A 140713-nucleotide genomic window follows, 5' to 3' on the forward strand; every position below is an offset into this window, starting at 1 on the left:
TGATGTGACAGATGTGACAGCAGTGAGTGGAAGGAATTTTTGGGATAATTGTAAGGGACCAGGGACACCCGGACTTGAACCGGGGACCTTACAATCTGCAGCCAAGCGGCTTGCCCCTGAGCTATACTCCCTGCTAGGATAAGCTACCTTGCTCAGGGCTTTTCACTTGGGTACCACACCCAAGAACCCTGTGGAACTGGACCTAATGTTTACTGAACATTTCTAGTGTGCTAAACTATTCTAAGGGCTTTATATACAGAGAGGTAGATAGGGATCTAGATAGGTCTATACCATTTAAAAACCGTTTGTGCCCGTGCTGTCGCCCCCCCCCCCACCATCAGCATCCTCGTCGCGGATGACGATGACACAGGAGATCAAGGCAACTTGCCCCACCTGACAGAGTAAATGACACAACGAGCGTTAACCCCCACTTTACTCAGACCCCTACCTCACACTCATCTGAAGAGCTTTGTCTTCTAAATATTTTTGTGGCAATATCTGTCTTCTAAATGCTGTGTGGAAGAAACGTACCTTGAATGGACGCAAAAAGACAGGCACTATGAAAATTTTGTGACTAAAATATTTACATATGGCAATGCACACACACACACACACACACACAAAGAAATTAGCACCAAGAATACTCTAATTAGCGTATTTTGCCTCGAGCTTCCCAGTTGCCTTAGCACCCTTATTAAAGCATTTTCATTAAATGTACGAGGGTCTGCAGAGAAAATTGAAGGTGGCTGTCCAGGGACCTGGAAATCCGTGGGTTTCCTCCACCTTCCCAGAGCCGCCTGCCTACTACCGGGGTCTCTTCTCTGTAATTGGGGGAGCAGCCCACCGCACTGTGGGGAGCAGAGGAGCCTCTCTGTACCCTGACCAGCACACCCACCTATCCCCTCCAAACTGCTAGAAGCAACTGGAGGCTTCCCCCGCTCAGGAGCTGCCCACCATCTGCATACAGGTGGCTGGTTCCGATCGATGGGTGCCTTGGAGGAAACTGCACACCAGATTTCAAAGAGTCCCCAAATCCCACAAAACATGAAGTATCTCATTTATAATTAAAGAAAATTTTTTTTAACGTTTATTCATTTTTGAGAGAACAGAGCATGAGAGGGGGAGGGGCAGAGAGAGAGAGAGAGAGAGAGAGAGAGACAGAATCAGAAGCAGGCTCCAGGCTTTGAGCCGTCAGCACAGAGCCCGACGCGGGGCTCGAACTCATGGGCTGAGAAATCATGACCTGAAGTCCCACGCTCCACTGCCTGAGCCACCCAGGCACCCCTATACGTTTTTATATTGATTACATGTTGAAATGATAACGTTTTGGATATATTGCATTAAACATATGGCACTTAGTGTCGCTGATTTTTACTTTATATTTTTAAAAAGTTCTCACTTTTGTTGAGATATAATTGACATACCACATTATATGTTGGAATTGAGAAACGACCACCCTCGTAAGTCTAGTTCACATCCATCAGTTATATATATTTTTCCTTGTGATGGCAACTTTTAAGATCTACTCTCTTAGCAACTTCCAAATATACAACACAGTACAGTTATCTACAACCACCTGGCGACCCCGGGACTTCCTTGTGACCCCTTCCCCCCATCGGGCCCTTTTTTGCTTTAAAGTGCCTACTAGAAAACATAAACTTGGAAACAGTTTGCGTTCTACTTCCGGGCTGGGGTAGAGCTTGTCCTCCGCAAGGCCGACCTCGCTGGTGGGCGTTGCCTGTGACCCCAGAGCCCGGCCCCCTCCCCCAAAGCATTGGCTCCGTGTTTCTCTCTGGTCCGAAGCTCTGGGAGCTGGGCAAGAAAGGACGCCGGTGGTTGCTTTCAGCTCCACGTCGCAGCCAGGACGCGGGATAAAACACACGGCTCACACAGGGGGCACCCGGATTTGAACCGGGGACCTCTTGATCTGCAGTCAAATGCTCTACCCCTGAGCTATACCCCCGGGCCTGCGTGTTGCGTCTCACGCACGCTCTTCTGCGCACGCAGCCACACCCGGCCCCGCCGGCCTCGGCGCCCTCCGCGCCTCCCGCTTCGCGCCAAACTGGCCTTTCTTCCCCGAGCTCCCGCTCGCTCTCTTGCCCGAGTTAGGTGGCTCTCCTGATCTTGCGCCACAGCCGGAGGCAGCAGAGGTTCGGGACCCTCTCCTCACCTAGACCCCGAAACCCAGGCCTCCCGGAGCCCCTCGCCACGCCCAGCGCCGGGTCTGAGAGCGCGGGTCACCTGCGTTTTCGCCTAGCAGCTTCTCTCGTCTGCCCCTTTCCGCCCTTTCTCCCCTTTGCCCTGCTTCTCTCCTCTTCGCCGCCTGTCCCTCCTCTTCCCACTGCTCTCTGATGTCACTCACGGCCCTGCGCACCACTCTCCTCTCCTAGTCACCGAGACCTCGTGGGCCCCTTGCCAAATCAGGTATTGCCTTCCCCAAGCTAACGCCTTACCTGGGCTGTATGTAAATGGCAGACCAGGCCCAGTAAATACAACGGGAACAGGTTGGAAGCTACGAGAACTGTGAAAGTAACAGGTGCACCACGGGAGGACTTGTCCTGGTAAATACTAGAACAGCTACTGAAACACACCACTGAAAACAGCCTAAGGACAGAAACACCTGAAACCCGGACCTGGGAATCCACATGGTATAGACACAGATGTCACAAAATAACCGCAGATGTTTACCGAGCAGCCATTATGTTCACGACAGCCCCGTAAGGTTAGGGCCTATGATTCTTATCCCCATTTTACAGATGAGGAAACCGAGGCACCCAGATGTTACATAAATAGCCCAACGTGAAATGACTAGTAAGTAGGGTTGCAAACTTAAGCAGTCTGGCTTGCCCACACGCTTCGCCACAGTGTTTTACTTGCGTGATGGCTACGGCAGTCATAAACGCATAGGGGAAAGGAAAGGTCATTTGTGTAAATTATACTAGGAGAATTCAGTTGGCCATTTGGGAAAAATAATTAAAGTAGCAACTAAACTTCTCCTTGTATAACAAAATAAAGTCCAAGTGGATTAAGCATTATGTATAAATAAATGAAAGTACAAGGGTATAAATGGATATTTATACTATGAATATCAAACTGATTTCTGAACAGCAAGGAAAGCATTTCACTGGATAAGTCCCAACAGAAAATACCGATAGATTTGGCGATATAAGCATTAAAAGTTTAGGTATATGAACAAAATCAAAAGGTTAATAGCAAGTTGGGAAAACATTCTCATCATTTACGATAGGCAAAATATTACAAATTAATATCCTTCACATGTAAAGAGCCCACATATAATGAAAAGGCCATCAAGGATGTGTTCAATCTCAGTAAATCAGAATACATCTTAGTAAAAGCAAAGAAATGCAAATTAAAACAGCATTATAATATTTTTCATCCATCAAATTAGAAAAATATTTTTCTGCAATAAAATGTGTTGCTTTCAAAATCAGAAAAACCAAGAAACATTACAAACTTAAGACTATTCCCTTCTAGTAACTGCAAGCAACACCGTCTCTGATTGCCATAACTAATAAGTAATTGCTTTAAGATCAAAAGAATCAGTGGAATGCTAATTCGGGAAATCTGCCTTACAGTTCACATATAGCTCCTTTCAGCTTTCGTAGGAATCGTTATTTCCATCCTGAAGATGACACAGCCTCAGGAAGTTGCCAAGAGACTCAGTTTCAAGACCTTCGGGTCCAAGTCCATGGCTGTTCCCACCATACCACACTTCTCCCGTCCTTCTGTGGGGAGCGGTGGGTAACCGGAAGAACAGGAAGGTGGAATCGCAGGAGGGTGGAATGCGTTACCGCCTCATCTGCCGTCTTGCCCCCATCCGTGTTAGGATGTGTGCCAATCTAAAATACTAACAATGGGAATGTGTTGAGTGTTGGCTACGTTGGAGGTACTCATGTACCTCTTCTCGTTTAATCCTCCCAAGGACTCTTGGAGGTAGGTGCACTTACCATCTCCTGTGAAGCAGCTAGGATTGCCCCCATTTTGCAGATGAAGAAACTCGAAACCAGAGGGCTTAGATACTTTCACTCATTTAATGAATACTTAGTGAGTACCCACTCCGTTCCAGGTTCTAGTCTAGCACTGAGGGCTCAGCAGTGAACGAGGTAAACTAGCAAGGTCTCTGCCCTCCGGGCCCCTGTAATTTCCGAGAGGTGTGGGGGGAACAGACAAGAAAACAAATAAAGGAACCAGATCGTTGCAGATACTGACGTTACAATAGGAACACAAAGCAGGGTGATGTGATGGAAGATGATGGGGAGTGGGAGGGAGGGGTCAGGGAAGTGACCGTTTGAGTGGAAGTCTGAATGATCAGCCAGCGGGTAAAATGCGGATACAGAGCATTCCAGGCTGTGGTACAGTGACTGCCAAGGCGTGAAGGCAGAAACTAGCTTGGCAGGATGGAGGGGTGTGAACAGTGCCAGTGTGGCTGCGGCAAAGGGACAGAGCAGGACAGGGGTTCAAGTAGAGGTCAGCGAGGTGGGGGAGAGTCAGATGGTGGGTGTTATTTCATGTGCCACCAAGGGAAGGGTGGAGCCTGGACTGAATACAGATTGTCTCCTCCCAGGGACGGGGCCACTCAGAACTTCCTAATGGGCTCCCCCAGGTGGTCTCAACACGGGACCTGTCGTCTCTGGCACGATTGCAACAGGCTTCCCGTGTCAGTCTGTCAGTCCCTTTGGCTACAAATTTGGGTTTGTTATTGTTCATTCAGTCCACCTTGTCCCTGTCCTCATGGAGACAACTTTCTTTTTTAAAGACATTTAAAAAAAAATGTTTATTTTTGAGAGAGAGCGAGAGAGAGCACAAGCGGGGGGAGGGGAGAGAGAGAGAGAGAGAGAGAGAGAGAGAGAGACAGAATCCGAAGTAGGCTCCAGGCTCTGAGTTGTCAACACAGAGCCTGATACGGGGTTCGAACCCACGAGCCGTGAGGTCATGACCTGAGCTGAAGTTGGACGCTCAACTGACTGAGCCACCCAGGCGCCCCAGGAGACAACTTTCTAATGGAGGACACACACATGTGATCAGAGACGTCTTCAGCGGTAATCGTCATGACTGCCATGGACCCATGTGGGGCGGGATGACCCTAGTCTGTGGGACTCCAGAAGGTTTCTCTGAGGCAGTGACATTTCCGTAACACCTTGCAGGAAAAAGGGAAGTTAGGCGGAGATGAGCCGTCCAGGAGGACTGTGCAGTTCAGGTGGAGGCCTGGGCCAGAGGAGTGAGTGAAGGCCAGGGTGCCTGAGACAGCTTTTTGTGGGTTGAATAGCGTCCCCCCCAAATTCATGTTCCTCCAGGAACCTCAGCATGTTGCATTATTCAGAAATACGGTCATTGCAGGGGCACCTGGGTGGCTCAGTTGGTTGAGCGTCCAACTTCGGCTCAGATCACAATCTCACGGTCCGTGAGTTCGAGCCCCGCGTCGGGCTCTGTGCTGACAGCTCACAGCCTGGAGCCTGCTTCAGATTCTGTGTCTCCCTCTCTCTCTGACCCTCCCCTGTTCATGCTCTCTCTCTGTCTCAAAAATAAATAAACATTAACAAAAAAAAAAAAAGAAATACGGTCACTGCAGATTTAATTAGTTAAACTAAGATGAGGTCATACCGGATTAGGGTGGGTCTTTAATCTAATTGGACTCCTGTCTGCATTTTTTTTGTTTATGTTTATTTTTGAGAGAGAGAGCCTGCATGAGCAGGGGAAGAGCAGAGAAAGTGGGGGAACAGAGAAAGAGGGTCCCAAGCGGGCTCTGTGTTAACAGTAAAGAGCTGTATGCTGGGGTCGAACTCACAAACCGTGAGATCGTGACCCGAACCAGAGTCCGACATGTAACGGACTGAGCCACCCAGGTGCCCCAGGACTGTTGTCTTTATAAAAGGAGAGACACATGAGGAGAACACCATGTGAAGACACACACATGCACGGAAAATGCCATGTAACGACAGAGGCAGACATTGGAGTGATGTGTTTCTAAGCCAAGGCATGCCAAGGATTTCTGGCAACCGCCAGGACCTAGAAGCGAGGAACAGATTTCCCCCTCAGTTTCTGTTGGGCAAAGCCACCGGTTTGTGGAACTTTGCTGTGGGAGCCTTAGCAAACGGATACGTGGCCTCAGTTCGGGCTGGAAAGCTGGGAGGAGCCTAGTGGGCCCTGATGGGATTCTGGATTTTTACCCTAAGAGCAATGGGGGAACCGCTGCTCCTAGGGTGACCCACAAAAGAAGGCAGTGATCAAATCTGCATTTTCAGAGGATCCCTCTGGCGGCTCAATGTCTCAAAAGCATTCAGTCCATCGAGGGTGGGGCCCCACAGTATGACCCAGTCCCGGCTCCAGTGCCTTGCCTGGTCACATGGAACCACACACCGTTGGTAGTTCCTCAAATGCCAGGTGATTGTTAACCTCCCTCCCCTCCCCGGCAAGAGCCGACCTTCCCCGTCTGAGCCGGGCCCGCAGGTACCCTATCTACTTCCTGCAGATAACGAACGAGGTGGACATTCTGGGAAAAGGTTTGACAAGATGCATCAAAAGCCTTAAAAAAAAAAAAAAAAAGTCCATACCCTTTGACAGGGCAAATCCACCTCTTGGAAATAACCAAATATTTGAAAATGTATAAAGAACAGACAGAAAGTCCAGCCGCTCGTCACGGTGCTTCTCAAGGTCCACCTCCGCGTGGTGCAGATCCATCGGCCCCCAGCTTAACCGACTGGAGTTTGAGGCGAGTGGCCAAAAGGCAACGCTGCCCGCGAAAGGGCTGGTGCGGCCCGCGGCTCCCGGGGTCCCGGGCGCCCGGGCTTCGCTCCCCGCTCTCCCCGGCGGCGGCGGCGGCGGCGGGCCTCCGGGGTGGCGCCCGTCCCCGCGCTCCACCGCGCGGCGAACCCGGGGCCTGCCCTTTGTGTTCGCACCCGGATTTGCACAAAGCACGGGCCCCGCGAAGCTCGGGAACGGGGCCGGGCAGGCGGGGCGCCCGAAGCAACGAGAACACCAGGAAGGGCTGGTCCCGGGCGGGGTGGCCTCGGAGGGAGAGTCCCCCCTCCCCCCACGCACCCCGGGACCCCGGGGACGGCCCCCCGGTAGGCGCGCGACGGCCACCCGCGCCACCACCGAGAGGCCGGCGTTCCTAGAGCGGCCGCGGGCGGCCAGGTGCGCGCGGCGGCCTCCGGGCTCCGGCCGGCAGGGGGCAGCACGGCGGCGGCCGCCCCACGTGGCGGGGGAGCGGGCGGCGAGGCCGAGGGCCGCGGCCGGCCTGGGGGCGCCGGACGCCTTCCGCGGCCGGGCGGGCGGCGGCCCGGTTCAAGTCATTAGGGATTAAATTTACAAAACGCACGCGCACTCATTTAAAACAAGCCCAGAGAAGTAAAGTTTTGAAAGGAAACGCTGCAGAGTGGCTCCCCTCCGGCCCTGGCTCCATCGGCTCCGCCGCACGGCTTTCAGCGCCTGTCCCCGTTTCCCAGGGGCGCGCCCGGGGCCCGGGCTGCCGCGGGGTCGCGGAGGGCTCGGGCGGGAAGGGAGGGAGCGGGGCCCGCGGCGGGGCGGTCCTCGGGGGGGGGGCCCGGGGCTGCACGGCGCGGGGGACGCGTCCCGGGGCCGCCGCCGCCGCCGCCGCCGCCGGGTCCTAGGCGGAGCAGAGAGCAGGAGGACGCGGAGCCGGGCCGCTGGAAGCCGGGGAGCCTCGGCGTCGCCGCCGGCCTGTGCAAACAGACGGACGACAGTGACAGCGCGCAGCCGGCGGGGGAAGGGTGGGAGGGGCCCCCGGGTGCCGGGGGAATCCCCACCCCACGGCTCCATCTCCCCCCGGTGCAGCTCTGCTGCCCGCGGACCCTTGGACCCAGGAGGCGGCTGGGTGACCCTCTTTCAAAGGCAGGGCAGCCCAGAGGATTCCTGCCGTCGCCCCTAGGCACCCTGCGACCGTGGTAAGAGGATTTGGCAGTGACTTGGGGGCTCTACCTAATATTGGGGCTGAAATATCGAAGGGAAAGATAAAATGCGATTTTTAATATCTTTTAAAGAATTTGGATTAGCTTGACGAGAAAATCGTCGGCAGCCCCACCAACGGGGCAGAGATTTGGGGGTGTCACTTGTGTCTCTTCCTGCACAGGGTCACCTGTGGCCCACTCACCCAATCATTTTCACATTTACCGCGCCCCTCGCGTGGGTCAGCCCGGGGGGCCAGATGCGGGAGCAAACAACCCGCCCCTGGGAAGACTGAGGACAACTGTCTCCCCCCCCCCCCCCCCCCCCCCCCCCCCCCCGCGCCCTCATTGCCAGCCCTGCACACACAGCCCAGGGAAGCCCGGAGCGGCGTTGTGTGTGGCCCAGTGCCCTGCAGGCGTAACGTGCACCTGGATCTTCCCTTGCCTTCACCGTGTACGCATTTGCTGTAAAAATTTCTTTGGGGATCCTTGTAGCTTCTGACGGGGCTTTTCTGGGACATCTGTGCTGCTATTTCCCCCTGCCTTCCAGGGATTCTTGGAGAGTGTCACCTCTGCTAGATTTCACTGGGACTCGCCACTGTCTGATGAGAACATCTGCCCAGTATTGTAGAGGTTATAGAGAATGGAAATGTTTATAGCCCGAAAGGAAGAAATAAGAAACCGTGTGTCCTATCAGAGAATGAAGTAAGCATGGAATGGGTCTCTGGATAAATCAAACACACAGAGTTTGGATTGAACTGGGAAAGGTGAAGTGAGAAGGGTCATCAGAGACCCGGAGGGCATGCCGAGGGCCAGGGGAGGGCTGATCAGGTGGGCTTAGTACCTCCCTGGCACCCTGCCCCCCGTTATTTTACTTGTTTACTTTCTGAAAATGGCTTTATTTAAACAGGATCCTGGGCTAAAAACAAAAGCCTGAAAACACTGACAGATGAAGCCCAGAACATTTGGCTGATCGTTGTATATTTGATGAAGATTTTGTGTCCTTAGTCTGAAAGACATTGTAAAATATTATAGATTTAGTTTCTGCCGATTCAGTTTCTTCCAAGTGATCCGCTTAATTTCACAGGTGTGGAGGTGGTTAGAAGTCCTCATACTGGGTGGTAAATAAAATGATTTCTTCTGTTACATTTACTGAGGAGACTTGATGCCTTCTTCTGAAGAAATAAAGGGCTCATTCAATTTTGAGATAAACTTTTATTGTTGGGAACTCAAAAATTCCTTTCACAGGAAAAATAACAATGCTATTTTCAATTGGGGGGAAAAGGGTTTTAAATTAAATTCTAAAATCCTATTATGTGCTTATTACATACTAATGTGAGTTCATCTTTTTGGTAAAATGAACACCCAAGCATGTTTGTATGCAGTTTATGCCCGTTCCAAGACTCTAAAAGGCTGGCACAGATTCGGGCAAGAAAAATGTGTCTATTTCCTCTCAATATGTCTACTGTTTGAATTAAATATACTGGAGACTGGTGTAATTTGGTCTGGATATTGACTTGTTTTTTTTAGCAGTGCTCTGAAATGTTTGAGGTTTAATTTTTTTTTTCAAACTTATTTCAAAATGTATTACAAACCTTTGACTTGATAAATCAGTTAATTCAAGATAAGCTAAGGAAACCACTGCCTTAAAGTGGGAAGGGAATAATAGTAATTTTAGTTGGATACATTATTAAATTGTGCAGAGGGTAACTATGCAAAATCAATGTACTGCTTTTACTTTTGGACAAAATTAATGTGACTTTCAACGATGACGATTAAGTTGCCAAGTAGGCAACACAAACTGGGTGGCTCCGTTGGTTAAGCATCTGACTCTTGGTTTCAGCTCAGATCATGATCTCATGGTTTGTGAGTTCGAGCCCCGGGTCAGGCTCTGTGCTGACAGCATGGAGCCTGCTTGGGATTCTCTCTCTGCCCTTCCCCCATGCTCTCTCTCTCTCAAAAATAAATTAACATTTAAAAAAACACTTAAAAAAGGACAATACATACATAAACATTTTATCTTAGATTTTAGAATTTACATCAGTAATTTGCCTGCAGAAAATTCGATCATGGAGCCATGTGGCTCTTGGATCATCCCCTCAGTGGAAGAATGGCAAAAGTCAGGTTTCATAACCTGTTTAACTTTCTGCTGAATTTAGGTTAAATCCAATCAATTTCAATCCTTTGAGGGCACCACCTTAGTGTTTCTGTATCCTGTAGATAAAGAACTGATGGAATACCGTGCTTAAAAAGGTATAGACTCTTCTGATTCTAAAAGGAAACAGTTTGTTATCCTGATATTCATTATTTAAGTGATAGAAGTTTTCACTGGTATATTTCGTCATTAAAATTCAACTTTCCCTTTCTCTGGTTGATAGACAGTAGTTGGCTCTTTCCTATCTTACACTCGAGTGAATTGGGAACCGGGGTATTATTTACAAAGAGAAGCTGTGAGTTTCATTCATGCGGCTGGCAGGAATGGCGAGAAGGAACAGTGACGACCACAGGCAGTGTCGCCTGGAAGAGGAGAGTGGTATTTTATTAGGGAGCAGGTGCATTTTCTTTGTCATCATCTCCCTCGCCCAGCTCCTCTGTTAAACAAATGGCTTGTTAGGTCCTGACTTCAGCAACAAACAGAAGGGGAGCCCCTGGCCTTAACACACAGTTGTCTTCCCAAAGGCCTTAAGCAAGAGAGAGAGTTTTAAACGGGTGGGGGCGGCGGAATTCCTAGCTGGGCAGTTCAGCCACTGAGGCGTCTGCAGGTGAGCTGGGCCTCCCAGGGGGGCCGGGTCCCAGGGGGGCCGGGTCCCAGGGTTGCAGGTCAGGCCAGGCCTGGCTGAGCTAAGCTGGTGGGCCAGTGAGCCCTCTGCTTTCAGCCAGATGCAGAGCTTAGGTGCAGTGTCCACAGGACGGTCAGGGCTGCGAATCAGAGAGAAATAGTGTTCTTTGCCTTTTTTATTAAGGATCCACGCTGAAGAAATTGGGAGGCAGTATGGAACAGCAGTTAACAGCACACGCTTTGGGTCCCACACGCTTAAGGTTCCATTCTGGTCACGTGACCTTGGACTAAATGCTTGACCTCTCTGGATTTTATCTGGAAAAGGCAGGGACGAATACCGATTTCACAGGTGGGCACAAGAGAAAATGAAATGAAAGCATTTTGTTAGCACGGTGCCTGGAACATAGGAAGATCACTGAATCGTGGTGATGATTGTTACCGTCCCTAAAACTCAAGGCTGGGCTGAGCGCTGACCGGAAGTCAGTCCTCCAGTAAGGCCAGCGTCCGCAGTACTCGATTTCATTTTTCCTTTTCTCATTCTTTCTTTCCTCTTCCTTCCCTCCTTTCTTCCTCTCTCTCCCTTTCTCTTTCTTTTTTAAAAAGGGTGTTAGCCTGGAGTTACCTCTTGTAGAAAATAGAAATAAAAGGGTTAGATTCTATTGTATTTTAATAAAAATACTCGTTTTAAGGAACCCAACCAGAGGAGGTCCATGAAGATTTTTTTTTTTTTAATTTAAATCTAGAAGTTCCCGCTATGCCTGGGAAGCAGTGAGAGGCTTCAGTAGCCAAACAGCTTTCCAGAGCTGGAGGAGAGGCCTTGGCCTGACTCACCGTTGCCCTGGCAACAGGAGGGCCTGGAGGCCTCCGGCCCTGATCCCTTAATCTGAGGAGCCTCCACCACTGTGCCTCGGGAAAGGTCTCCCCCGACACCTGGCTGGTTAAAGCACCGAGAGGAGGTGGAGGCGGGGCTCTTTCCTGGAACACAGCTGCCTAAATGTGTCCGCGAGGGTCTCAGCTTTCCAGACCCCCGAAGGCTTGGTCTAGAGGACTAGGCCTCCGAGTCTCCGGCATGTCGAGGAAGCAGATGGCTTCCCATCCTTCTGTGTTTCTCCATGGGGCCCAACACAACTGCTTTGCACACGAGTGGTGCTTAATAAGTACCTGGGGCGGTCCCCAAGGGACCAGACTCAGGTCCTGCTCCGCTGGCTGCCCCCCACCCCCAACCTGAGGAAGTTGCATTAATTTCTCCAGCTGCAGTGGCATAGAGTCCACACAGAGGCCTTTTTTGCCTCTGCAACTGTCTTCTCTGACGACGTTCATAATTTTGGCAAACATATGGCTCAGGGCATGTTCTGCTCACTATATTCTATTTCCTCAAATTTTGTCTTACATCTGAGGATACAATGGAATAATTTGAAAGAGGGGCTGGCTTTCCTTTTCCAACAACCATTCAGATCCCAGGGAAAGGACTCTGGGGTCAAGCACATGGGTTTGGGAGTCAAAAAGGCTTGAGGTCAGGCGCGCTTGGGTGGCTCAGTCGGTTGAGTGTCCGACTCGGTCATGATCTCGCGATTCCTGAGTTCAAGCCCCGCGTCGGGCTCGGTGCTAACAGCTCGGAGCCTGGAGCCTGCTTCCAGATTCTGTGTCTCCCTCTCTCTCTGCCCCTTCCCTGCTCATGCTCTCTCTCTCTCTCTCAAAAATAAATAAATGTTAAAAAAAAAAAAAAAAAAGACGAGTTCAAATTTTGTACCATTAGGTTGCTGGGTGACTTTGGGCCTAGTTAACCTCTCTGAGCCTCAACCTCTTCATCTATAAAAAAGAGTATAACTAAGGTCTTCAACAGTAATTAGCATTCAATTAATGGCAATTGCTCTTCCTGGTACACAACTCCATGGGGCCCATGGCAACTGGTTTCAAAGTCTGCCCTTCTAATTAAATTAAGGGCGCCCGGGGAGAGCGCTGTGATGACGACCAGATACTCAGAACGGTGGGGTACAGCCCACTGCAAATTCTGGTTTGCGGCAGACAGGCGTGTTTCAATCCCTGTCTACTCTGACATCGAGACCAAGAGTTGCTTGTGTGCTTTTGAACTTCTTCACACCAAAATAACTTTCTGCTTCTGCCTGTGGGGGAAAATCTCCTTCTCGGAGATTCATTCTTTCAGAATACAACACAAGCTGGCTACCTACCTGAACTTCTGTTTTTATGTAAATTAAGCCGTCTTTAATTATGAGCTAATAATGAAAAAAGCAAACTTTTACTGAGATCTTAGTATGTGCCAGCCTCTTTGCTACTTATTTATTCTTTACGTGATTTAAGCCTCCGAACAGTGGAGCCTTATTTATCCCCATTGAACGGGCGAGGAAGTTGATGTTCTGCTAATTAGCTGGTTCAAGGCCATACCGCTGTCAAGTTTAAAGCCACATCTGGTCCACTCCAGAGTCTGTCTGCACTTCCGTGACCGTCCTCGAGAGCTGTTGGCCTCTGACGCCATGGAGATCGTGGTGGATGGAAAGTGAGAGTCACCATGGTGTGAGCGAAGAGATACCGTGGAGCACAGCCTCCCCCCCCCCGCCACCCCCAAGACGCTTGGAGAGGGGGTTAGAGCCAAGGAAGGGAAGGTAGAGGCACAGAGAACCCCCGAAAGCCCAGCCAAGCCCCACGCAAGAAGTACGGGTCCCTGGCTATATTTAATCCGTTACAGCCAGATTTCCTAGGAAAAGAAAGCCTCACCATCGCCACGTGGCCCCCAATGCCTCGAGGATGCCCTGGTAACTGTGTATAACAAATGAAGTCACTCTGAGCCTCCCCAAACCACCGTGGTCTCCTTCTCAAGTCTGAACATCTCCGGCACTCTTGGTCCTCCAGTTCCGGGACCAGTAAATTGGGCACCAATGGCCCTCCACCAAGTATCTCCACAACGCCTCTAACATCCCTTCCAGGCCTCAAATATCCTGGTGTTCCAGAGCACCGGGTCCTCCGGCATTCCTTCAGCCACTAGCCACCAGACCCATCATCCGTGGCCCGTCTGCTGCACACGGCTGCTTCCCCCAGATGTCTGACCACGGCACGTTTCCCTCCCGGTCCGCTTCGGTCTCCTGCTATCTGTCCGTATCAAGCCTCTCCTGCTTGGCAAGGGTTTCCCACAGGAGAGCAAATCAAACCCCACCGTCACGAAGTCTTAGGTCCAAAACCCCCTCTGCACGCAGAATCTGCTTCAAGCCAACCTTTTTGACCTTGGTTTCCTACCCAAGCCCTTTCTCCAGCTCAGTGGGTTTCATCAGTCGCTGCTTAACATTGGAGCTCATTTGCCATACCTCCCCCTTTAAGGATCCCGCCGCTGAGAAGGCCTGGCCCATTTCTCTCCTCCGTGGAATCCTCTGCAGCCCAGCATGGGCTCCGTCACCACCCTCGTGGAGAAGCTCTTCTGACTCCTCCAGGATCCTCCCCCCGTGGTCTGCCTCACTGCCTGCTCCTGGATGTGACCGCTCTTCAGCTGGTTCTGCAGCCCAGGACCAAGGCTGGCCTTGCAAGCCCCTCGCACTAGCCCCGGCCTCCTCCCGGCCTCCAGCTGCTTGTTCGAATGTCCCACCAGCCTTGCAGAAACTTTCCAGAAAAGTCAGATCCTTTCAAATGTGAGACCTTGAGCATCGCCTCCCCTCTCTGTGCCTCAGCTATGCATCCTGATAAAGGAGGCAGTTGACGACCTCTGGGTCTCTGCAGAGCCAATGACAAGGCACCTTCTCCCTCAGATTCCCTTTTCCCATCCTCTTGTCCACCATCCGCTCCTCTCCACCCTGACTCACGGCTTAACCTGCCTCCCCCGAGCACTTCTTGTCTCGCCCGCTGTTCTCCCCATTTTTCAGCAGAAGCCTGGCCTCCCCGGTTTACCAGGCTGAGCTCGGCCCTCTGCTAGCCTCCATGAATTGTCCCTTCAAATTGTCCGAATTCTCTCTGGGTCACTGCCAAGCCCAGGAGCAGGTGAGAATAAACCGCTCCGGTGGGCAAAGTAATGCACCTGCAGTTTCTCTCTGGGCGCCTCACTGGGGGGTCATCGGAGATGAACCAACACCTACAACCAGGGTGCATTTCACAAACCCAGAGAGTAGCTTTGGCGCAACATACACATAAAAAAGGTCTGACCGGAGCCTTTTGTGGTTCCTCCAACCACGGGCACCAGGAGCCTCTGCACCCCTTCCCTACCCCCTCCCTGCACCCCTGGCCCGCTACCCCCCACCAGCTGCATTTCAAGCTGGGCGGGAGATCTGGCCCGGTCCCGAGGGAAGCGCCCAGCTTTTGCCGTAGAACTGTCTCTCCAGCCCATTCCAAACCTGTTACCCTCCCTGACCATTCTGGTCAACCGGGCCCTACCGCTCCCTCGGCTCCCACTGTCCTCCCCACACCACGGCGCGCGCCAGGGTCCGCAGCCAGGAGCGTCCGCCCTGCCGTCCAGGGATTCACTACAAGCTCGCCTCCTTTTCCATGTTCTAATCCGCGGGCTCCGCGCCCCCTCCACCACCCAACACAGGGAGTGGGCACAGAAGAGGGGCTCCACAGAACCTGTCAACTGACGCTAGGCACACGCCCCTCGGCCACCTTCTCAACCCTCCCCTTCAAAACCAAACAAAAACGGCAAACAGGAAACGCTCGTCTTTTAAAAATTACTCTATTATTATCAAATAGAACCACAGTATCCAAAAGGTAATTATAAAGTTCTATTCCCCAACTAAGTGGCCCTACACCGCCCCTCCGAGTGGCCGGCGGCCAAATCACTCCCCCCGTGCTGATTGGTTTCATCCATTTTATTGTCAAGGAAATTAACAGCCCGAAGGGGGTTCCCCAGGTCCCCGCACTCCCCACCCGCCCCCCCGGGGCCCCCGGTAAACACGGTAAACACGGCAGCAAGCGACCTGGTCTCACTACCCCCGTGTCCTTGGGAGGAGGGACGAAGGGAGGGAGGGGGGCTCACGGCAAGGGGGCTGGGGGCGCCCCGCCCCCGCCCGCCCGGCTCGGGCCTCGCGGCGGCGGCGGCGGCGACCGCGGCGGCGGCGGCCGGGCAGGTGTCCGGGGCGGGCCGGGCCGGGCCGCGCGGCTGGCGGCGCACCTGGCCGGGCGGCGCGGCGGCGGGCGCGCTCACTCGCCCGTGTGGGTCCGCAGGTGGTACTTGAGCGACTGCTTGTAGCGGAAGCACTTGGCGCAGTGCGTGCAGGGGTAGGGCCGCTCGCCCGTGTGCGCGCGCTGGTGCTCCAGCAGGTGGTGCTTCTGCGTGAAGCGCTTGCCGCACTCGGCGCAGTGGTAGGGCCGCTCGCCCGTGTGGATGCGCCGGTGCTCGAGCAGGTGGTGCTTGCGGATGAAGCTCTTGCCGCACTCGGGGCAGGCGTGCGGGCGCTCGCGCGAGTGCACGCGGCAGTGGTTGGTGAGCTTGGACTTCTCGCTGAAGCTCTTCTCGCACTCGGGGCACTTGAAGGGCCGCTCGCCCGTGTGAGTCCGCTGGTGGCGCAGCAGGTGCGACGGGCGGCTGAAGCTCTTGCCGCACAGGCTGCAGATGAAGGAGACCTCGTGCTTGCCCGCGTGCACGCGCTGGTGGATCACCAGGCTGATGTGCAGGCGGAAGCTCTTCTTGCACTCGGGGCACGTGTAGGGCCGCTCGCCCGTGTGCGTGATCTGGTGCTTGGTCAGGCTCGACTTGTGGCTGAAGCTGCTGTCGCACTCGGGGCACTTGTAGGGCTTGGGGCCGCCGCCGCCGCTGCCCGAGCTGGGCGACTTGGGGCGCGGCTTGAGCGTGTGCTTGGGGGCGAAGCCGGGCCCGCGCTCGGGGGACGCGTAGCCGCCGCGGACGCGGTGGATGCGCTGGTGCAGCGTGAGCTGCTGCTTGTGGCGGAAGCTGATCTCGCACTCGGCGCACTCGTACGGCCCCTCCTTGATGTGGTTGCGCTGGTGGATGATGAGGTTGATCTTCAGCCGGAAGCTCTTGCCGCACTCCATGCAGGTGAAGGGCCGCTCGCCGCGCCGGTTCCGCTGCTGCTGGCTCGAGGAGCCGCGGTTGTCGCCCGGGTGCCGCTCCCCGTGCGTCGGCGGCGCCAGCCTCTTCACGGCCGGCTTGCCCAGCTGCAGCGGCGGGGGGCTCTCCTCGCCCTCGGGGGACAGCTCCCCGGGCAGCGGGGTCTGGTACATGCCGGCCTCGTAGCGCCCCGACAGCTGCCCGAGGGCCTGCAGGTGCTGCGGCAGCTCGTCCTCCTCCTCCTCTTCCTCCTCCTCCTCCTGCTCCTCGGTTTTGATCACGATCCCCTCTGCTCCAGGGACAGGGAGAGAGACGGAGAGAGGTCAGCTGTCGCCCGGAGCCTCCGCCCTGGGCGCCGGCGGGTGAGGTGGCTTCACCCTCGCCCACACACACTGCCTGTGTCTCACCGGCCCCGGTGCCTTCTTTTGGGAAAACGCTCCTTTCCACTCCCTGCCGCCCCGCGGCCCCCACCTCCACGGGGTTGGGTGTCTGACCCAGGCGGGCCTCGGGGTTGGGTCAGGAAGGAGCCCAGGCCCCCAGTGGCCCGTGGGAGCCCTCTCTGGGAATTCTACGCAGAGGGAGCAGGAAAGGGGCGGCCCGGCGCCCATCTCCCCAAGCTGCTAGCGGGCAGTACTCAGCAGGAACGAAGGAACCCAGCATACGGAGCCCCCCGGGGAACCACTACGGTCCCGGGTGCCTGAAGCTGGCATGCTGGTGGACCTATGGATTCCTATCGTGGGCCAATAACCACGCCTTCCGCTTTTCACTTAGGCTGCTTGGGGAGGTGGGTTTCTACCATCTGTATGGAAAGGGCCTTGACTCATCAGGCTGTCACTGTTTTCTGGCTCCCAGGTCTCCCAGGTCTCCTTTCCTGAGCGCACCTCTGGGCTTCCCTCAAGTGCCTTTACTCGCCTTCCTCCAGCAACTGCTCCCTCCTCTCCATGCCTCCAAATCACCCGGGTCACACAACACCCACCTCCAATCCTGTCTTTGCCCTAAAACCTTCCTTGACCTGCCCAAGCTGCAGCCCTCAAGCGCCCCTGAGCGCACAGCACAAGCTGGTGCGCCTCCCCAGGACTTGGGGACCTCAGGCTTCTCACGTGGCACCGCGCACGCACAGGTGGGGGACTCACCTGCGGTGGCTCTACCGACCCTGAAGCTGGGGTCGGGGAGGGGTCTCCTCAGCCTCTCCCCCACGCTCTGCCGTGGGGGGTGTTCTGCGAACTCCCGGACTGGACGATGTGCTCCTCCACCCCGCCCTCCACCCTCTAGGCTGGCCCTTTAGGGCCCAACTTGTTAGCTGTTCTGCGTGGTGTTCTATAGTGTTCCCCGAGTACCTAAGTCCTAGAGGAAAGGAGTGGCCTCTGAGTCCTGTTTGCATTTTCTCAGATGCCTAGTACTTACTTGGCAACCCCCTAAACACTGATAATTGGTGTCACACACTGTGTGACATGAGAAAGGCACTCACCTTTCTAGGCCCACCTGTGAGGCGGACGCGGCAATAGTTGGCATTTGCAGGATTCTTAAAAGCAAACAAACGAGAACTTTTTCAAGTTCTCGCCTGACAACTGGTGTCTTTTTATTCACTATCTCTTAGAGGGTAAGTCGAGCAACACAGACGTGGGGCATCCACCCCAGAGATACCAAGTGACAGTTCCAAATAAAGTCAGACCTTTTCAGAGCTTGCAACTTAGGGACCACCTAGTCTGTCTCCTCAGCTGACGGGGAAACAAGCTGGCAGCATGCGCGAGCTGGCCAAGGTCTTGGCCACAAATTCGTTAGTGACCGCCGGGCCACGGCCCGTTCTATTCCTCTGAACCCAGGACATGGCAGGACATAAGTGTGCCAGTCCCCGCTCAGGCTGGACAACAGATTCTCAGTAGCAAGGGACCCAGAACATCCTCAGAACAGGATGCTTAAAAGATCAGGAAGGAGGAGGCAGCTTCAGAGGTTGGTAATTAGCTGTCCCTGTGCTTATCCTGAAAATGAGGGTTGTTTCTGAAAGACCCAGGGGAACTATGGGCGCCTTGGGACATTTAAACTCTCCTTGAGGGGCGCCTGGGTGGCTCAGTCGGTTAAGCGTCCGACTTCGGCTCAGGTCATGATCTCATGGTTTGTGGGTTCGAGCCCCACCTCGGGCTCTGTGCTGACAGCTCAGAGCCTGGAGCCTGCTTCGGATTCTGTGTCTCCCTCTCTCTCTGCCCCTCCCCTGCTTGTGCTCTGTCTCTTTCTCAACAATGAATAAACGTTAAAGAAAAAAAAAAAAACAACTCTCCTTGAGCATCAAAGTTTTTGTTGTTGTTTTTTCAGTGAAATGAGAATGAAACAGCCCTAAAACCCAGGACTCCAAATCCCACCAAGTGCCATTCAGTAATTTCCTCAGGTTCCGAACAGAATTAACGGGAGTGCCCAGAGGGGACTCTGGCCTTTCTATTGTGAGGCTTTGCTGTGGCACATCCTCAGAGTTTGCCCCATGTCTTTCACTGTTCCAGAGACAGCATATGGCATATTAGAAGGATTTCTGGAATATCATGCAGTTCTTTAAAAGCAAGGAGTTAGATCCACATCTTTTGCCTAAGAAAGATGTCCGTGCTATTTTATGACGTGCAAAAAAGGCAAACTGCAAAGGAATCATCTACAAAGTGAACAAATTTTTTTAAAGCATCAGCATAATACTTTAAAAAACCTATTAAATGAAAAATGGATGTGGACACATTTCTCAGTACAAACAGCATATAAACTGATAGGATAGCTAATGACTCTTTTGCACATAAACAAAACATCTAAACAAAAACCAGAACCTAAGTGTATTCCTTAAAAATTCGGTAGAACTCACTTAATTCCTACCTCCCACAGTAGATGCAGAATGTGGGAAAAAAGAGCAGAAGCTTCCCAGTTCAGTTGGTAAGTAGAAGATCATTTTATTTCCCAAACTAGACGAGGGTGGCTGAAGAAAGGTTCAGGCTGATTTGCTTTATGAATAGAGCTGAGAACTCCTGAACAAAACAGTAGCTAACTAAGCCTAATGGTGCGTCTTAGAAATACACCATGATGACAAGATGGGGATTTTCTCAGGACTGCCCGGACCGTTCAGCATCAATCAGCCACAAAAGATGTCCTGAGCTCAGGCTGCTGAGGGCGACACTTCCTCACTGTTCTTGAACTCCCGAGGAGCAAGAACTCCCAAGTGTGCAGAAGGGTGACCCAGAGGTTTCACTATCAAACACAAGTGATGGCTCGATTCTACCGGGAAGGGACCGTACAGTCCGGCATTTTAAAAAGCATGCATTGTGGGGGTTGAGATCTCCGGGTCACTGAGGCTTCCAGAGTGACCTAAGAACCATCAAGGACACACCGGGAGATGGAAATTCTAGCTTGGCCCCAATGTCGTGACCTTGGGCAATTGATCTGACCTTCTCTGCCTGTAGAAGGAGGGGAGCTGGAGGGAGATGATCTCTGAGGTCCCTTTGGGTCCTCATCTGACCTAGTCTTTGGCTGTTAATACCTTCTGCCCAGGCCAGAGACCGATTCTTACAAATCCTGAGGCAGGACACCTGCACCTGAGACCACGCTGGGGGACGTCACACCTATCCACTGATCACTGCCACATGACCTTTCGGAGAGAAACTCCAACTTTCCCACGAGGCAGGGGCCTGCCCGAGGGCCTGATGGCAGCAGCTCCCCACGCCTGGACCCCCTCCAACTGACCTGCGCAGTTTCTCTGCTGCACCAGCATCTGTTTGAGCTCGCTGAACTCGCTGGAGCCTTCGGTGGACTCTTCCAGCGTATTGTCCTGTTCTTGCATGTCCAAGTCTGGCTGCTCCGCACACGGGTCGCCCAGCTCGGAGTCCTGAAAGCCATGCTCCTCCACCTGTCCCATCAGGGGCTCCGGCGTCTCCAAACTTTCTGAGCCCTCGTCGTTGGTCTGCACCTCGATCTTAATCACGATCCCGTCGTGTGCTGGGAGGGTGGGGAGGGGTAGGGGACGGGGGTGGAGGAGGGAAACAAAAGAACCCAGAACATGGTCATTGCACGGCCAAGGTTTCTGCAGCCTAGATTTTACATTTCAAGAATTCTGATTTTAGAGACCGTGAGGAAATACAATGTTGAGTGAGTAGACAGAATTTTCTGGACATTTTGTACGAACTGGAGTCAAGTTAAATAGATGCAGAGTTTGTGTTCCACAACCCCTACAGTTTTTAAAATAGTATTGCCAGGGTTTAAAAAGAGATCTTAATTCCCTTTCCCGGGTCAGGCCAGCCAAAGTCGACAGTTTCTCTCCCTTACAGTCAAGGTGAATAACGAAAAGGCCAACCATCTCCTCACCCTGCACACCCTTCCAGCCCATGTCCCAGGAGTCCGGCACGGACAGACCAGAGCCCCCCGAGTCCCCCCACCACCCCGGCCCACAGTTAACAAGCACGAGCACATGTACACTCGGAGCTCTTGGGTTTGTTTTTAGTTAAACAGCGTCCGATTACACACATTGCCCTTTTTTTCAACTTGCCGGTAGGCCTGCAGGTGATTTCAAATGTCAACACACACACACACACACACACACACACACACACACACACACACACACGGGCATCATGTTGCCTAAGTGGGATCTCGCACATACTCTTTTAGTGCACAGATTTTTCTCTTTTGATTTGCCCTTCCCTTTCCCTCAATTCCCCTGTCGCAGCTTATGGCCTCCCCGGCAACTCCTGTAGTTAACCTAGTATTTTTCTCTATGCTTCTGTGGTTATTTATTGCAACAAGTTGATGCGTATCTGTTTTTATTTTCTGGCCATTATTGGTTTAAAAAAAAAAAAAAAGAAAATTGCCATATACCTCCTCTTCCCTCTCAGGTATCCTGTAGAAATTCCTGCGCGGCAATTTCTGCACAGCTAATGACTCCTCCTAAGTGCTGCGTGTGTGTGCAACCACTCCCTTCCCGCAGGAACGTTCACTTTTTTGTTTCTGGTCTTTTTGCGTGATCAACTGTGCTGCAATCACATGTTGATTTACATGGCCGCCTATCAACTAGGGATTTTATTTCCGTGAGAGACCCAGGAGCGGGGGCCGCGGAGTCAAAGGTGTCGTTATTTTTAATCTGGTAGAAGTCGTCAGGCTCCTTTTGAGCCAGGCTGTGACAATTCGTATTTCTACCTGCATGAGAACATCCTCTTCCCCACACCCCTGCCAGTGACAGACACCTAAAATTTTCCGCACTGAGATGGGGGTAAATTGACAATTTACGGATACTCTCCTGACTCAGGTGATCTGAGTATTTCTTTTACTTATTGGCCTTTTCTAGTTGATTCTGCATGAACCGTGTTCTGTTTTTGTCAATCGGTAAGGGTCCTTTGGTTCCTGTGCTAAAGATAACCCATCTTCCCTTAGCAGCATTTCAGACACTCCCAAATCTAACGTTTGTCTGTTGACTCTGTGCCACCTCTTATCAGACCGCTTTCTTCACGTTTTCACGTGGTCACCCATGTCCCTCTTTCTTTCATGGCTTCTGGGTTTTCTGTCTTAGTTAAGAGGGTCTCCTCCACCCCTGGATGGTTCATCTGGTCTCCTGGATTTTATTTCAAGGTTTTTATGGTTTTATTGTTTACATTTAGGTCTTTGCTCCATCTGAAATTTATTTTGTGTAGAGTGTGAGGTAGGGATTCAGTCTTACTTTCTTCCATATGGAGAGAGCTGTGCCGGCATAAACTCCCTCACGGTTGAAAATCATTTTGTTAATTAAGGAACTTATAAATGTATAATGCCGGGGCGCCTGGGTGGCTCAGTTGGTTAAGCGTCCGACTTCGGCTCAGGTCATGATCTCACTTTGTGAGTTCGAGCCCCGCGTCGGGCTCTGTGCTGACAGCTCAGAGCCTGGAGCCTGTTTCAGATTCTGTGTCTCCCTCTCTCTCTCTGACCCTCCCCCATTCATGCTCTGTCTTTCTCTGTCTCTCTCTGTCTCAAAAGTAAATAAACATTAAAAAAAAATTAAATGTATAATGCCTAAACATATTCATTCATTCATTCGTTCATTCATTCATTCATTCATTCATTCAGTGCATATTTACTGAGCACCAACTATGGGCGATGGGGTGTTCGAATGGCTTGGGATACATCAGTGAGCATAGCAGAGCTTCTCCCCTCCCTCACACATCTCACCTCAGGCAATAAACATAATTAATAAATTATATGGTAAGCTAGAGGGTGATAAGTGTTGTGGGAAGAGAAAAGAAACCAGGAAACTCGTAAACAAAGCCAACGGTCCCTGCCCCTGTGAAGCCTCCTGGCTGTTGACCGCGGGCACTGGTGATCCCCAAGCTCAAAGCCGGGGAAAGCGGAGCCACCAAGTGCACTTACTAGCAGCTGATGCCACGGGACCCAAAGCTGCGTTCTTCCCGATGCCCGGCAACCCTTTAATCCTCTTCCACGCAGCCAACCTGTCTCCTGCCAGCGGTGGGGAGTAGCGGCAACATAAGGCAGCTCTGATGGTCCCCGACGCCATGTCCGCAGCCTTGAACACGGACGTGCCTACCTCCCCCCCAACAGCCAAGTCTCCAGAACACTTTCATCCTATTCTCTGTCTCACAAAGAAGATGGAGTCACACACGCTCACGTCGGTGCCTTGCTCCTGCTCTAGCTCAGTCATCCTGCTTCCTCCCCTTTCCTCTCCCACGGGGGGGGGGGGGGGGGAGGGGACAGTGGCCCCTCTGCTCTTTCCCTTAACCCTGCCAGTTTCCAGTGTTCACGGGGCCACCGGCCACCGCGCTCCACCAGCAGGGCCCGCTTCTCTCTGCAATCCTGGTCTCTGTGCTAGGGTCACAGGCACGACCGTGACTCCGGCACCAGGAGAAGATCTTCCCTGACTTCACAAACACCTGAAAACATTTTGCTTGCCTCCTCCCTAAAGTAGTCTTTAAAAAAAAATTTTTTTAATGTTTATTTATTTTTGAGACACACACACACACACACACACACACACACACACACACACACACACACACAGAGTGTGAGCGGGAGAGGGGCAGAGAGAGAGGGAGACCCAGAATCCAAAGCGGGCTCCAGGCTCCGAGCTGTCAGCACAGAGCCCGACACGGAGCTCGAACTCACAAACTGCGAGATCATGACCTGAGCAGAAGTCACACACCTAGACGACTGAGCCACCCAGGCGCCCCCTTAAAGTAGTCTTTAAAAACTAGGTACCCCTTTGCACTTTTTTTTGAATAAACATATCAAATGCTTCAGTAACTGCAAAACATGTCATTTCTGGAGTACTGTAAATATTGATGTTTTAAAATAAACTTTTCCGTCACTTTTTAATGTCACCAGTGGCATCTAAGGACCGCAACAATTTTAAACCCGCTATTATTCACTTAAAAAATACACAAACAAGTTCTTCTTTGATAGTTGCAATTTTTGTATCATCCCTTTGCACCCTGAACTTCTATTTCCATTCCCACTTTGCCCACAGAATTTTATCCTAATAGAATATATTTTTATGCTTAGAAGACTTTCACGGGTCTCCTCGTCTACCATTCTGCCACAAAAATGTGTATGTAAATTGAAAGATTAATCTTGCTTTCATTTCTACTAACCACAGGGCTCTCTACTTGTTGTCTTCCTGGCTTAAGTTATCCTTAGTTATTATTACTATAGAATGATACACAGTGGTTATTCAAGATAGAAAACAAAAAATGTATTAGAAACGTCTCTTAGAAGGATGGGAGGAATTTTTTTTTTTTTTTTTTTTTACCAATTAGTTTGCTTATCTGAGAATGAATATTCTTTTTTTTTATAATTTTTTTTAACATTTATTTATTATTGAGAGACAGAGAGACACAGAGTGTGAGCAGGGGAGGGGTAGAGAGAGGGGGAGACAGAATCTGAAGTAGGCTCCAGGCTCCGAGATGTCAGCACAGAGCCCGATGCGGGGCTCGAACCCACAAACTGCGAGATCATGACCTGAGCCGAAGTCGGTCACTTAACCAACTGAGCCACCCAGGCGCCTCCTGAGAATGAATATTCTTATTGCTTGATTGAGACACAGTTCAGAATCAAATATATTCCTAATTTTCATTTTCATAAATACAAGCATTGGGAAAGCTCATTTACAAAGATACATGGATGGGCTGGCGGGAGCTTTGTTACGGAATCATCACTTGATTCTTTGAATTTGTCTGAATTATAATGCTATGAAAGCACACATGGTTAACATACCATCAAAAACTGTTTCTAGGGGCGCCTGGGTGGCGCAGTCGGTTAAGCGTCCGACTTCAGCCAGGTCACGATCTCGCGGTCCGGGAGTTCGAGCCCCGCGCCGGGCTCTGGGCTGATGGCTCAGAGCCTGGAGCCTGTTTCTGATTCTGTGTCTCCCTCTCTCTCTGCCCCTCCCCCGTTCATGCTCTGTCTCTCTCTGTCCCAAAAATAAATAAACGTTGAAAAAAAAAATTTAAAAAACAAAAAACAAACAAACAAAAAAACTGTTTCTAATGACCTATTAGCTGACAACTTAATTAGGTTCTCTTTCAATTTTGTTGAAAGCAAAGTATTGCAAATGATCTAACTTGCGAAAGAATTTGCCATATGGGTCCCAACGCGATGCACTTGCGGCCATGTAGCCCTGCGTTCTGGATTGTCTCTGTGACCCACGGGGCTTTTTATACCTCAGAGAAATGCTCCCTCCTAAGGTGGGGACGGGGGAGCGGTTTGTGGGATTTGAGACCTCACTCTGCCAAACCTCCTACCATGCTCTCAGCTGAATGTAACTGTACTCCTCTCTATGGCGTCTCTTTCTTTTTCCCTCAAAATGTGCCATGTTTATACATTTTCATGCTTCCCTTCCATTTGTTAGACAGTAGGAAAGCCAGCTGTCTCCCATCAAAAAGACTTCCCCACCCCAAACAACTTTTGAAACAGTATTGACAACCAAATTGCATTTATAAGAAGTAATTTGTGGGGTGCATGGGTGGCTCAGTAGGTTAAGCATCCGACTTCGGCTCAGGTCATGATCTCGCGGTTCGTGAGTTCCAGTGCCACGTCGGGCTCTGTACTGACAGCTCAGAGCCTGGAGCCTGCTTCGGATTCTGCGTCTCCCTCTCTCTCTGCCTGTCCCTCACTCGCACTCTGTCTCTCTCAAAAATAAATATACATTATAGGCAGTAATTTGTTCTCCCATTAAAAAAAAAAATAAAGACACAGCCCTTGTAGGACTATAGTTTATGACCAATGGCAGAACAGTAAGGAAAAGTTTTAAATAAATGGAGTGGGAACAAATGAATGAATGAATGAATGAATGAATGAACTGACTTCCCAACAAGACAAGCATCTCGACATCAAAATAAATCACTGATGAAACAAGACTTTAGACACGATGAAATCACATTAGTATTAGAAGAAGAAAGCACAGCTTCTTCCCTTTCCTTTTTTCTTTCTTTATACAACTGTGAGGTGTGGAAGAGGCTCTACCCCACGCCCTCTGGGACTTCAGATACTCCTTCTGGAGGCCGTCTGGCCAGCCACACCAAACGTGAAATGTGCCCAACACATACCCACTCTCATTTTTAGCTGTAACTTGTTTTGGAAAGAATTTCTCTAGTTTTGCCTGGACATTGTTTGGTGATGAGGGACTTCTTTAATTTGTGCTTGGTTTGTGATCTCTGTAAGTACAATTCTTCCTAAGAACCCCTGCAAGATGGGAAGAAAAATACTATCCTACAAATGGTTTCCAAATGTATGGTGGGTCTGTGAGTACCACATTTAATAGTTAAGCTGAAATAATGTTATACTTGCAGACACTTAGTTAAAATGTGTCATTATGTATATTCTGCGATTTTTTGTTTTCTGGAGCAAAAAAATATAGTTTATTTCAGATTTCAAATAGTTTTAGAGGCTTTTGAAAGCTCATAGGCCCAAGACCTGTGATCATGTTTACTAAATAAAAGGGGCTGAGTAAGTATTTCTACACATAATGTAAAACCCAGTCACTATAAAGAAAATAATGGGTAAATCTGAATACGCAGAAACTGAAAACTGATAAATTTGGGGGCGCCTGGGTGGCTCGGTCGGTTAAGCATCCGACTTCGGCTCAGGTCATGATCTCACGGTCCGTGGATTCGAGCCCTGCGTCGGGCTCTGTGCCGACAGCTCAGAGCCTGGAGCCTGTTTCAGATTCTGTGTCTCCCTCTCTCTGTGACCCTCCCCCATTCATGCTCTGTCTCTGTCTCAAAAATAAATAAACGTTAAAAAAAAAAAACTGATAAATTTGAACACACAATAATTTAAAACAGCCATACCCACCCCCACACAAATACTATATACAAAGGTAAACCATATATTTATATACATAATAAGACCTAATACCCTTAACATTTAAAAAGCTTTCACAAATCAATAAAAAGATGAATAATACCTAATGTCGGCTTCAGTGTGGGGAAAACAGGCAGTCACATGGTTGTGTATAAAACCGAAGGTGTATAAATTGGCACAATTGTTTTGAGGGACTTTTTTTTTTTTTAATGTTTATTTTTGAGAGCGCGTGCGCAAGAGACAGAGTGCGAGTGGGGAAGGGGCAGAGAGAGAGGGAGACACAGAATCCGAAACAGGCTCCAGGCTCTGAGCTGTCAGCACAGAGTCTGATGTGGGGCTTGAACCCCCAAACTGTGAGATCATGACCTGAGCTGAAGTTGGATGCTCAACTGACGGGGCCACACAGGCACCCCAGTTTTGAGGGACATTTTTAAAGTATGTATCAATTTTTTTAAATTTATTTTTTTTGATGTTTTTATTTATTTTTGAGACAGAGAGAGACAGAGCTCCGAGCTGTCAGCACAGAGCCCGATGCGGGGCTCGAACTCACAGACTCTAAGATCATGACCTGAGCTGAAGTCAGATGCTCAACCGACTGAGCCACCCAGGCGCCCCAGTATGTATCAGATTTTTTAATGGGTCTACCCTTCTATCCACAAAGTCTACTTCTAAACAACTTTCTGACAAGTGCATAAGATTTACTTACAAAGGATCTTTAGTGAAGCACTGAAACTTGTAAACACTCTAAATGTACATCAGTGGGAGTTCATTTAAATAAGTTATGAGATCAATACATAGAATACTATAGTCTGCTACTAAAAAAAGATTTGTATGTTCTTACATGCAAAGAAGTCAAAGAGACGCAATTGAAAAAAGCGAGTTCCCAATGTACGTACTGCTATATATATATATTTTTTTACAATGAGAAGGTATTTATGTCTTATATAATTAAAGTTGTGTATGTGTTATGTGCACATAAATTAGAAGGAATAAACTGTTGTCTTGCGAGAGAGAACTGTGTGGGACTTTCGCTTTCTCTGCATTCGTTTTTTGAATTGCGCTGATGAAACTTCAGAGTTTTACTGGAAAGTAAAAACGAGTGTTGCCACATTAACCTTCCCTATCAGCTCAAAGCAAAGCAATGATGGTCAACACTAGCTTTCCAACCTTCTTATAGCTGCACTTTCTGTTAGACTTTAAAAGTTTTTGGCATATTAATTTTTAAAATCTTAGGGGCGCCTCGGTGGCTCAGTCAGTTGAGCGTCTGACTTTGGCTCAGTTCATGATCTCACACTTCGTGGGTTCGAGCCCCATGTCCGGCTCTGTGCTGACAGCTTGGAACCTGGAGCTGCTTCGGATTCTGTGTCTCCCTCTCTCTGCCCCTCCTTTGCTCGTGCGCGCTCTCTCTCTCAGAGATAAATAAAAGGTTAAAAAAAAATCTTAAAAAAAAAATTTATATATGTACCCAGGCTAAGGGTTAGTTTTTCAAAATGTGTTTTTAAAGAGCGCTCCCTCACTCCCAACCACTATTTCCTGCTCCCCAGAGGCAACTCCAGCTGATTCCTTTGTCATTCCCCTTCCTAACTCTAAGGAACAGACATCTATTGATACTCCTTGAGTTTTCAATTTAAACATCACCTATTGACTTCCAAGAGCTGAACATGAAGACCATCCCTCCGCATCCAGGCAAATCTTTTCCAAGTCCCTCATCCTTCCAATTTAGGTTGCAACTCTGGCTGGATTATTTTCAGGTGTTCACATGACTAGATGACATAAATGTTACGTAAAATCGAATGTGTAGTATATACCACAGTTACTTGTCTGTCTGCGAACGTTTTTGCTTTCCCTGGAGTTGATCATTTTTTTCCCTTGGCTTAGCTTACTGTTTTCATGAAGTGGGCTCTAAACTCTCCAACCTCCTCTGTAACGGTCTCTTCAAAACATTCAGATATAATGGGCATTTCTTATTTTCATCTACTTGAAGAAAAATTTTCTAGAACCTTCTGATGTGCTCCAGTCTGGACTGGTTGCCTCCAGGTGCACAGCTGTCTTCTTGGGATCCCCCTTCGGCAGCACCCCAGGGATTTGCTTCGCCTCGCTCATGTTGGAGCTCCTAACACCTCTTGCTCGGCTTACGTCCTCATTTCAGCAAAGCGCCTCCCCCACTCTGAGAGAGGGTGCGCACAGGAGACCTTGAAAACGTCTCGATTTCATTTCTCATATTAATTAGAAGGGTCTGGCTGATATAAATCCCTAGAATCGTTGGAAAATATTTTCCAGTTTAAAAAAAATGTTTATTTATTTTTGAGAGAGAGAGACAGAGTGTGAGCAAGGGAGGAGCAGAGAGAGGGAGACACAGAATCTGAAGCAGGCTCCAGGCTCTGGGCTGTCGGCACAGAGCCCGACGCGGGGCTTGAACTCATAAACCGCGAGATCATGACCTGAGCCAAAGCCGGACGCTCAACCGACTGAGCCACCCAGGTGCCCCAAAACATAGTTTTTTAAATTCCTCTGCATGGTCCATGTTTCTTTGGAATCTATTTTTTCTGCTTTCTTTTCCTTTGGCCTCTGTATATTAGAGGCTTTCCCCAAATGTCTGTGGTTCTTGGTTTTCTATTTATAAGTAGAATACTCAAAAGAGATTTAAAGTTTGGTGTATTTAGGTAGGGCTTGCTAGTGATGGGTTTCCCAACAGGATGACTTCACGGAGTCATTTCACTGGGAAATACCTTGGGCTGGTCCCAAAAGTCTCCGGACAAGACTCTTCGAATACACTGCCCTGAGGTCTCGTCCTGGATGTCAACATCATTTTGGAATCCGGTTAGAGAGGAAGGCTGGAAATCTCAACATCTGTATGTCAAATTTCACTGATTCCCTTGTTTTCACATTGGTGCCCACCCTCCATTGTGCCTGGCGTCCACGTTCAGACATCCTCGTGTTCGTCTTCTCCAGGGAGTAAGCCTTGGTTGTCCACCAGGGTTGGCAGAGGCAGATGCCAGTTGTAGGGATTGAAGGGGGCAGCGGAGGGGATATGGTAGTGTTTAAATGCCTCTTTAAAAGATCTCTGACTTTGGGGCGCCTGGGTAGCTCAGTTGGCTGAGCATCCGACTTCAATTCAGGTCATGATCTCATGATTTGTGAGTTTGGACCCGAATCAGGATATCAGTGGGAGCCTGCTTCGGATTCTCTGTCCACCCCCATCTCTGCCCCTTCCTCATTCGTGTTCTCTCTCTCAAAAATAAATATTAAAAAAAAAAAAGATGTTTGACCAATCTTCTGTTTTTAACACCACTTTTGCCCCCATTTCCAAAGATACCTAGAGTCTCTGGTACTGCTGATTCCCAAGTCTTGAGTAGGGATGGGGGGTGGAGTGCAAATCGAGTTTCTTTTCTGCTTTCCCCAATACCAATTTTGGATTTAGCTTTCTAAATCAGTAATCACCCAGCCATCTGCTTTCAGACTTCCAAGATTTGGTTGCTGTTGTCTCCTTGTCCATTCCTTTTAAAAGTCCCTTCGCTCTTGCTTTAGAAGGATTCTGGGAGGTAGGAGTAAACACATGTTCAACCTGCCATCTTTAACTCGAAGTCTTTCTTCATGCATTGTTTTTGTCAAAAATTATTTTTACTGAATAAGAAGTAATATATACTTACTTCAGAACATTCTACAAAGCATACAAAAAATAGGAAAAAAGTCAAGTGGAAACATAATGAAATCGCATTTCTTCATTGAATTTTTTTTCCTATCCTTTGTTTACATCATGGACTTCATGTTACATTTACATTTTCCACTTCTGCATCATTAACTTCCCCTATCAACTGGATCACTGCCATCAGTATCCCTCCTCGGCGTTAGCGATCCCCATCTTAAGGAGACAGGGTCCGCTCCCCCAGCCACTGCCCCCTTATTTCCACTCCCCACTCACTGATGGCGGGCGCTGCCTCCCTCCCCTCCCATTCTCCCCTCCATCCACTCCATCACACCGCCAACGCTCCTCCTGCCGAGGTCACTGGTGGACACGGCAGTTTCTGCCTCACTGAGCTGCACTGCAGGATCCAACATGGTTGACCACGCTCCCTGCTTCTGGAAGCGCCCTCCTCTTGAAATACCCAACAATGCGCTATCCGAATTTTGCATCCTCTACCGACTGAGCCAGCCGCCTGCTGGGCCCCAACTATCCTAATTTTTTGCTACCTTTCTGACCACTCCTTCCGTTTCCTTCGGTTCCTCTGCTTCATCCTTCCTTTTTCAAATCCTGGCTGTGCATGAGAATCATCTTGGAAGCGTTTTAAAGAATATTAACGCCTAGGCCCCACCCAGACTGATATATTCCAAATTGCCAAATTTACTCTAAAATTCAGGGCTCCCAAGGGCATGGCCTCTGCTCTTTCTCCTCTCCCTCTCCAGACTGAGCCTATGCTACCAATGCCCAGATGTCTGTCTCTAGCTCACATTTCTGTTTTTAACTCTTTATTCAGCTGCTTTCTCAACACCAACACTCTCTCCTGGAACCCCTGCAGGGATCTCAAACCTGACATGTTCTTGTCATATGTCTAGGTCTGCACCTCCTATTGTCCTCCATCTAGTGTCCTACTGCAGTCACAGGCGGGGGGGGGGGGGGGGGGGGCGGGGGGACAATCTCCCTCGGTCAACACCCGCCAAATGCAGGTTGTCTCGAAGTCTCTACTGCCAAAACAGATCTCGGAAATACCCGCTTCTCTCCTGGGCTACGCCACGGTCACCTGCTTGGACTACAAAAAGTCTCCGCCTGGTCTCCTAGCTTCCAGACTTCCTTCCTTCCAGTAAGTTCTCCCTGGGGCAAGTGGAACTCCTACTTGCTCTTTAAGTTCCCACTAGACATTCCACTTGCCAAAGAGGCCTCTTCTGCTCTCCTATCTCAGTAGAGTCGATTGGGCTTGGATGCTTGCCTCCACAGCTCTCCTACCGTTCCTTACTGTAATTTTAAATGCGGGGGGTAGAGGGGGGCTGGTTATTGCTATAAGCCTCTTGACATATGCAAATTGATGAACTAAGTAATAAACATACAAATGAAACATATGGTATACAAACTTCACTTATGATTTTAGTGGCTACGAGACTATTGTCATGCAACAAAATATTTGTACATCTTAATCCATCGTTTGGATTCTCTTCCGTGCTATAGACTCTCAGAAAGGGAAAGGAAATGATTAGGTCAAGTATATGAACACTTGAAATATTTAAAACGTATTTACAGACTAAAAAAAATATCAAATTGCTTTTTAAAAAGCCCGAGACCTTGGATCTCAGCCATGCCTTCTGGTCTGTTTTACTCTCTGCTCATCTGTTAGGTGAAAACGGCACCTGGCTTCGCCGGGCCTCTATTGCCCCCTCATAGGGCCACGAATGGGAGCCCGGGCTCTGAGTATTTGGAGAGCAGAGTCGATATCTGAATCATTTTTGGATCTCCTTGCCCTCAGGGATCCAAACCATAAATAACAGTTTACTGAATAAATTTTACTTAGCCAGTTCATAAAGCTGTCATGTTCAATGCATTTGGAACTGTGAAAAGTTCTCAACGTTCTAGGCTTTTCCTCACCGGTATCGCACCACAGCTGGTTTTGCAGCCACCCTTCTCAGGGAGAAGACACAAGAACAGGCAGGTTACCACTAGCACGTCTGGGGCTCAGATAACCGCAGATTCACAGAACAATCCCACTGCCCAGAGGCCAGGGCCTGTGGTCTCGCACCGGGGTGCGAGTTCACAGCCAGCCCTGGGTGACGCTGGTTCCCACGTCCTCCCCCGTCCTCCCTCCAGTCCAGGCTCTGAGACGCCAGAGATGGTCAGTGGACCAAATGGCACATTCCAGCCACACAAGGCAGCCTCTGTGAGGCGGCCGCTTCCCACGGAAGCCCGGGCCACAGATGCGCGCGTGCCAGAACAAACCCAGCCTGAGGCAGAGTGGGTTGAGGTGATTTGCTTTCACTTCTGGCCCTACCCTGTGGGAGGCCCATCTGTGATGAGGGTGTGAACACATCGACGGGGTTCGGGGATCGATGCTGTCGTCCCAGCGCTTCTAAGAAGACGCTAGAGAAGCGGTGCGTGGACCACAAAATCCTCCTGGGACGTCAGACCGGACCTTAGGGTATTTACCATAAACCGCTCTCCCGTCTTCCCGTTCTCAGCCTCCGAGGCCTTCTTTCTCATTTCTTCTGCTTCAGATAGGTTTCTTCTTCTCACCTGACCTTCGTTTTTGGCTGTGGCCACGCGAGCCTTTTGGATACGCTTATTTTCTTCCAAACCAAAGGACCCTCTGCCGGATACTATGCTTTGTCCCCAAGCCCCCGTTCTCGCCTACTTTTAAATCGTCTTTTTTGTCTGCCAGAATGAATTCAGAGGAGGCTCTACTCTCAGTGTGAGTCTCTAGGAAGTAAGGCCACTGGCTTTCTCTGAAGGATGCCAGCACCCATTTTCCACAGGCTGCTGTCTCTTCTGTCAGTTGCCGTTGCTTTCGGTCCATGGGGTTGACGCTGCTCGGTGTCTCTGGGCCTCCTGCCGGAAGCCGGCTGACAGGTCCCGGAATCGGCGACATTACTTCATAACAAGACCTGGCTGTAGGCTCCAATGAGTTCTCCCGCGAGACTGTCATCCTTTTTCAAAAGATATGATCACCAATGATGTCTGGCCGCGAAGGACAAGCATCAGCTTCGCTGCAGACCTTCAAGGTAGATGATACGAGCCCAAAGGCGATTCCAGAGCAGGAACTCCAAAAACAGACTGTGCACCACGAAAGCACCCGCAGGGCAAGCATGTGGGCCACGGATAGGGCGGCTGGGGAGGGACAAGGCCCCACGCAGAATGAGAACAGCTGGGGTTTACTGGGCCACTGGTGCACGCCAGTCACCCCATCAGGCCCTAGGTATTATTCCCAGTCCTATTTTGTAGATGGCGAAAACAAGTTTCCAAAAAGGCTGAGTAACTAACATCAAACCACGAGTGAGCAGAGAAGCTGGGATTCTAGGGCAGGCACCTGACACTGGAGTCTGTACTTGAGAATATGGCCAGTCCTGCTTGGCACCTTTCTGCTGCCTCCATCAAACCGTCCCATCTAAGAAATTTTTTTAAATCTTTATTTACTTTTGAGAGAGAGAGAGAGCAGAAGAGAGACAGGGAGACACCGAATCCAAAGCAGGCTCCAGGCTCTGAGCTGTCAGCACGGAGCCCGACGCGGGGCTCGAACTCACAAACCGCGAGATCGTAACCTGAGCCGAAGCTGGACACTCAACCGACCGAGCCACCCGAGTGCCCCTCAAACTGTCCCACCTAGACATTGTCCTGCATGTTGCACAACATTCCCGGTCAAGTCTGCCTGTCCCTATCCTTCCACTGACCGGCTGTAGGACCCAGGGTGTGGCCCTTCTCTGGGCGGCTCCAGAATGCATGATCACTAGCATCCCGCCAAGTGACCACTTTTCTTTCGGTTCTGGTTTTGTTTCCTGCAAGAGTGAGACAAGGGCAAACACTCCCTAAGATGATGAACCCAGTGGCATTTTTATTTGTTGGCCACTTGGGCCACTGGGGATTGAGGAGGCCTCCAGCAGGCCCCAGTACCTGCAGGCCTCCTTCCCGCACACAACTTGCTGACACATCCCTCCGGGGTCTACCGTGGATTGCAACGCTCCATGCTGGGCCCCCTGAGTGCTGAAAGATCTAGAAGGCAGAGCTCCGGGCCACCCAGTAGCCACTCACCAGCACTGGGATCCGCGGGCGTCTCGCCTTCCTCGGAGTCCTCTTGTTCCTGCATGGTCGGCCTCTCCCCACGCTCCATCTGCGACATGAGGTCTGGTTTGGAAATTGCATAGTCTGGGCAGAAGGAAGGAAAGAAGGCATCCTGTGTGGTGAGGTGTCACTTGGGTGACCGGGACCCTAGGAGCAGCCACCCTACCAGTGGCCGTGTCGGAAGAGAAACGGGCCAAGTTCCCAGCCCTTCTCCTTAGGGGCCCTGGTGTGTGCGGGCCTGCACGCGTGTGCGTGCATATGTGCGTGTGGGCCTGCACGCGTGTGCGTGCATATGTGCGTGTGGGCCTGCACGCATGTGCGTTAAGCAGGGCCTCCCACGAGGGAGCCGCAGCAGGCACCGCCTTCCACCGGTGGAAACTGGCCCTCTGTCATCTGTGGCTCCTGTTGCCGCCAATGCCTGCTCAGGTTCTCACGACAAAGACCCAAGAGATTTGAAATCTCCTAGAGTGAAAAACTAATCCTGATGAAACCTAGAAGCCATCAAACTCGATAGTAATAGTGTGCCTCACATTAAAAAAAGTTTAAAGCTCTTTGGAGACAGACTTATGAGATAAACCTGGAGGAAATACATGTGCCCGTATTTGTCACAGGTGAGGCTTCTATACTAAATAGTTAACGTCCATCATTCTATATAAAGAGCCTCTACAATAAGTGAAAAATAAAAAAGGAAATTTAAGTACGTAATTCACAGAGGAAATGCAAGTGGCCAGCACACGCAGGAAAAGATACACCAGTTCACCAGTCATCGAAGACAGACATACTTAAATAATGAAGTGATATTTTCCACCCGACAGAAAAGACAAGTATTTAAAATGGAAGGACATCGGTTCAGGCCAGGGCACGGTGAGACGACATTGTCACACTCTGTGTTGTAAACACACACAGCCTTCTGGAGGCAGTGGCCATGGTATTATAAACCTGCACTCTCCTTACTCGGCAAACCTCCTCCTTGGAATGTGTCCCATGGAAATACTCACGGAAGCACACATAAATACACAGAGATGTTGATTACGTTTGGTGGCAGCGAGAAGACGCAATCGGCCTGCTGCTCACCGACAGCAGAAAGGTCAAATGCCCAGAGGTTCACCTGGAATGCTGCCCCGTCTTTCTGAGCTGACATGGAAAGCCGTCTACGGCCTACTGGTCGGTAAAATAGGTGAACAATCCCATTCGTGCACACCACAGACTACATATGCACGAGAACCTGCCTCGTGTGTGCGTGTGTGCGTGCGTGCGTGTGTGTGTGTGTGTGCGTGCGTGTGCGTGTGTGTGCATTAATACCTGCCAAAGGGTCTGTGGTGGTTTCCTCTGGGGAGAAGTACTGGGGGGAGGGCAGGGATTGCTCCTTACTATATAAATCTAGATGGCTGAATTTTCACAATTATGTATATACTTTCAAAAGAAAAGAAAAAAGTGAAAAAGAAAAAAGTCCTATCGGGGAGGTATGTGTGCAGAAAATTAACGGTTCTGACAAGAATCAAAGTTTCTATGCAACAGCATATATAATGTTTTTCTAACTTTTTGTGTGTGTCCAAAGAGTTTCCCATCACAGAGAAAAGGATACCTATAAAACTAAAGTATATTTTCCCAGGTTTGCCTCTTTAAATGCTCTTATTAAAATGAAAACAGCAAGAGTCCACAAACTTTGGGGTATTAGAGTTCTCAGTGAAATTGTGACTTTTTGGTAGGGATCTGGCATGAGTATTAAACTCCTGGGTCACAGCCTTCTCTATGCACAGTAGAGACCAGAACCCGGGGGACATACGCCCTCCATCAGGGACAATGTTCAGTCAGCTGGATGGTCCAACGGGAGCACTAACACCTGTCCTGTCTCCCTCACGGGAGAGTTGGGGGATTAAGTAACGTGTTTCTCAGTGAAGCACCTCGCACTCTGTTTAATAATAGTTTGCTGGACAAATTCATCACACACACACACACACACACACACACACACACACACACACACACACCATGGGGAAACTCATATAAAGGTGAGACCCTGATGTCTGTCTTCCCCCTCCTTGCCCCAGTGTCCCTTGTTTTTGACTATGGGGAGCACTGGAGCACAGAACTCCCAACGTTTCCAAACCCCAGGCCGGTGTCGAGGAAGCCCCCCATAAGCGAACCTTCTCCTTACCCATAGAAACCAGAGACTCATAGTTGCCCCTCATCACGTTCTTGTAGAGCTCCTTCTGCCACTCCGACAGGTTCCCCCACTCCTGCTCTGAGAAATGGACGGCGACATCATCGAAGGTGACAGGGACCTGAAACCACACAAGCTCAGCTTGGACCGACCAGAAGGCAGTCACAGGCCCTCAGCTGCCAAATCACAAGGCGGTGAAAGGCTCCACTCTCTCCCCGCCCCCCCCCCCCACCACCACCGCCCTGGCTCAAACACCTCTTCTTAGGACTGGAGTGGGCGAGGCCCAAAGGCACAGCTGTAGGTATTCACCATGGATCTCTCTAGAAACCTGGCCTGACTTTAGCCACTGTCCTGGCCCCACAGAGTAAGGGCCTCATTTTATCTGGTCCGTTTTCTGTCTAGGATAATCCTTGCAGCTCTAAAAGCATGGTCTGCAGACCAGCACCATGGTACCAGGGAACCTGCTAGAAATGCAGCCCCTCAGGCCCGCTGTAGGCCCACTAAATTGGATTCTTCGTTTAGTAAGGTCCCCAGGGGATTCAAGTACACAAGAACATCTGAGAAGCGCTGGCCTACAGAATGTTGTCCAAGTCTCTTCCCTACATAAGGCTGTGAACAGGGACAACACACAGAAGAACAGAAAGAAAACCAGTCCACGTTCAAGTTCTATCAGGATCTTCTGGGACATAATATTAAAACCCAACCACTCCCTAGCCTTTTAGGATACCTCTTGAAATCACATTTTTTTACTGGCATCAACATAATTTATAAGTCAACTGATAAAAGCGTCGAGCCGGACAGAGCCCTGGAACATTTCACCAAGTTCTGTGTCCACCTCAACAGTGAACCACGGGTTCACACCTGTTGTGAATCGAACACCCTTCCAAATCGACGGTCCCTGGTCACTAGGATGTCATCGGACGTTCTCTTCTATTCACGTAGGGTTTTATTAACGGGACAAATCATCTGAATTTGGGCCATCTTGGGTTTAGTGCAGCAATGTTGGCAACTAGGTATCATTGTATTTGTTTCCTTTTTTTTTGAGAGAGAGATTTTTTGGCGAGAGAGATTTTTTGAGAGAGAGATAGAGAGATAGAGAGATAGAGAGAGAGATAGAGAGCGAGCCCAGAAGGGGCAGAGAGAGAGAGGGAGACACAGAATCTGAAGCAGGCTCCAGGCTCTAGCTGTCAGCACAGAGCCTGATGCGGGGCTCGAACCCACAAACCGTGAGGTCATGCCTTGAGCTGAAGTCTGGCGCTTAACCAACTGAGCCACCCAGACGCCCCCAGTATTTGTTTCCTTCTTAAGCATCTCTTTTCCCTTCTTTTATATGAAATTCCTAGAACACGTCCCAGTTCAGATCGCTCCTTGGGAAGCCCCAGCTGGGACAGCTCTTACCTTGGGAACTTCTCCGTTGCTGCCTGGTGGCAGCCGCAGGATCCAGAAATTTCGGTTTTTCAGCAGGTTCTCCATGTTCTCCAGCCGCCTCTGCAGCAGCCCGTACTCCTGCAGCAGGGTCCCCAGCACGACCCACTTGCTCTCCAGATGGTTTGCAAACTCCACGGCCGTCTTCTCGCAGTCCGCCAGCTTCTTCTCGGCCGTCCCCGTCCGCCCCTCCAGGGTCAGGAGCCGCATGGCCTGGGCCTCCAGTTTCCTCTCCACGGCCTGGACGGCAGCCCACACGGCCAAGCGGGTGATCTCCGCTGTCGGGAGCGGTGTGTCCTTCTGGGCTGCCGAAGAGATCTGGAAGGGGGTGTCTTTTTGGGAAACTGGGCTCTGAAGCAGGGGGTCCATGTCGGTCTCGGGAACTGTGGGGGACAGGGTCAGGGGGTCTTTCTCAGGAACTTCAGGCGAGTGGAGGAGGGCTTCTTGGTGGGGGGTGGAGTGGGACAGAAGTGATATTTCTTGTTCAGCAGCAGCTGGGGGTGGATACTGGGTCTCTTCTTGAGAAGCCGGGCGACCCTGGAGACGAGTCTCTTGCTCAGAAGCGGCAGGATACAGGAGTGAGGGTCCCTTCTGGAGAACGTGTGGCATTCGGCCAGAGGTCTCTAGCTTGGGAGTTTGGGGCAGGGAGGCTTGTCGGGGAATGGGGGGAGACGAAGAAGGAATTTCTTTGGGGGGAAGAACACGCGATTGGAACAGAGTTTCTCGGGGGGGTCCAGCAGGGGCCTGACGTGGGGTCTCTTCTTGCAGAACACTGGGGAAGGACAGAGGTGAGGAGCGTTGGGTCTCCATGTCCAGCTGCTGGACCTGTGGTCAAGGAAAGAAAGGGCAGGATTGAAGGCCACAGTCTCCAGCTGGCAAAATAAACGCCAAAGTTAGGCACCCACATAAAAAAGGGTTTCTGGTTTATTGGCAATCAAGATCTGTTCCACGGACACGACTCTCTTCTTGAGAACCTCACGCTGATTCAGAGATCAGTTACAAAAGCACAACTAACAACGAAGAAAGGGTGGCCATGCCACCTTCTGCTTTGATGGAGGCGTCTCTTTCTTCACAACAGATGCCTCACAGGATCACCCATGACCAGCAGCGTATGAGACGGACGCTGGCCTTGGCTTTCGGTCCTGTCCACACGGACCGCTGCCTGGTTACTCGACCTGTTCGCAGTGTCCTCACACGGGAAACAAAGACCACCTCGCTGAGTTTGAGCACTGAGCATAAAATGAAATAAAACCTCGCAAAACGACAGAGCAGAGTTTTATCAGTGCCGGGCACTGTTACTACCCCAAGACTCCCAGCAAGGTGGGAGGAGACAGCAGTGGGGCCAGTGCTGTTCGAGGACTTACCTGGAAGATGAACGTGCCATCTGGCCCCACTGCTTCTTACGTGAATGATCAGGTAGTCCCAGCCCTCTTCATGCTTTCCCTCACTTACTCTAGTAGTGAGGACACACAATTACCTTGTTTCCCAGGCTCTTTGATAAAAGCTTACTGACTTAGCAATAGCATTTTTCAAAGGATTTATATGGTATAGGTTTGACTTTGAGACATGTTATATGGACCCAGCCCCTCCTGGAGAGGCTGAGTGGGCTTCTGGGCAGTCCAGGCTATAAGCAGAGAGAGAAGAGAGACCCTCAGCCAGGCCAGGGATGTGGCAATTCAGCCACTTGTACGGGAGGCAAAGTCCCCGGGGCAGATGGTCCACTGAGGCAGGTGCACTCCTGGTGGTCTGGGTTCCTCCCTGTGGTTTGTGAGATGGGAACTGAGGAGCCAAGGCCTGGACAGACTGGAAACAGAGCCGGAGTCAGCCAGTTCTGTGACTCGCCTCAACGCTGGTGGGGACTAGAACCAAAAGAAAGATCGATTCCTTTTGAGACTTTCTTTATTCACTCTCTTCCTGTTCCCCACCTTGCTACATTCACATTGAGAGAATTCTTGTGTCACCGGGGAGGTGAAGCCAAGGTCTTCTGAATGACCAGCTCTGTATTTACTTATCCAGACAATCAATAGCTTTATTGGAGCTGAACAGAATTCCTTCTATAACATGTTTGTCCATTTCCTCATCATCTTCCTTCAGCGAATCTGAATGGCCTGTCACTGTGCCACACACAAGCGATCTTTAATACAACCGAAATGCCCCTTCTCTTTGTTTGAAAAGGAGTATATCCCTGGTGTCCAGTCTGACATGTAGTACGTGCTCAATAAATGTCTGCTGGATGAATGAACAGTATACGTGATTGGGTCACAACAAAAACAAAAATGACGCTCCTTCGGTCACCTGTCAGAGCCTAAACCTATTTACGTTTCCTCCTGCTCTCTTTCCTTTATTTGCTCATTCATTCACTCACGAGAGCCTTAACTGAGACAGCACCACACTCTCAAGCCAAGAACTGAAAACGTAAGGCCTGTTCAGGCAGAATGTTTTCCGAGGTAAGTACGATCCGAGAGCTCTGCAGCTAGCCAGATGTGAGAGCCTATTAGTCAGATAACAGCTAACAATTACTCAGCACTTACTGTGTGCCATGAACGGTGTTAAGCATGTTAAAGGGTTATCTCATTTAATCCCCAGGAAACCCTATGAAATAGGGACTCTGAGAACCATTCCCCACACTTAGCATATGAAGACCCTGAGGCATGGAGAGGCCAACTCACTCGGCCAAGGTCACACGATGGGCTGGCTGCAGAACCTGGGCCTCCGGGCAGCTGGTCGGTAAGTGTTCTGAATCCTCTCCACCTCTAACATCCAGAGGCATGGAGACTTCCCAAAGACCTGGGGGTAGGTTCTATGTTAGGGAAGGCCCTGCCCATAAAGACAGGGCCGCTGAAAGCCAGGGGTCAGGGACGCCTTTGAAACCCTAATGAAAGTTAGGGATTCTCCACCCCCCCCCCCCCCGAAAAAACACACACCGGCCTACACACAAAAGTCCGCAAACGCTTTCAAGGGCTTTGCAGACCCCTAGACCTGAAGACTCATCAACAAGTAAGCCACCTCTCAGCTCCTCACCGGTGAAGGCAGACAGAGGCCAGGCCTGTGGGACGGGAGCCTCAGACACAGGGCAAGTGACTAGCATAATGCAACACAATAAGCCCATCAGGGCCCTGTGCTGGGAGGGGGATTAGGGTATTTGTCTACAACTACTAGGAAGAAGGGAAAATCCCCAGGGGCCAAGTTAGTATCCCTGAGTGATACAGGGGTTTAACTAAAACCATGACAAAAAGCCCCATCCAGTACAGTACAGAGAGCCAGCAGGCTAAGATATCTTTCCCAACCAGTCTCATCAGAGCTCAAGGAAACTACCATTTCTTTGCTATTATTAGCCTGGCTCTTCCCATATCCAGATTTGGAGGACTGCTGAGGGATGAGGGGGCCACAGGAGCACACCCCCTCCTCTACCCCCAAATTAAAGCCCCTTGCTATAATGTCGTCAGTACCAATAACCCTGTGGCTTGATTTTACCCTAAGCATAAAGAAATGGCCAAGGAGAGGGATGGAGCTGTAAATATAATATCTAAGATGAACAAGCTTGCATTCTCAAACCATGGGGGGTGGGGGGGGGCAGAGAGGATTCTGCACCTTTATCACAGGATTTAACCGACTCTCCCTGCCTCCTGTATCCCAAGTGGATGGGGGTCTCCAGGCTTCATTTATCTTAGCAGAATAATACAGAACCATTCCTATCAATTTATAAAGAAAAGAAAAGAAAAGAAAAGAAAAGAAAAGAAAAGAAAAGAAAAGAAAAGAAAAGAAGAAAGAAAGCCGTGCCAGTTTCTTGTATGACCCGGTGTGGTTCACTCAGAATTATACACCATTCAAGGGCCCTGGAGACCTCAACCCAGAGGTGGGCATTTTGAAATCTCCACTGTATTTTGTTTTTCCAAGAGATGATGATGAGTTGTATTGAACCGGGAGGCTCTTTAGGAAGCGTTTATCCCGACCCCTTCCTGTACACACCAGTAAACTGAGGCTCAGAGGCACTGACCCTCATGCAGCAATCCTGCTCCCAGGCACAGCCACCGCATCTCAAAGAGCAGGTCTGCGGGGAGATTTTAGGACCGATTTTTGAGAATGGCCCATTAAAGAGGAACATCAGCCACCAAACCCCTAGGAGCTCGCTCCCCCGACCCCATCCGTCTGGACACCCAGAATTTGGCAGGGGGCCCTCCGGAGGCAGGGGCTGGAGGCCCCAGGCGCCGGAGCCCGAGGGTCACCTGCTCCCCACGACGCAACCGCTCGGCCGGGCGCTGCCCGGCCTCTCGCCCTGCCGTCACCTCCCCCCCGACGGGCCGCGTCCACCGCGAGCCGGGCCAGGCCCCTAATCCAGGGCAGGCCGCCGCCAGAGCCGCCCCCCTCCCCGTCCAGGCCCGCCGCCCGGGAGGCTGGCATTTCTGGGGACGCGGGCAGCGGGCCACGGATGACTCGCTACGTGACCTTGGGGCAGGCCGGCCGGGTCGCCGCCAGGTGTCTGTGCCTCAGTGTCTCCGCTCTGCGAAATGGGGAGAGCCGCGTCAGCGCCGCGCTCCGGCCGCGGGAGGCTCGGCGGGGGCGAGCTCTGCGGAAAACGTGCGGCGGCAACCCCGACGGACGCAGCGCCGGCTCCGCAGGGAGCGAGGCGCGCCGCCCCGGGCGCCCACCTCCGGGCCCGCGAGCGGGCCAGGCCCCGGCGTCCCCGCAGCCTCGCCCGGACGGCGGCCGGCTCCTCGGCCCCGCTGCCATCCCGCAGCCCTCCCCCCCCACCCCCACTCCCGTTAAGGGGCGCGCGAGCCCTCCGGCCCCCCGCCCCCCGCCCCCCACGTCGCGGCGTTTGTGTCCCTTACCGAGACCCCAGGCCGGGCCGCCGAGCCGGGGACGCGCAGGCCGTCCCCCGGGCCCCGAGTCCGCGCGTCCGTGCGCGCGCGGGCCGCCCTCACCGGAGCCGGGGCCGCCTCGGCCATGGCCCTGCGCTGTCCGGCCCGGGCCGGAGTCGCCGCCGCCGCCGCCGCCGCGCGGCCCCACGCAGGCCGCCCCCCCTCCCGGCCTCTCCGCAGGCGGCGCCCGCCCGGCCCTGCCTTCCCCGCCCGGGCTCGCGCGGCCGTCGGGCCCGGCCTGCTCAGGGCGGGCGGGGACGGAGCGGCCGAGCCGGGCGGCGGCGTCGGAGCGGGGCGCGCGGCGGTGCGGGCGGCCGGGCGGGCTGCGCCCCGGCCGCGAGCTGGGCCCCGGCCCTCAGCACCGGCCCCCGGCCCGCGCGCGGCCCCTCTGCGGCCGCGGCTGCGACCCCGGCTCCGGCCCCGGCCCCGGCTGCGAGCTGCGCTGCCGTCCCGGCGCCTCTTCAGCAGGGGAGCTGCACAGCAGCTGCCATGTTGATACAAACTGCATCCTGGGAGGCATGTCCCTCTCAGGCCGTTTAAAGAGAAACACTCCGAGGCTCGTCGGAGGCTGCAGGAACCCAGACAGCTCCATCTACAGCCGGTAGGAGCGAACAGTGTCGAGCGAGCAGCCAGGCGGCGACGGACACGCCCTGAGCCCCGGGCCAGCCCGTCGTGGAGCCCGGGCCGAACCGCTCGGCCTCCCCCCCGGGGTCCCCCCCTCCCTGGCCTCTCACCTGGGGTCCTCGCCTCCCCGGGCAGCCTGGGGCGAGACCCGGAGGCGGGAGAGCCGAGCACGAACAGCCGCGCGCAGCCAAGGCGACGTGCTGGGGTCTGGAGGCGGCTTGATTGGCTCCGACAGCCTTCCTCCCGCCGGATCCCCCTGCTCCTCTCAAACCCAGAACCCGGGTCGTTCCCTTTCAAAACCTGCGCTCACAAAGGGATCTAAGAAACCCGGCACGGCAAAGAAAGCCCGAGTTCATGTGACCGGCTCTGTGCAGCCCGGGTTCCAGGGAAGCGGGCTGCGTGGTTCCAAGGGTAACAAGGGGGCTGGGTGCTTTTGTGAAATGCCCGAGTGTTGTTTTCGACATGAAAGGACACAATTCCGAGAATCATAGAGTGCTGGGGCTGGAAGGGGCCGGACCCGTCGTTTGGGAGGAAACTGAGGCCGAGCGGGAAGGGACTTGTTTACCCTAAGTTGCTGTGCCAGCCCCTTGTCGGAATGCTCTTTCTTAACCTTCAGGGCTCCCCCAAAAGAAATGGTAGAGCTGCGAGTTGGCGGCTCCCTTTGCTGGACAGGTTCACTTATCCGCATATTTATGGAATACCTACCAGGTGGCAAGAACTGGGGGTGGGGGTGGGGGGGAGAAAGCAAGAAAGTATAGGCAGGCCTCCTGGTTACAAGTGACGAAAACCCAACTGGAACTTAAGCGAGGAAGAAAAGTAGAATATCTTTGTTCACCTAATGGGATCCCTGGGAGGCCAGGGGTGGAGCTGCCTTGGAAGGCGACAGGATCAGGACTCAGTGCGCTGTCCGCTCCTATGTCTCTGTAAAAATGGAAAGTTATGGATGTGGATGAAGCCAGTGCCTCTGTCGGAATCTATTTCCTTCCCTTCCTAGAGGTTGGACTTCCCACCTATATGTCTTGATGCATTTCCTACCATGCATCAGCAAACAGCGCATACCCCTGCTTTTTGGTATTTTAAATGTGTATGTGAATGTAATTCAGTCCATATCAGGTTGCAACTTGCTTTTTTTTTTTTTTTTTTTTTTAGTGCATCATTGTTTTTGAGATATAGTCGTGTTGAAACGAGAATATCTGGTCCGTTCCTTTTAACCACTATATAGTATTTCATTGAATAAATACACTCCAGTGTACTTTCCCTCCCCCCGCGAGCAATGAAAACAAACTTGCTGCTGGGAACGTCTGCTCTCACCTCTTGCTGTGTCCGTCGGAGTTTCTCTCGGAGAGACCCCGGGACACTGAAGAGTGGGTGACAGGAGCCCTTCCTCTTCCCTAAGTTCACCACATTGCTCACCAGTGAGATGGTGCCTAGCGACACTGCCACCAGCAGTGCACGGGGTCCTGTTTTCAGAGCCTTGCCGACACTTACTGATAATGGACCTTGAACTTCGTCAGCAGGATGAGTTTGAAACTAGTAGTCATTATTATACCTTGTATTGATGTTTGCATTTCCCTGGTTATTAAGAGGGTTGAACATCTAGACGTTTGGTTTCTTGCACTTCAAGTTTCCTCTTCCTAGCCTTTGCCAGTGTTTCTGTTGTGAAGTCTTTTTCTTCTCGGTTTATAGGTGTTTTTAGAACACATATTGTGGTTATAAACTTTGTCACCAGAACTTAATGTGCTTACTGATAGGATTGCAATTTTTTACAGTTTTTGTTTTTTTTTAATGTCTGGGTTTGAGTTTTTTTTTTTTTTTTTAAGTTTATTTATTTATTTTGAGGGAGAGACTGACCAGGGGAGGGGCAGAGAGAGAGGGAGAGAGAAAGAGAATCCAAGCGGGCCCTGCACTGTCAATATTGAGCCCGATGCTGGACTCAAGAACAGTGAGATCGGGACCTGAGCTGAGATCAAGAGTCGGACGGATAGGACTGCATTTTAATCTACCACCTTGCTAGTTGTTTTCTTTGTGTTCCAGGTTTTCAATACTTTCTCTCCTTCTTTCTTTCTTTGCCTGCTTTTGGATAGAGTATTTTTTAAGTAATTCTATTTTTCACTGTACACTTGTTATTTATACCTCATTTTTAAAGGTTGCCCTAGGTTTTAAAATCTACAGCATTGGGGCGCCTGGGTGTCTCAGTTGGTTAAGCGGCCAGCCCTTGATTTTGGCTCAGGTCATGATCTCACAGTTTGTGAGATCAAGCCCCAAGTCCGGCTTCGCACTGACAGGGCAAAATCTGCTTGGGATTCTCTCTCTCCGTCTCGCTCTCTGCCCCTCCCCCGTTTGCTCATGCGCGCGCTCTCTCTCTCTCTCAAAATAAAAAAAACAAAATATACACTTTTAATTTTTTTTATTTATTTATTTTTTTCCAACGTTTATTTATTTATTTTTGGGACAGAGAGAGACAGAGCATGAACGGGGGAGGGGCAGAGAGAGAGGGAGACACAGAATCGGAAACAGGCTCCAGGCTCCGAGCCATCAGCCCAGAGCCCGACGCGGGGCTCGAACTCACGGACCGCGAGATCGTGACCTGGCTGAAGTCGGACGCTTAACCGACTGCGCCACCCAGGCGCCCCTACACTTTTAATTTTTAACAACTCACTTCGCATGAGTCATACCACTTTTTTATGGTTCGTTAATCTTACAACAGGTTGCCTACCATCCTTTGTGCTATTGTGAGCATACTTTTTATGTTTCCAGATGTTATAATCAGGAAGCGTGAGTCCCTCTCACTTTGCTCTTCTTTTTCAAGATTGTTTTGGGCCATTTGGGATGCCTTGAACTTCCGTTTGAATTTTATTTTATTTATTTATTTATTTATTTATTTATTTATTTATTTTATATTTTATTTATTTTTGGTAGGTAGAGAAAGACGTTGCACCAGTGGGGGAGGGGCAGAGAGAGAAGGAGACACAGAATCTGAAGCAGGCTCCAGGCTCCGAGCTGTCTGCACAGAGCCCGACGCGGGGCTCGAACTCACAAACTGCCAGATCATGACCTGAGCCGAAGTCGGACCCTCAACCCGCGGAGCCACCCAGGCACCCCTCCATTTGAATTTTAGGATCAGCTTGTGAATTTCTGCAACTAAGCCAGCTAGAAGTTTGATGGGGCCAAGAGGTCAACTGATCAGCTAATATCCCACTAAGAAACACCTAGATCAATGAGTGTATGATCTCTCTTTTTCAGATGACTGAAAGATGAGATATTCAGCATTAAATTTGGCTTTTCTTGTTACCAAAATAAAATGAAAGACTTCAGCCACCCAAATAGTTAACTGATTGGATTTTTCTTTGTCTTCCAGTGTATATGAAAAGTGGAAAAATAAAAATATACTTTCCATTTGACATGTTTTATATGAATCTACTTTTACAACTGTACCCAGTCTTGGTATTTTTTCCTCCTCAAGAGTACTAGTTGTATATTTGATACATTAATATTAAGTAAATATTCTGCAATCAGCTGCGATTTTTTGTTATAAACTTTTTACAATAGGAATTGTTCGAAAAAACAAACATGTAAAACAGTATTAAAATGTGAGACGGGGCATCTGGCTGGCTCAGTCGGTAGAGTGTGCAACTCTTGATCTCGCGGTTGTGAGTTTGAGCCCCGTGTCATTAAAAATAAACTCTTAAGGGGTGCCTGGGTGGCTCAGTCGGTTAAGCGCCCGACTTCGGCTCAGGTCATGATCTCACTGTTTGTGAGTTCGAGCCCCGTGTCGGGCTCTGTGCTGACAGCTTGGATCCTGCTTCTGATTCTGTCTGTCCCTCTCTCTCTGCCCCTCCCCTACTCGTGCTCTGTCTCTCTCTCTCTCTCCCAAAAATAAATAAACATTTAAAAAATTAAAAAATCTTAAAGGGGTGCTTGGGTGGCTCAGTTGGTTAAGTGCCCTACTTCAGCTCAGGTCATGATCTCACTGTAAGTTCAAGCCCCACGTGGGGCTCTGTGCTGACAGCTGAGAGCCTGGAGCCTGCTTCGGATTCCATGTCTCCCTCTCTCTCTGCCCCTCCCCACTCTCAAAAATAGATAAACATTAAAAAATTTTTAAAAAATCTTAAAATGTGAGCAAAAGCTATTTTTTTCCTTAGATGGTTCTTTTACAAATGTTTTGTATGTCATTTTATTATTTCCAATTTATTACACTGTGATTATTAAAAGGAGTCTGAATAAAATTGGTTATTTGGAATTTGTCACAATTTGTTTTGTAGCCAGTTTTTGTAAATACTTCATGTTCTTGAAAAGAACATAAAACCTCTAATTGTTTGGATAGAATTAGTTAAATATGCTTTTCAACTATTCTATATTCTCACTAATTTTTGTTTGTTTTACCAAATATGGAGAGCTATATAGAAATCTCCCATTGTGATTCTTTTCAAATTTGTCCTCAGAATTCTGCCACTTTTTACTTTATATTTTTGAGTCCGTGCCATTAGGTACATTGTACTTTATTTTGTTCATAATGTGTGACCCTTTTTACCTAGAAATGCTTTTGGCATTAAAATCTGTTTCGTCTAAAGGTATTCCTGGTCCATTTTCTTTCAGTGAGTGTTTGCCAGTATATATTTTCTGCCCCCAATTCTTTACTTTGCGCTGTGTGTCGTGCTGTTAACTTTTAGGTACGTCTTTTGTAAACATCATGTGACAAGATGTCAAGTGTCATTTTGTCCTTGTCTGGGGATCGAGGCGAAGGCCCAGAGCCAAGGACAAAAGGCATAAGCTACCCCACCATTTACTTTTGTGTGGCCAGTGGGACAATCACTCACCTATGGAGCCTTGGTGGCAACCCCCAGCTCAGAGCCTACCCCCCGCCACACACACATGAAAAGAGGCCTAGAGAGAAGGGAGTTCTCGGCCATCCTTCCCTCTCCCTGTGAGAGAGCTCAAAGTGTCTCTGTGGAGCCCAGCACATGCTCGCTGCCCTTTCCGGGCTCCCTCTTCCACCTCAGGGAAGAAGAGGAGTGTACGTGATACGTGTCCCCTGAAGTTTGTGAGCACAGGGAACATGGCAGCAGATGGCTTTTAATGCGGAGATTTCTGGAGGCTTAAAGACATCACAAGGGAAAGGTGGGGCTACTCCCACCTTGTTCCAGTTCCCCTCGCACCCCAAGCGTGCGATCTAAGACCCAAGCTGCTTCCTGGCCTTCTTGTAAAGGAGCACAGCATTGGGGGGGGGGGGAGGGACCTGTGATGCACGCACATTTCCGCAGGCCACATAATGGGTGGTTACGCCTGGAAAGAGTTAGGGGCAGATATTTCTTGCCACCCCTCAAGGAATTCTTCTCCATGTCAGAGGAAGTCAGGGTAAAGCTGAGCACCACCTCAAGACAACCTCACATCCCACCCGCCTGGAAACCACCGTACCAGTAAAGCCCTACAGTCCCAGGTTAAAACAAGCAGAACGAAGTTTCTAAGGCAACTCACATGAGCACATCCTGCTTCACATCTTTCACCCCATGGTTTGGCCAAAGTGAGGCTTTGCGAAGGCCTAAGCTGGAGTCTGGGAGGCTCGGAGAGAGAAAGGAGGAAGGATTTGAGGAAGAGACTCTGTGCTCTCTCCACCCAAACTCCTGGTGCCCCAGACAGATCCAGCCCAAACCAGAGTGGAGGGGACACAGGCTCTGACCAAGTGTGCCACTCAAGTTCAAATATGGTTCAGACTGAGGCTGGAATGAGACTTTTCTGATAATGGAAAGTGATGAAACATTTTGGAATTTTGGGAGAGGTCATTATGGTACCGAACAGCCAGGAAGAGAAGGGCTGACATAACACCACTACGGGGCCGTAGTTGGAGGAAGGAAAGTGCATGCCCCAAGGAATATTGCTCACTAAAACTTCAAAGCATAGAGCTGGATTTCTGTATGGTTGTACAACCTGACAATGTGTCTTTCGACTGAAGAGCTTGTTTTCTATTCACAGTGAATATAGATATATTTGGTTTTTTTCTAGCATCTTATTTTGTGATCTTGGCTTACCATAGCTTTGCTTGTTTCCCCCTTTTCCTACCTTCTAATAGATGAATCGAGTTTTCCTAATATACTCTTCCTCCCTCTGCTAGGATCCACTCTACTTCTATTCTTTTAGGGGCTATGATGAACATTTAAATGTGTATGATTGACTTACAAAGTCTAAATGTAATTGTCCTCTTGAAATCACAAGGACAACAGGATGCTTTCACTGACATCATACTCCACCCTTCTACACACTGTCTAGTATTTTAATCCCACTTTGTTTTGTATCTCCCAAATTTATCTTTATTATTGTTTTATAAAGTCCACGTTACTATTTACCCGTATTTACTAGTTTTTTTCTCATTATTCCCCTTATGTCCTTCTCCTCCATCCTGTGTTCGAGTTTCTTCTTCCCAAAGGACAGCAGTCTTCAGCAGTTTTTAAGTGAGGGTTTTTATTTTCTGAAAAAGTCTTTATTTGGCATTGCTGGTGTGTGATAATTGAGCAGGGTACAAAAATCTAGGTTGGCGGTTATTTCCTGTCACCACATGGCAGGTGTTCACTCATTGTCTTCTGATCTCTATTTTTATCATAGAAGAGTCTATGGTTAGTTGAACACCCTTTTCCTTTGATGTCAATCTGTCTTTTTCTCTGGCTGCTTTTAGGATTTTCCCTTTGGTTTTGGTGGTTCTAGTTTCACCACAATATTTCTATGTGTGGATTTACCTTTGGGCCTCTTGAATTTGAGGATTTGTCTTTCATCAATTCTTGAAGATTGTCATTCTTTTAAAATATTTATTTCCTCTTAATTTCATTATTTTTGTTTTTTTTTTTTTTAATTTGAGAATGAGAAAGTGAGAATTGGGGAGAGGGACAGAAAGAGAGGGAGAGGGGGAGGATGGAGGGAGGGAGGGAGGGAGAGAGGGAGGGAGAGAGAGAGAGAGAGAGAGAGAGAGAGAGAGAGAGAGACGATCCCAAGCAGGCTCCATACTCAGTGCAGAGCCTGATGCTGGGCTCAATCCCATGACCTTGGGATCATGACCTGAGTTGAAACCAAGAGTCCAACACTCAACTGACTGAGCCACCCAGGAGTCCTTCCTCCTAATTTCTTAATTATCTCTTTGTAGACGAGAATATCTGATTAGATAGATTATGGTAGGTGTTTCTAGTCTATGCTCTTAAACATATTATTTCCGTGCATGATTTTCTCTCTCTGTCCTTCATTCTGAGTATTTTTCTAATCTATATTTCATTTCACTAATTCTTTCCAGCTGTATCTAGATCTGCTGTTTAACCTGTCCACTGAGTTTTTAAAATTTCAGTGGCTATTTTATTTCCAGACATTTTGTTGTTTTTCAAATGTCACTTTCTTTTTAATAGTATCTTGATTTTTCTTATGGTTCTTTTTTTCCCCCATTTATCATGCTTTCTCCAGGCTGCTTCTTCCACTTTCTGCCCTTTGTTAGTTTTACGCCTTGTAAAACTATTGCTATGACCTTCTATTTTGGATGATCTTTACATGAATTCAAGCTCTTGGACTTTGATCCTGCTGCTTGTTACAGTCTCACTAATGGTGGACTTCTTCCTTCTGGGTTTGCAATTTGCAATTGTGAGCTTATATTGAGCCAGGCTTGTGGTCTGGATTGTGAGCTAGTTCCTCCTCTTTTGGGGTTTCCTTCAGCCAAAACTCTCAAGCGCTATCATTGGCCTAGGTCCGGCTTTTACGTCAATTGATCAGCCGTATGGGTAATGTAAAATTGAATCCCAACCTCCATGAGGTACTGGCTGTCGTTTTGGATTCTCAAGGAAGATGTCACCCCATCCACTACCGTCTTCCAGGGCCCAGCCTGAGACATACGTTTTTTGTCACTGCGGCAGCCGTGGAGTTATGCCACTCGCATCTTTAAGAATTTACCATCGGCTACGAGAAGTGCAGTTAGCTGTCACCTCCAGTTATTAGCACCTTCAGGGCATGCCCAGGCTTTCAAGCTAGGGCCACACCGTCCTTGGGCAGCCCCAGCCAATGAGTGAGCAGGTGGGGGTCTTAGGGCCTGGGCATTTCTGCTCAACGCAGGCCTCCTCTAACAGGAACTATTATCTGCTCTAGAAGCCTTTGACTGGTTGGCTGAAACTCTGTCAGAACTACAGTATGTTCTGCTCCTGCCACCCAGACCTGCTTGCCCGTCTCTTTCCTTTCATGGATGTTGGGTCTGTGTCCTGGTCTGAGACTTTGCCTGCAAAATCCTGCTCCCTCCTGCCTTTACCTCTCATAGGCACTATTCCCCAGTAAACCTCCTGCACTTCAAACTGTGTCTCGACATCTACTTCCCGAGGACCCAACTAACATATCATCTTTTAGCGCTGGGTTGCATTTTTTCTGAACCATGTATTGTCTGAAGATGGGGCCTTTAAGGGACTTTCTCTGGAGGAGGTGTCGGTTCTAACCGTGACCTTCCTGGGCCCAAGGCCCGTACACCCTTCTTTTAAAAAAAAAATTTGGGGGGCGCCTGGGGGGCGCAGTCGGTTAAGCGTCCGACTTCAGCCAGGTCACGATCTCGCGGTCCGTGAGTTCGAGCCCCGCGTCGGGCTCTGGGCTGATGGCTCGGAGCCTGGAGCCTGTTTCCGATTCTGTGTCTCCCTCTCTCTCTGCCCCTCCCCCGTTCATGCTCTGTCTCTCTCTGTCCCAAAAATAAATAAATGTTGAAAAAAAAATTAATAAAAAAAATTTTTTTTAATGTTTATTTATTTTTGAGACAGAGACAGAGCATGAGCAGGGAAGGGGCAGAGAGAGAGGGAAACACAGAATGTGAAGCAGGCTCCAGGCTCTGAGCCGTCAGCACGGAGCCCGACGCGGGGCTCGAACTCACGGACTGTGAGATCATGACCTGAGCCGAAGTCGGATGCTCAACCGACTGAGCCACCCAGGCGCCCCCACCCTTCTTGCCCCCACCTGTTCGGTGCAGCATCTATTCACATGCTTACAATGCCGGGGTTGTTTTGTCTTCATTTCTGGTACACTAGGATTTCCCTTTATTCCTTTCAAGGCTCTGTATTTAAAATTATGTTTATTATATCCCATCTGGAGTTTCCAGATGTTTATATCAGGTTTTTAAAAAAATGTTTGTTTATTTTGCGAGAGAGCGAGCACGAGCAGGGGAGGGGCAGAGAGAGAGAGAAACCCAAGCAGGTTCTGTCTGTCAGTGCAGAGCCCAACATGGGGCTCGAACTCACAAACCGTGAGATCATGACCTGAGCTGCAATCAAGAGTTGGGACGCTTAACCAACTGAGCCACCCAGGTGCCCCCTTATACCAGGTAACACAACCCCAAATATTCGCATTTATTACTTTTTTGCCCAATTTTTAAAATAATTTTGCCCAATTATTTCAGTGTGTATATTGTCCAAATTGTGCTTTTAATGTTTTATTTCTTTTTTAAAAAATGCTTTTAACGTTTATTGTTGAGAGAGCGTGAACAGGGGAGGGGCAGAGAGAGAGGGAGACCCAGAATCGGAAGCAGGCTCTGGGCTCTGAGCTGTCAGCACAGAGCCTGACGCGGGGCTCGAACTCACAAACCGCAAGATCACGACCTGAGCCGAAGTCGGACGCTTAACCGACTGAGCCACCCAGCCGCCCCATGTGCTTTTAACATTTTTAAAAAATCATGTGTAAATTGTACAATACTCGGGGCTAAAAGGAACTTGACAATTATGTCAGATCAGGAACTTTGCTTATAGCTGTCGGGGAATAAAGCCTGCTTTATGACTTGTGAGTGCACCACTTTATCTTTATACATACACTCTTGTACACATTTCCAGCCACACATTATGTATGAAGTAGGGGACAGTCTAAGAAGAGGAAAGAAGGAGACTGAGCAAGCATCTGTGGGAAACAGGGGAGGCATCGGTGCCACCTGCAGAGACCGGGGACAGCTGGGTGATGCTGAGCCATGACCTGAGGGGTAAGGAGTGTACCGGGTGTGGGGGGGGGGGGTGCAGGGGCAAGGAGAGGAGGACATTGCATGCGGTGGGAACAGCGTGGTGCCCAGGGAAGACGGGCAGTTCAGTTCATCTGCAGGATGACACAAGAGCAGTCACAGGAGATGAGGACGGGGAGGAGCCGCCTCCTGGGGGGGGGGTGCGGGGGGGGGGTCAGCCATGCGGGGCTGCAATTTGGATTTTCAGCAGTAGGTGATGGGAGTCATAGGAGCCCTTTAAGTCAGGGAGCGAGGATGCTCAGATTTCCTAGTTAGAAAGGTCACCCTGAGCCAGAATGAGGGATGGAGCGGGGCGGGACGGGGTGGGAGTTACACCCCGGGAGCCCGGGGCTCTGCCAAGCCTTCAATGGTGTGGAATGAAGTCGGATAAACGACAGAGAAAAGGAAAGAGAGAAGGAGACAGGAACCTCGGAGGAGCGTGGGTATCTTCCCAAGAACGGAGGCATAAAAGAACAGCTACAGGGCCCAGCACGATCTTCAAAGATCTTGACGCTGCTGGACCCGTTAAGGCACAGTTGACCCTTCTTGACTTCAGTCTGCCCGGGAACACGACAGACGGGAAGTCGGAAGGGATGGGGGCCATCTTTGGACGCATCAGGAATAGAACAAAGTTGTAGAAAGATGAGGGTAAAGAAAGATGCCGGGAGGAGGCAGGCAGCAGACGGGTACCCTTCTGTGGGCAACAGTGGGTGGCTGAGATGAAGGGGTGGCTGGGCACGACGAGCCTCAAATGTCGCCGAAGCATGTTATTTCAGTGCCAGAACACGGGAGCATCCGTGGAGGATGTGGCCTGGCCTCAGGTAGGAGATGAGAACTGCCCTGGGATTTGGCAAGTGTAGTAAAGCCAAAAATGCTTCCCTCGCCAAGATGTCCACATCGTAATCCCTAGAACCTGTGGATATGTTACCTTAAGTGGCAGAAGGGACTTTTGAGGGTGTGATTAAATCAGGATCTTCAGACAAGGGATTATTCTGGACTAGCTGGGTGGGCCTGATGGAATTGCAAGATTCTGAGAGGGAGGGGCGCCTGGGTGGCTCCGTCAGTAGGGTGTCAGACTCTTGGTTTCACCTCAGGTCGCCATCTCACGGTTTGGTTTGTGGGTTCGAGCCCTGCGTGGGGCTCTGTGCTCACAGCACAGAGGCTGCTTGGGATTCTCTCTCTCTGCTCCTCCCCGGCCTGTGCTCTTTCTCTCTCTCAAAATAAATGGATAAACTTTAAAAAGAGAGAGAGAGAGAGAGAGAGAGAGAGAGAGAAAAGATTCTGAGAGGGAGGCAAGAGAGTCAAAGCCGGAAAAAGATGGGATGATAGAAGCAGAGGTTGGAGTGACCCCCACTGAAGATGAAGGAAGGGGCCACGAACCAAGAAAGGCAGGGGGCTTCTAGAAGTTGGAAAAGGTGAGGCAGTGGGTTCTCCCCTGGACTCCAGAAGGAACGTAGCTCTGCTGACACCGAGTTTAGCTCCGTAAGGCTCGTTCTGGACTTCTGACCTCCAGAGGCATAAAATAGGTCTGTACTGGTTGAAGCCACAAAGTTTGTGCTCATTTGTTATAGCAGCAAAAGGACACTCAGCGAACAGGGACCACAGTGCTCCGGCCTAAGGCTGATGCTTCCGAGCAGTGGTGGGGCCCCCTGCCCACGTGGCTGGCCCGGTCTCCCTAACTACTGATGGGGGCGCCCCTTTGGATACTGAACTTCACCCCCCTCCCCCCATGCTCTGCCCGGAGAGCCTCAGGAGTCGGCCTTAGAGTGAACCACTAAATGGTTGGGGACTTTGGCAGGGTCCTCGGGATTCGTGCGCACAGGGCGTGTGGGGATGTCCCCGTGAGGCGGCGGGGCGGTGGCACGGTGAGCCCGGCAGTCACCGGGAGCGTCCCTGCTTGATTTCCGAGCACCGGGGCCACGTCCAGCGGGGGAGGGCAGGGCTGCCGGTGAGGAGCGCGCTGCCATCGTCACCTCGACGCCACGGGACACCCACTCTCGCTTTCGCCCCGTCCCACTCCCAGGCCCTCGTGGCAAGTTTCCGCAGATTTTATTGTACGTTTTCATTTTCTTAAAAAGACAAAGATCAAGATGAGAAAGACCGAACACACGAGATAGAACATTCACAACCATTGGCTCTGGTTGTCGGGCGGCCTCCACCCCCGGACCAGGAACACAGCAGCCTCGGGCCCAGCAGAGCCACAAGGCGAGGAGAGAACACCTGGCATCCGCTTTTCTCGGATGCTCTGCAGTTCTTCTCCCAGACCCGGTCTCACGCACCTCGCATCGCATTACATCAAGCCGGACGACACAGAGCAGGACTCTACTCTGAAGCAAAGTGACCGGGCGCGTTATGGTTTCCCCTCCATGGAGTCAGACTTCTCTGGGTTCTTCCACTCCTAGCTCTGAGGGCCGGCGGCCTCCCTGGGTCCGAGGTGACCACGTGTAGGAGGAGGGCGCCGAGGTGACCACGTGTAGGAGGAGGTGGCCACACGGCTCCCGTGGGAGGAGGGTCTAGAGGCGTCAGTGCCCAAGACACAGGTCTAAGAATGGAACCCGCCAAGCCGTCTTGGTGCTGGTTAGGTTTTATTTTAACAGGATGTTTCCTCTTCATCCGTTTTTCAAAATATCAGTTATATCAATATTAGAAGTGTAAACGGGTACAAAATATACAGTACATAGAAACAATTTTCCGAACTAGTCTATTGCCTAACAAAAGGACGCATGAGGAAGCGGACTGAAAGGAAGCCACGGTCTCTGGTTCCTCAGGGGGGAACAGGTTACCCGTTGGGGGCAAGGGGACCAGTGGCTGTGCCAACGAAACAGGAATGGACACTTGTGTGGTAGGGACAGCATTGCGGCAGAATCAAGAAACCTGGGCCGTTTCTAATTCTACCTCTAAGATGTCAGAGGGGGAATGAACAAGCGCTTGCCCCTCACGCAGCCTCAGACCTGCCACCCGGCACCCCCCCCCCCAACCCGCCTGCCCCCTGGGGAGAATGGGTGCACACTCCAGACAGGCCAGCAGAACCTTGACGCCTAATGATTTTGCTCGGCCAGCGGTGCTACAGATCTTAAGAGGGCAGCCGCGAGTACCTTCCTTCCCCCAAGCCAGTGGTGCTCCAGGACGACCAGCCTGTCTAATCCGTGGCCTTCCTCGACTGCTGGCACGCGGCCGCGCACTCCCGCGTGAGGCTGGGAGGGGTGCCCTTGGAGGAGTTTACTTCCTCATCTCTAACAACACTCGTCCCGCGTGCTTTACAAGGTCACAGTAATCAAATGAGACGCGATGTGAAAGCGTTCTGACAACGAAGAAACACTCACTACACAGAGCAAAGGAAAGAGAAGCATTTGGCTGGAGAGGAAAGCGGCCCCACATGGGGTTCATGGGGTTCGGCAGGCCAGGCTTTGTTCCTGGCTCCGCCGGTAACTGAGGGTGAAAGGTTGGGCCTGCCCACCTCTGCCTCCTCCCCTGCGCAGCCCTAACACTGTGTTTTCAGGTGGCTCTCCTTTATGAGGCCCTGAGTCCCATAACAGGGTGACACCACCCAGATCCCTTGCCGTTAGGGGCGGCAGATGGCCCATAATGGGCCAGCACTTTGGGTGGGGGGACTTTTCAGATGGAGGGGCAAGCTGGGGAACGGGACTGGCTGCCGGTGGGCGCGTCCTTCTCCCTGCTGACTCTGACCCGCGGTGGGGGTTCCACACCCTGGAGGGGAGGGGTGATGGGAGGAGCTTGGAGCCCCAGGCCCAGACCTGCCCCACCGCCAGGCCAGCTTGGTGGCCAGGTGGGACGGGGGTTTCTCAACTCTGCTGCGCCGCCACCCCCACCGGCCCCTCCCTAGGAGTCAGCGGGGCCAGGGCAGGTCCGGGACCCTCCTCACCTGTGTCCCCAGCCGGCCAACTCACTGTCGGACTTGGTACGGTCACAGCCCACACAAACGCACGCTCCGGAAACCGAAAGTACACTATAAAGTTTAAACTGGTGCTACGACTATTTTCCAGCGTTTTCGTCAAGAATCAAAAAAAAAAAAAAAAAAAAAAAAAGTCTCCATAATTAAATTACTTAAAATTCTATGCTGCTCAGTTTCACAATCAGAGAATTCTACTTTGTTTAGAGGTGGAGGCCGGATCGTTTGATAGTTTCTCTCCCTCCAGCGATCAGTTCAGCGGCCGGGAAACCGGCTTCCCCGGGCTCCGTTCCCACCACCGCCCTGCCGCCTCCGAGCGGGGCTCTCCTTAGGCGCGCGGCCTGCAGCGGGGCCAGGACACCGGGGCGCCCCCCCCCCACCCTCGCCAGCTCGGGCGGGGGAGGGCGGGGGGCGTCACAGGTCCGCGCCGTCGCTGGGTCCCAGGACGCTCAGGCCACAAGTCCAGTCGGTCACTAGGTCTGTGGAGGCCAAGGGTCCTTTGGAGGCCGGGCTCTTGAAGGGGTCCGGGGGCCCGGCCGGGAGGGGCGGGAGGGGCTGGCCGCGGGCCGGGCCCTTGGCCCCCGCCGCGTGGTTGCGCTGGTGCTTGCGCAGGTGGTCCTTGCGGATGAAGCTCTTGCCGCAGACGGTGCAGGTGAAGGGCCGCACGCCCGTGTGCGTTCGGTAGTGGTCGATGAGCTTGGAGCGCTCGGTGAAGCGCTTCTCGCACTCGGTGCAGGGGAACGGCCGCTCGCCCGTGTGCAGCATGCGGTGGCGGATGAGGTGCGCGGGGCGCGTGAAGCAGCGGCCGCACTCCCCGCACCGCAGCGCGCTGCCGTCCCGCGCGCCGCCGCCCGCCGCCCCCGGCGCCCCCTCGGGCGGCCCGCAGCTGCGCTGGTGCGCGCTCAGGCTCACCTGCAGCTGGAAGCTCTTCCCGCACGTGGCGCAGGTGAAGGGCCGCCCTCCCGGCGGGGCGGCGGGGTGCTTCTTCAGGCCCGGCTTGTGGCCGAAGCCCTTGGTCCGGCCGGGGTATTTACAGGGGTCGCCGAAGGGTCTCGGGGCCTGGCTGGGGTCCAGCACGGCCTCCCCGCTGTCGGGGGAGGTGTAGGGCACCCCCTCGGGCCCAGTCCTCGGGTTCAGGCCCACGGGGGGCTTACACCGGAAATTCCAGCCCCACCGGACCCCCCCAAAGAGCCAGTCCCCCGGCGGGGTCTCCTCCTGGGCCACCGCGGGGCTGAGCTCGCCCATGTCCCGCTCCGGCCGGGCGGGCTCTCTCAGCCCCAGCACAGGGTCCTGGCTGGGGAAGGAGCCGCCCTGGTTTTCCCAGGCTCCTTCCTGGACGGGACTAGGGAAAAACCTTGTGGCTTGGCCTGGTCCAAACAGGGTCCCGTGAGCCTCCAGGTCGGTAGGATGCACTGGTGTGGCCACCACCTCCTCTTCCTGGACTTCTGTTTTTATCACAATTTTGACATCTGCTGAGAAAGGCAGAAGGACCCGGTATTGTCGCGACCCGTACCTGCTTAAGGGAGGAGCCGATCCTTCCGTCTGGCTGTTCGGCAGCTACTCCGCTCCACCATGACTGTGAGCCCTACTCTCCCAAGCCTCAGGATCCCGTTGGGCAGAGCCTCCCCACCGGCAGTCCTGCGGCCAAACCCTGGGCGAGGACCTTCACAGGTAAAGCAACCATCGCATTTGCTCACCTGGGTCCATTTTCGCTTTGGTTATTAAGGCTACTCCTGAGTTCATCCTAAGGCTGACCACTGGTGGGCACGTTTGGAATGCAGCAAGCATTCTATGTGGCCCGCCGGCTACTGAGAAAAATATTAGCCAAACAGTAAAACTGTGTTTGATTTTATATAAATGTACTTGACTCTCACATCCTGAAGTTTTATATCAGGGACCTGGGCTTTTAGCACAAATATGACAGGAATGAGGAAAGTAACAGATAACTGGCCTTCAAAAACTGGCCTTCAGAAGTAAATGGAAAACTAATCCATAAGTTTGGTAGTCATTCTTCCTGATCCTGGCCTTCGGACGCCTGTCTTTGGTAGTGTTGATGGGTCACAAGCGGCTCTGGTCTGGTTTGGTTTTTCCCACGCCAGCAGAGAGCCAGGACGGCTGAGCCTGGGCAGGCGATACGTCCTCTCAAGGGATCAGCTTTAGCAGGGTTGACTGGTTAGGACCATATGTGAAAGGGACAGTCGAAAACACATATGCTCTCAAGAAAGGCTGTTTGAGCTTAAGAGTTTGGAAGGAGATCAAGGACAGACTAATAGAGTCCTAACGCCACAGACACCTAAAGGCCTGTTGGCTGAGAGGTCAGGGCAGTTCGGCAGTAAAAACGAGGGCCCTGGGCCGAGGCAGCCTTGCAGGCAGACGCGAGCCTTTCCCGCCCCCTCTTGGCCGCACCATACCTTCCGTGGAGGCTGCTGTGTTGAGCTTCAGTGTCCCGTCCGAGCATGCTGAAGAAGGGTGATGGGGAGGGAGGTCCGCCTGCCAGGAAGTGGGTGGGATCGTGGTGGAAAAGTTGGAGTGGACGCCTGCAGTGAGGACAGATCAGAGCCCGGGGGTTAGGGGAAGGAAGGGCAGGTGAGACCCTAAGATCCCACCTGGTCCTTTTCTGCGGGAGCGTAACCACCTCTCCTCTCCCGCACCCGGTTTTCTGTGGCCCCCTTCTCTGAGGCACCAGGAAGCTCGATGTCACTGCTTATTTCATGCAGGCCTCTGTAATGCGAGGCAGCTGGCAATTTGCCCTGGGGCGAGGGCAAGGCAAACAGGAGTGCAGTGGACCGAGGTCAGGCAGAGAGGCTCTGAGACGTGAGCACCACCAAACCCGGGGGGGGGGGGGGGCACAAGGTATCATTAGGCACAGCCCCCTCCCTTCAGGGGGGAAAACTCCCCAGTGGGTCAGACCGGATGTTCAAGATCTGGGAGGCCACAGCTCCACGGTGCTTCCAGGTCCTTTCCCACACCCTGCCGTCAGCCCCCACACTTGTCCCTGTGTCTGCTTTAGCCGCGGCCACTCACCAGAGGCGGCATCTGTAGAGACGTCTCCTGCTCCGGAGTCCAGCTGGCTGAGGCCCCACGGCTCCTCCCCGATATCCGGCTGTCCGGCTGCCCAGGCCTCTACCCCCAGAGCCTGCTGCTCCTGGAGCTGGAGCTCGCCCTCCTGCTTGATCTGCATTAAGAGGTCAGGGGCAGGAACCGGGGGCCCCGAGCCTGAGAAAGGGAAAGTGCATGAACACACAGCATCAGGGCCCCTCGGCCCCAGTGGGGGACACACATCCAGCCAAGGAAATGGACACGGGCGCTTACAAGGCTCAGATGGCAAAAGAGCCTGGTGGGAACGGAAGGCCAGAGCAAGCAGGGGCAGCGGGGCCTTCTGGGCAAAGCGTGAGGTCACATGGTAGTGAGCATAGGGGAGGGTGGGAAGGGGTGAGGAATACGACCGTGAGTTCTTAGGGCTGGATCTTTGGTCCCTGGGGAAGGCCGCGCTGCTCTGGGGAGGTCCTGCCCTCACTCTTAACACAGAAATGTTATATAAAATGTAAGCCCGAGTATCCCCCCAAACCTTACCCCTCCGCCCCCCCCCCCCCCCCGCACATGTATATGAGCGAGCATAAAACAAAGATTCCAGATATAAGAATCAAAGAGCAAATGCAAAGTCAAATCAAGAGTTGGAACAGAGGCCAGGTGACCCAGGGAGTTGCTGGAACAGGACACAGGCCTTGGAGGCTGGGCTTTGATGTCCAGGTGTGGCGAGACAGTGCTGAGTTGCCTGCGTGAAGCCAGGAGCCAGGAGGCTCTGTCCCTTTGGTGAGCTGGGAGCTGGAAATAACTCCATCCACCTGAGGGCGCTACAAGGAAGCCGCCACCTGTCTAGAGCCACGGGTGGGACAGCCACTCTAAGAAACAGGAATTTCCCCATGTCCACACCGAATTCACACTGCCTACGTGGTACAGAGACCCTAAGCTGAGAAATTCACAGAAACACTGGCTGACCACCACGGCGCCCGGGCGCCCCCCCCCCCCCCCCAGCACAGGCAAAGCAAACCTGCCCATGGGGACACCCCCCCACAACTCAGGCCACAGGAGGTCCTATGAAAATAAACTCAGGCCACAGGAGGTCCTATGAAAATAAACTTACAAACCAGGAGAGCGGCCAAACAACACGAGAGTCGTGGCCGAACTCACTCCCAAGAACTACGGAAAAAAGAAGCTGAAGGATATGGTGTCTTAAGTATCAGCGTGGGAGTTGACACAGCACAGCCTGTGCCCAAGGGTCACTGGTGCCAGGTCACACCACGGAGTGGCCCGGACCTCCAGGCCAAGGTCTTGGTGGCCCCAAGGACCAGCAGAGGTGGACAGAGAGTCTCAGGATGACAGCATCTTAAACATCTTAAATCTTTCAGGGGATGCCTGGGTGGCTCAGTCGGTTAAGCGTCTGACTCTTGGTTTCAGCTCAGGTCATGATCTCACGGTTCCTGAGATCGAGCCCCCTGTGGGGCTCTGTGCTGACAGCGCGGAGCCTGCTTGGGATTCTCTCTCTCTCCCTCTCTCTCTGCTCCTCCCTGGCTTGTGCCCACGCGTGCGAGCTCACTCTCCGTCTCTCTCAAAGTAAATAAATAAAATTAAACATGACAAAAAAAATAAACACAGTTCTCAGACATTACTGAGCTCACAACTACAAATCGCCACCTCAACCAGAAAAGCAGCTGCCTCAGTGGGTCAGCAGACCACACACTGCAGGATCTGCCCTGCAGAGATGTTAGGATACTGGAATTACCATATACAGAATATGGACTTTAATATATTCGGAAAAATAAAAAGGGGAGCATCTGATGAGAGTATCAAAACTGATTACAGGAGGGGCGCCTGGGTGGCTCAGTCGGTTGGGTGTCTGACTTCAGCTCAGGTCATGATCTCACGGTTTCTGGGTTCAAGCCCCGCGTCAGGCTCTGTGCTGGTGGTGTGGAGCCTGCCTGGGATTCTACCTCTCTTTCCCTCTCTGCGCCTCCCCAGTTCATGCTTTCTCTCTCTCTCTCTCAAAAATAAAATAAACAAATGTTAAAAAAAATAGCAAAATAAAAGAAACAGGTGGAATTAATTTTAACAATATATTTTACTTAACCCAATATATCCAAAATGTTCAGCATTTATGTATCTCATCTTTATAGTACTTTTTTTTTTTTTCAACGTTTATTTATTTTTGGGACAGAGAGAGACAGAGCATGAACAGGGGAGGGGCAGAGAGAGAGGGAGACACAGAATCGGAAACAGGCTCCAGGCTCTGAGCCATCAGCCCAGAGCCCGACGCGGGGCTCGAACTCACGGACCGCGAGATCGTGACCTGGCTGAAGTCGGACGCTTAACCGACTGCGCCACCCAGGCGCCCCTTTATAGTACTTTTTAAGTCACCAACAGCCACATGTGGCTAGTGCCCACCATGCTGGACATTTAAAAGGTAAAGATGATCGGACTAAAAATGAACAAGAAACCTAACTGTATGCGGTTTGCAAAAGACATGCCTACAACAGAAGGCTGCAAAAGCAGTGTAAAAGAATCAAAGCCAGAATAAAGAAAATTTTTAAAAAGATGCAGTTATCCCATATCTGATGAAATAAAATAAAAAAATTTTTTTCAATGTTTATTTTTAAGAGAGAGAGAGAGAGAGAGAGACAGAACAAGAAGGGGAGGGCAGAGAGAGAAGGAGACACAGAATCCAAAGCAGGCTCCAGGCTCTGAGCTGTCAGCACAGAGCCCAACGTGGGACTTGAACTCACAAACCACAAGATCATGACCTGCACCAAAGTCAGAGGCTTAACCGACTGAGCCACCCAGACGTCCCAAAATAGATTTTTTTTTAAATGTTTATTTATTTTTGAGAGAGAGACACAGAGACAGAGCACAAGCAGGCGAGGGTCAGAGAGAGAGAGGGAGATGCAGAACTGAAGCAGGCTCCAGACTCTGAGCTGTCAGCACAGAGCCCGACATGGGGCTCGAACTCACAAACTGTGACATCATGACCTGAGCCGAAGTTGGAAGCTTAACCAACTGAGCCACCCAGGTGCCCCATCAAAATAGAATTTAAAAAGAGAAATATTCACAGAAGTAAAAAAAGGACCACTGTGCAAAGTTATATTGGCCAGAAAGAAAAACTAATTCTACATTTTTAATCTAATAACTTAGCTTTAAAATAATACAGCAAAACTCCAGAAGAAATAACTCCCAACTTCTCAGTGGAGTATTTCAACATACCTGTTTCTATAACTGATAAATCTAGCTGACTCAAGGTCATAGGATTCGAATACACTATTAACAAACCTGATCAAATGGACATAGTAGAATCTAAAGACAAGGAAAACTCAAGTTTTTTAAGCCACCCCAAGCAAGAAGGAAAAATGAACACTTTCTAGACCATAAAGCAAACTTTAGTCAATTTTTAAAATACTAATCTTTTAAACACTGATTTTGTAACTATAACATTAAGTTAGAAATCAATAACATATACCCCCAAACTCCCCATACCTACTAAAATTTAAAAATGTCTGGGGTGCCTGGGGGGCTCAGTAGGTTAAGCGATTGACTTTGGCTCAGATCATGATCTCACAGTTTGTGGGTTTGGGCTCCACGTTGGGCTCTGTGCTGACTGACAGCTCAGAGCCTGGAGCCTGCTTCGGGTTCTGTGTCTCCCTCTCTCTCTCTCTACCGCTCCTCCACTCACACTCTGTCTCTCTTTCTCTCTCTCGAAAATAAACATAAAAAAAAAATCTATGTTTTCTAAATAATTCAAGACTCTAAGGAGAAATCACAATGAAAATTAGAAGATATTTGGAACCCAATGCTAAACGAAAATATAATTTATCAAAATATGTGAGTTGCATCTACAATGGTACTTAGAGGGAATCTTATGACTTGTATATTTATATTAAAAAGAGAAGATGGGTTGAAAATTAAGGGTCAGGGCAAGATGCTGGAAAAGAAATGACATGCACAACAAAACCCCTTTAAAAACTAGAAGACAGGGATGCCTGGGTGGCCCAGCGAGTTGAGTCTGGCTCTTGATTTTGGCTCAGGTCACGATCTCACAGTTTGTGTGGAGCCTGCTTGGGATTCTCTCTCTCTCTCTCTCTCTCTCTCTCTCTCTCTCTCTCTCTCTCTCTCTGACCCTCCCCCACTCGTGCACACACTCTCTCTCAAAATAGATAAACATTAAAAATAAAATAAATAAAAAGTAGAAGACAGGCAACAATACAAGAGCATAAATTAATAAAAGAGAAAACAAAGATAGAATACAGAGAGCCAAAAGTTGGTTCTTTGAAGAGACTATTAAACCGTTACATCTATCAAGAAAAAAAGGAGAAAGCACTGATAACCGACATGAAGAATGGAAAAAGAACAGAATTATAAACACAGCAGAGATTAGAAGATGGTTTTATGAATGCTACTCCAAGTCATTTGGAAACTCTGGGGAGGTGGACAAATTTCTTAGAAAAACTAGAATTTGCTAAAACTGACTAAAAAGTGATAGAAAACCTGAATAGTCCTATCCCTAATAAAGAACTTCAGTCAGTAGACCAAAATCTCCCCCCACAAAGACCACTTGAGGCCCAGATGGCCTTACTGGTATTCTCTGCTCAACATTCAAGGAACGGATAATTCCAATATTACACAAACGCTCTGAGAAAATAAAAACGGAGGGAATACGTCATAGCTTATATCAAAACCAGACAGTCTGAAAAAATAAAATTACATAGGCCAGTTTCACTCATGAACAAAGACTCAAAAATCCTAAACAACTAGCATACTAAATCTAGAATCCAGCAGTGTATATAAAGGTTCATGACTAAGTTAGGTTTATTCTCAGATCACAGGATTGATTCAACAATAGAAAATCACATAATTTGCCGTATTAGCAGGTTAACGGAGGAAAAATCACATAATCATCTCAACAGACACCAGAATAGCATTCTATAAAAATTCAACATCTTTCCTTATTAGAAATATCTCATCAATTGGAAATACGGGAAACTTCTTTAGCTTCATAAAGGGTACTGATAAACAAAACCTTTAACAAACGTTAGACTCAATGTGAAAAGTTAATAAGCATTCTCTTTAAAATCATGAACCAAGGATACCTGCTATCGCCACTTTTATTTCAGCCAGCACAATAAGACAAGAAAAAAATTAACCATAAAGATCTGAAAGGAGACAAACATTCTTATTACTCATAGATGATAGTATTATCTTTTCAGGAGATCTGAGAATCATCAGATAATTATTAGCAATGTTATTAGCATTAATGAGAATGTGAGCAAGGTTTTTAGGTGGAAATATCAGTAAATGAAATACAACTGTATTTTTGTATGCTTTCCAAAAGGGTTTTAAGGGAGCCTATCAACTACCATTTTTCTTCCCTGTCGTGGATCTTAACAGAGAAAATAAAACAAAAGAGGAAGTCAGGTGAGGGTAAACTGTTTTTATTACATAATGATAGCTGAGGATTATCAGTGCACAAGAGGGTTCCTAGTACTGACTCTAGGACAGGAAGTCCCCTACCTGACCGCAGTGAAGGAACCTGTCTCCTGTGGGTGACCAGCTGCCCCAGGGGAGGAGGACGGACAAACAAGGACTGTCCCTGGTGGGCCCCCTGGAGGGGATGCCTGGGGGCAGAGAGGGATGTCACATAACTGAGCCCCTGCAAGAGATAAAGTGCCTGGAGAGGAGTGTTTCCTGCCCCGCAGCTCTAGCATACATTGGCAACAGATAGAAGAAGCATGTTAACAAAAGGCACCACTGGTAATAATGATTAAAAAAAAATACAATGAAAGGGGCGCCTGGGCGGCTCAGTTGGTTAAGCATCTGACTCTTGATTTCAGCTCAGGTCACGATCTCACAGTTCGTGGGTTCGAGCCCTGCATTGTTCTCTGCATCTCTCTTGCTCTCTCTGCTCCCGCCCCCCCCCCCCCAACTCATTCTTTCTCTCTCTCTCTCTCACAATAAATAAATAAAACTTAAGAAAAATACAAGGGAAAAAACTAAAAAAAAAAAAAAAGAAGAATAAAAATAAACACCAGGAACCTAATAACATACCTAATAACAACAAAAACAAGATCTTTTGGGGGGAAAATTCTAAAACTTCAATGAGAGAGTACAGACGAGCTGAACAGAGGGGCTTCAGACATTCACAAATAACACGAATAACGGCAAAGGAGTCCGTTGTCTCCAACAGGCATAATAGACTGAGTGCAACTCCAACCACAATCCCAGCTGGATTTTTCACAGAACTTATTATAAGGCAATTGAGAAGCTGACCCCAAAGAACAAAGGAAAAGACCCGAAGCACTGGTGTGGAGGGACCAGGCGCCCGCCTCCCACCGCCAGGGAAATCCAGCCCCGACAGACTCAGCGCTTGAACACGGAAGGCAGAACCTTTAGAAGAAAATGTGAGATGGTGTATCGCAACCTCGAGGTAGGGAAGATTTCTTACTAGTTTACGACATAAAAAGGACAAACCATAAGGGTAAACACTAGTAAATCCCGGTACATTCAAATCAAAAGCATCTATTCTTTAAAATATACCGTGACCGGAGAAGGTATCGGCAATACACATACCTGACAAGAAGATTAATACTCAGAACATGAAAGGAGCACTTACAAATCGGTAAGTAAAGGGAAAACAACTTACAAGAGAAATGGACAACAGACATACTCAACAGGCATTTCACAGAAAAGGAAAGGTAAGTGGCCTGGAAACGGGGGACGTGATGTGCAATCTCACTAATTAGGAAAATGCACGTGGTAAAATACGACTTTTAACCCGGTTCACTCCCACCAGATGGGCAGAAGCGAGGACGCAGGCATTTCCGGGGCTGGCGAGGATGAGGTGCCGTGGACGTCTGGGCACCGCTGGCGGGTGCCTGGTGGCAGTGCCGCTTTGAACACTCAGACGTCACCTGGAAAAGTCGAACATGCATCTTTCCTAGGCCCCGGCAGTTCCACGCCCGGGTCTACACCTAGAGGAAGTTTTGCGCACGCGTAACGATGTTCCCAACATCACTGTTCCTAAAAGCAAAAAAGTTAGAAACAAGACAAACGCCCATCAGCAGAAGGAAAAAATGCGCTGTATCATAGTCATAAGAGAGAAACCCATGAAGTGGTGAAAAGGAAAGGACATCAGCTGTACCGCATCAGCAGGGACGACGCTCAGAATCAAGGTCAAACGAAAGGATACAGATGGTATGATCTGTACCAAGTTCAACTTGAAGACTAGAGATGGTGCGGTGTCATTCAAAAAAGGTTCACAATGGCATTTAGGAATATACACATAAGGAATGAAAAATGTAAAGAAAACCAAGGGACTGGTCATATCTACTTCTGAATTTTCTGTTTATCTGTAAAAGGAAGGAAGGGGGATGGGATCAGAGAATGACAATGGGGCCATGGAAGGTTCTGGCTGTGGTCTATTTCTGATGCTGGGTATTGAGACTATGGGTGTTTACTATGATTCTCCAAGGGTCACACGGATTTTGTTCGTATGTATTCGCTAATGTTATGTATGATACACGGTTACAATGTTTTAAAGAAACAAAACAATATTAAAAAAGAAAAAAAACCCATTTGATACAACATAATACTTGCTCACAATAGCTTTAGCCAGAAGTGGAAGGAAACTTCTATAAACTTATAAGAGTACTATCGAAAGTCTATGGCAAAAACCATCCTTAACTGCTGAGACCTTCAAAGCACCTCACAGATAAGGATGCCAGCTATCTCTGGAACTGCTCGGCAATGTCCTAGCCAAGCTGCTGGATGAGAAAAATAAAGTTACAACAATTTAAAAAGAAGAGATAACTTTTGTGTTATCTGTGGAGGGTACAATTGCCTACATTAAAAAAAAAAAAAAAAACAACAACCAAAAAAAAAAAAAAAAAAAAACCCAAAAAACCATGAGAACCTAAATTGGCAAATCACTAGAATAACAAAGTTGAGTAAAAGTTGTTTTTTACTAAAGAAAGTCAACAGCAGAGCTGTGTACCTGTGATAACTATTTAAAATGTAGGGAGGGGAGGGGAGGGGAGGTGATGGGCATTGAAGAGGGGCATCTTTTGGGGTGAGCACTGGGTGTTGTATGGAAACTAATTTGACAATAAATTTCATATAATAAAAAGTGTAATTAATGTAAAAACCCCATTCACAATAGACACAACGATCAGAGAAAACTGAAGCCTTCTTCAAGCACACACAGAAGCCTTCGTTAAACGAGTCTTCTCATGGGTAGAGGGGCTCATATTGTAATAAGGGTAATTCTCCAGAAATGAAATTATACAGTAAATGCAATTCCAATCAGAATGCCAGCCGGATTTTCTGAGAACTTGACATAAAGATTCTGAAACTCATATAGGAGAACAATGGCCCAAGAAGAACAAAAGCCACGGAAAGTTCTGGAGAGCAAGTAGGGAAGGCTTAGTCTTCTAGGTACGAGGGCTTATTATGAAGCTAAAACAGTGCGTGTTGGCGTAGAGACCGAGACCCAAAAAACAGAATAAAGAGTCCAGAAAATGTGCCTGTGTGTATGGGAACCTGGTTCACGACCAAACTGGCAGTACAAATCATTGGAGAAAAGAAAGAATCCTCAGCAAACTTTGTTGGGAAATCAGATACCCTTGTGGGGAAAAACATTTTTCATTCTCCCTTGCAACCTACACATATATTAATTCTTGATAAACACTTAAATGTGAAAAGCAAAACTCTGAAAGTTTTATAAGAAGGTAGAGGCGAATGTCCTTTTGACCTGGAATAAGGTAGGGAAGGCTATCTTAAGATAGAAAGCAGATCATAAAGGAAGAAATGGGTAAGTTTGATTCGACCCAAAATCAAGACTTCTGTACAAGGCACTACAAACTTAGAAGACCTGATACAGACTGGGAGATGTTTTGTAATGCAAATAACAAAGGGTTAGTATTCAGAACCTATGTAAAGTCTGAATCGATAAGAGAGTGAAAACCAGAAAAAGACAATTTGCAAAGAAACCAAATAAACGTGAAAAGGAGGCTCCATCTCCCTAAGAGTTGGGGAAATGCAAATGAAAACCATGCCGTTCATTTCAACCTCCATCAGACTGGCGAGAGTCTAATGACGAAAGTGGGCAAAGCTGTAAGAAAACAGGTACTCAGAACTGCTGAAGGGAGCGGGACACGCTGGTGTAACCATGGCAACAGCAGAGGTGTAGACAAGTGTGCCCTGTGATGCAGGGGTTCCTCTCCGGGTCTATTCCCCAGAGAGTCTGCGGCTCATGGACACAGAGAGACAGGTGTAAAACTGCCCACTGCAGCACCACTTGTGAGAGGGAAAAATCACACACAGCGGAAGTGCAAATCAACAGACCAGTAGATAATAAATGTAACGCGGTTGCTTTGGGGATAGTAAGCATCTGTTAAAATGAATGGACTTGATCTATATGCATCAGTGGAGATAAACCTGAAATACCGAATATTGAGTGATAAATATAATGACATTGATATAACTTTCCAAAACCTGCAAAACCACATTGTATATTGTTTATGGCTACATATACACATAGTAGTTTTAAATAAAAGTTTTAAAGTGGGATGGATGGGCACAAGACATGAGTAGACACTTTTCCAAAGACATCCAGATGGCTAACAGACACACGAAAAGATGCTCAACATCACTCATCATCCGGGAAATACAAATCAAAACCACGGTGAGATACCACCTCTCACCTGTCAGAATGGCTGACATTAACAACTCAGGCAACAACAGATGTTGGCGAGGATGCAGAGAAAGAAGAACCCTTTTACAATGCTGGTGAGAATGCGAGCTGGTGCAGCCACTCTGGAAAACAGTGTGGAGGTTCCTCAAAAAGTTAAAAATAGAACTACCCTACGACCCAGCAATTGCACTACTAGGCATTTATCCACGGCATACAGGTGTGCTGTTTCGAAGGGACATATACATCCCCATGTTTATAGCAGCACTATCGACAATAGTCAAAGTATGGAAAGAGCCCAAGTGTCCACTGATGGATGAATGGATAAAGAAGATGTGGTGTGTGTGTGTGTATACACGTATATACACATATATGTACATATACATATACATATATATACGCATACATACATACATACATACATGGAGTATTACTCGGCAATCAAAAAGAATGAAATCTTGCCATTTGCAACTATGTGGATGGAACTAGAATGTATTATGCAAATGAAGTAAGTCAGAGAAAGACAAATATCATATGATTTCACTCCTATGTGGAATTTAAGATACAAAACAGATGAACATAAGGGAAGGGAAGCAAAAATAAGATAAAAACAGAGAGGGAGACAAACCATAAGAGACTCTTAAATATGGAGAACAAACTGAGGGTTGCTGGAGGGGAGGTGGGTGGGGGGATGTGCTAAACGGGGGATGGGCATTAAGGAGGGTCCTTGTTAGGATGAGCACTGGGTGCTATATGTAAGTGACGGATCAGTAAATTCTATTCCTGAAATCATTATTACACTGTATGTTAACTAGCTTGGCTTTAAATTAAAACAAAAAATAATACAAAACATAAAATGTGGACGGAAAGGATAAACACCAACTTTAGGACAACTGGTTACCATAGGGAGGAGTGAGTCTAGGAAATCTAACAAGGAATTTAACACACATATTTTAACACGCAGATATTTTAAATTACATAACACCACAGACACTCAACAAATAACTGTTGAACTCCTACTCTGTGCTAGGCGGTATTCTAGGTGCCTGTAATGATCATATGAACAAAAGACATACAGGTTCTTGTCCTCGTGAAATTTACTGGCCATACATAAATCTGTAAACATGAAATCCATAATCTCTCTCTATGTGAAATACATATAATATCTGTATCTCCATCAATTCGGTAAATATGAACTATATATAACAATCTAGAAATATACATAATAGATGACACCATCTGCTATGGAACAAACCAAAGCAGGAGAAGGAGACTGGAAATTCGGGGGGGAAAAGGGGCCATAATTTTCAACAAACAGAGACCCAAAGGAGGTAAAGGGCGGAGCTGGGAAGTATCCGAGGGGCATTCCTGGCAAGTGCAAAGGCTTGGAGCCTGGAGCAGCCTGCGGTGTTGGGGGAAAGCGAGGACGGTATGGCTGGAACAGAGGGAGCGGGACACAGAGAAATGAGCCAGAGTCTCTGAGTCAGTGGGAAGCCAGTAAGGGGCTGTGAACAGAAGAGTGTAGGACTTGCTCTGGGGGATTAAGGCAGGAGCAGGTATGCTGGTTGGAAGGTGACCGCAGGAGACGATGGCCTCAGGGTAGAGGCGAGGCGGGACGGCACTCTGCACAAGTCTGAAGGGGGTGCCAGCTGCTAGGATTTCCCGATGGATGTGGGTGTGAGAAAGCGTTGGGCTGACTCCTGGGTCCTGGTCTGCACCTGCAGGGTGGACAGCTGTCTACTGTGGCAGGGGAGAGGAAGACGTGTCTGGAGGGGTGGGGCGGGGGGAGGAGGTGGAGCTCAGCGGGGTGTGCAGAACTGAGGGAGGGGCGAGGCAAGAGGCACACCGGTGGCACGTGGAGCTCTCAGAGCCATTGCTGGGATGGCAGAGCAGGGGCATGGGCGGAGGTGGGAGGGCACCCCAACGGTTCAAGGTCAGAAAGAACACCAGGGATAGCACAGGAAAGGTGTTAAGTGAGGCAGGAGGAAACCAGGAAGGTTTCCTGTCAAAGAAGTGAATCTGGGAAGAGAGTGATCAATGGTGACAAATGTCCCAAAGTAACGCCACGAGGGTCCCTGGTGGCCTTGCCAGGAATGTTGATGGAAGGGCTTCAAGAGCAGGAAGAGGAATGGGAGAAAGCGGGCGCTGGAGGACAGCGACTGTGGGCAGTGTGACACGAGGAGGGCGGAAGTGGGAGGGCAGGGCTGTGGGGTCAAAAGTGGCCTGTTTCCAAATCGGGCATCCGACGGCAGAGACAGATGCTGGTGGGAAGGATGAGGGAGGAGGCCAGACTGGATCTAGCGTCCAGCAGAGGCAGGCCTTTGGCGGGAGGGATGGCCACAGCAGCGAACACAGAGAATGGGGCACAGGTGAGGCAGACAGGCTGCTGGGGTGGGAGGGCCACGAGGTTTGTTTCTTTTTGTTTCAAACAGTATTTTTTCAACATGAAAATCCTTCTAAGTCCGGGGGCCAAAAAAAGAACAGACGGTGAGTGATCCGGCCTGCAGGCCACAGTTTGCCAACCTCTGGGCAACTGAGTGGACCAAGGAGACACCGTGCGACCCCGGAGCAGTGCTGAAGCCCCCAGGTTGCAGGTGAGGAAGAGAAGGCTCATGGGGTTTTCTTTTTTTTTTTTTTCAACGTTTTTTTTTTATTTATTTTTTTGGGGACAGAGAGCGACAGAGCATGAACGGGGGAGGGGCAGAGAGAGAGGGAGACACAGAATCGGAAACAGGCTCCAGGCTCTGAGCCATCAGCCCAGAGCCTGACGCGGGGCTCGAACTCCTGGACCGTGAGATCGTGACCTGGCTGAAGTCGGACGCTTAACCGACTGCGCCACCCAGGCGCCCCGGCTCATGGGGTTTTCTGCAGCCACATGCAGCTGCGTGGGAACAGGTGCACCACAGGCAGATGCATCTAACCGGGATTATAGTTCTGCCAGGTGAACACACAAGAGGCATGACGGGGGGATGATGCCAGTGGACCAGAGCCCGGGCTGGGCAAGGAGGAACTGAGGACTAGCTGGGCAGTGGAAGGGCCAGATGCTGGGGTCAGGGTACCGGGCAGAGCCATCTGCAAGGAGGAGCACTAGGGCGCCGGGTTCAAGTCAAGAAGATGGGAAGGCTGCCTCAGGGGTAGGACCTCCGGGTGGGTGGTGGAGAGCGAGTGGAGGGTGGGGGCAAAGGAACAGAGAGGCTGCGGTGCTCCGAGCGCCATCCTGGGGATGTGCCATCGCTAGCAATGTTGGCAGGAGCGGAGATGAGGTCCGCGGAAGGCGGTAGGAAGACGGGAGGCGTCTGATTGAAAGGTGGGGGTTTGCAGGGAGGAGGGGAGACCAGCACAGAGGCAACATGGAGGCGCAGGGACACCAGTGCCTTCCGGGCCAGGGCTGAGCGGGACGCGGGGCAGGGGCGGGCAGCACCAAATGCAGGGCCCGGGGAAGCCACCCGAGCAAGAATGGGTGGGGACGCTCCGGGAAGAGCGTGAAGATCTGAGGTCTTGCTGGGGACGGAGTCCCCACGAAGCAGGGCGGGAGAATTTAGGAACTGAAGCGGAGACGAGGTCTGTCGAGGGCATGCCCAGCCCAGAGGGGGTGAGGAGCGAGTGGGGTCCCGCCAGCAGCCACGGTATTTCCGGGGCCCCTCTTCCCTCTCATGAATGACGGGGTGGAAACCAGAGAGGCCCCCGCGTAGACGTTATAAGGAAAATGAACAAACCCACGGTGGGCCTCCCCCGCAGGCTAGGAAGCCGGGCAGGTGTCCGATCCCTCTTCTCCAACCACATGGCGCCCTGCCCAGTCGCGCCGCTGTGCTCCACTTCCAGCTCTGCCCTTGGCACCTAGCAAGGACTCAGGGGCCGTCCGTGGGGCCGTCTGGGGAACTAAACTGGCGAACGCTTTCCCGACACCTCTACGCACCGCCTGCTCTGGCTGGGCGAACCTCTAATTGCGATGCAGCAGCAAACAGGGAAAACACATTTCGTTAATCACAGATTAAACACAGGTAGACTTTTCAGTAACGTAGGGGTTCGGAGCACAGGGGATCCTGAGGCAGGTGGGACAGACGAGGCGGTTCCGTGGAGAAAGCAGGCTCGAGCCTGCACAGGTGGGGTCTCCCGGTCAGTGAGGGACTGTCACCCCTTACACCTGTCTGGGGCATTACGCTGGTGATCAGGCTCTTCTCACACATCCACCTGTCCTTTCTTTAACTTTCAAAGGTGCTGACTGGCTCCAGGAAAAGCTGAGACCGTGACCCAGGGTGTCCAGATTCACCTTAAATAAATCTGTGGTTCTAATCACGTTGAAACATGTGACCGGCCGATGAGATCGGCTCTTGGATGGGGGTAAGGCTGGCTTTTCATAAAACTGAGAAAGAAATTTTGTCTTCGACACACTCCTACCTTCCCTCTCAGTGACTTCTTCCCTCTTCCCCTAATTCCGGGCCCTGGCTCTATCTGTCTTCTGGAAAGCTAGGTTTCCTGTCTGTTTCCCCACTGGGAAGTATTCCTAGAGTGTTTGTTTGTTGAACAGGCTGTAGGCCATAACTCAACTATTAAAAAACAGATTTAAAACATTCAAGGCTGAGGTTTCTCCTTGGCTCTTCCTGGAAAGAAAGTCATGTCCTCCCTGGCCCTCTACTTTCCCATTCCCACCTGATTGCCTGGCGTCCCTGGCCTTCTCTCAGCCCCTCACCTGGACTCGGGTCCACAGGAACATCTGGAACCTTCGGGGCGGTGCGACGCCAGCTGCACGGCTCCTTCCCCTGTTCGGTCTGGGAGAGGACCTCAGGCTTGGAGATGGCGTAGTCTGAGGAAAGATAGGAAGGTTAGCTTTTGCCACGTGGTTCCATTCAGAGCTGGGGACAGGCAGCCTGGGAATCCAAGAATGGCCAAGAAACGAAATTTCTAGATTAGTAAAGAGTCCTGGTTCTCAACCATGGGCAATTTTGTCTCCTAGGGGACATCTGGCAGTCTGGGAGACATTTTTATTTTATTTTAATTAAAAAAATTTTTTTGTAATGTTTATTCATTTTTTGAGAGAGAGAGAGAGAGAGAGAGAAGACACAGAATCCAAAGCAGGCTCCAGGCTCTGAGCTATCAGCACAGAGCCCGATGCGGGCCTCGAACCCACGAACTGTGAGATCGTGACCTGAGCCGAAGTCAGACGCTCACTGAACCACCCAGTCGCCTCCCTTCAAGCTAAAATCTAACGTCACACTTGCGCCTGTTCCCATCCGCACTGAGCGTGCCTTATTGCCTTCAGGTCTGGGTCACGCAGAAACCATCCCAAGAGGAAAGAAGCCCAGGAAGAAACAGCCTCTTGGGGTTACCCCATGTGGAGAGTGACAGGGGCCCTGGGAGTCTGTGGGGGCAGAGGGGAAGCATGGTCCGCCCGTATTGTCCACTAAACTGGAGGAGTGTCACCATCAAGGCCACACGCCCCAGTAAGAGAAGGCTAAAAGAAAGTGGATCGATGCCTTCCTGGACCCGAGAACGGTCAGAGGTTTTACACTCCGTCTCAGCAGGACGGAGAAGTCCATGCTCCATGCCTGCTTAAGAGAAACACCACCACGCCTCTCTGTCCGGCCACCCGTGAACTTCACCAGCTAGAGGAAGCTTTCCACTCAGTCACCCGGTGCTCCTCTACGGTGAGAGGAGGTAACGCCCGGCACGGTCAAAGCTTCTAGTGATTTACGCACCCTTGTGGCGAAGCCCGCCAGCACGAGGAGAGAGGTCTGGGGACACTCAAAATCACATTTAGCAGAAAACTGAGCATCGCGCCTTACCCAGGGACACCAGCGTCTCGTAGTTGCCCCGCATCACGTGCTTGTAGAGCTCCTTCTGCCACTCGTCCAGCTTGCCCCACTCCTGCTCAGAGAAATACACGGCCACGTCATCAAAGGTCACGGGCACCTGGAACCACAAGCACCACGTGCGCTCACCCACACGCTTACGGGCACGGCCCCGCGCGCTGTCCCACCCCCAGTGCCCGAGGGGTACCTTGGGGGCCTCCCCCTTGCTGCCCGGGGGCAGCCGCAGGATCCAGAAGTTCCTGTTTCTCAGCAGGTTCTCCATGTTCTCCAGCCGCCTCTGCAGCAGCCCGTACTCCTGCAGCAGGGTCCCCAGCACGGCCCACTTGCCCTCCAGCTGGTTCCCGAACTCCACGGCCGTCTTCTCGCAGTCCGCCAGCTTCTTCTCGGCCATCCCAGTTCGACCTTCGAGGGACAGCAGGCGGGCAGCCTGCGACTCGATCTTCCTCTCCATGGCCTGAATTGTGGCTGCCATTGTCCACGGAGAAATCTTTCGGAAACAAGGAGAAGTCCACCATCATCCGTGCCGTCCACCGTGTGCCTTGAGCCCATCTCTGCTAGGGGTGGGGGGGCTGGGCCGGGGGTGGGGGTGGGGGGGGGTGTGCGGAGCACAAAGGGAAAGCGGGGACGCCCTGTGCCACACGCCAGATCGCGGCCTGGTGATCGGCTCCTCTGGGGGACTCAGACACCATGGCTGTTTGGGCTGGCGCCTTCCCTCCAGGCCTCTGTAGCACACCTTGCACACCCGGATCCCAGCGTTCACGCCCTGCCCATTAATCTGCATCTGCCTGCGGGGACTCTCTGGAGCATCTTCCGCAGCACAGTGCGCGGCCCGCGGAAGGCGCTCAGTGCAGTTCTGCTAATAAACAGTGACTTAGCCCTGCTGGCTCATTTCAGCGCATAAATAGTAAACTGCAGATTTACTAGAGCCCAGCCTGCACTTCCCATCGTAATCGCACAGGAACTGTCTACTGATGATGACCTAGCAACACACACACACACACACACACACACACACAAACAAAAAACAGCTGGTTCACTGAACCGGCACAAACATGAGCATTGCTCAACTGCCTTTTTTTTTTTTTTTAAAGTATCTCGTGTCTCTCTCTTTTTTTTTTTAATTTTTTTTAATGTTTGTTTATTTTTGAGAGAGTCAGAGCACAAGTGGGGGAGGGACAGAGACAGAGGGAAACACAGAATCCAAGGCAGGCTCCAGGCTCTGAGCTGTCAGCACGGAGCCCGACGTGGGGCTCGAACCCACCAGCTGGGAGATCGTGACCTGAACCGAAGTCGGACACTTAACCGACTGAGCCACCCAGGCGCCCCTCGTGTCTCACTCTAATAAACATAAAAATCAAACAGCCAATTCCTCTCCCTCCAGTGCAATCTGATTTTATCCCCTCCCCAACTGCTCCTCCTTAAACTAATAAAAACCGCCGTTACTGCAAATCTCCACCAGCCAAGAGTTAGACTCTTTGACACAGGTGGCATTGGTGGGTCAAGGGGTCAAAAGGGGTCAAAAGCAACCCAGGTCCCCTGGGTCCCTGGAGAGTCTGATTTTGTCACTCGTGGTATCCAGCCCCTCCCAAAGGGAGAATTAGTCTCAGACATTTTTGTAGCCACCCCAGAATCAATGACACACCTGACAGATTGGGGAAGAAGGTAAAAACATGCCATGAGGTTAGACTTTTATATATACGATAACCGTCATAAGGCTTCCCCCAAGCAGTGACTTCCCTGTTGCTGGAAAGTTCTCATGGTAGCCTGAATGACCTGATTGGCAGCTGGGGACCCTGAGGAAAGGGCTCATTTTGCTTTGGGTACGGGCTGAACCACCTGACTGACCCACATCTGAAGGTGGGACCGGCCGGTCAGGGAGGAGGTTTAGATATTTGTGCCTCCTTCTGGCGGTGCCTGAGGACAGACGGCTCCTTACAACGTTCTGGAAACCAGTCCTCAACAAATGGTCGGTGCCTAGTAGGAACGAGTGAGGGCTCCTTTGGAGAAAGTCACTGAGAACAACATGGGTGGACGCTTCAGATAATAGGGAGAGGAAGAGAGTGTGAGCAGTGATGGGGGCGGCATGGGGGGGGGGGGGACTGTCAAGCACCCTCAGTGCTTCTGTGGCTGTTAGGAGGCCATACCAGATGACCTCTGACCTGAAGAAGGGCTTCACCTGGGTCTCAGAGGATGGGGAGGAGCTGGAGAGGCAGAGAACCATTGGAGGGGAGCTGGATGCGGGCGGGACTCTAGCTCTCAAGGGGTAGGTGTTTCTGCCTCGAGGCTACAGGGGCTGAACTGGGCTGGCACCTTGGGCCACCCTCCATGACGGCGACCATCCCTTCCCTTGCCCACGTGTCCTTTCCTATCAACCACCGCCATCTGACCCCAGCCTCCCAAGAGTTTGCTCCCGAAGCATCCACTCACTTCATCACCCGGCTCCCCAGCTCCTGAAATCCTACTCGGCATCTCAGTGCACTTGACTGCCAGTATCCCAATCTTTGCCTTGCAGGAAAAGGACATCTGCGTAAACTACTTTACGACCAGCAAGGCACAGTTTTCTTACATTTTAATGGGGCAGGGAGCCCCGCATAAGGGCTTCAGACTATTTAGCAGGAGGTGGTGACTGTTTGTGCTCAGGCCCAGCTCCTTACTGAACGGTGGGTGGATAATACGGGGCTGTCCTCAGACTCCTGCCAGGGAAGCAGAAAGTCCATGCTTCAGGGGAGCGGATGGTAAGAGAACTCCAAATCCTTCAAGGAATTCCCACCCATATGATGAAGTCCAGGCATCAAAACCCCTTCCAACCCTTCCTGCGGCCTTCTCTCCCACTGCCTCCCTACCGAAACCGTCCTCTGGTGCAGGGGGCTGCCTTCTGGTCCTTGAACATGCCCCCCCACCGCTTTCTCTCTGTGCTCCAGCCCACCTCCCGACCTGGAAAGCTCCACTGGTCCGCCCAGCCTGATGAAATCCTAGCCTTCCCTAAAAGCCCAGCTCAAATCACAGAAGCACAAGCCAGGGAGGGGGTGCCAGTCCCTCCCTCTCCTTTCCCTGCACTCCCACAGCCCCTTTCTACTTCAATGCAGGGACCACTCACCTCTGTTTTGCATCCTTAACACCAGTGTACCTGTCTGCTTCCCCCAAAACACAATGCGGCCCCGAAAACGGAGCAACTGTGTCTTTTCACACACTTTCTAGCTGTGCGATCCCAGGCAAGTTAACTTCTCCAGGCCTCGGGTTTTTCTTTTGTATGACAGAACGAGCACCTACCCCACAGGTTTGTTGTGAGGACAAAATAATGCCTAACAGGGCTGGTGCCTGCCTGCTTCTACGAGAGGGAGCAGCTGTCTTCCGCCCCGACCTCGATGGAGCCGGGCACTCGGTGTGCGCGCCATCCAAGCCGCTTCGGACGCCTCCCAGGTGCCACCAGGCCGCTGGGGGGAGCTGGGGGGTAGGGAGCGCCGAGGCAGAGCGGTGGGGAGAGAAAGGAGCCGCGGGGTGGGGGGCGCGGAGATGGAGGGGCCGGCGGATGGGGCGGGGGCAGGAAGCCGCGGAGGGCTGCAGGAACTCGGCGTGCGGCGGCCTCCGCTGCGGGGACGGTCGGTTCCGCCCTGCTCAGGCTCGGCCGCGAATGGGGGGGCCCGGCCGGCGGGCGCCGTAGGCCCCGGCGGACCCCGCGCCCCGCTCGCCGGAGCCCAGGCACGGAGGCCCGGCCCGGCCCACGGAGCCCCTCCCCAGGGCCTGCGGCGCCGTGTGCTGGGCCCGGGCCCCGAGTCCGCGCGTCGGTGCGCGCGGGCCGCCCTTACCGGAGCCGCGGCCGCCTCGGCCATGGCCGTGCGCTGTCCGGCCCGGCCCGGAGGAAGTCGCCGCCGCCGCCGCCGCCGCCGCCGCGCGCGGCTCCACGCAGGCCGGCCCCCGGCCTCTCCGCAGGCGGCGCCCGCCCGGCCCTGCCCTGCCTTCTCCGCCCGCGTCGCCGCGCTCCTCGCTGGCCGGCCCGCGCCGCTCCGCCCGCAGACGCGCCGCCGCCGTCAGCGCCCGACCGGTCCACACTGCATCCTGGGAGCCGGCGCAGGCCCGTGAGGCTTCCTGGAGGCAGCGCGGCCGCACAGCCCCACCTGCAGCCCGGAGAGGCGAACGGCAGGCGCGGCGCCCGCCCCGCCCCGCCCCTCCCCGCCCCTCCCCGCCGCCAGCAGACCCACCCACCCACCGGTCCACCCGCCCTCGGGCCCCTAGAGCCCCAGACCCCCCGCCCCACCGGCCTCGCGCCTCCCCGACTCCCCGAGCCCCCGAGCCCCCGACCCACGGGCTTCCCGATCCCCGACCGCCCGACCCACCGGCCTTCCCACTCTCAGACTGCCGGATCCCGGACCCACTGACGACCCGACCCACCGGCCTCCCGACTCTCCGACCGCCCTATCCCGGATCCACTGACCTCCGACATACCGGCCTCCCGACCCCCGAACCCCCCCCCCCCCAACCCCGCTCCCGACTCCTCGACCTTCCGATCCACCGGTCCGCCGGCCCGCCGACCCACCGGCCTCCTGACCCCCCCGACCTTCCGACCCCCCTATCCACCCGCCCACCGACGCTGTCCGACCCACGGGCCAGCCGACCCACCAGCCTCCGGACCCCCTGAACCACCCGGCCACTGACGCTGCCCGACCCACAGGTCTCCCGATCCCCCGACCCCCTAGCCCCCCTACCCACCAACGTTGCCCGACCCACTGGCCCCCGACCCCCCCCCCCCGACCCACTGGCCTCCAGAACCCCCAGACCCACTGGCCTACGGCGGGGCGCGCGTTGAGTCACCGCCTGAACCCCGAGCCGGACCTGCATCCCGCTGAGAGCCTCACGCCCTGGACCCCACGTACCCCGAGGGACTCGCTCACTAAAAGGAAACTCCGGCTCCAGGGACCAGCCCGGCCGGCCGGGTGACCGCGGCTACAGGGCCGCTCTCCCTTCGAGCTTCAGGAGACCCGTGCCTTCTCCCACAGGGCATCCGCCACGTCGCCTCTGCTGCTCTAGGTCTTGCCAGACGATTTGGGTTTTTTATGTATTTATTTATTTGGACAGCTGTAGCTCACGTCTGTCTTGGTTTGAAATGGAATAAATCCTTCCAACAACAGGAAAATAGTTCGGTAAATCCCGGTAGGGAGCCACTTAGAACTTTCTGTTGTGTGCTTATTATTTATAACGAATATTTCTAAATGGAATGAACACAATGCCATATTTATAATTATTTTGGTGAAGAACTTGGTGTGGGAAGATGTTCGCGGTATTTTAAGAGGAGAAGTCTGTCCAGAATGATCTCAGTTTTGTGTAAAAGAAAAAACACACGCAGGAGTCTGGAAGCATGTATATCAACAGTCTAAGCGGTTTTTCTCTAACTGTGAGACCACAGGCCGGTTTTGCACATTGTCTAACTTTTTTTTTTTCAATTTATGTTTTTATTTTGTAGGAACGAGAATAGAATTTTTAAACAAAAAAGGCAAAAATTAAATAAATAAATAAATAAATAAATAAATAAATAAATAAATAAATGGAAAAACTCCTTAAGAGGCAAACCCAGGCCGGGTGGGGGGAATGGACGGAGCCTTTGAATGGGGCCCCCATGTGGCCACAAAGAGGCATTTCCTTTCAGAATTCCCTCTAAGCGGGACTCTTCCTGAAGAGGGAACCTGTGCCCCACGTGGTCCAGACTTCTGGGCTTTGGGGTCTAGCCTGCAGGGGTCTTCATATGCCCTTCGCTTTCTCCCCAGCAGCCCCCGCTGAATGGTACAGAATGGGGTCATCCCGGATGCATTCTTCATGTGTAGAAATGGAATCTCTCCAGGAGTGGGGGTGGGGGGACGCTTTCCTCAGGAGTCTGCTCCCGGAGCCTGATTTCTTTTTTCAGGATGCCAGCCCAGCTCTTTTAGGATGCCCCAAGCTCTTGAAGGTTGTTTCTCGCATGTAGGGATGGGGTGGGGGAAGGATAGGGGTTCTCCAGCTTGGAGCCCCTGCCACCCTTTTGCCTTTTGGAGTAAATCCCTGAAAGGGTGTAGTCGATCCACTAACTGTAGGAGAATGTTCCTGAACCTTCCAGTGGTCCTTTTCATATATATATATATATATATATATATATATTTTTTTTTTTTTTCTTCCCTCTAGCTTTGCTTCCACATGATTTCTTCCCCTCCCAAATAACATTCCCTCTGCCAGGGTGGGCCCATGTTTTATGGGCTTGAATCTTGAATGATTCTGGGAATATTATTAAGAAAAAAACTTCACAAAATTGCAAATTTAAAAGTAGGTACAGGGGGCGCCTGGGTGGCTCAGTCGGTTAAGCATCCAACTCTTGATTTTGGCTTAGGTCATGATCTCACGGGTTCATGAGATCGAGCCCTGCATCAGGCTCTGTGCTGACGGTTTGGAGTCTGCTTGGGATTCTCTCTCCTTCTCTCTCTCTCCGCCCCTTGCCTGCTCATCCTCTCTCTCTAAAAATAAAAAAAAAAAAATAGGTACAGAGCTGGTGCAAGGCAGGTGATCTGAATCTTAAGGTTTGTTAGTTTCATGGCAAAGTCCTTGATTAAAAAACAAAAACAAAACAGGGGTACCTGAGTGGCCCTGTCGGTTGAGCATCGGACTTCGGCTCAGGTCATGCTCTCATAGTTTGTGAGTTCGAGCCCTGCATCAGGTTCAGCATGGAGTTCCCCCCCGCCACCTTTGAATCCTCTGTTCCCCTCTCTCTCTGCCCCTCCCCCACTCATTCTCTCTCTCTCTCTCTCTCTCTCTCTCTCTCTCTCAAAAATAAAAATAAACATTAAAAAAACAAACAAACAAAAAACCAGCCATGGGAACATGCCCAAGCCCGTGGTGTCGGTTGGGACGTGAACCCTGGAGTATTACGGGAGGCGGGGGGAAGTGGGAGCCAGAGACTGGAAAGTCATGCCATTAGCTGGCACAGATCTTCAGGCAAGACAGCCAGCCTCTCAGACGGACAATGAGGAGATTGGACCGGGCTGTTCTGTAACTTTCCTGGGTCTGGCTTTCCTTTCATGCCAATTTCCTTCCACCCAACTGAAGACCACTGTGTCTGCTCTCACTGTGACCTATGTGCTGGGCTGTGTGAGAGAGCTTGCTCATGTTGTCATGAGACCACGGGTTGGCCAGTTCCCGGATTAGCTTGGAGAAGGGGTGGGGGCTTCTTCCTTCTCAAGGAAACAGAGGTGTCACCTCCATGGTGATATGGCCCCTCGGGGTCCCAGCTCTTCCAGGAGGAAATATATTACTCGCCTCACAGAGGATGTGAGCAGTGTGGGACTGGGTGCAGCCTGGGTGTCTCTCGGATGAATTCTTCCCAGGACAGCGGATCTGACTCGCTTGGTTCTTACTTCCAATAGAGAGCGCCCCTTCTGAACAGAGTTGAGAGCCAAGGCTCCCACAGGGGGTTGGACTCATCCATCTTTGTATTTCTGAAGACTGGCAGATAAGTGTGTGTGTGTGTGGGGGGGGTGTTATACACATATATGGTTTTCTCTTTTTTCAAACAGGGCAGACCCTATAAAGTAGATCAAATCTGAACTGGATCTTAATAAGCAGAGGGCATTGCAGACCAGAGGGTGGTCGTAGAAGGGTTAGCTAGGGACCAGCCTAGAAAAACAGGGGGGTAGGAAGGCACAGGGCACATTGAGAAGGAACGCGATCCGGTTTGCCAAGACTTGAAGCCACGAGGGAAGACAGGCTGAACCGTGCTGTGACCAACTTTCCGCAGGCTGGGGGGCTGGATTCGGTGACTGTGGCTGAGCAGGGAATAAGCCAGGTGCCATGCCGAGCGGGAGGCTTACCCGATGGTGGTGGGTACAGGGAGGGGTCGAGGGGGTGAGAGATGAGCCTGGGAAGAAGGTACTGTGGGGTCCGAGTGTGAGGCGAGGAAATGTCTGGCCAAGTGTCGCAGGAGCGGGAACAGAAAGGAAGGAGCAACCGAGAGGGCTGGCAATGATACGCAGTGAGAGGTGGCGGCCAACTGGATGTGTAGTTTACGTGAACAGAAATTCCGGGAGAGCGTGGAGGTGCTGGGGGGGCAGGGGGAGGGGAGTGTGCACCTTCAACAGAAACAAAGGGACTAGGAACAGGAACTAGTTTTCAGGAATGTGATTTTAAAAATTCAACTCCCCAGGGGCACCTGGGGGGCTCAGTCGGCTGGGCGTCTGGCTTCAGCTCGGGTCATGGTCTCACGGTTCGTGGGTTCGAGCCCCGCATCGGGCTCTGTGCGGACAGCCCGGAGCCTGGAGCCTGCCTCGGGTTCTGCGTCTCCCTCTCTCTCTCAAAAATAAATGCCCATTAAAAATTAAGAGAAAATCTTTTTAATATAAAAAATAAAAAAATTCAAATTTTGATGTGTGCCACTTCTAGGTAAAAACTGCCCATCACAGTGGATTCTCAGACGAGCTGTCACTGCGTGAAAGCTTGTGAAGGGTACGGATTTCTGGATCCCGTCCCAGATCCACTGAAGCAAAATCTCTGGGGGTAGGTCCTGAGTATTGCGGGGGCGACTTTTAGAAAGGAAGATCTATTTTTAACATACAGTAAGCTTATAGTAAGGGGTGGGTGTAGGGAGGGGTGGGGCTGGGGTTCTGATGTGCAGCCAAGTTTAGGAAATCATTGACTGGCCCAACCTTCTGCCTAAGATAAGAATCCATTGTGGGGGTGCCTGGGTGGCTCAGTCGGTTAAGCTTCCAACTCTGGATTTCGGCTCAGGTCATGTATGATCTCACAGGTTTTGGGATCAAGCCCCATGTCTGGCTCTGCTCCAGCAGCCAACTTGCTTGGGATTCTGTCTCCCCCTCTTTCTGTGCCCCTCCCCTGCTCATGTGCACAAACACACTCTCTTTCAAAATACATAAATAAACATTAAAGAGAGAGAGAGAGAGAAGGTACATGGCCATTAAAAAAAAAAAAAGAATCCACTGCAAAGTATCCCTGGTCACTGGCCCTCCAGCTTCTCCTTGCAAAAAGTATAAAGTGACCCCCCCCACACACACACACTTAGATTAATATTCAAGACCTTCTGTAACCTCTCCCTCCACTTCCAACTTTATGGTGCAGTCTATTCACACATGTGCAAAGAGCAGGCGTGAGGATTTTCATGCCTGTGCCTTTCCTCACTTCCCCTTTTATCCACGTGAAGCCCCTCATCTGCCCCAGACCGGCTAATTCTCCCACGAAGCCTTTCCATTCCAGCCACGTCTGCAGTGAATTCTGCCTTGGCCAAGCTGCTAACTTAATATTGGTACCATTCATTTGCCGTTAGAGAAAAAGTCTGACACAAGGTAACAGCGTCCTAACCTGCCTCATAGATTATAAGCTTCTTGCGAGCAAGGGCTATTTCTTATGCCTCTGGGGTCCTCTACTATGCTTGCTAGAGTGTAGGTTTACAGAACATAAGGTCATCACTCGGTATTAACGTTGACTGATCTTTTCATGCGGGTGTGATGAGCTAGGGTCTCATGAGCTCATCACTCTCTGCTGGTGCATTACCCATCACCACGCTCCCATCACCTCCATGTTTCCAGAAAAATCCACGGTTGGGGTAGTCGTTGATCATCTGCAGCTCGCCCAGCAGGAGGGGGGAGACTGGTGAACATGAGACCGTACGCCAGCCCAGGCGATGGGGGAGGCCGGAAGCACGTGGTCCAGACGGTTCAGATGCAGGGGCTACTCACCCAGAAGGCCCTGTTGTACTTCCTGTGCCGGGTCAAGTACAACAAACAGTATGCATGGATCTCCCTTTTTCCAGCTGCACCCTTAGGCCTAAGGTTTTCCCTTGGGACCAGGCACACGGCCTAAAAGTCAGTCCCAGGCCTTTGAAAAAGGTTGTGGCAGTCATCACCAAATATTGTTCCCCAAATATTTCCAGTTGGCTTCCCAGAGGGACGTAGCTGGATTGCGTTTCCTGGCCTCTTCTGGTTGGGTCTGTCCAGTGAGTTGTCATTTCTGGGCCAAGCATTTAATTATAAGTTGGGGCTTTCCGAAGATTCCCTTCCCTCCACTCCGGCGATCAGCGAGATTTGAGAGAGTGGCTGTAATATTAGCCTGCATCCTGGAGGGAGGAGACATTGACTAGGAGACATTGACTAGGAGACATTGACAGGTACACATGTCCCGGGAGCATAAAACAAACCTTTGGTGGAATAAGTCCCACAATTTGGGGGTTGAGTGCTAGCACAGCTTGACCTAGTCTATCCTCATTGATACCGAGAGTTGGGGGTGAAAGTTGGCCAGGCACGGGGATAGGCATCCTGGGCCCCAAGTGGGGTCTGTTCAAGCTTGACTTCTCGCTCAAGCCTTTCTCCCACCCAGGGAAAAGAGGGGACGAAGGGAGGGCTCCCCCAGAGAACATTGCCCCGCAATGGGGCCTCTCTTTTGCGGCGGTGGGAAGGTCCGTGCCTCAGTTCGAGAGAGCCAGCATCAGGGCCTCTGGTGTTGCTGTTTCAACCGTGATGACGTCACCCTCAGCCAACCTGGAGGTTAGCTCCTGAGGAGGCTTTCGAGAGCTGGGGTAAGGTGGGTGTGTGGCAACTGTGTGGAGGAAGATTCAGTGCCCTGGCCTCCATGATGGCCCTTCATGCTTTCTAGAAACTTCCGTGGCCTCAGTTATTCTCATATGCTAATGTAAAACTTGCCTACCCTGAGGGTGCCAGTGGCCGATGACGGCTTGGAGAGCGACCCATCATCCCAGGGCCCCTGCGTCTTCCATGGGGTCAGAGCTTTGAGCCTCAGGAATGAAGTCTTGAACCCGAAGACATTCCAGCCTTCCTCAACAAAGGGAAAGGCTCTGGGCCTGGCCTCTCCCGGGGCAGAAGTCAAGTCACCCGAAGCTGGTAAAGGTGAGGAGGGTACAGCAAAAGAATGTTTGCTTATTTTAAGCAAACTCCAAATATGGAAAAATCCAGACTTATATGAAACAAGCATCAGAGTTGGCTTTTAGACTTACTTAAAAAATTCAATAACTGAAGTTATTGAATTTCCCCAAAACTACGTTCCCCACGGCTTTTGAAAATAGTTACGAACATTAGATTTCTCACCATGTACATTAAAGAACACTTACTGTGCAGAACACGGCCCACCCCAGCAGTGACATTATTAATTATAATAGAAACAAGCTTATTACCAGATTCTGACTCATTTTTATGAGAGATTTTGAAGTTTTATAAGGCTGACCATTGAGTCATCAATTTCGGATGACCTCGTAACGAATACAACACTGCCTAATGGCTTTCAGGGCTTGGGGAGGGGAGACCCTGTCACATCAAAGGCGAGTCAGCTGACATGAGGAATATTTTATAGGGGCACTGAGTTATTTCCAGCTTGGCCAGGGACAAAGCCCAATCAGCAGACATTAGCCAACAAGTCCATACTGGGTACCTCGCAGGTCCTTAGCCTGGTGTTGGGCATGAAGACTATATAATCAAGGAGACCATATTTCCTAAACCAAAGCCCCAGGTATAACAAAGGACTTTCACGTCCCTTTTGGTGCTAAGAGGGAGCCTGGGAGGTGTGATTCAGGCCCTAGATGTCGAAAAATCTGGGACAATTTATAGATTCCTATGGATAAAAGGGAATATCTGAAATTAAAACTGTCCTAGGAAAACAGGCACACAAGTGCATTTGTTCAACAAAAACTGCTCAGGGTTTGGCACAGGGATGAAAGATGTCTTTGCCTAAAAGGAGCTCCCGTCCAGCGAGAGTCGGACATGCACGTCACCAATGACAGCAGGATCAGTATGGAAACAAAACCCAGCAGAATAAAGGAGTGCTACCTCTTGCCTGGGGGACAGGGAAGGCTTCCTGAAGCAATAGCGAAGGGTCGATAGGAGTTTGCTAGGCCGACAAGGTGGGGTGAGGAACATTCTAGACAGGAACTAGAATGTCTGAAGCAAGGGGGGGATGGAAAATTAGACAATGTGCCTCTGATTTTTTTTAATGTTTATTTTTTGAGAGAGAAAGAGAGAGAGAGAGACAGAGACAGAGTGCAAGCTGGGGAGGGGCAGAGAGAGAGAGAGAGAGAGAGAGAGAGAAACACAGAATCCAAAGCAGGCTCCAGACTCCGAGCTGTCATCACAGGGTCCAACGTGGGGCTCAAACTCACGAGCTGTGGGATCATGACCTGAGCTAAAGTCGGACGCTCAACCGACTGAGCCACCCGGGCGCCCCTAGACGACACGCTTCTAAATAACACATAGAAATCAGAAAAGATTCGTGGATGGAACTGGAGGGTATTATGCTAAGTGAACTTAGTCGGAGAAAGACAGATATCATATGACTTCACTCGTATGAGGACTTTAAGAGACAAAACAGATGAACATAAAGGAAGGGAAACAAAAATCATATAAAAACAGGGAGGGGGACAAAACAGAAGAGACTCATAAATATGGAGAACAAACTGAGGGTTGCTGGAGGGGTTGTGGGAGGCGGGATGGGCTAAATGGGTAAGGGGCACTAAGGAATCTACTCCTGAAACCATTGTTGCGCTAGATGCTAACTAATTTGGATGTAAATTTTAAAAAATAAAAAATAAAATGAATAAAGAAAAAAAAAAAGAGAAACCAGAAAGGATTTAGAAGTGGATGATTATGAAAATAGAACATAGGCAAAGTTTGTAGTTTACAGCTCAAATCACACCGAGTTAGAAATTGAAATCCTTAAAAGAAGCAAGGCTGGGAAATCAATACTATAAGTAACGATTTCAAGAAATTAGAAAAAGGACAATAAGTTAAACCCCCCAAATGTAAAAAAATGAATTCATAAAGATAAGAACGCAAAACAAACGTTCACAGACAACATCCACAAAGCCAAGTTGATCTGTGAAAAAACTAACAAAATCGATAAGCCATTAGCAAGAGTGATCAAGAGACAAAGAACGAAGGTACTTATGGGTGATACGAAGGATGACAAAGGAGGGGTCCCTGGCTGGCTCAGTCGGTAGATTTCAGGGTCAGGGTGCAAGCTGCACATACCGTGTGAAGCCTACTTAAAAAAAAAAAAAAAAGACAAGCGAAAGATTAGTTCAGGTCCTGAAGACAGCAAAGAGACATAAGAGGAATATTGTGAACAACTTTATGCCAAGACATCTGAAAAACTAGATGCAATTTTCCAGAAAAATGTCAAAATGCTTGAAAAACACAATTTATAAAAACTGACCAAGAAGCAATAGAAAGTTGAATATTTTCTTACCTATTGAATAGACTTTCTAACTAGAAACTTTCCCAGAAGGAAAACTTGAGGCTCAGATGGCTTCCCTAGTGAACTCTTCTTCCAAATGTAAGGAAGAATGAATGCTACACGTATATACAGCCTTCCAGAGAATTAGAAAAATAAGGGATACTTCCCAACATATTTTATGAGGCCAGGATAACGCTGATATTTAAATCTGAAAAGGTAAGAACGGAATAGTAGAGGCTGATCTTTCTTACGAACTAGGTGAATCTGAGAATATCTAAAAGGATAAAACATCATGACCAGTGAGATTGATTCCAGGAATCAAAGGTGGATTTCACATTTGCAAATCTATACAATTCATCACATTAACTGGGTAAAGGAGGAGAATCACACCATCATCCTAATAGATGCAGAAATAGCATTTGAAAAACTCAACATCTCTTCAGGATTAAAAAATACTTGGCGTACTATTCATAGGTGGTGTAGTTTCTTATGGCTGCTGTCACAAATAATCACAGGCTTGATGGCTTAAAACAACCCAGATTCATTATTTTGCACTTCCGTAGACCAGAAGTCCAAAGTCAGTTTCACTGGGCTGAAATGAAGGTGTCAGCAGGCTCCTGGGGGAGAATCCACTCCTTGCATCTTCCAGCTTCTCGTGTCTGCATTCCTTGGTTTGTGGGTCTGTCCCTCCAAACTTCGCCTCCATGTCTGTGTCCATATTGCCTTCTCCTCTTTTGTCTGTGTCAGATCTTCTTCTGCCTCTCTCTTGCAATTGCATTTAGGGCCACCCAGATTATCCAGGATAATCTCCCCATTCAAGGTCCTTAACCACGTCTGCAAAGACCCTTTTTTCCATATAAGCTAACATTTACAGGTTTCAAGGATTAGGACTTGATATCTTTGGAGGCCATTATTCAGCCCTCCGTGGAAGGCAATGTTATTAATCTGATATAGGGTGTTAGAAGACTGTCATGGTAAGCATCACATTTAATGAGGAGATACTGGAAAGTTTTCCTTTGAGATTGGGAAAGAGGAAATGACATGCAGAGTTATCGCTTCTATTCAGCTAGGTTTTCAAGGTCCTGGCTGGTGCAATAAGGAGAAAAAAAAAGGGGGAATAAAAAGCATAAAGAATAGGAAAGGAAGAAATAAGACTGTCATTAATCACAGTTGATAGTATTGTGTATGTAGAAAATCCAAAAGAATATACGGATGAACCGTTGGAATTAAATGAATTTGCCGGGTCACTAGGTACAAAAATACAAATACAAATACAAATATGAAAATACAAAAATCAATCCTATTTCTACATGGCAGAAATTTAAAAGTTAGAAAAATTGCAAACAATTCTATTTCCAATAACATACAAAAAACCAACTACGAGGGAATAAAAATAATCAAAGGTGTACAATGTCTCTCTATAGAAAGCTATAAACCATCACTGAAAAAAATTAGAGACATCGAAAGTAGTGAGATAATGGGGACCTGATTTACGACAAATTCAGTGCACAGAGTAGTGAGGGAAAGAATAGTTTTTCCAATGAGCGAGGCTGGGTTAGTTGGATAACCATGTGGAAAAGGCATAGATTCTCACCCCCTACACCAAAATCAGTTCCTGGTAGACTGTAGCTCTGAATGTAAACAACGAAACAATATGCTTCTAGAAGAAACCTTAAAAGAATATCTTTGTGGTCTGGTGCAAATGTAAACATTTACTAAAGAGAACACAGAAAGCCCTAAACATAAAGGGAAAGATTGATAAATCAGACCATTATAGTTAAGGATTCAGCTCATCAAAGGACATCTTTAAGAAAGCGGAAGGTCAAAGAGAAGAGATTTGAAATGCATGTAATTAACAAAGGACTTGTATCCAAATATAAAAACAATGCCCACGCATCAGTGAGAAAACAGACAGAGGACCCCGTAGGAGAATGGGAGTGGAGTAGGCATTTCACATCAGACATTGTCCAAATGGCCAATAAATTGGTACATATAACCCCTTTGGAAAATTGTATGTCATTAACTACTGAAACAGAACAGTTGCATTCCAATGACCCAGCAATTGTGCTCCTAACAGAAGCGCATACATGAGCTCATCAAAGACAGGTACAGGAATTTTCATAGCTGCTTCTTCCTAATAGCCCCGAGCTGGCAACAGCTTTTCAACAGCATAGATAAATAACGAATATTCATATAGCAGAATGCCATACGGCAACGGAAGGAAAAATACCCTTCTTACGTACAATAGTATGGCTGGATATCACAAACAGTAAAGGGAGAAAGATAGGCACATAATCTAACTTTTTATTTAGAAAAATCTCAAAGCTATAGGAAAGTTATAAAAATAATACAATGAAAAATTTTTTAAAAAATTTAAGTTTATTTTGGAGAGAGTGGGAGAGAGAATGCATGAGGGAGGGACAGAGAGAGAAAGAGAGAGAGGGAGGGAGGGAGGGAGGGAGGGAGAGAGAGAATCCCAAGCAGGCTCTGCACTGTCAGCACAGAGCCCGATGCGGGGTTCGGATGCATGAACCGCAAGATCCTGACCCTCATGAGCCAAAATCAAGAGTCAGATGCTTCACCGACTGAGCCACCCAGGCACCACGATAATGAAAATGTTAATACTCTGCCTGGGTCACCAATCGTTAACATTTTGCCACCTTTGCTCTCGTGCCCACGCTCTCTTTCTTTCTGTGTATGTGTGAGAGGTTTTTCTGATTCATTAGAAAGTTCATCAAAGACATCCTGGCACCCTTAAATATTTCAACATGGATTTTCTGAGAAGAAAGGCAGTCCGCATAATCACAACACCCTCAGGAGCCTTATCAACCATGTGATCCAATAATTTATTATGCAATCCATAGTCTAGATTTCTCAATTGTCCCAATAAAGTCACTGATAGTTGTCTTTTATTTCCAACATAAGGTCCAGTCAAGTTTCATGCACTGCATGTGGTTGTCACGTGGTTTTAGATTGCTTTAACCCAGAATAGTTCTCCACTCTTCTATTTTCTTTCAGGTAATGGACAGTATTGAAGCGTCCAAGCTGGGTGATGGACAGAACCGTCCCGGAGGTCAACACACATAGGACAGCATGGCTGGATCTCACCAATGTAACACTGGGGGCAAGAGTATGTGAAGTTCACAGGCCAAAAATGTGTTGAAAAATTAGAATAGTGGGTTACTTTTGGAGAGAAGGATTTATCTGATTGTTTCCTCATCATTTAAAGTTCAGTATTTTGATAAAATGACTACATAGGTGATATTGAGTCCTTCTCAGGTTTTATGTTATATTATATTTATATTTATTATTTTTTTAAGTTTTATTTATTTTTGAGAGACAGAGAGAGACAGAGCAGGAGCAGGTGGCGGGCAGAGAGAGAGGGAGACACAGCATCTGAAGCAGGCTCCAGGCTCTGAGCCGTCAGCACAGAGCCCGACGCAGGGCTCGAACCCATGAATGTTGAGATTATGACCTGAGCTAAAGTCGGATGCTTAACTGACTGAGCCACCCAGGCGCCCCCTATTATATTTATATTTATATTATGTTTATGTTATGTATGTTTATCTTATGTCCATGCATTACCTCAAGGGTGATGTCACTTTACTCCACTATTGATGAGGTTGAATTTGATTATTCAGTTAAAACAATGGTGGACAGATTTTTCTATATCCTGTTCCCCAACAATTTTCACCTTGCATGCTTAGCAACCATTAGTGATTCTTACTTAACTCGGTTGTTACCCTGATGGTTATAAAAAGGTGATTTTATATTTCTATCAGTCCTTTTACTTGTATTAGTTGGCTTCTTTTGGTAAAAAGCTGTTTTCCTTTCCCCATCTAAAATGTAAAAAACGGTATTAACGTGGATTCATGGATTCTTTAATAATGAGCTATAACATAGTCCTATCTTTATTTCTTTTGATTCTCAAATTGTCCCCACTTGAGCTAACGCCGAGCCTCTTCAAGCTAGCCCTATGTTCTGTCCACACGTACTCACCAGTTTTTGAGCGCTCTCTCACCTTCCGGAACAACATGCTACATAGTTCACCTCTTAGGTTTCCTGCCCAGCCCTGGAATCAGCCATTTCTCCCAGGGTTCCTGGTTCCCTTTGAGGGTGTTTAATAACCACAATACGAGCATTAGGAGTGCTCATTGGAACTGAGTCATTGTTTCTAGCCCCTCTGAGAGGGCAGCGTTAGGAAGTGTGTGTGCACGTGTGTGTGTGCGTCAGTGTGTGTATTCACACTGCTGCTTACAATCCCAATCCCTCTCTATGGTTCTCCCTTGCCTTCCTCCATTCCATAGCAATGTCCCCTGTCCCCCACAATTAGACCTCTGGTTCCTCCACATATCAATATATTTACTCATCTGCTAAAAAATAGGTTTTGTAACTGTACCCAAACAAGTACAGTTCAACGTCTCACGTGGTTCAATGTCTCTTCCCCCCCCCCCCCCCCCCCCAGAATATATAGCACTGAGAATGTTTTCTTCTTTGGGGCCATGTGACCGATATGCTACACCATTAGGGTTTGGGGTTTTGTTTACATTTGTCTTTAGATTTATCTCCTCATACTTGTTGCAGGTTTTTTTTTTTTTTTTGAAATGTAAAACAGTAAAGTAATTCAAAAGTTGAGGCAATACGAACATGTACACTCAGGGAAGAGCTACTCCTATATTACTCCTGGCATCTCATTTCCATCCGCCTCTGAATACTGTTCTATTTCTCAGACTCTGGATGCAGGGTTGCAACAGGTGTATTCATTTTTTGTCACTCAGAAAGATGAACGCTGACGATCTGCGCATGTTTGTATGTTTCATACATGAATGAAAAGGTTTTAAAAAAATAAACCCACTGAGACGTGCCGGTCAGTACTCAATCGGAGCAGCGGAATCACCGCAAGTATTTTTGAAGAAGGGAATTGTTATAGAAAGAAGACCTTGCACAATTCTGTGATAGCCGGTAGAAGGAACGGTCCAGGAGAGGGAGTTGGAGGACCAAAGAACAGTCACTTTGGAGCCTTCCTAAGGCGTGGCAAGGTGGAAACAGAGATGAAGGGGAATCTGGGAAGCGGAGCGCATCCAGCCACTGGGATGGCGCCAGGAAGGGGCTGGGGAAAACCTGGTGGAAAATTACCACTTCTGTAGGTCCTCAGGCAAGTGTCTGGTGAAGGCCCTGGGGCTACTGGTGATGGATGGGGCTGGCAGTTGGGAAGGATACCTGGACACAACAGGGGAGAACCCAGGTAAGTTGGGATCTGCTGATACCTGGTGTCTGTATGTCACAAGGACTTTCAGACAGTCACGGCTGCCGCTTCACTTCCACCTCCCAAATACCACTCAATACTTCTTCTTTCGGCCAACTCTACCTTGAACCTATACCAGGAAATGACGCTGGGAGAGTGGTTCCAGCGATATCAAGCGCATGTCAAGGTGTGCGATATTTCTAGTCATTGCAGAAATGCAAACCCAAGCCACAGTGCGATGAAAACCACCTAAGATAGTTGCACACCCGTTGGAACAGCCAACCTCAGGACGGCTGACCACCCCAAGCGTCGACAAGGATGCGGAGGGCAGCAGCTGCTAGCCGGGACGCGAACGCTCTTGGCCAGAACGTAAAATGCCTCAACCATTTTGATCCAGTCGTCCCACCGGCAGGTATTTACCCGAGAGAAATGAAAGTACGTAGCCAAAGATTCGTGCGTGACTGTTCACAGAAGCGTGGTCATAGCCAAACACTGGAAAGAACACAGATGACCAGACCAGGGGAAAACATTTCCGCTGAGCGAAGGAAGCGAGACGAGCAAGAGCACACAAAGTGTAACGCCATTTTGGTAACGTGCTAGAAAATGCAAAGTGTGCAAGCAGGGAGGGGCAGAGAGAGAGAGGGAGAGAGAATCCCAAGAGGGTCCACACTGTCAGAAACACAGCCCGACTCAGGGCTCGAACTCACGAACCGAGAGATCATGACCTGAGCAGAAATCAAGAGTCGGACGCTTAAGGGACTGAGGCCCCCAGGCGCCCCTTTGTTACTATTTTAAGTAACATCTTTTCAAATGTTTTATTTCTAATTCTTCATTACGGGTGCATAGAAGTAGATTTGCTTTTAAATAATTTCATTTTTTATCTCGAAGTTTATTAAGCTTGCTAATTCAGATCGCTTATAGCTTATTTTCTACGAAGATAATCAGAGTATCCATGAATAAATGAATAATGGGTGTTTTGTTTCTTCCATTCCATTCCTCCCCCCACCCCACCCCACCCCCTTTTTTTTTTCGTCTTATTACACATCTCTGGTTTTAGGTACAATCCTTGCCTTGTTTCCAGTTCTCAAGAGAAGGCTTTCAACATCGCACCATCGAGTATCATGATTTGTGGAGGGTAAGGGCCATCACGTGGCCGTGAACTGCCCATCTCTGCCAATAGAGGAGAGTCCAAACTCAGGGGAAGGAGGTGGTGGTCAAGTTTGAAGGAACGGACACCAAAACACCAACAGCGTTTGGCTGGTGGCGCCTCAGAAAATCTGTATTTGCTCCAGACTTAGACGCCGTTGTCAATTTCGCTATCTTTCCCTCCAGCCGTCGCGTTTATTGCTTACTAACTTCTATGCTTAATGTTGTGGCCACTGTCGAAAGATGCAGAGACATTGCTTTTTTATTTTTTCCCCAACAAGGAGGGCTCGCTACCTGTGAAATAAACATAAGTCCCTGAAACAGATTGCAGGGACAAGGGAGGGGTTTTCCAAAGCAAGTCCCTGTGCGCTCTGAGCGCTGGTCTCCCTCATGCAGACACGACAGGCTCTTTCACTGCCTCTCGTGTCCCTTTGGGCGGATGTCTTTTCTCTACACTTGGGGCATCAATGGCCTTTTGATCTCGGTGGTGTGTTGGCCAGGGGCCAGGTTCACTTCCTAGGGCTGCAGTGCTGTGCCTCAGGGCAGGAGTTTCTCCCGCAAGAGGCATCTCTGGTCCTGGGTCTCGGCCACAGTCCCTGCTGCTCCAGCTGGGCTGACCTTCTGGTGTGAGGGCCCCTGGGACCATTGGGGCAGCTTCTTGGGCCCCAGGCTGGGGGGTTGTGACCTCTCTGGCTAAGTAATTCCAGTAACTCGTCTGGGTTCAGTCAGGACCCTGCCAAAAGCCGGGAGGTAGCCGTGGAAGAAGGACAGAGCAGAGAGATGGGCCACAAAGCCTGGGGTCCATTGGCCGTGTGGGGGGATAAGGGTGAGAAGGGAGGGTGCAGAGGGCGCGTCGCAAGTCATGGAGCTTGCTGAGGACAGCAAGGAAGGCACAAGCGGTCCAGCTCTTAGCAATGCGTTCTCAAGCAGTGCCTTCAAAGTGGTGCTGAGAAAATACAACTGCAAGATTGTGAGCAAAGAAGTTTCTGGGAGCCACAGTTAGGGGGCATCTATGTGGAAGAGCAGGGCCAAAAGGTGCTCATTTCCTGAAGGGAAACTTTCCATATTTCCAGAACTTTCTAAAAATTAATAGGCATTCCAGTGCGCAGAGGAGGTAGGTGTTGCAACACAGGTGAAAAGGTATTCATTAGGCACCTAAGAAACCAGGGGGTATAGCTCAGGGGTAGAGCATTTGACTGCAGATCAAGAGGTCCCCGGTTCAAATCCGGGTGCCCCCTGACTCAAGTTTTAGTACCTACACCGAATGGCACCCTCAGGGTGGCTCTTGTTTGGTAGATTGAGGGGTGTGGTCCTTTGGGAAAGCCTTGACCTGTGCAAGTCCCAGAACCAGAAATGTGGTCCAATCCATGACCGTGTTGTGTTGTGAAGGTGATATGTGGACCCGAAGCTGTGTCTGAGCAGGAGAATTACTGGGGAAAGTGGTTACACACACACACACACACACACACACACACACACACTCACTCACTCTCCAGGCCCCCAGTCCAGAGATTCTGATTTACTGGGGCCCCGAGGAACTTCATTTCTCAATAGCACGCTTCTTTGTTTTCATCCACCCACATCACAGAAACACCAGACGATTCTCCTGGGCTGCCGCATTTAGCAACTGCTGTTCTGGAGCATTCTAAGTGCCTTTCTAGGCTGACATGAGCAGCTCTGGATGTCTCGGTCATGAAGTGGGGCGAGGAGATGTTGCAGGTCTGCTGGGTGGAAGGAAGCTGGGGCCGGGGAAGGACAAGGCGGGCGGGAATGCGTCCAGCCCTCAGTGGAGCTGTTCTCGTGGGCTGACGGAAAGCAAACAGGTGCTTTGGAGCCTGCTCGAACAAGTGGGGGCATGAGCGAAGGCAGGGGTCTCCTTGCAGATCAAGGGGTCTCTCGTTCAAGCCTCTCTTCCGTGTTCTACTGATGGAAGGGCTGCCTTTCCGCCTCTGGGTCCTGCGGGGCTGAGTCTTCCTGCAAGGAGAGGAGGGAGCCCAGACGGTTTAGATCTTTGCCAGCTGCAGGGGAACTTCTGCAGGGCTGATTCGGGTCCCCTGTTAACACTTACCCCTCAAGCCTTGCAGACGTCACCCATCCTGTGAGTAGTCCCACTCCCGCCACACATGGCCACCTCCACTGTGGGGGGAGAATGGAGCTTTGACTCCTCTCGTGTGTACCCCATCCCTACCGAGCACCGGGGCTGTGACCGCAGCGGACCCCCAGGGCTCCTGTCGCTCTGCCCTGGGGCTGCCTCTGCAGGATGTGCACAGAGCACAGGATGCACCGAGGGGCTGCGGGCCACGCCAGTCCGGAGACCCTGTGCCCCCCGGGGGCTACTTCCCTGCCCCCTGCCATCACACAGGGACCCCGGTCGCCTGCCTTGCACGGGGACACTGGCAATGCCCTATGGGACATCCGCTTTCCATCTGAGCAGCAGAGACAGGCAGGGCCCACGGGGATGAGTAAGCTGCAACATGTTTTCTCAGGAAGATGTCCAAGGTGACCTGGTCTAGGGAGTTCTTTAATGCTGGCCGCTGGCATTTTGGAGGGAGGCTGGAAGGCAGTGGTTCTGTTCTAATTAGTGCTCAGTTGTGCTCTGTGCCGGCATCCAGATGGCGGACCAGTTGTCCCTGGAGGGTGTTGGTGTTTCAGGTCAATATACCCGCATCCTGATCACAAGGCACGATGGTGCTTCTAGCCAATGCATTCCTGCAAGCGGTGTCCAACTTCGATGTGTCAGCTTACTGCTCTGTTTTATTCCACTTGACATTCTTATTCGGGAGGTCAGGAGAGCAAAAATCTGAAGCCCGTCCTGCATAATCTCTGCCAGGTGATGCCCGCCCCCCCCCCCCCCGAACAAGGGAACAGTAGTAGTCAATAATAATACAAGCGTGGGTGCAATCTGCTCACTCGCATAAAATATTAGCCTACGAGACAAATACCACCATGTTATAAGGGGCGAGGCAGTTTCTTTGCATGTTTTGAAGAGGGTGGAAGGAAGCTGCTGCCTCCTCCAGGAAGCCTCCTAGGCTTTTGCGGAGCTGTGGGCAGGGGCAATCTGGGAGAAAGAGCATAAGCAGAGGTAGGCCATGAAGTGCCTCCAGAGGTGACCTAAGTGCCCCCATAGGGAGTGGGCTGGGGGAACCCCGAGGGGAGCAGACGCCAGAGACTGAAGGCCTTTATATTCAGGGCTCGGAATTTGGGTTCAGTCCACCAAAAACCCTTCATCCTTTCTCAGCCTTCCAGACTTTTCTTTGTCCCCTTTGCTCCCTGCGTCAACGTTCATCTCTCGCTGAGGTCAGGTCACTGTGCTCTTGTGGAAAAGACACTGCATGGCGCCCCAGACCACTCTGCCCTTTCTCCTCTGGAGGGGCCCTGGCTGGTATTATTTAATCAACTTGATTTCCTGGGAGCTCAGGGCGTAAACGTGACTTTTCGAGGTAAGCCGGGAGTCTCTGGGAAGCTGCGTTCATCAGGACTTTATAATGAGAGATGGTTTGGGATGAGGGCCCAGGATTGGGGCCAGGAGGGAGTTTGGCATGAGGAGTTCATCTGTCTGAGGCCAAAGAGGGCTTTGTCAAGGGTCCAACCTGTGTGCTTTTTATTTGTGGACTTTACAGACTCAGGACTTAGCAGGTGCAAATGAATGAGAAGTTCAGAACCGTCTGTGTGGATGCTAAGCAAGGCTGCCTAAGGGGCACTTGGGTTTGAAGCGGACCTCTTGGTACCCCACCAGGCCCCTGGTCTTGCCCCCTGACCCCAGTCCCCAGGCCTGGACTTCAGCAGGCCCTCCTCAGTCCTGACATCCCCATCGGCCAGGAGGGAGTGGGGACGGAGAAGCTAGAATTCCTTCCTCCGAGTTCCTTTTGGCTTCTCTGGTATCTGGGAAGTTACTGTCATTTGGGAGTAAGCTTACCCTCTGAGAATCTGGAGGGCGGTCCCTCTGCAGAAGGCATCCAGGACAAGAGGTGGTTTGTGCGTGTGCGCTGACGGGGACTTAGGAAGTGCCTCTGTCGAGTCAAGATGGTAGCAGAATGTTTAGGACTAGGTATGACCCCTGGGAACTGTGACCTGATGCAGTGGTTGGCCAGAAACACTGAAAAGGGGAAAGGCACAGTGACTGCTTGTGTTTTTCCATATCAGTGGGACCAAGATGGGCCCTGTAGAGGGGACTGTGCTGCGTGTCAGGCAGAAGTTACGAGGCTCTTGCCCTGCTCGGGGAAAGTCTCCCAGAGGCAACCAGCCCCCTTCACTCTATCAGCAGTGTCGCCACAGACTCCTGACTGTCTTGATGTGGGAAGGGGGAGCCCCGATTAGTGAGTGTGAACAGTCCTATAATTGGTAATATCTTTGGTGGTGAAGTAATTTCCTTTTTTTTTTTTTAATTGTCATTTTTTGGTGGGTTGGGGGCGCCTGGGTGGCTCAGTCGGTTGAGTGACTCTTGATTTTGGTTCAGGTCGTGATCTCAAGGCTTGCGGGTTTGGGTCCCTCATTGGGCTCTGTGGTGACAGAGCTCTCTCTCTTTCTGTCTCTGCTTGGGATTCTCTCTCTTTCTCTCTCTGCTCCTCCCCCACTTGTTTGTATGCTAGCACATGAGTTCTCTCTCTCTCTCTCTTTCAAAACAAATAAATAAACCTTAAAAAATTGTGGTTTGGGGGTAAAAAATCAAACACTGCAGAGAGATAAGGCCTTACCATAGTGGTTGTGCTGAGACCCTGCCTGGGAGGCCCCATCTGAGCAACCAGCCAGCCTCCACTCCTGGGTTACAAAGAGTGGAGCCTCTCGGGCTTCATCAGAGGCAGGGGGCTTGTGGTAAGAACAGAATGGGAGATGTGCACTTCCATGGGGATCCAGGAGTAGTCAGACAACAGGCCTGCGGAGTCTGGGATGGTTTTTGACATCATTAAGAAAGCTTTAGGACTCAGGCCTAAGACACCGTTTCTCCAAGGAGATCTACCTGATATCACTCCTGACCGAACATCTATACAACCTCATTCACCGTTTCTGTTCACCAATTATTTCAACATGCTTATAGACTTTATGGTCAATTTGTGTTTGTCTGTTGGACTTTCTCCTCTGCATTTACTTCCTCTTCCCTTCTCTGTGTCTGTTGTGTTAAGCATCTTGAAGAGAGATAATCCGATTGGTTATTATCCCTGTGTGGGCAGAACCACAGGTCACTGGGTTCCCTGTTTATTGGCCAGGAGTGGAGAAAAGCTAAGCTGAATAAGATCCTGAGAGAGACACGAAAAATATATTCCATCTGTGAAACAGGAAGAGGATGCTCTATAAAAAAGAATCAGTTACAGAACGAGAAAAGGCTCTTAGAAATCAAAAGAAATAAAAAGTTCAATAGTTTGAAAAATAACGTTGAGGTGGTTTCCAAGTAAAACAAACAAAAAGATAAAAGAATAGATAATAATAGAGATTAAAAGTAAAAAAGTTAGAAGTTGACACCAGGGGGTGCAAAAACCAACTAGTAAAAGTTCCAGAAAGAGAAAATGATGGAGGGAACATTATACAAGAAAATTGCCCATGATGAAAGGGCATGGGTTTCCATTAGAAAAGACCCTCCAAGCCCCTAGAACAATGATCCTCATCAGATACATTATGGTGTAATTATAGGACACCAGGACTAAATGGAAGCTCTTAAAAGTTCAAAGAGTGAAACAATAGGTGATACACAAAGGAAAGGGAATTATGATGTATTTAATTTTTCAGTAGCAATACTAGATGCTAGAACACCATAGGAAAAATCCTTCACGATATAAGGGATTATGACTTGTCCATCCAGACTGCTAATCAAGTCTGTGGGTAGAATTACAGACATTTGCAGACATGCGAGTTCTTTAAAAATTTACCTACCCTGATTTTGTGGTAGTTGGAGGAGGTCCTCTGCCAAGCTAAGTGAGTAAATTAAGAAACATTCAAGACTCAGAATCCAGGAAAGCAGGACTCCCAAACGGAGAAAGAGGTGGAAAGAATGTTCTCGTGAGTATGTAGCAGGCTTTCCAGGGCAACCAGAAGGATCAGGAAGATGGATGGCTACTGGAACACAAGAAGAGGAAATGTTAATTATCTGATAGCTTTTATAAGTGGAAAATTGTTTTGAAAGACACTTTTTGGCATGATTAAAGCTTGTGGAAAATCTTAGAAATTCAAGGAAAACTAAGCAGTTGAAACATAAGGCTATCACTAACTTCAGGAAAAACAAAAAGTTCCACCAGAATTCTTAGTTCTACTTAGCACTATGAACACTATTAACTGATAACAATGAAAATATTAAACATAGAAACATAGAAAATTATTTAACCAAAAGTCAAGATATAATAGAAAACTGAGAAGGGAAGAAGGCATATAAGTTCTCATCCTCATCATAAAAGTAAGACAGTTGATGTCCAGACTTGGTTAAGTTAGATATTACATATTATCAGATGTTTATATTATTTGAAATCGTGGTGGCAAATATACTAAAAGAAATGGACAAAAGTGTGGAGAATGATTGCCTCTGGGTAGCAGGAGGGAGATACAGAGGATTGAGGTCTTTGTGATAAGTTTGAAAAACAGTATTTGACTTTTAAAAATGATTGCACAAGATACTTCAATAAAAACAAAAAAATATATTAAAAACCTCCATGTCCTGTGGGTGGAGGTGTAGTTCAGGATAGAGCGTTTCGCTCTCACTCAAGAGTTCCCTGGCTGGAATCCAGAGGCCCTGTGTAGTCCTCATGTCTCCCTGTCTCCATGATGCTTTTAGGACAACTCCCTGATCCAGGTCAGGGACTGGAAATTTCACTAATTTCCGCAGCTGCTCCCACCACCACCCTCCAAGGTTAATGAATAGATGCACACACTGGAAAGACATCTTCAGCTATAAGTAATGCATGTGTCTCCAAAGAGGTTAGGCAGGATCTCTTCAAGTTGTCGTTTTGTGGTGTAGAACGAGAGAAAAACAGACAAGTAATTCCTAAAGGTCCTTCTAGTAGTTAAAGTCAATGCTCCTTCCTGCTGCTGCTGCTGTCACCACAGACTGAAGACAATGGGGAGATGCAGGCATAGGAAGAGGTAAGGCTGGGGCCTCTGAGCACTGGAGGGGGACCTCTCTGGGATGAATTTGTGAAGGAATAAATGGCTGGTTTTATCAGCTCTCTAGAGACAAGTAGAAACTCCCAATGTGTTATAGGAGTAATGGGTGTGACTATGAACGTGAAAGGTACTTATTAGACACCTATACCAAGCAAGGGGGTATAGCTCAGGGGTAGAGCATTTGACTGCAGATCAAGAGGTCCCTGGTTCAAATCCAGGTGCCCCCTGCTCTATTGGTTTTCCTATTCGCAGCTGTTGCCAATATTCTGATTTCCTTTCATCCATGCTAATTATGATCCTTCCTGAAATTGGAAGCCATCGCACAATGGCAATCTGGGTGGATTGCCCACGCCAGTACCCTGGGTATCCCTCCTCCTCTTGGCATCTAGCCTCCCCCCCCCCCTTCTGTATACATCTCATTTCTTCAACTCTTAAAGGGTCATCAAAGAGAGGGCAGGGACTCATGCAGAATTCTGCTTGGCTTTTCCAAGGCAGACCAGAGTAGATACAGCAGACTTCCCGGGAACAGGCCCTAGATGGTAACCTTAAATTATCACTCTCAGCCCTCCTTCCCACCTAAACCAGTTTGGCACAGTGGACCTGTGGTGAGACCTACAGAGACGAACCATAGCATCCGGGTTCTCTCCAGGTAGGATGGGCATTTCCTCCGGGGACCTGGTTTTTCTCACACCAAAGCTCACTCACACCCTGTTTCAACCTTGTGGGTCTACTAATGTCTGGCTTAGCTACTCAAACAAGGGAGACAGGAATTCTGCAGTGTTGCTGCTGTAAATCCCAACTAACAGAGCTCTGCAACACTGGATTAGAGTCCATCTCTGTCTTCAGTGAAGGGAGAAAGGCGAGGGGCTGGGAGCCCCGATAGGTGGGTAGTTTCGGAGACAGCTGGCCAGCTCTTGGGCTAAAGCAAAAAAGAAATGGGTTGGGAGTTTGGGAGTTCCTCAGGCGGCTTCCCTCCTTTTTTCGTCTCTAATGACCCCTCCAGGGACTGAGGCTTGGAAAGCTGCAGAGCTGGGGGAGGATGTCTTACCGTGAACCAGGTCTGGCAACTTCCAGAAAGTCAGTCCTGGAGGGGGGCCATGACTTCATTTTGCAGAGCTGAGTGTTACCAAACAGCTGAAAGGTGTTAATTATGTAGCATCTATAGCGTGGGGGTATAGCTCAGGGGTAGAGCATTTGACTGCAGATCAAGAGGTCCCTGGTTCAAATCCAGGTGCCCCCTTATTTATGTGCAAGTTTGGGTAGTCCTTCCCTGCCCCCCCCCCTCCAGCCCACTTACCATCCTGCGCTGCCAGTTAAGAAGAAAGGTACCAGGAGGTGGTGCACAAACTGTCCAGTTACACTCACGGGCTCATTGAACATCAACTGGTGGGATGTGTGGGAGGACAAGTTGTTTCTTGCATACATGTAGCAACAACAGGGAGACCTCAGGAGCTCCCGTGGGATGTCTGGTTTGATCCTGAGAGTGGCTGCGGTGAGGTAGGGGTGTCGCCCCGGATAAGTTGCTTCACTGTTTTATGTCTCAGATTTTCCATCTATAAAATGGGGGATAATAATAGTACCACCTCATAGGGTTTGTGTGTGTGTGTGTGTGTGAGACAGAGAGAGAGAGAGAGAAAGAGAATTTAAAGCAGTTAATGCTTTAAGGTAAATGATAGCAAGTCTTTTTATTATTTTTTTTAATGTTTATTTATTTTTGACACAGAGAGAGAGAGAGAGAGAGAGACAGAGAGAGACAGAGCGTGAGTGGGGGAGGGGAAGAGAGAGAGCGAGACACAGAATCCGAAGCAGGCTCCGGGCTCCGAGTCGGCAGCACAGAGCCCGGCGGGGCTCGAACCCACCAACCGCGAGATCACGACCTGAGCCGAAGTTGGACACTTAACCGACGCAGCCACCCAGGCGCCCAAGTCTTTTTATTATTGGACTATTTTGGAGAATGTCTGCTAAAGGAAATAACTTTGGTCTTAGTGGATGTTGAAACCTCAGGACCAACGTCCTCTGGAGAAGTTATAAAACCAGGTCACCAGTGGCTAGGGGGGGTCCTTGTGTCTCCGTTCCCTGTGGCCGAGATGCTGTGACTGGTATCAGCAGATTCCCGACGAGGAAGGAGTTCATGGGGCTTCTCATGCTACTTGAATTTCTTTCTGAAGAATTGTTCCCACAAAGCCCAATTTACGGAGGAAAGCCCCTGAATCTCTGTTGAGCGCAGACGGTTTGAACCAACAGGCCATTTCTGTCCGTGGACTCCCGGGCCAGTGAGAGACAAAGACCACCCTCGGCAGCTTCCTTCAAACATGAAGGGAACAGAAGTGCGTTGAATGGCAGCGTGGTTGACGCCTGAACTTGCTTGTTCCCCTTGAATCCAAGTGGCCAGGGAGGCGGGGCTCTGCAGTTTTAATGGAGGGAAAGGGTAATCTCCTGGAGCCTGGTGAAAACCAAGGAAGCAAAGCCGACTCTCTCCTCGCTGCGTCCTGGGTCCGGAGTTGCCAAGGGCTGTGGGGTCGGCAGGAACAGTCGCTGGAGGGGCCTGGTGCGTTTGGGGAGAGACACCAGGTCGGGGAGCCTGCAGGGCTCGGTGGGTCCTGCTCTGGGTCTTGGCTTCACACAGCTGCGGTTCAAGGCCATGCTCCCTCTGCTGAGCCTTACACATACCCAGTCAACCCATACCACACGTCCGGTGATCCCCTTGGCCTGACTTTCTCTCTTTTTGCTGATTTTTTCTCCCATTTCCAAGGCCAAGTGATCGACTGGCTCCTTGAGGCCTTCCGAGTCCAGTAGTGTATGGGAATAAAGGCTGGCGTCTCAGACAGACCCCCCTGCCCCCCTGGGAGACCCGTGAGATTGGGAGAAAAAGCCCCCTGGTGCTGACAATGCCGTGGGCTCCTGAGTCGCGCAAGGGACTCAGAGCTGGAACGTGCTTTGGTCCAGAAGGTTCCTGGCCAGCACTCAGCCACTTACCGAGGGTGGGGGATCTTGATGTTTAACAACAGTCCCGTGAATAAAATTGCGAGTGAGTAGCGGGCATGGAAATGTGACCCAGAGACCTCTCCGTCCGCTGTCCGGTGTACCAGAGACAGAAGCCCAAGCGGGCTCCGCGCTGTTAGCCCAGAGCCGGACGCGGGCCCGAACTCACGGACCGTGAGGTCATGACCTGAGCCGAAACCAAGAATTGGACAAGGCTGAGCCACCCAGGCACCCACGGAAGAGGGCGTAGGATAGCTGAAGGGAGGGGTCTCTGAGGTATGGAGGGAAACCAGGGAGCTGTGGTCTAGCGGCTTCGACTCTGTCTGTTAAGCAGAGGCAGCGTCTTGCGCTGGAGTCTGGGGATGGAAGGGGGGGAGGGAAGCCTATCCCTGCTGAGTCCGCAATCTGAACAAAGGAGGTGGAGAGTCTGCTGCGGGGAGGGGTGTCGTTTTATCGGAGCTGTGATCGCGTTCCGCACCTCTGCGAAGTCAACCTTTTGCGGACCTTGAGAAAATTGCTGTCTGCTAAATACACTTGTCCCCACCTGGGTCGGCACAGGAAAAGTGCTAGTGATTTCCTTCTCTAGCTCCCTGGTTTTTATTCTGTGCAAATGCCAACCCAAGGAGTCTTAGGTCACTCTCAGTAGCAGCCAAGGTTGCTTGGTGCCTTGTGTAGATCCTGGTCCCAGTGTCTGTCAGCCACACGCTGACCGTCTTTTGAGTGATCCCAACTGCAAAAGAAATCTATTAGCTCCATGGACTCTTAGGGATTTTTTTTTTTTTTTTTTTTTTTACCAGTTCTGTTCCAGGATGCAAGGATCTCATCTCTCAACTCCCAGGGTCTCTTCCTATAGTTGCCAAAAGAAGACGATAAAGGAGAGAAAAAGAACCTAGAACTTGCAGGACAAAGAAGATATTTACTTACTTACTTATTTATTTATTTATTTATTTATTTTATTTAGAGACAGAGACAGCACAAGTGGGGAAGGAGCAGAGAGACAGGGAGACATAATCCCAAGCAGGCTCCGGGCTCACAGCACAGAGCCCGAAACGGGGCTTGAACCCACGAAGCCGTGAGATCATGACCTGAGCCAAAACCAAGAGTTGGATGCTTAACCGACTGAGCCACCCAGGCGCCCCAGAAGATAGACAATTTAAGCCAAAATATGATCAGTATTAACGTTAAATATAAATGTATAACATGCCACAGGAAAACCACAAAGAATGTAACTGGATTAAAAAAAAAAAAAAAACTATAGGCTGTTCACAAGAGATAGACAGAAAACATAAGGATATAAATACATTGAAAATAAATCGACAGAAAAAGATGTAACTATGACGGCTATATATTGTGTTGCCATATTAATATCAGACGAAATCATTTCTGAGGCAAAAATCATTACCAGGGATAAAGACAGTCATTTTGGATTGATAAAAAGTTCAATTCACCAGTTAGGTACAACAATGCTAAATTTGATGCACCTAATAACAAGGCCTCAAAACGTATTTAAGCAAAAATGAACAGATTAAAAAGGAGAAATGGACAACCTTCTGATCGTGTGAGAGATCTTTAAAACCCTCTTTTGTGAATTGCTAGGACAAGTGGGTATAATATCAGAAAGATATGTGGGGCACCTGGGTGGCTCAGTTGGTTAAGCATCCTATGTCAGCTCAGGTCATGATCTCAACGGCTCATGAGTTCAAGCCCTGCATCTGGCTCTGTGCTGATGGCTCACGGCCTGGAGCCTGCTTCAGATTCTATGTCTCCCTCTCTGCCCCTCCCCTGCTCACACTCTGTCTCTCTCTCTCTCAAAAGTAAATAAACATTAAGAAAAAAAGAAAGATATGAAAGATTTGAACAACGTGATTAACAGACCTGGCCTAATTAACACATAAAGAACTTTCTACTCAAGGATTATAGAATGTGCATTTTTCCCCCCAGTCCCTCATGGCACATTCACAAAAATTGACCATATTCTGAGCACAAAGCAACTCTCAACAAATTCCAAAGTATTTAAATCACAAAGAGTATGTATTCTGACCAAAATAAAGTTAAAATCCAATAACAACAAAGAATAAGAAAACCCAACAAATAGAAAATCCCCATCTTGGAAATTTCCTAATTTTCTAATACTTCTCAATAATCCAGGGGTCAAAACGGAAATTGCAATTGAATTAGAAGTTAGAAAATAGGTGAACTATGTGATGATGAGAATACTAGATATTGAAACTTGTCAGTCGTAACCATAGCAGGCATGTATGGGGCAATTTAAAGCCTTCCTGTGTCCACAGCATTATGAAGACAAAGGTGAAAATTAGCTAACTCTGCATCTACCCCCAAAAAGGTATAAAGGGACAGTATATAAATCCAAAGGAAAAATAAAGGAGTAATAAAGGTTAATTAATGAAAGCATAAATTGATTAAGTAGAAAACAAATATACAAGAGATAGAACCGATAGAGCAAATGTCATTCTTTGAAACAAATAATAAACATGATAACCCAGACGAGACTGACAAAGGAAAAAGAGAAAACAATAATCTGTATAAGAGATATTTGAAAGGATACATTATTACAATTTCCAAAGACATTAAAAAGATCATAAGATTAAGAAAAAAGATCATAAGCCTATCTTATGAGTGGCTTTGTGCCAATAAAGTATAATATTTAGATGGCATGGAAAAGTTTCAAGAAAAATATAGCTGACACAAATAGAGTTAGTGAGGTTAGCAGGACTGAGCTGGGTCCATGGAAAAATACAAGATTTTAGCTGATACACGTGGTATGGCATACCAACTTCCTACACAGTGAGTGATAAAGCTATTCACTCTCACTCTCCTGTCTTCCAACAAGGTCATTTCCTTCACCCAAACTTCCGCTCTTGCACGGTCCCTCCAAACTTCCTTGTAAATACGTGGTATACATGTATCCATATAACTGATGAAGGGTCACAGTGGACAAACACGAATGAATCTCAGAAACATGAGGTTGGGTGCAAGAAGCCAGACTCAAAAGAATAAACCCAAGAAGGGGCAAACTGATCCATGGCCATAGAGTGGTGGTTATCCTTGGGGAGAGGGGGCGACTGGGAAGGGGGTCCAAGGGAACGAACCCCAAGGGGTTTTAGAAATCTTCTGTATCTTGATTTGGGTGGTGGTTACCTGGGTGTATGTCTGTGTAAAAATTCACTGGGCTTGGGGCGCCTGGGTGGTGCAGTCGGTTAAGCGTCCGACTTCAGCCACGTCACGATCTCGCGGTCCGTGAGTTCGAGCCCCGCGTCAGGCTCTGGGCTGATGGCTCAGAGCCTGGAGCCTGTTTCCGATTCTGTGTCTCCCTCTCTCTCTGCCCCTTCCCCGTTCATGCTCTGTCTCTCTCTGTCCCAAAAATAAATAAACGTTGAAAAAAAAATTTAAAAAATTCACTGGGCTGTATGTTTCAGATCTGTGTGTTTCATGTAGATGATACTTCGCTAGAAAGTAAATAAAAAACAAGTTAATTACATCTTTCATTCCTAGAACGTCTTATTTGATTAGCTTTTCAAATGTATGCGAGCGTTTCTCAGTCTTTTGCTCCTCAATTTAGTTTTCGTTTCTCCCTCTTAAGATACCCTTTGATTTGTGCAAATAATCTCAGAGGTGGAGTCTTTGCAGGTCAAGTTGCAATGTTTACTATCTCTGGTGACTCTCATGACTGTTGGCTAGTTCCCTAGGATGTTTTAAATTTTGTTCTGCAGAGTGACATAGGGCTTTCTACGTGCCAGTCCTGGTTCAAGTACTGTACGTGGATTGACTCATCTAATCAACGTGCCAAGGCATCAAGTCCACGCTATTATCATTTTACAGCTTACGCAGAGGAGGGCGTAAAGAAGGGGAGTGGCCGGCCGAGGGTCTCCGAGCTGGGGCAGGACTTGGACCCAGGCTTATCTGCCCTCAGAGTCTGTGCCGTTGGCTTCTCTGCCACGCTGTTTCTTTCACACTTAGATTTGTGAAAACCTACCCGGGGGGGGCTCTTGGAGGCTTGTTTCCTGCTGCATCGCTTCGGGGAGGATTTTCATTGGCCTAGGATCCCGTGGCCCCATGCCCACAGAGTCCACCTTGAATTAAAACAACTGCGTGTCATTTTCCCCACCGGCTGAGGAGGGCACACTCAGGGCCCAAGGCACGTCAGCCAGCCAGGGGCTCAGGGTTGCCCTGCCTCTTGTCTTGAATCACTCGCTCCTTTAAGAGCTCACCCCGATCTCGGCTCAGGTTGTGATCTCATGGTTCGTCGAGCCCCGTGTCAGGCTCCTCGCTGACAGCTTGGGATTCTCTCTCTCTCTCCCTCTCTCTCTGCCCCTCTCCTGCTAGTGCTGGTGCGCTCTCTCTCAAAACAAATAAATAAACTTAAAAAAAAAAAAAAAAAAAGAAAGAAATCGGTGTAGAAGCAAGAGTTTCTACAGCCTTCCAGCCAGGAGAGGAGATCTCCAGGGCTCCAAGGGAAAGGCTGGTGGGTACGAGGGGGACATGCCAATAATAGGGGGAGATGGTTGGTTTGTTCATGCCTTGGGGGATTCCTAACTCCACTCGGCCACCTACTTCTTTTGTTTTTTTTTTTTTTAATGTTGATTTATTTTTGACGGAGAGAGTGGTCTGTCCCGGCTGCTCATCGCTTTACGGGGAGTCTGGGTGTGGCTGTCCAGATGAAGGATATTAATTAAGCCAGGCCACAACAGAAGGGGGTATAGCTCAGGGGTAGAGCATTTGACTGCAGATCAAGAGGTCCCCAGTTCAAATCTGGGTGCCCCCTTATTTATTCCTAATTTATATTGGTGCTGCATTTTTTTTTTTTTTAAACATCCTCTTCCTTATTAGATGTCAACGGAAAGTTGTTTTTCTTCCCTGGAACCAGCAAACTCATACCAAAGCTTCATAGCAAAGTTGGGGGTTCTTACCTCAAAATAGAAGTGGGAATCACTGAGGAGTCTATAAAAGTGCCATTTTCCAGGCCTCACCCCAGAGCAATGAAATCAGAGTATCAGGGGTGGAGCCCAGTTAGGGTGAGAGCTCCTCAGAGTTGAGAACCAGCCTTAGTTAGCTTCCAGGAAGCTTCTTAGACCCAGACTGCCTCATCCCCGCTCTGTGTGCCCAGCACCTTGTGTTCTGGACCTCCTCCCATTCAGCCCTAAGTATACGTCATCGGAAGGCGACGTTGACGGTGTCTTCCAGAGATGTTAACTGTCTCTGCCTCAGTTTCCTCAGTCCTCCCCCTTTTTAATCCGGGCAATCTCTGTGCATGGGAGGGGGGAGTGGTCTCCTCTTTCCAAGCCAAAGCACCAGGATCTGTGGCTCAGACAGCAGGCTCTCCTGGGGCCGAGAGAGTTTGTAGAGGATGAATTCTCTACCTGTCCAAGTGCACGGTTAGCTTGAGGAACCATTAAAGCCAATGGTATGTCCTCCTCAAGCCTTCAAAGTAAACTTCTGCATGAGGGACTGGTGAATTATGTATCACCCGTCTCAAAACTGAAGACTGTAATGGCTTTCTGTGGTCTGGAGGACAAGCCGCTGAGCATTTTGGTAGACAATCCCAGAATTCGCTGTGAGTCCCGAGATCCCCGCATGGAATTCGGAAATCTGTCATGATTTCTATGATCCCTTACACGAATCATCTTTTTTTTTTAATATGTATTTTTTTTTATTTTTTTTTCAACGTTTATTTATTTTTGGGACAGAGAGAGACAGAGCATGAACGGGGGAGGGGCAGAGAGAGAGGGAGACACAGAATCGGAAACAGGCTCCAGGCTCTGAGCCATCAGCCCAGAGCCTGACGCGGGGCTCGAACTCACGGACCGCGAGATCGTGACCTGGTTGAAGTCTGACGCTCAACCGACTGCGCCACCCAGGCGCCCCTTTAATATGTATTTTTCGATGTTTGTTTACTTCTGAGAGAGAGAGAGGGGCAGAGTGCGAGTGGGGAGGGGCAGAGAGAGAGACACACACGCAGAATCCGAAGCAAGCTCCTGGCTCTGAGCTGTCAGCACAGAGCCCGACGCGGGGCTCGAACTCACAGCCTGTGAGATCACGCCCTGAGCTGAAGTCAGACGCTTAACCGACTGAGCCACCCAGGGGCCCCACACCAATCATCTTCGACGACCTTTCTCCCGACTCCCTAAAAGACACTTCACGATCCTCTAGGCCTGTATCAACAGCAAAACTCTATGCTTTAGATGGGCTAAAAACAGGTTCTCACAATAAATTAGTTGACAGCAAGAAAGCCTCAATCTGTTTACACTGGACGGCAGGAAAATGCGGCAGAGAAACGGCCACTGAGGACAGCGCGGTCAGACTTTGTCTAACTTGACAAGCCGGCAAAAAGCTCTCTGTCTGACACCCCGGGTTGCGAATTTTCTTTGTCTTCCGTTATCAGCACACAACATAAGTGCCTGAAAAAAAAAAGACAAAACCTCTTTTTATCTTCAGTGATGTGCTTCAGAGTTTCTCTTGCATTAAAGCTCTTTCCTTTTTGTTGGCGAGAGACTCGAATTTCTTAATTAGTACTTTTTTCCCCCTGTTTCATAAACACTTGGAACTTTGGCTGAGGGCCTGGCGGCTTGTCGCTTTCCTGTCCCTGCCCTCCCACGACACCTCCTGATCTTGAAGATGACCTCTCTGGGGGCGCCTGGGGTCACAATCTCAGGGTTCGTGCTTTGAACCCCCCCCCCCCCCGCTCAGAGCTTCAGATGCTGTCTCCTTTTCTCTCTGCCTCTCCCCGTTCACTCTCCCTCTCTCTCAAAAAATAAATAAACGTTAAAAAAAATAGAAAGAAAATGGCCCCTCTGATGACAGCTTCCATCTGTCACCCCATTACGACTTCTGGTCCTGCGGTCCCATCGTCCTAGCCTGGTGGCTCAGTGGGGCCCTTTCTTCCTCCTCGCCCTCTCCCCATGAGACCCCTCCCCCCTTTTCAGGGTTCCTTGCCCACACCTCTGCCTTCAACCCCCCAACTGGAGGGAGCGCCTTCTGCCCCGCATTGCCCTTCTGGGTCCCCTTCTTGGGATGCCCCAAGCTTAGTGGAGGATTTTAGAACCAGGCTGACACTTGTATTTGCCTTGGCTCCCTCGGCCTTCAGCCTCAGTAATGTCAACGCCACATAACGATCCTTCCAGGGCTCGGGCTTAGCTCTAATGTGTTCACAGAGTCCACCCCACTGCGGTGGCAGAGAGGCCTGGGTGAGGCAGAGAGCCAGTATCCCCACCCCTACCCAGTGTCCTTTGTAGCCTCCTTCTTGTCGCGTGGCTTCACAGAAGAAAAACTACACATCCCAGCCTCCCTTGGAGGTAAGGGAGGCCAAGTAACATGCTGGAGGCCCTTAAAGGGCCAATGCAGTCCCAAGCGCAGAGCAAGAGGATGGGGCTCCCTGGTGCCGGGGCTCAGTAGGTCCAGAGCAGGCAGAGAGGCCTTCCATTTCCTCCTCCCCTCCTGGGGGCCCACGGAATTGGGCAGAAGCCGCACCTGCCTCTCCTTGTCCCTCCGGAGGGCTCCTTAGTGCCCCTGATGGAGCCATCTCCCTCTTAAGGGAAAGAGGCCTATATACAAGGCCCTGTGTACGGTCCCCATCACTGGCTGGGGCCTATCCCTTCCTCTGCTGTCTTGCTCCAAGTGTGAATATAAATTTTTTTTTTTAATGTTTATTTTAGAGACAGAGCACAAGCCGGGGAGGGGCAGAGAGAGCCAGAGACAGAATCTGAAGCAGGCTGCAGGCTCCGAGCTGTCAGCGCAGAGCCCGACGTGGGGCCCGAATCCATGAACCATGAGATCGTGACCTGAGCCGAAGTCAGACATCTAACCAACCGAGCCACCCAGGCACACCACTCCAAGTGTGAATATCAAAACCTTTCTCTCCCTTTGGAAATGTCATCGTCACCCTTCGACTTTATTGCGAGTCTCAGCTGACCTGGGAGGTGACCTCCTACACGGTTTCTATGCCCTTCGAGCGTGCCCTCCCTGTACCCTGGGCACCAGAGCCTGAAGTCTGAGAGGCCACTCCGGAGGCTGAGAGGTCGGGGCGGGAAGGCAGGCGTGGAAGAGCGTGGCGTGTGGCTGAGAGGCGGGCAGGTGCCGGAGGTCTCAAGAAGGCAGCGGGCGGGCCCTTTGCCTTCAGAGCAACCAAGGACATCTTGGATCCTAGCTGGGTGGACAGTGGACAACCCGTGTGTGAAACCAGAGTGACGGCACCGGAGGGGAGGGGAGGGGAGGGGGCTGGAGACCGGCAGAAACAAGAAATGCCTGCACAACCGCAGCCGAGGTGGTGGGTGAAGGACAAACCAGGAGGGGCCCAGGGAAGAGGGAGGAGTCAGGATGAGTGCAGCTGCAGAGCTGGGGGAAGGAAGGAACGTCTGCAGTGCTTTCTCTCGGTTACTTGTAACCACTCAGTCGGTACCTGGAAGGTGGGACTGTGCCGACATTGGGTTATTACACGCGTAAATTGGAAAATTAAAGAATCCCTCACCCACTCGTTGGCAATAGCTCTTTGGTTTATTTCCTTCCAGAGGAGATTATATGTTATATATATATATATATATGTTATATATGTTATATATAATATATACATTTTAGGGGTGCCTGGGTGGCTCAGTCTGTCGAGCATCCGACTGCAGCTCAGGTCCTGATCTCCCGGTTTGTGGGTTCGAGCCCCACGTCGGGCCCTGTGCTGAGAGCTCAGAGCCTGGAGCCTGCTTCGGATTCTGTGTCTCCCTCTCTCTGCCCACCACCCGCTGACACTCTCTCTCTCTCAAAAATAAATAAAAAACATTTTAAAAATTAAAAAAATACATATGCATTATATGTATATAACATAAAATATTAATGTCCAATACATAATAAAATATATATAACAAATGTATATAACATATATATAACAAAATATATATAACAAATATATATATAACAAAGTATATATAACAAATGTATATAACATAAAATATTTAAAATAGGAAAATTTATATTTAAACATATTAAATATATATTAACTATACATTATGTATTATATATATAAATTTAATATTTAAATTTTAATATTTATATTAAATTTAATATTTATTTTATAAATATTTATATTTATATTTTATATTTATAAAAATATTTATATTTTATATATTTAATATTTAAATATAAAAATTTAAATACCTTTGTGTGTATGTGTAATCTTTCTTATCATCTAATGATATGTATATAGAGTATCTTTTTAAAATTTTTAATGTTTTATTTATTTATGAGACAGAGACAGAGCATGAGCCGGGGAGGGGCAGAGAGAGAGGGAGACACAGAATCCAAAGCAGGATCCAGGCTCTGAGCTGTCGCAGAGCCCGACACGGGGCTCGAACTCACAAACCGCGAGATCATGACCTGAGCCGAACTCTTAACTGACTGAGCCACCCAGGTGCCCCTATATAGTATCTTTTTTAAAGCCCAAAGGATCTCGCATCATATGCTGCCTATTTTGCTTTTTGGCCTTCATGATCTTGTTTATGAGTCCTCGCATAGATAGCGCTCTGGGCTTATTTCATCATTTTCTGTCGCATCACAGCCCATCCTGTGACACCATGTTTGTAACCTAATCCCCGTCAATGGATATTTAGGTGGTTTCCAGTTTATTGCTAATACAAAAAAAGGAAATGCTGCGATGAATCTCCAGATACGTGTGCCTTTGTGTACTCATGGGACTATTAGAGGAAGAAATCCCTAGGAGCGGGAGTCTCCTAGCGTATAATCTTTCCTAAGTAACTTTTTTTTTTTTAAAGGCCACATGCTCGATATGGAAAGCTTGAAAGATAAATAAAAGCACAGAAAAAAAAAAAGAAAAAGCTGAGATCATGTGTAATTTTATGCAGACACACTGTTTTGCAACCTGCCTTTCCATTTGGCAAATTCTCGTGGATGTTCTTCCGTGTAATTAAATAACCTTCGGCCGTGGGCTCTGAACCTTCTCTCGGCACAGGGGAAGGCGCTGTCACCTGGTCACAGGTATGTCACCGTCCCAGTGTGCCTGACATGCAGTGGATGGGGAACAGTGGGAGGGAGTTTCCTGCATGATTTTAAGGGTCTGCCCACCTGTAAGGGTCAACGAGGCTACCGGGCGCCCATAGCCAGGTGCACACAGAAGAGGTACACGAAGAGGACGGGCTGGTTTCCTGCGGGAGGGAGGCCAGAGCTGAGAGGAGCAGAGTTGGCTAGGACAGTCCAACCAGCAAAACTGAACCCCGGTGTATTGACACAGGTACAAGGTGTTAATAATACATCACCATGCCAGTTAAGGGGGTATAGCTCAGGGGTAGAGCATTTGACTGCAGATCAAGAGGTCCCCGGTTCAAATCCGGGTGCCCCCTTCCTTTACTAGCTTTTAATCACAAGTGGGTCCTGTATCGCCTGGTCCTCCTTGGCCAGAACACCCGGCAAAGAAAGATGAAGCAGATCAAACCCTCTGCAGGGTCTGAGGCTCTAGCCTCCAGGTCTTGGAGCTCCCCCTGGGGCCTGCTCCAGACTCAGACCCACCCTCTGAAGAAGAGCAGGATTTCGGTTGGCTCTGGAGGACTGACTCCAAGGAGTTAGTATAGAAGATGACTGGCCTTCCCTGCCTCTTTTCTCTCTCTCCTCAGTGTAGAGTCACGGGCTCCAGTGAGGGAAAGGAAGCTCGAACCCCATTCCCCAAATCAGTAAGGACAAGAACGGGTAAGGTGCACCTGTCCTTAAAAGCTCACCTCACTGTGACAGGGAGACTTCTGGCCTCCAACGTGAATCCCAGAACTCCTTCAGACACTGACATACGCCTCATGTCTAGTCGGACCTCTACGGCAGGTGGAAGGCATTCCTGCCCTCCTTCTGCACAATCCCCTGCCCACACTAGCCACCCATGGCCAAGGACATCTGGGTCAAAGCAGGGCTGTGTCACTGGAGGGCTCCGGGCTCCTCTAAGGCCAAGGGTCCCCGGGGGGACTGCCCATCACAGCCCCTGGTGTGTGAGGGGGGTAAGGGCAGCGGGGTGTGTCCTTTCTCGGAAATACAGCTCACAGGCTCCAGATCAGACTGCCTGGATTGGAATAGTTGGGCGTGGGGCCAACGGACTCTATTTTTAACAAGCCCATGGGATGATCCCGGTGGAAAGTCAGAATTGGAAACCACCAATTTAGTTTGGTGCCCTGTGTTACAGGCTTGAAAAGAGGCCATAATTAAGAGACGTTCCCAAGCACACACACCTGATTAATAATAGGGTTGGGGCCAGATCTCACACGGCTGGTCTTGGGCTCTTTCCACTTCCCAAACCTGATGCCAGACATGACGCCACATAATGACCCGGATCACGTCCACCCCCCCACCCGGTACTAAATGAGATAAGCTCACGGCGGCCTGGAAATCTGACCCAGGGATCTCTTGACCCGCAGTCGGATCTTTTCCCCTGAGCCAGGAGCTCACTTCAAATTGTTTCCTGGTTGGGACCTCCCAATACCCGGTAGTTGCTGTTTATTCCCATCTGCCCCGTGTCCTGGCTGACTCACCCTCTCCTGGCCATCGGCTCCCTCCCCTTTCCCACTGACCCCTCATTTGAGTGCCCAGAAGCCCCCTGTGCCCTGCCCAGTACCCGCCCCCACTTCTGTCTCTAGCTGGTACGCTTTGGTGTTCCCCCGACCTTCCCTCCTCACTGCACCTTCTCCTGGGCTCATTTGTTCTTGCCCCCCAGACCCCCCCAGCCTCTCCTGTTCAAGACACTTCTTCTTCATCCCAAGGCCAAATCCTTGGGCTGAGTCTAGGGGAGGCATTTGGCCAGGAAGGCTGAAGTCACCTTCCCTGTGAGCAGCCCCGTCTGCCTCAGAAGGCCTCACATCTGGGGCTCAGCACATCTGGAGGGGGCAAGGATGCCTGTTTGGGGTACCAAAGCCCAAAAGCCTTCTGAATGGGCATGGGGACTCTCACTTTGCTGACAGGGCTACTGCCCCGGGACAGTCAGACCACACCCACCTCCCCCCTGCAGGGGACCCCACACTGTCCCCTCCTGGGGCCACAGGCCATGTGGATTCCAAACCAGACGCACAAAGATTCTGATGGGCCCGAAAGACCCCCTGGGTGTTCTCTGTTACCAGCAGCGAGCGGGCAGCTTCTGCACTTGGCAGGTGGGGGCCGGGGCACTGGACCCTCTGCAAGCAATCCTATCAGTCCTGGTTTAAGACGAAATTCATGGGGACTGGTGGCTTCTGGAGTTGGCTTCTGGTGCTGGTTCCTCCCCATCCTCTCAGAAATCCCCCGTACGGTTTTGGAAGCACCGTTCGCCCCTGAACAAATGCCCCAACTTTCACGCAGGAGACCAGGGAAGCTCTGGCTTCAAGGGAATTTGGCAACCTCAGGATCAAAGTCTGCCTCCGGTGTTCCTCATGTGGTGCCTTAGATTTTCTCAGCGTGGCCACTGGAGACCCCGTGTGGCCTTCTGAGCCCCGAACGAAGAAGCTGGACCTCGGATCCAGGCGTTCCCAGTATGTTAGAATCAGTCACCACGTCTCTCGCTCTCAGCGGGCTCTTTGGTTCGGTTGGCCCCAGGCAACAATTTATTTAGCTGTTTCGCCTCTGTGGACCCTGGCCTGCTATACTCCTACCAGGAGGGGCCGACTGGACTTTTACTGACTTCAGCACAACTAGGCCTGGCAGTTAGCTCCCCAGTCCCACATCCGCCCCCAGCCCCCCATTTCTCCAAGGATCTCTTGCTTGCAAATGACTCCCTGTACCCATTTCTCAGCTAGTCATGCACATAGATGCGAACCCAGAACCTGCTTCTGTCTGGTGGAAATAGACTAGACGGTCACTGGCAGGCTGGGAGGAGCCCAAGGCCCCGGAGGGAGGGTGGGAGAGCCAGGCTCAAAGGGACCCCAGTGGCCAAATTCACAGCCAAGGGCACAGCAGAGCACCATGCGGGGGCAGAAGCCACTGTATCCCCAGTGGGTGCTGAAGGACCCGCCAGCCCTGCCCAGGCGGCCACAGCTCTGTATCCCGCAGTGGAATTCACCTGGTAAGGTCTGAGCCGGGTCCTAGGCCCGGGCAGTATTTGGCACGTTGGTTTGGTAGAGCAGGTTGCAAAGCTGTGCTTTCCCCCAAGACTCACTGTTTCGGGTGGGGGTTCAGGTGCTGGGCAGTCAAAGAATAACACAAATACCCACCTGAAGCCACCAGAGAGGCTTGGGTGGTGGAGCCCACTTGAGTGTTGGAGAAACACAGGAGGTGAAACCGAAGGGTCGGGATCCATCTCTTCTCTCCTCAGAGGGGTTTCCAAGTGGGGGACACAACAGCTGATATAGGGGGGCAAAAGCAGGCATAATAAGGGGGCACCTGGATTTGAACCAGGGACCTCTTGATCTGCAGTCAAATGCTCTACCCCTGAGCTATACCCCCACCTGCTTACAGGTGTCTAATAAACTCTTTAATCCTTCAGAGCCACGCCCTGACTGTCTCTGACTCGAGATGTATTCTTGGTGGCTCTCTGCCACCCTAACACCCCTGCAAACATGCCCTACCCACTACGCCCACCCCTGCCCCTTACCTCCACTTACAACCTCCTCCTTCCCTCAGCCCCTGGCTGTAGGCACTGGCATTGACCACATTGAGGTTTGCAGCTGGAACATTCTTCAGACTCATCCGCAAGAGCGGGATACAGAACTAGCTGCTCAACAAGACAGAGAGGAGGGGAGGGGAGGGGAGGGGAAGGGAGTCAGGGCTTGGGCCCCACCTGAGAACCCCTAAGCCAGACTCTCTGGGAAGGGGACGAGGGACAACATGAGCTTCTAACAAGCTCCTGATGATTTGGGAGCTGTTGTGCCCCTCACGGGATAGATCTGGGAAAAAAAAAAAAAAAAAAATTTGGAATTCAAATCACGCCCCAACCAAACTCACTTGGTTTAATGGCCAAGTTACCACTAGAATCCACGTTTATGATTAGGGGGCCTCTTTGCACTAAACTGGGCAGGAGACTGAGCTACCCCCTTCATATCTTCTTTTTCCCCCTTATTCTCTGTCTGTTGCATCGTTCCGTGGGTCAGCCAGCAGAAATAAGCGTGCAGTGCGTGGAAAGCGATGAGGCAAGAATGAGAGATTTGTGGTCACCGGGGCACAGACACAGGACCGCGTGATGGCAAACAGGAGGTCAGAGCAAAAAGAAATGCCAACAGGTGACGCACTGACTGGAACCAGGGACTCCCCGACACAAAGTCAGAGGCTCTGCCCCTGAACTGGGGTTCCTGGTGAGCACCACGTCACCTGTGTGGTTGTGCCCAAGGAGCTACCACGCACTCTCACTTCTCATCCCTAGCGAACTAGTGGGAGCTGACTGCCCGACCTCGTCCAGGTAGACCTCTGTCTGACTTTGGACGTACTCTGTCCTTCTCTAGAAACTTCTAGGAATCTTCCCTGCCGAGAGTGCTGCGGCCTCCTCCCCAGTCCCCGTGTGGAGCACTAATCATTGCTTAGAGCTGGAATCTTCCCTCTTTCCTTCCCTCGCGCTCAGGTTTCACTTCCCCAGTCCGCTGCCCCCAGTCCCACTCTGACCCCCTGCAGCATGGGCTCCTCTGAGCTGTCCTACATCGCTTTCTCTGCTCCCCCCACTCTTTTCGTTCCTTACTCCTTGGCTTTAAAGGGAGATGGCCTTACTGGAGAGGTCACGGTGCCATGCTGGCCCCAAACCATAGCCCAACACAGCCGGATGACTTGGGACCAGGTACAAGGACTCGCTGTTTGGGCACCAAACTCAGGCCTTTACTATCTCCTAGACTGGGACCAGCAGTCCCTTCCTCCTTGGACCTCTCCCCTGGAAGTTACCACTACGAGGCCCAAAGGCCACAGAGATCCCCAGGATGCAGAGAAGGGACAATCATCCAAATTGGCATAGCATATGGGAGCCAAACTAGATGAAAAGCAGACATGCATCTTGAACAGGACGCTTTGCAGATCTGTCTGTACGAGGGGAGGTTAGAAACCGTGTGGGGGACCAACAAAGGAGTGTTGGCTAAGTCAAGAGTGGTAGCAGCCGCCATACAGAAGAATACTCTGTATCCACTAAGAAAGGTGTCCTAAAAGCTTTTTTTTATTGGTGTGAAAAAGTCATCTATTCCTTTTGATGTTAAAAACATCATAGAATAGCTTCATCTTTGTAAGAAAACGATTTGCAAATTATAAACATCTCTGAAATGACCTATTTGCTTTTCTCCACACAAGTTAGTTTTGCTTTAATAAAAAGCAACAACTTGGGGCGCCTGGGTGTCTCGGCCTGTTAATCATCCGACTCCTGATTTTGGCTCAGGTCATGATCTCACAGTTAAGTTCAAGCCCCACATCGACACTGCACAGACAGTGCGGAGCCTACTTGGGATCCTCTCTCTCCCCCTTCCTCTCTGCCCCTGCCCCACTCACACTCTCTCTCAAAATAAAATAAAACCTTAAAAAAAGTGCAACAATTCCAATGGTCTGTGTCACTTAAACAGGAGATGCTTCTGTCTGAAAAGAGACTGATTCCAAAAAGATTCGAAATGGGTCGGTGGAGACAGGTCCCAACTGCCCCGATCCCACCTGCTCCCTTCCTGATGATGTTGTGCCAAGAACCCAGTATCCAGGCTAGTGGTCTCATAGCACAGGGACATCCAGATTCAGATCTCTGACCTCATTTTGGTGGCTCCAATGGTCTTATTTTTTGGAAGAGTTTTTGCATTTCTGCACACCCAGATGGATTTTTCTTACAAAGCTTCTGTTCCTCATCCACTGGGTCAGTCCAAAGATGTCATCATGGTGCATTCCAATTGCTAGAAAGGAAAAAGACAGCGAAGACAGGTGTATCAGTTGATATTGTGCGTCTCAGCCCTGCGTCGGGCTCTGTGCTGACAATGCAGAGCCTGCTTGGGATTCTCTCTCTCTCCTTCTTTCTCTGCCCCTCCCCAGCTCACATGCTCTTTCTCTCAAAATGAATAAAGAAACTTAAAAAAAATATAAAAGAACTATTGGAAATACATCACAGGATTGCTAGGTAGCAGACAATCAGGCTTGGGAAAGGCATGACCACATCAGCCTCAGAGATTACAGCAGCAGTCTTAGGAGTTGAGTGTTTTCCTGTTCTTTATCTTTTGCTGAGGCGTCTGCTAAATATCCCTTTGAATTAAGTAACAAGGCTGTTTCCCTTATTGCAAAGCTCTACTCATTATTGGATAAAAAGCAGAAAGGCCATCACATACACTCAAATGGGAGATGTCACAGTGTGTGTGTGTGTGTGTGTGTGTGTGTGTGTGTGTGCGCGCGCACACACATGCGTACGTGTGCACACGAGTTAAATATTAGAGAAAAGCTTTGGGGATTATAAAATACAAACACAATATAGAACCATATGTACATGTAGGCAGAACTTGGCAACTAGTAACCATCCCCCATGTTCTACCTGACTATTCAGGGAGACCCTTTGTGTCTAAGTATTTTGTCATTCCTCGCACCATTACCTGGGTAATAGGAACAGTCCCAATAAAGGCTAAAATGAAAGCAAGATGTAGCAACTTGCTTTTTTTAAATGTTTATTTATTTTTGAGGGGGGGAGGGGCAGGGAGAGAGGGAGACAGAGGATCTGAAGCAGACTCCGTGCAGGGCTCGGACCCAAGATCCCCGAGATCATGACCTGAGCCGAAGTCGGGCGCTTAACCGACTGAGCCACCCCGGTTCTCCACCAGTTGCTTTTTGAATTGGAGGAGGGGCCCTGACATCCTGTGAAACGATTCATGCAAGAGGCGGGTGAAACTATGAACCCAATAGGAGAGAAATTTGACGATCTTGCCTTTGGTTTTCAGCACGTCAGTCATTGAGCAGACGAGCTGAGTGTTGGGCTGGGGTTATTGGGAAGTCCGCCGTCTCCATCTGTGTCCGGAGAAGAGAACACACACATCTGAGCTTTCCACTGTACGACTTTGAGCTTCCCGAGACCGTCAGCCTTGGCTTGGCCCTTTCTACTGTTCTATCCCAACACGTGGTCCCTAAAGGTTCTGTCCTTCAGCGGGATCTCTATTCCAAGAAGGAGTGGTACTCAGAACCCTTAACCACGGCTCACAGCATAGACACTGACCAATCGGAATGCACGCCAGCCATAAACAGCCATCAGATGCCTGCCCGATGAATAAGCTTCCTGCAACCCATTGGCCAATTGAATCCATGTGATCAGTTCATCAGCCTAACTTCCCACTGACAGCCCGTGGGCGCTTGGATTTTCAGCCCTGACGAATCAACTGGCCTTCCACCTCCTTCAACGCCAAGTAGGACAGAAAAGCAATTCTATAGCCACCCCACTTTCGTGAAGGTCTTTTGCCAGCGGCAAAAGACCCCAAATGTTGTATCGGCCTAGGCACGTGGTTCCAGAAACAGAAACTGGTTCTGCCTGTGGCGAAAGATGAGATGACCACTGTCTGTGTGGCAGGGAGCCTGCAGCGCTGAAGGGAAGGCTGGAGGCGCAGGTTCACGCGAGGCAGGGGCGACCCAAGGGGACTCAGCCAGCCAGGCCCTCGGGCACTGCCAACCCTGGGATTTGTGTCACTCATTCCGAGTGTAGTGTGAGTCAGGAGCACCTGTTTGGCCAGCGGTGCTGGGAGAGAGGGAGAAAGGGAGAAAATCGCCTTTATTTTTGGCCTCTGCAGCTGCAAGAGGAGACATTTCTTCCACCAGGGCTCCCATAATTGGACATCCTCAAAAGATGGAAAGAAGGTTCTAAAGTTGGGAGGGAAAAAGAAAAGCAACACACCTGAATTGGAACCAGGGACCTCTAGATTGTCAATCAAACGCTTCATTCAGAAACAACCAGTCTCGCCTAATAAGTGCGTTTCGATTCTGAACTTTAAAGCAGAGTCGAGGGGCACCTGGGAGGCTCAGTCGGTCAAGTAGCCGACTTCGGCTCAGGTCATGACCTCACGGTTCGTGAGTTCGAGCCCCGCGTCTGTGCTGACGGCTCAGAGCCCGGAGCCTGCTTTGGATTCTGTGTCTGCCTCTCTCTCTTCCCCTCCCCAGCTTGCTCTGTGTGTGTGTGTGTCTCCCTCTCTCTCCCTGCCCCTCCCCTGCTCGCACTGCCCCCCCCCTTAAAAATAAATAAACATTAACAAGAAATTAAAGCAGAGTTATCAGTTATGGGCAGTCACCACACCTAGCAGTATGGTGCCACTACGATCTGTCACCACCCTAGCATGCCCACACCTTCCCTGCCTTTCCTGCATTCTCTCCCCTCTGCACACCTGGCCGCTCTCCGTGCCTACAGCCCATTGATGTTCACCACCGGAACGTTGTTTAACATTACATAGTGTTATATGTTCCAAAATACTTAGAACCACTGGATGTTACAATTGAAGTTAGCGGAGGGGTGGTGGGATGTGTGCCTCCCCAAAGCAAAAGTTCCCAGGTACCTCCTCTGTCCGACTAAATCATAATTCCTAGGGCTCATCTGTTTTTTTTTTTTCTTTTTAACTAAGGTCCCTAAGTGCGTGCAGGCAGGCTGGGTAACCTGTGATCATAAGGTAAAGTTTGAAGAGGAACTTAGGACCTTCTGTCACACATACGTCATTCATAACAGCTCCATGACATGTGCCGCATCCCAGAAGTCACCTGAGAAAAGGAAGGTGGCAATGGAGAGGACTTTCCAATAAGCAGGACCCTAACTTAGGTCACTTATTTGTCAATAAGGTAAGCCACCTCCAGGGGGCACCCGGATTTGAACCGGGGACCTCTTGATCTGCAGTCAAATGCTCTGCCCCTGAGCTATACCCCCTTACTGTGGTCCTGCTCCTCATTAGCATAGTTAACCTGTGACACCACGCCCAAGCATTCCACAGCGTACTGTACATTCTATTCACTCTTGGTCAGTCAATGAAACTGGCAAGCCCACTAGAAACTGACTGGAGACCTCCCTCTGGCCAGGAGTTCACCCTTCCTTCCCCCCCCCCCCCCCCACCGCCCAGGGCTTCTGGCTGGTCAAATAGCACTTTTCCATTTTGAAGCCACAATCTGAATTCCTCCCATAAACTGCAATCTCCTCCTCACCCCTTGCTCAGTACCTGGGGGGTGGGGAGAAGGGAGAGGAAGTGTAGGAATCAGGCCTGTTATGTCCATAATAACGCTTCATAACAAACCATCCCCAAATTCAGATGCATGCAACAATAAGCGTTTCTTTTCATGTTCGTGGGGTCAGCAACATGGATGACAACCAGTAGATCTAGTCTGAGCTTGACCTGGTGGCCCTGCTTCAAGCTGGAGGTCCATCTGTGTTTGGTTTCTTTCTTTCTTTTTTCTTTTTTTTTTTTTTTTCCTGTGCTTCGTTTCTTTATGTGAGTTGGGCACAGGTCTGCTCCAAGTCTGTTTCTTCCTGGGTCCAGGTTGGAAGAGTCACAGCTAGCAGGGAAAATTTTCTCATGGCAGTGGCAGAAATGCAAAAAGGTCAAGCCCAAGCACGTAAGCAGATTTCAAGCCTCTGTTAGTATCACACATGCTAATATCCCATCAGTGAAAGCAAGTCTTAGGACCTACCCTTAAATCAAGGGCAGGGAAATCTATCTTTTTTTTTTTTTTTTTTTTTTGAGAGAGAATGTACTTGCAAGCAGGAGAGGGGTAGAGGGAGAGGGACAGGGAGGGAGAGAATCTCAAGCAAGCCCCATGCTCAGACTAATGGAGGGCTCGATCTCACGACTGTGAGACCATGACCCGAGCCAAAATCAGGAGTCGATGCTTAACCGACGGAGCCACCCCAAACCTGTTCCACTTCTAATGGGAGGATGTGAAAAGTCTTGTGGCAAAGGGCATACATAGAACAAGTGCAGAACTGGGGCCAACATTTTAACCTACCATCGTCTGCCCTCTTGGTCATAATTACTTAAATCTCTCCCACGTGCATAAGGTACTCAGCCTCATCCCAAAGCCCCCAGAGCCTCATTCAGTCAGACGAAGTCCAGGATCTTATGATATACGTTAGATCCAGATGAGGCTTCTCTCGATCCAGAGACCTATAAGCTTAAGAAACAAATTATCTACCACTCATACACCCAAAGTCCAGCGATGGTGCAGGAACAGACTTACGGCAGTAAATGTTTACGTGCAATGATTGATCACAACGGGAAACACACACGGTCATAGACATTGAAATGCTAGGCATAAGTGGCCATGCCCCCCTTTTGTCTTTTGTTGCAGACAGAGCCTCCTTCTAGATACCAAATTCAGTATTTGCCAGCCTTTTTACAATAATATTGTATAACAAACTAGATACCTTCTAGATACCAAATTCAGTATTTGCCAGCCTTTTTACAATAATATTGTATAACAAACCACCCCAAACCCCAGTGGCACACAACATATGCATTCCAGCAGTAGGGAATATTCCTTGAGTTGGCTCTGGTTCTGCTGCCTAGGAAGAGCTCCCTGCCCACTGTTCTGCATGACTCATGGGCCCACCCTCTAAGACGTCTTCCCTTTTTCCTTCCTCCTTCTCTGAAATTTCTGGAGACATCATTGGAAAACATGTCCTTTGTTGTGGCTAGGCATTCTTCTCAGTTTGCTTCCCCCTATGGAATGCTGGAAGCCCAGGCCCTTTTATTCTCCAGTCTTGGTAACTTTTTTGTCCAGGCTAGTAATGTTTTCGCCAATACAGCTCTCTCAAGAAATGTGTGGGTTTTCTATGTATTTGACTCCACATGCCGAAAGCCATGATCACAATTCTCTTTGATGTATGTTCTCCCTCCAGCTTAATTATAAGTACTTGGGCACATCCTTAGTCTTTCTAGGAATACTTTTGTCCAGCTGAGAGGATATACTTAGTATCGGCTTAATTCTTCAGTGCTCTTAATGAAGTACATCTAAGCTATGAGCACATTAAGCTTGATTTGGTTTGGGGCTATGTCTTACTGGAAGGCTCTGGATTTGGCCTTTTGGCTAAAGTGATGTAATAACAGCCTCGCCTTTGTTTTGGATGGGATGGTTTTATTTTTCTCACTACGCAATTCTGAGCTATCTAGATTGCCTCTAAATTCTGACTGCAAACCAGTAAGTTGTCTTCTGAACTCAAATCTTTTTTTTGCAGTACCTTATCAAAAACAGCCTGTAACAAAACAGCTCATGCATTCAGTATTTTTCTTCGTAATATCCTACCCCTAACACTACAAGTTCAAATACATTTTCTGCCTTCCAGGTTATCATGAGCCCGTTTTCCCTGCTCTCAATAATAGTTACCCCACTAACTTCCCACTGATTCCCCATGCTTCATCATGAAGACATGTCATGTACTTTAGGCTTTTGTTATAGCAGGAGGCCCCTTCTGAATGTCAATGTTAGTATTTTCCAGTCGTCTTCATAAGAGTGTTGCAAAAACGCCCCAAAGCATTGACACACGACAATAAGCATTTATTCTCATGCTCATGGGTCAGACTATTGAATGAGAATCAATTGATAGAGGCTGGGCTTGGCTGGGTAAGCCCGCTTCAAGCTGTGGGTCCAGAGGGCGTTGGCCTTTCTAGGTGAGTTGCGCTTAAGGTTGGACCACGTGTGTTCTTTCTGGGGCCCAGGCTGAAGGGGCAGCAGCTCACAGGATAAACACATCTCACAGTAATGGCAGAAATGCCAGAGGGCACACTCAAATTTGCAGGATGATCTCAAGCCCCCGCCTGCATACACCTGCTAACATCCTGTTGGCACTCACACGATGTGCCAGTTATCAATTTTTTGACTCCTGGGTCCAAATTCATGCTTCCACACCTGCCCTGCAATAACGGACTGGCTTCCCTACGCCTTTCTCCTTAAGCGAGCACAATGCTAAGAGCTGTCAGTAGAGGGCGCCAGAGGGATGTTGCAGGAGAAAAGGGGCTTGTCTCCCTCTTTCCTGCTACGTGTTGTTTTGTTTTGTTTTGTTTCGTTTTTCGTTTTTTTGCTTTTCCTTCCCCTTGGTCTCTGCTGCAGGGATGGTCAGTGGTGTGGGAGTGTGAGGACCCAGGCACGCACCCGGGGAATGAAGTCCCGCGGTGGACCCGATAGCCCCAGCTGGGCCGGTGACCATCACCCTGGGCCCTCCCAACTCCGTGTGTGCACCTGCCGGCGCCGGCCACCTGGCTGGCCTCTGCCCCTCAGAAGTTTGATACCAGGAACCTACCATACTTCAGTATGTCAAGGGAGAAAGGACACCTGAAAAAACACCAGGGCCTGGGGAAAAGAGGTGGGGAGAGCAACTGATGACATTGTATAGAATGTGGTAGCTGGGAAGCCACTCCTCTAGGAGAGGCAATAAAGCAAAGCTCCAGCAGGGGGCACCCGGATTTGAACCGGGGACCTCTTGATCTGCAGTCAAATGCTCTACCCCTGAGCTATACCCCCTTGCATGGGATGAGGTCCTCTTTACATTATTTCACCTGTGACACCGCACCAAACATTCCATAGGGCACTGTAAGTTCTGTTCATTCCTGGTCGGCCTGTGAAACCGGCAGGTGCACGGCAACACACTAAAGACGGCTATGCAGCCATAACATCGCCTTTCCGATTCCCCAGAGACCCTTCGCTTGTCTCCTAGCACTTTTCCACTACAGCCACACCTGAACTGCAGGAGGCACCAGGTTTCTGTGGACCCCAGCCCCCCCCATCCTTCCTTTCTTCCCTCCTCCCTCAGCTACACCTGCTCTGCCCCATCCTCCCCAGCCTCACCCTTGCTTGCTCTCTTGCCCGTTTTCCTCCACATCTTCCCCCGTCTCCCCAGCCCAATGCCCTCCTGAGGCAGTCTCCCAGCGGCTTGGTTGGGCACTAGAGAGGCAGGAGCCCCTGAATCCTTCTGGCAGCACAACAGAGGAAGCTAGCGAGAGGCATAAAGGCTGCTATTTGGAGACCCACAGCCCTGGCGCAAGGATCCCTGGTTTATGGTCAGAGATGGCTCTTTCTTCCAGGCCCTGCATGTACCCACGCCCCCACCCCCACTCCCTCCCCACGGTCGACCCTCACTCACATAGGGAGGACACACACCAGTCCTTCCTAAAAGGCACCAGCACAGTAACCTATGTTCTATTACATGGCATCAGAGACCAGTGAGATTCACTTTTCAGAGACCACAGAAGATACTGAGCTACGCAATGGAAAATGCGGTAAAAGAGGGGAGATTTTTGTCTCATTCCTGTGCAGCTTACTTGGATCATTACTGCGTTACGCGGGTAACATGTTTCACTTCAAAAATAGAATGTAAATTCGAAATAAGTATTCCAGTGAGAACAAAGCAACGCCCCATCCAGGATGTTTCTAACATAATCAACCTGCTATCATGTTGCTGGCTGTTTGACCACCTTATAAAACACCATCCTTTTATTAAGGGAGGTGATTGGAAAGCTGGGCACCCTTCCCTGGGGTGGCCACGTTCCCCGGTGAGGCGAAATCCACTAGGCAGAGCTGGTTCCTAGCCTCCCTGCCCAAAGTTCTGGCCTTTGTTTCTGAGGCCATTGAATAAGCCCAGGATGGATGTGAAGGTCCCACTCTTTTCCAATTCGTGTCCTTTCACGCATGTGACAAAGATACTGTTAATTTAACTGACATTATAAGTCAGTAACCCACAGGATCAAATCCTACTTTTGGCTGGAGGCTTTTTCAGTTATTTAGGGGTAAGAGATCAGACTCTCTGTGCTTGGCGCTGGGTAGAGGGTTTACACATTTGACCTGCGTTTTATTTCTGTGAGTCCCAATGCCATAGAATTAGCCACTTTAATATATATTTTCTTACTGTTTTATTTATTTTTGACAGAGAGAGAGAGTGCGAGACAGAGCATGAGCGGGGGAGGGGCAGAGAGAGAGGGAGACACAGAATCCGCAGCAGGCTCCAGGCTCCGAGCTGTCAGCACAGAGCCCGACGCGGGGCTCGAACTCACGGACCGCGAGATCATGACCTGAGCCAAAGTCGGATGCTCAACCGACTGAGCCCCCCCAGGCGCCCCTAGAATTAGCCACTTTACTGTATGGTGTCCCCTGGTGTTCTTAGCACATCAAGGCCTGGCTCTCATCATGCACTTCCTTCCACGTGACACTGGCAATATTCAACTTGCCTGCTTTGTCAGTGTGTGTCAATGACTGCCGGGTCCCAATTTGTGAATAACTAGCCAGATGTTCACTGCTTGTAGCCCCAACAAGACCAGATGACCGATGTCATGTCCCCTTCACCTCCTGCACTGAACTCTGGTATCAATTTTCGCACTGCCAGCATTCTGTCTCAAAAACAGAAACTGATAATGGCTAAATGAAACAAACAAGGAAATTACTGGCACAATGACAAAAATCTCAGACCACTAAAGGAAACCTAGAGATCTACGCTCAGAAAATGGGCAGAATTAAAGGACAGCCGGGGGGGGGGGGGGGGTCAGGATCATTTACCTCCAAACAGCATCCTGGTTAGGGGGCTGATAATGCCCCCACTGTGCACCAGCTGCAGCCATCAGCCCCACTGCCAATGCCAGAGCAGTGGCCCCCCTGGAGTAAATTCCAGACTCTTCCTGCTTGTGTGTACCTCATTCCATGTTCCAAGTCTCCATCACGTGCATGGGATCGGCTAAGCCCTGCTGGGGTTTGTGGGAGGGCAAAGTCTGGTACTTTTGCCTTTCGTAGTATAGTTACATCCTGGTTTCCACCAGCCATGCACAGCTCTGGATCCCCCCAGATGGAAAGGAATTTCAAACGTTGAGGGTGTAAGATAGTTACAAATACATACCACGAGTATCATCAGTGAGACTGAATCAGTGGCAGGATGAGGAATGGAGAAAATTGTGTAGTGCTACCAGAGACTGGGGGAAGCTTTCTAGCAAAGGCCTGACGTGCTGCTCTTCTCTCCCCCCCCCCCTTTTTTTTTTTTTTAAATTCTAGTGTAGTTAACATACAGTGTCATGTTAGTTTCGGGTGTCCTGTGTAGTGATTCAACAATTCTGTGCAATACTTGGTGCTCATCAAGGTATGTGTACTCTTAATTTCTCTCTCCTCTTCTTGCTGGAAGATGCAGTTATGGGGAATGCCAACACCAAGTCTAAATGGAAAAGACAGCAAGCCCATACCATGGAATATTATTCAGTGATTAAAAAAGAAATGAGCTGTCAAGCCACAAAAAGACATGGAAGGACCTTAAGTGACTACAGCTAAGTGAAAGACGCTGACCTGAAAAGGCGATATACAGTATGCTTCCAACTGTATGACACTCTGGGAGAGGCAAAACTATGGACAGTAAAAACATAGGTGGTTGCCAGGGATTGCCGGGAGGGGAGGGATGAATAGGTATAGCAGGGGGGATTTTTTAGAACAGTGGAACTATCTTTCATGATGCTAGTAATTGTGGATACATGGCATTCTGCGTTGGTCAAAACTCATAAAACTGTAGGAGTCTTACTGTAAATTACAGGGTATTAATAACGTATCAATATGCATTCACCAATTTTAACAAATGTACCACACTAGGGCAAGGTGTGAATGACGCGGAAACTGGGGTGGGGGGGTAAGGTGAGGGGGTATAGGAGAACTCTCTGTACTTTCTGCCCAGTTTTTCTGTAAACCGGAAACTGCTCTAAGAAATAAGGTCTGCAACATACATATTTTTAATGACAGCAGGTGGGGACTCCCTGGACTGAATCAGAGACCACGTGATCTGTGTTCAAAGGACCCACCGAGGAGCCAGGGCGCCTTGCCCCTGCCCCGCAATCGGTATCCAGAGCGCTTAGCATAGCAAGTCGCCCACGTCTTCCATGGGCTCGCCTCAAGCCTGGGGGGGGGGGGGTCTGCTGCATGGTGGAGGGGCCCCTTTCCTGCCAGGCCTCCCTCTGCACCTGGCAGCTTCTCAGGCCCCTGCCCAGGGCACCGGCTTTGAGAATCATACACATTTAGGCGAAAGGCCCTTTAAAAATCATCCAGCGTAGTCTTGCCCCACACGCGTCCGTCAGATCATCTAGAGCGGGTGGGGTTGGAGGAGATAGGGGGAAGGGCAGAAGGGTGCCAGGTTTTCCCGATGGGCCCTGCCCAGGCCTCCCGCATCAGAGTCCCGGCTCCGAGGCCTGTGATGTCTCGCGGCTGCGGCTTCTGTGTGCGCCCCCGGCCTCCTGCCTGCTTACTCACTCGGAAGGAGAAACAGTGCCTGAGATCACCAGACATACACGTGGGCCAGAGGGTCGTGGCAAAAAGGTCTGTTTCTGGGCGGGCAACGCAATTTTCCCGCAGCAAACCACTTCCCGAAGCAGGAGATGGCCTTTCCGGCCTTTCCTCCTGCTTCCACTTCCGGTCTGCTGAGCCGTCCACAGGAAATCAGCCCAATTAAAAAGGTCGCCTAATTAATATTAAAAAGGTCGCCTAATTAATAGGTAGGGTGAAACCACTGCCGGGACCCAGGATGACGCGGAAAGAAAATCTCCAGGGGGCACCCGGATTTGAACCGGGGACCTCTTGATCTGCAGTCAAATGCTCTACCCCTGAGCTATACCCCCACACACAATGTCGGCTTCTAACTGACATCTTTTAACCTGTTGCAATACCCAGGTACCTTCCAGGACACTGCGACTGTCTTTCACTCAGGGGGCCTGCAGAACCTCATCGTTCAGAGAGATGCCCTGAGTGATGAAGCTTCCCCTTCATTTCCCACAGAGCTCGGTTCTTATTTGATTTTCCTCTACTGTGCGAAAGCAGTTATTACTCAACCATCTTGTCCCTTGGTTCTAATACCGCCTTTATTGCCTTATTATAATCAGGAAAACATTCTTATTTTAAAAAGCTGTATATTCAAGTGGAAATGTATACGTAAGTAAAAGAAAGTAAAATTAAATAGATCTAACGGGCAGATCTGTATTTTAGTAGACCTCCCCCCCCCCATCTCTCCCCAAGGTAAAAAACTCTGTATCTCAAATCACCACAGCCCCAAAGGTACTGTTTGCATTGTTAAATGTCTATGGATTTAAAAAACATAAATATTTTCAGATTAAGCCCGGGATGGTCATAATTATCAAGGATTGTTTGAAATGTATATTTTCTAAATCATGGAGTTCCTTCCTTTATTGTGTGTGCTATTAAAAACAAAAAAAAGTTGTAGTTGAGAATTATAATCCAAAGTAGTAAGCACTGATATGCATAACCTTTTAGCTGTGTAGACACTTGAATCATGGCATTTTGAAATTAAAACTTTTTTTCTCCTTGGTGAGATGAATACTTGAATAAAGTTGTCTTTATTGATATTTTATGCTATTATAAAATAAATATTTTTTACAGATGAAGAAAAACAACCTCCAACCTAGAATTCTGAACCCAGGTAAACTAATATTTAAGCACGAGGGCAAAGGAAGGGCTTGTCAGTTGGGCAAGACCTGAGCGTGTGTATTAGAGCAGAACCCCACCATCCACAGAGGACAGAGAAAGGAGATGAGCCCTGGGGAGAAACAGGGACATGAAAAGTCCGTGGGTGACCCTCCAGCCTGCAGCCTCCTCCCAGAGCCAGCATCTCACACCTGATACCCTCATGCAGAGAACTAGCAGGCTTCTCACACCAAACACAGAGGGAAGCGAATGATGAATTCTCACTCCTAACCAGCTCCCTGCTCCATCCGTGGTGCCCACCTAAGTGCAAGGATTTCCCCCAGCAACTAGGGCCAAACACCTGCCAGCCACTGTTGGGTCGCCTCTTTCTTTTGCCTCCAAAGCCGGCAGTGAGACCTGTGGGCTCCACTGTCAGATGTGTCTGCACCTGAGCGGTTCTCTTGGCCCCCCACCGGGACCTGCAGTCAAGGCCCAGGGTCCAGCTCCCACCTGGCCGGTCCTGATACTCTCCTCACAGGTCTCCCCCTTCTGTTCTTCCCCTCCTCCTATTTCCACCCAGATGATTGTTTCAAACATGAGTGAGACCACATTTCCTGCTCTGCTCAGTAGCTTACCGCCCTCCTTAGAACAAAATCCAAGGGCATGCTATAGCCTATGGAACCCAGGGTTCTAAACCCAAAGTCAGGAAGAGTGGATCCAGGTTCTGATCCTATTAATAAAGGGCTTTCTGTGGTAGGAAGACTAGTAATCTTGAATCTCTGTAATCAGATGCCCACTGTGAATGGCATAGAGACTAGTGACTCTGGGGCCCCTTCCAGCTATAAATGTCGGTGTCAGTGCTTTTCCAGAAAAAGCAGGGAGGTAGCTATAGGGAGGGGAAACTGTTGCTTGTTTTGCATCAGAGAGATAAAATTGTAGTGAGGAAGGCTTGGCAGCTTCCAGAAGGCCCAGCCAATGAACGTTTGTAGTGAAAATTTATAGGGATGTTGGGTGTGGCTACACAGGTAAAAGGTATTACTCAGGCCCCAGCCTACATCAGGGGGTATAGCTCAGGGGTAGAGCATTTGACTGCAGATCAAGAGGTCCCTGGTTCAAATCCAGGTGCCCCCTGCCAGCCCTCACTTTTGTTCATTGAAGCTGCTATTAAAGATTCAGCTCCTTTCCCTAATAGGGAGCCTCAGGATACTAAGACTTTCCAAATCTGGAGGAAAAAAAAAAGTCAGGGATAACTTAAAGTTTTGTCACCAAGCACCACAGCCCCAGAGTGATAGATTCCTCCAACTCTGACTTCATGTTTCACTTACCATGGGTCTTTTTCCGTATAGGCTTAGGATTATTTTGTCTACATGTTTTCATTGTTCCAGTCTGTGGTATGCTGGTAAATATTTAACAACCAGCTCTTGGGGGAAGAGCATGGCTGATTTTTAGTGTTTTCCAGTTTCACAGTATAAATAATCTCACCATGGCCAATTTCAAGCTACAAACGTAAGATCACTGAACATGGAATTGGGAAGGTGTGGTAACAAGTGACTCTCTGGAGCAAGATCAGCTCTAGCACACCACTGTCCCCAATCTGTCTTCCCCAAAGAGGCAGCGATGGACTCTTTGACCTCTACTCTATCCTCACGATGCTGACTGACATCAGAGCAGTGGCTGATATCCATCTGATCGTCCATGGAATCATCCATTCGCTCAAGACATATTTGATTCCTACTCGAGGCCGGACACAGGGAAGACAGAGCTGAGCAAGAACCATCTGTGGTGAGTAGAACAGCCACATGAAGAAACGGTCAAGTGAATAACAAGAATAAGCTAAACAGAGGAGAGGGTTATTTTATTTTATTTTGAATTTTTTTGAAGAGAGTGCTGTTTTAACATAAAAGGATTTCTGATACCAGAAATATGCTAGATTAGATCATCTAAAATTCCTCCTAACTCAAAGCACCCAGAAATGCAAGATAAAATATAGCAAATATCCTTTCGTAAGTATAACTGAGTTGTCATGACAATAAAGGGTGTCTTGGGGATGGGTGGGGGGATGAACTAAAGTTCTGACCCCAAGAATGCCCATGGCTGTGGTGAGACGGCCTAGGTGTTGAGTTTTAACAGCCATGTGGATCCAGAAGGTTAGGTCTAGACTTGGAATCCCCTCCCCCATGTAAAGTCAGAATCTCAGAGTCGCACCATTAGTAAAAGGGCGGGCTAGTAAAACACCAGCACAAGTAGACAAGAGGTCCTTGTCTTTTCAGGGGAGAGGGGGTAATTCCCCTGAAAATTCATAACTACAAAGCTATTCTTTTTTTATTTAAAAAAAAATTTTTTTTTAGCGTTTATTTATTTTTGAGACAGAGAGAGACAGAGCATGAATGGGGGAGGGGCAGAGAGAGAGGGAGACACAGAATTGGAAGCAGGCTCCAGGCTCTGAGCCATCAGCCCAGAGCCCGACGCGGGGCTCGAACTCACGGACCGCGAGATCATGACCTGAGCTGAAGTCGGACGCTCAACCGACTGAGCCACCCAGGCGCCCCACTACAAAGCTATTCTTGTTAGAACTTTGAATTTACACTGCCTGCAGGGTTAAGAAATTCCCCAAGCTAAAAGTTAACAGAAAAAATGTGCCCAGGCTAACACTGATTGTGGGGTACCCAGAAGAAGCAAACACAAACTCTGAAGGGCACATGAGCAAACCAGGCCCCACAGAATTCCCACAGATGAAACCTGGCTTAAAACGGGTTCACAACTCAAAATAATAAAACATATGAGGATCAGCCAACCATGAGTGAAAGCCATCAGACAAAATAAAGGATGTGAGATAAGAGAATTATCATGTAGATACTATGAAGTAAGTATGGTTAAAATTATTTTTTTAAACGTTTATTTATTTTTGAGAGAGAGCAAGCGAGCAGGGAAGAGTCAGAGAGAGACGGAGACACAGAATCTGAAGCAGGCTCCAGGCTCTGAGCTGTCAGCCCAGAGCCCGACACAGGGCTCAAACCCATGAACAGTGTACAGGGGCGCCTGGGTGGCTCAGTTTGTTAAGCATCCGACTTCAGCTCAGGTCATGATCTCATGGTTTGTGGGTTCAAGCCCCACATTGAGCTCTGTGCTGACAGCTCAAAGCCCAGAGCCTGCTTCAGATTCGATGTCTCCTCTCTCTCTCTCTGCCCCTCCCTGCTTGTGTTCTCTCTCAAAAATAAATAAACATTAGGGGTGCCTGGGTGGCGCAGTCGGTTAAGCGTCCGACTTCAGCCAGGTCACGATCTCGCGGTCCGTGAGTTCGAGCCCCGCGTCAGGCTCTGGGCTGATGGCTCAGAGCCTGGAGCCTGTTTCCGATTCTGTGTCTCCCTCTCTCTCTGCCCCTCCTCCGTTCATGCTCTGTCTCTCTCTGTCCCAAAAATAAATAAACGTTGAAAAATAAATAAATAAATAAACATTAAAAAATTTAAAATAAATAAATAAAATGAAAAATACAATAACTGAAATTAATAGTATAATAGTGGATTAGATAGAAGAGAGATTTGTGAGTGAAATAGAATATAAATCTTAAAAAACTACCAAGAGTGAAGCACAAAGTTCTAAAAAAAATGCAAAACAAAAAAGAGTGGTTAAGAGAGGTGCAGAATAAAGACAAATGTCAAATATGAATTCTGCAAGTATAAATTATAAGGAGGAAGAGCAATATTAAATAATACGATAGCTGAGAAATTTCCAGACTTGTACAAAGACCTCAGATTTAGGAATGAGTTCTGAAAAAGATAAATTCACACCCAGGCACACTGCAGTGCAACTTCATAATACCATAGACAAAGGGATGATCTTAAAAGTGGCCAAAGAGAAAAGACAAATCATGTACAAAGGAATAATAATTAGAATGACAGCAGACTTTTCAACGGAAACAATGATGGTTGAAAACAATGGAATGAAATCTTACACATCAAAGACTATAAGTTATAATTCTCTACTCAGCTCAACTATCATTCAGGTGTGGAAGAAATATAACTGAAGGCTTTTAGTTCTAAGATTTCCTTGCTGAAAAAACTTTAAAACTTGTAATTCAGAAAGAAGAACACTGAACCCAGAAGGAAGGAAAAAGAGGCAAAAGAAATAATAGTGAACAAAGATACCAGTGAGCACACTGGTAAATCTAAATAGCACAGATTAAACAAGACGAAAAATGAATTGGGGGGTGCTTAAAAATAAGACTGAACTAAAGAGAACAATTATACAGAAGACAAGGGCAATGATGGGATTGAATTAATATATTAAGGTCCTTCCATTGTGTGAAAGGAGGGTGGAAATGCTAATTGATGTGAGACTGTATCCGATCAGGTGGTGTGTGTGTAAAAATTTAGAGTAACCCCTAAAAGTATAAAAAAAGAAGACTAAATTAGATAAATTTCAAATTAATAGAAAGAGGTGAATCAAGGTGAATTCATCAAAGGTGAATAAAGAAAAAGTGATCAATCCAATACAAGAATGGAAAGAAAGGCATAGAAAAAAATCAGAATAAATAGAAAGCACAAAATAAGATGGTGAAATGAATCAAAATATATTACTAATCACAATAAATGCAAATGGACTACTTGCCAGTTAAGATAGAGGTTGTCATTATGGATTCAACAACAAACTCTAGCTACATGCTCTTATAAGACACCACCTGAAACATAAATATACAGAAAACTTGGAAGTAAAAGGATGGGAAAATATATATCAAACAAATACTATCCAGAATAAAGTTAGTTTTGCTATATCATTATCAAATGAAATGAATTATAGGTTAAAAGTACTATTACGGCAAAGAGTATTACCTCATAATAGTAAAATGGACTGTCCCAGGAAAACACAATTCTATACTGTATACACAGTATCAAAAAATATAAAGCAAAAAGTATCAGAAATACAGGGAGAAACTGACAAATGCACAACATAAATAGATTTTAATACATCATTCTTAGTAACTGATACATCGAGAAGCAAAAAATGGTAAGACGGGGAGGACACAAATAACACAATCAGTAAGCTTGATTTAACAGATCCAACTAGATCCTACAACCAACATTAGAACATACACTCTCTTTCAAAACAAACACAGAACAGTTTCAAACATTTATTACATCCCTGACTACAAAGCAAGTCTCAGAAAATCCTAAACAAAAAGAACATCACATACTATATTCTCTTAGTACAAGGTAAAATTCAATAAGGAAAAGAAAACTTTGAAAAGGACCCATACATTTGGAAACTAAAAAGTACTATTCAATGACCTCGTGGATTGAAAAAGAAAATAATGAAAACCAGAAAATATTTTTAAATTGCAGCCATTTTCATGTGGAGGAGTGGACAGTACCATTTATCTTTTGGAGGAAGCTGGCCAATTTGTTTGGGAGAAGTACAGCTGGCTAATTCACCAAAAGCCAATTCACACAATGGCCAGGTAGCCAAAGGCCAAATCTGATGAAACTAGACCACTGAGTATCAATTTGCGGAAAACCAAACTGAATGATTGAGAATCTTTAAAAAAATGTGTTCCAGCTACACTCCTGCCTCTGTCTCTGTGCCGAACTGCCAACACACACTTCCAGTGGAATTCAGGAGAGTTCTCCACAATCACTTTGCAATGCAGATACAGAGGCAGGGCTGGATGTAGGAACAAGGTCAGAGGTACAACCAAAAGAGATAGGAAGGAGGTTCCTCAAGCACTGGGAGAGCTGGCCACTCAGCAGATTGAGCTTCGGCAAACTGGTCACTGAGCAGACTGGAGGCTGGCAAATCGTAGCGACTGCTGACCCAGAGTCTACAAAGGGGGTCTCAGCCTGGTCGGGTAGGGGGCGGTTGAGTCAAAGGGATGCCAAGACTCTGTACATGCTATGATAAAGGTGTGTCTTGGGTGGAGAAATTACTTTTTTCTAAGTTGAGGGATTTTAGAGACTGAGGGTGGGGCGAGGGGAGGCACTGGGAGAAGGGACACCCTGGCTACTGGGAGGAAACCTACCTCAGCACGAATACCGGGCACACAGCACAGGCAAGGGGCTTACCACAAGGGGCTACGACCTTTAGGGATCCCGAGATCAGATGCTGAACTTGAAGCTTTCCTTTTCCATGCGGTGAAACCGTTGTGATACCTTCAAACACTCCCACAGCGGATTACACACGCACACACTCACCGGTCTGTGTTGCCAATTCTTTAGGCACGAAGGCCGGGCTTGGCCCTGGGTATGAAACTGGGCAGTGACTAAGAGTGGTCTCCCCTGGAGGCCTTTCCTTGAGAGGCCGGGCCAAGGATGTCAACACTGCACCCCAGAGTTCCTGGAGGTGACCGGCAGCAAGGTCAGCGGAGACCTATGGCAGGCCAGAGCTGCTTCAGGGACCAGCACTGGGACTGCTGGGCCAGAAATTCTCTTTCCCCAAATATTCCAGAGGAAGAGCCTGTGGGGGATGGGAGCGGGGGAAGCCAGTTCCCCGGGGCTGTGGGCCTCTCCGCTTGGCTGGACCCCTGCCTCTGTCTCCCAGAGCCGGTTTAGCTCCACATGCCCACCTTCTCTGAGCTGTTTTAACAGGGGGTGGTCCCCCAGGGCCGGAATGAGGCTCCTTGTGCTCAGCAGGGATCCTCCCCCTGCCCCCAGCCCACCACGTCCTGACCAGAATGGTGGGGCCCATGCTTCATTCACTCATCACACATTTATTTGAGGGCCTCCTACGTTCCAGAAACTTCTGGGGTCACCTAAGTCAACCAAATAGGCCAGCAATTGGTCACACTGGCCCGGCTCAATGCTACCGCGAGCGAGGGAGCGGGGTGGCAGATCTGAGGATGCGCGGGGGTCGGGGGTCTGGCTGCCACTCCGACTCACCCCTGACCGCGCGGCCCGCGCCGTCCGGCCTGCAGCCCCCTCTTCACCCCTGCGTCCGCTTCCCCCCCCCCCCCCCACCTCCCTGTGGCCTCGGAAACGGTCGGTTTACGGGATGTGACCTCTGGGAGAGGCGGGTCCCTTTTCAACAGAGCATCCCCACCTGGCACGGAGGATGCGCTCAGTAAATGTTGGGTCAAGAGTGGATGACGGATGGATGATGGATGAATGCGTTCCCGCGTGCGGACACACCCGGAGGCTGGCCACCAGGCGGATCCCGGCGCGGAGTCCCTCCCTGCAGCCTCCCGGGGTAGTGAGCCGAGCAGGTGGGGAGGGGACTTCAAGGAGGCCGCCCCCGACTCTGTCGCGCTGCGGGTGCCGCGGCGCCCTCTGGGAAGGGTAGTTCGCGCCTGCGCCCAGCGGGCCGCCGAAGCCGGGGGTCTACGGGCGGAAGTGGGACCACGTCTCTGGGAGTGGGGGGCGCCGGGCGGCCGGGGCGTCCCCAGCGTCGCCTCTCGCCCACTGCCCGAGACCCCCAGCCCCGCCTCCATCCGCGTTGACCTCGGTCGCCGCTGTCGCCGAGGGTGGCGGCACGGTCGGCGGGCCGGGAGCTGGCGCCGCGGGCCGCGCCGGAAGCTGAGAGCGGAGGTCGAG

General features: G+C 49.7%; 3 protein-coding genes, 2 long non-coding RNA genes and 11 other non-coding genes across 35 annotated transcripts in view; 8 read left to right on the top strand and 8 right to left on the bottom strand.

Moving 5' to 3' along the window:
• Positions 1-1891: 1891 nt before the first annotated feature.
• TRNAC-GCA lies at positions 1892-1963 on the bottom strand. Its single transcript has one exon. It is a non-coding gene; the product is annotated as a tRNA-Cys (tRNA).
• A 5654-nt stretch (positions 1964-7617) lies between these two features.
• LOC109497803 lies at positions 7618-9424 on the top strand. Its single transcript, XR_002740648.2, has 3 exons — positions 7618-7925; positions 8476-8630; positions 8836-9424. It is a non-coding gene; the product is annotated as an uncharacterized LOC109497803 (long non-coding RNA).
• A 5929-nt stretch (positions 9425-15353) lies between these two features.
• On the bottom strand, positions 15354-44074 carry ZNF777 (zinc finger protein 777). Of its 4 annotated transcripts, none has more exons than XM_023250697.2 (6): positions 43946-44074; positions 38323-39174; positions 36919-37045; positions 34731-34844; positions 20414-20665; positions 15354-16994 (listed from the first exon to the last, which is right to left on the bottom strand). In XM_023250697.2, the coding sequence occupies exons 2-6, from the start codon at positions 39157-39159 to the stop codon at positions 15838-15840; spliced, it is 2487 nt and encodes an 828-aa protein (XP_023106465.1). In that variant the 5' UTR covers positions 39160-39174; positions 43946-44074; the 3' UTR covers positions 15354-15837. The 4 variants fall into 4 exon arrangements, with proteins under 4 accessions (XP_023106465.1, XP_023106464.1, XP_044908900.1 ...); XM_023250696.2 differs by lacking the exon at positions 43946-44074 and adding an exon at positions 43182-43384; XM_045052965.1 differs by lacking the exon at positions 43946-44074 and adding an exon at positions 42796-43082.
• Positions 44075-56379: 12305 nt separating this feature from the next.
• On the bottom strand, positions 56380-81295 carry ZNF746 (zinc finger protein 746). Of its 8 annotated transcripts, none has more exons than XM_045052969.1 (7): positions 81133-81295; positions 76449-76748; positions 76235-76361; positions 75142-75255; positions 60746-60937; positions 60133-60258; positions 56380-59193 (listed from the first exon to the last, which is right to left on the bottom strand). In XM_045052969.1, exons 2-7 carry the CDS (start codon positions 76731-76733, stop codon positions 58136-58138), a joined length of 1902 nt encoding a protein of 633 aa, XP_044908904.1. In that variant the 5' UTR covers positions 76734-76748; positions 81133-81295; the 3' UTR covers positions 56380-58135. The 8 variants fall into 8 exon arrangements, with proteins under 8 accessions (XP_044908904.1, XP_023106474.1, XP_023106475.1 ...); XM_023250706.2 differs by lacking the exon at positions 81133-81295 and adding an exon at positions 80068-80358; XM_023250707.2 differs by lacking the exon at positions 81133-81295 and adding an exon at positions 80068-80357 and having other exon boundaries at positions 56380-59190.
• A 15726-nt stretch (positions 81296-97021) lies between these two features.
• Positions 97022-97093, top strand: TRNAC-GCA. Its single transcript has one exon. It is a non-coding gene; the product is annotated as a tRNA-Cys (tRNA).
• A 6003-nt stretch (positions 97094-103096) lies between these two features.
• TRNAC-GCA lies at positions 103097-103168 on the top strand. Its single transcript has one exon. It is a non-coding gene; the product is annotated as a tRNA-Cys (tRNA).
• A 941-nt stretch (positions 103169-104109) lies between these two features.
• On the top strand, positions 104110-104181 carry TRNAC-GCA. The gene has a single exon. It is a non-coding gene; the product is annotated as a tRNA-Cys (tRNA).
• Positions 104182-110634: 6453 nt separating this feature from the next.
• Positions 110635-110706, top strand: TRNAC-GCA. Its single transcript has one exon. It is a non-coding gene; the product is annotated as a tRNA-Cys (tRNA).
• A 1599-nt stretch (positions 110707-112305) lies between these two features.
• LOC111559558 lies at positions 112306-140420 on the bottom strand. Of its 2 annotated transcripts, none has more exons than XR_002740650.2 (5): positions 140223-140420; positions 121584-121723; positions 119476-119595; positions 119096-119224; positions 112306-112339 (listed from the first exon to the last, which is right to left on the bottom strand). It is a non-coding gene; the product is annotated as an uncharacterized LOC111559558 (long non-coding RNA). The 2 variants fall into 2 exon arrangements; XR_002740651.2 differs by lacking the exon at positions 140223-140420 and adding an exon at positions 130311-132181.
• Positions 116210-116281, top strand: TRNAC-GCA. The gene has a single exon. It is a non-coding gene; the product is annotated as a tRNA-Cys (tRNA).
• On the bottom strand, positions 119256-119327 carry TRNAC-GCA. Its single transcript has one exon. It is a non-coding gene; the product is annotated as a tRNA-Cys (tRNA).
• TRNAC-GCA lies at positions 124633-124704 on the bottom strand. Its single transcript has one exon. It is a non-coding gene; the product is annotated as a tRNA-Cys (tRNA).
• TRNAC-GCA lies at positions 128214-128285 on the bottom strand. Its single transcript has one exon. It is a non-coding gene; the product is annotated as a tRNA-Cys (tRNA).
• TRNAC-GCA lies at positions 132323-132394 on the bottom strand. Its single transcript has one exon. It is a non-coding gene; the product is annotated as a tRNA-Cys (tRNA).
• On the top strand, positions 134253-134324 carry TRNAC-GCA. The gene has a single exon. It is a non-coding gene; the product is annotated as a tRNA-Cys (tRNA).
• A 6-nt stretch (positions 140421-140426) lies between the features above and the next one.
• Positions 140427-140713, top strand: part of KRBA1 (KRAB-A domain containing 1) — a 24815-nt gene continuing 24528 nt past the window's right edge. For all 9 annotated transcript variants that reach the window (XM_011280654.4, XM_045052970.1, XM_011280655.4 and 6 more), the window contains exon 1: positions 140427-140713. This exon is cut by the window's right edge and continues 19 nt beyond it. The gene's annotated coding sequence lies outside the window, so the exon portion shown is untranslated.

This window comes from Felis catus, chromosome A2, assembly GCF_018350175.1.
Source record: "Felis catus isolate Fca126 chromosome A2, F.catus_Fca126_mat1.0, whole genome shotgun sequence".
NCBI lineage: Eukaryota > Metazoa > Chordata > Mammalia > Carnivora > Felidae > Felis > Felis catus.

Coding starts and splice junctions, on each gene's coding strand:
- ZNF777 (XM_045052965.1), bottom strand. CDS start 43,080: ATGGCAGCGGGGCCGAGGAGCCGGCCGCCGTCCGGGCGAGGCTGCGGG. Junction 39,175..42,795: donor CCCGGCCGGCCTGCCCCAAG/GTCACGTAGCGA, acceptor CCTTGACCACAG/GTCCAGCAGCTGGACATGGA. Junction 34,845..36,918: donor TGAGTCTCTGGTTTCTATGG/GTAAGGAGAAGG, acceptor CCTTCTGCCCAG/ACTATGCAATTTCCAAACCA.
- ZNF746 (XM_045052966.1), bottom strand. CDS start 78,784: ATGTCCTTTTCCTGCAAGGCAAAGATTGGGATACTGGCAGTCAAGTGC. Junction 76,362..76,448: donor GCAAGGGGGAGGCCCCCAAG/GTACCCCTCGGG, acceptor TTGTGGTTCCAG/GTGCCCGTGACCTTTGATGA. Junction 59,194..60,132: donor CACAGCAGCCTCCACGGAAG/GTATGGTGCGGC, acceptor TGCCTTTCTCAG/CAGATGTCAAAATTGTGATA.